Raw genomic sequence first — 144,179 nt, forward strand, 5'->3', positions numbered from 1 at the left:
GACATCAAAGCCTATGGGGATTGCAGCATTTATGCTCTTATTGTGCACCTTGGACAATACTTGGTCCCACAGGGGGAGAACTTAAAAAATCTGAAAGCTGAAATTGGAGTAATAGTATAGACCAGGCTTTTATCAAATTTGGGGCCTCAGGTGTTGTAGGGCTACAACTCTCACCATCCCTAGCAAGCAGGACTAGTGCTCAGGGATGATGTTGTAGTCCTACAACATCTGGGGACTCAAGGCTGGCCTAGGCCCTCCATATCCCGATGCATGAAGGCTTGAACTTGTTCTCTAATTGAATTAGTTTATACTACCTGACCTTAAGAGATACAACCAGAACATTTATTTCCAGTGCCTGGATATGAGTTTCAGGGGATTGTCATGCACAAGGCATGTATTCAGAGTCCACATTATTTGATGGCTTGAATTGTAATCCAAGATGGTGAGACTGCTATTACCCTCAGGTTCTGCTGGAGGGCTTCCCATGGACATCTGATTGGCCACCATGAAAATGCAGTGATGGGCTTTGGCCTGATCTATCAGGAATTCTCTTATGTTTTTTAAATATTCTATGCAAGCTCCACTCCAGCTTCTATCTCTCTGAGGATGCTTGCCACCACTGGTGCACTACTGCTAGCCACCTACGACAGATATGTGAGTTTGGCAATGATCTGAAGGGAGTGCCTATGGGCCTAGGCACTTACATCTCGACATGCACAGTGTATAGATATGCCATGCCCGCTTCAGACATTACTCTGAGCACATGAAAGTCAGTGGGCAGAGTCAGTAGGATAAACTGATGTTGTGGGCAAGATCTGTAGGTGTTCCGCCCTGCCCCACATTTACTAAAAGCTTTAGGCTTCTTTTGAACACAGCTTATATTATGAGGCATGCCAGCTGCTATGGACAGGAGGCTGATCGGAATTAAACAGCTCTGGAGCATCAGGTTCGTGTGACTCCTGACTTGTGACAACATTATGTCTTCAGTTCAGAAGATTTCACCCATGTTCTCTACTCTCCTCCCACAACAATCAATTACTGAGAAAAGAAATTGCATTAAAAATTATCAAAGGGGAAAGAAAAAAAATCAGTGAAATTATCGTGGGTGGGATGCAGCGGTTTCCCATGGTCAACTGGCTATTTTGGTGGCTGGGGATGTTTGTGAGACCTTTTCAGTCTTGAAATAATCAAGATAGTTTCACTGTCTTCAGAAGTTCAGGGTGGTGATGGCACATGAGAGGGCATTATCTTTGGAAGTCCCCAAGTTGTGGAATTTCCTCCTCACAGAGGTGTACCTGGCACCTTCACTATCCTGACTAGTTTTTGGTGAACTGGGCCAGTGGGCCATTGACACCTGCAATAATATGGCTCCACCCTACTTTTGTGATTGTAATGTGCTTTTAATGTTGTATTTTAAATTGTCATGACCTACCTTGGGGTGTTAGGGTGAAGGATGAGTAATAAATGAAATGAGTTATAGTAATAGGCCTCTGCAGCTTCTCTGAACATCTAGATTTTTATTAAGGGGACAATGTTGTGTCATAACCTTCCCATTTGGGCTTCTTTGCTATTAGGAAGCTGAGACAGTCAGGGAAGCTGCAAAGTGCTGGAGAAACGTTTACTGGGAAGAAAGACACGCACACTGCCACCTCACAGAAATAAGTTAAACCGAGAACTCCATACCTACTGAACTTCCAGAGACATTCTAAAGAAAGTCTATAGTGCACTGATAATATGGGTGGAAAATGGAAGCCTCTTTCCCAGAAGAATAAAACTTTTGAGTAATTGGATTTCAGCACAGCACTAGTTTAGATTATGGATCCCTTTCTGCATGGCCTCTGAGATTATGTGGGCCTTGAAACAGCCTTCCTGTCTAGACACTTCACTTTAATTCCGAAGGCTGAGCTTATCCATCACCATGACCACATTATTGATCTGTGAGAAGGAACAACACATCCGTGGTTGGATTTTGTGCGTGCCTGCATTATTGAGCAATGAGGACTAACATGCAGCTGATATTTTGTACACTTAACTTTTAGTCTTTCAGTCATACATTTGAAACAAAATAGAATTTTTTTTTTGCAGTAGCACCTTAGAGACCAACTGAGTTTGTTCTTGGTATGAGCTTTCGTGTGCAAGCACACTTCTTCAGATGCATGCACACGAAAGCTCATACCAAGAACAAACTCAGTTGGTCTCTAAGGTGCTACTGGAAAGAATTTTCTATTTTGTTTCGACTATGGCAGACCAACACGGCTACCCACCTGTAACTGGAGTCATACATTTGAACATCATTCGCATTTACCCTTTGTAGCCTTTAAAAGAAAAAGAAAACTGGTTCGTGGACTATTCAGCCAGTAGTGCTGTGACACCTTTAATACCAACCAGTTCTCATTCATCTCTCTGCTGAAATGAAATCTACTGTATATTAAATCAGGGTAGATTAAATGTAACCCCATTGAGCATGTTTGCAACAAGCACCAGTTGACTAAGCATCAGGAAGAACTTCCTGACAGTAAAAGCTGTGGAACGGTCTCCCATGAGAAGTACAGGACTCTTCTTCCTTTGAGGTTTTAAAACAGAGGTTGGATGGCCATCTATCATGGATGCTTTAGCTGAGATTCCTGCATTGCAGGGGGTTCTACTGAATGACCTTTGGGGTTCCTTCCAACTCTACAATTCTATGATTCCTTATGCACACACACATAACTGTGAAGAGTCACGCCACTATTTATGTTTAAAAAGAATTTCCTTTTGTCAACAGCCAAACAGCTTATATAGCCAAAAGAAAAAGAAAACACGTTGCATAAAGGTTTCTAGCTAAAATTACACCATTTCAAACCATACGGCAGCCTTTTATTTAGCAAAGGTTCAGTGACTTCACTATTACAGTAGCCACACAGGTTGCCTAAAATACCTGTTATAGCTGGAGAAAATAGCAAATATACAGAATATAGAATGGAAATCCAAAATGTGGTTATAAAAGGTGTTGGGTGGGAAAGGACAAAATTCCTCGGGAAGTGATTGTACTCTGCCTTTGTACGCCAAAGTGCTGATCAATCTCCTTGGAGTGGCGGGTGAAGATTGTCAAGGAACTGAAGGAGCTGTGTGCAGAATTCAGTTTTGTGATGAACAAGAGACTGAGTAGAGCAAGTACCAACTTCCCCCCTCAGCTCAACCCCTTAAGTAATTCCACTTTCTCAAAAGTAATTGTGGTTAACTTTTCAATTAAAATGTATTTTAATTGAGATGACAACTTGTGTCTGGTCTTACTGATGTTAGGAAAGGGTTTTGATAAAAGCTCTACCTCCCCAATCAATGTAAGTCAAGGAAAGCAAGTAATAGAATTCATTTTTAAGATTTTTTTTGTGCTCTGATCTCACATATTTTGGGATTATGTGGGTGTGTTCAAGCTTTAAAGGGAGGAGTGATTGAGTCAATTTCTTTTTCATTTTAATAGGGACTGTACAGCATACATTCCCAGGGTGTCATTTGCAGAGGTACAACATTCTCAAAATAATATTGGTGGAAATCAGACAAAATTGGGAGCACTGCTGTAGCCTCAAAGGACCAAACACGTTCTACCAAAGTGGGATTGTCAAAGGATGTGGAATGCATTTAAGGTGACATGCGCCTCACAAATCCTTTAAAACATATTTAACTGGATCTTATTCTTGACACATTATCTTCTGCCCGGCTAAACCTGAACTTAGGCTTGATGATTTTATCTCTCTGGGGAACTTAGGAACACTCCACACTGAAGTGTTTATATGCTTTAAATGCCTCACAGGATTCACTTTCCTCCTCATGGAACAGGCCAACTTCAGTGAGTGAAGTAAAAAAGAAATGTTTTTTGTTTGTTTTTAGAGCACAATCCGAACCATGTCTGCCCAGAATTAAGCCCCATTGAGGTCAATGGGCCTTACTCCCAGGTACAGTACATGTATATCAGATCTCAGTCTGAGTTAGCCAGGGATAGATGCGAAGCTGAGAAATAGCAACATGAATTCCTCTATTGAGTTAAAAGCATTTTGGATTATACTTCTAGTGATAAGAATCGGTATTGCTTGCTGCTCTGGCCAATTAACCACATCTGTTCGGATTGCTGGAATGAATACTCTTCAATACGTTTCAAGGCCAACTTTAGTTCTGGTCTTGGCCAGAACTAAAGAAATGTGCTTTAGGGGGGAAAATAAGAATATAAAAATCTGAATGTAGACTAAAAGTTCTGACAAGACTGGTCAGGATTTTCTTTTTTAAAACAATGTCCTGATTTTTTTTATGAGAACTTAAAAACAAACTTAAGATTTTGCCTTGAATATTTTCACATCAGCTTTTGCAAGAAGGGACAGGTGCATTATGAGCATCCTGTGGGGGAAGAAAAGCTATCAACAAAATCAATGGTGGAGATTCATAGTGTTTTGATACCAAAAAGGCCCCAATTTCTTTTCCGGCTGGGGAGGGGGAATTAAAAGGTACAGAGGCAGGTAGAAGTGATGAACTAAGTTTAACATGAGTCACTCCGATTTTATGAACCAAAAGAGGAGGTTAATTTGTATTTCTCCTGTCATTTGCTCTACCTTAGACATTCCACATGATTCCTCGTTTTAATACAAACTTATCTCCTAAAACTACTGGAAAATGTACGAGCTGCTATCCCCCAAACAGCTCCAAGAAAGCAAAGTGGTTAATGTTTGAAGAATGAGGTGTTCTTTCCTTTGCCATGGCATTGGGTTCTTATTGTACAACCCTGTACAGTACTTCAGCAATATATTTTTCTTTTAAGATTTAAAAAGCAAAGAGTTACAAAACTGTTTGCAATTAACTTGAAATAGAAAAGATAGCACTTTTTTTAAATCCCATTATATAGTACACCATATAAATTACAGATTATTCAAATGCACAAATGCATCTGTGTAACATTTATCAAATGTAATTTTTGTTTTGTTTTGTTTGTTTTGTGTGAGTAGGTTTGTTTTGTTTTCCTCCCTCTGAGTTTTTGCTCTCAGCATCAAGTGTCTCGCCACACAACTATCACGTGTGGCAGTGCTCCAGGTCTGAGACACTGCTGTTGCAATAGCGCATGTTGTTGGGGATGTGGCAGTCTGTGTAGTTAATGCCCCCATTTGGGGTATAAATGGGCTGCAGTCTGAAATCTCCTTTAAGGAGCTGATCATTATTTAAGGAGACAATCTGAAAGCTGGTTTCCGTCATCTCCAGGATGGAGTTGTCCTTCTTGGTTCCTGCTTCGCAGTAGTCATCTTTCCGCCGGCCCCGGTTGTATTTCCACTTCTGAGAGGTGTAGCGTCCCTTTTTGTGCATGTGCCAGCAGAAGATGCTGAGCAGGACTACCAGTACAAACACCACGGCCCCCCCGATCAAGCCTGCCAAGAGAAACGGGGACCCAATGTTATGAGAAGTGGTCTGTTCGTGGCTGGAAGCCGTGTTGCTTCCATTGCTCAGCAGGGAAGCCTTGGTGGTGCCTTCAGAGCAGACGGTGTCCTCACCAACTCGGTAATTATTAAAATCATCCAAGGGGACCAAGCAAATCCGATATGTGGATTTGGGCTCTAGGCTCGCCAAGCTAATGTTCTGCCTCTTGTCACTAACTATCCGTTCCTGAATGATACCGCCTTCCAGGCTGTGGCCCATTTTAACCCAGGTCAGTTTGTAAGCCATTACGTTGAAAAGGGAATGCCAGCTGACTTGGATGCAAGTGTCATTCACAATGTGGATGAAGAGTTGGAACTGTTCAGTAATGGGAGGGGTCACTTTTTCTTCGTCGTCCCTCTCAGGCACAGTGGGGAGTGTGGCTACAGTGTGGGGAAGAGGAGTGTGTTTGTTACTTGGTGTAAAGACCAGTGAAGTAGGGGTTACTGTGGTTGGCAGGGATGTAGAGGGAGCTTGGGTAACCAGCGTCAGATCAGGGGTGGTTGTGGGGCATGACAACATATTCATGTTGAGTTCCCTGACAGCCATGCCTCGGACGTGCTCTGGTCCCTGACACATGAACCCTCGCACGTTGATAGAGGAAGGGATTAACTTGAGCCATTCGGTGACCCACTTAATACTACAATCACATAGCCAGGGATTATTCCTTGCTGTGAGTTGTTTCAAGTTGCGAAGGTTGTCAAAGACACCTCTGGACAGCATCCGAAGCTGATTGTTGGAAATATCGAGTCTCTCCAGCTGGTGGAGGTTTGAAAAGGCTGAAAGTGGTATGTGTGAAATCTGGTTGTCCTGTAGAGAAAGCCTAAGCAGGTTTGTACCTGGGAGTTCAGGGGGAGGGTACGTTAGTGAATTCCGTACTATAGAGAATTCCTTGAGTTTGGATAGGTGGCTGAAGGTGCCATCTGCAATGCCTTTATTGTTAAGGAGGTTGCCATCTACTATGAGACGTTCCAAGCTTGTGAGATTCTGGAAGGCCATGTCTGATATGATGGCAATGCGGTTTTCGTCGACTCGTAGTTCTTGTAAGTCCACTGGAAGGCCAACTGGCACACTGCTTAAGTGGTTCTTGGACAAGAATAGAAGCTTGAGGCTAACAGCTTCCCGGAATGCCCCATCCTCAACCCCTACGGTAGAGATGGAATTGTCATCCAGGTGCAGCTCTTCCAGTTTCAAGAGCTGTGCTAGGGCAGCCCGAGAAATGGTCTGGATGTTGTTTTCCTGCAGGTGGAGAACCCTGACATTCTTGGGCAAATTCATGGGGAATTCATCCAGCTGGTTGCCATACAGGTAGACTGTGTGCACAGACTGGACATTGTGCAACTCTGCAGGAAATCCAGCATTATTAATTTGGTTATTGTGGAGGTAGAGTACAGTTACACCCTCCGGTATCCCAAGAGGCACTGAGGTCAAACTTCGCTCGTTACAATAGACAAAGTTCCGGTCACAGCGGCACACACTTGGACAGGCCAGAGCTTTGGAGAACTGCATGGAGAGGCCCAGAGAAAAGACAAGCCATGATTTAAAGAAAACAACCCTGTCCACGGGCCACATTCTAGTCCACGGGCCCATTTCTAAATGAAGAAACAAAATACTGAAAAAAAGGGGGAAATGCTAGCAAAAAGAAGTAAAAAAAAAAATGGAAAGAGATGCTGCTTTTCTATGCAGGTAAGAGGTAACGTCCCAGAGGCCAAATGCAAAATAATAATCCGTTTATAATTGGATGGCCTTTCACTTGGAAAGTCGCTGTCCTGCTAGCCAGGCTTACACATGTTGTTGCCTCTCTCCATGGATGCTGAATGCTAAGGTAACTGTGTCCCGTACAGGTAACCCAGAGCAAGGTGCCAAATGTCAACCAGAGACGGACAGGACAGCTGGATTAGTACTTCTGTTCGCTGCGGTGACAGGGTCCTCAGCTTCCGTCAGTCGGCAAGGCATTCATTTTAGCTTGAGGCTGGATTTGAGAAATCTGTTAAGAAAGGGAGAGAAGGGAAAATAAATAATGTGGCATTGTTAACTGACAAACATCCTGTGCACAGAAATTCATTAACTTTGTGAAATGGTAACATAAATAATCTAGGCGGCATCTCTCCGTCTCCCTCTCCTCCGGCTTCTAAAGCCGAGTGGAAAAATCAGCTGGGGAAGCAAGAAGGATAATTGGTTCCCAGGCTAATGATATAGCAGTGGGCAGCAAGCTCAGGTTAGAGTTTTAGGCTGCACAGAGTTCCTGGTAGGATTTTGGGGGCAGCAGTGACTGTGGTGCACCTCAGAGTTAGGTATTGCTTGCTACCCCTATACAACCAAGGTGCATAATAAAGCCATGCATTGTGTGGAGAAAATGGAAGTGGTGTTTTTTCTTCTCCTCTCAAAACGCCAGAAAGTGGAGTCATCTAATGAGGTTGAATGTTTGGGAGATTCAGGACAAACATCCCCCAACCGCCCCATCCAATACATAGCAAAACAGTTCTATAGCGAGTCAGACCAATGGTCCATCTAGCTCAGTAGTGTTAACACTGACAGGCACTGGCTCTCCAGGGTTTCTGACTGAGAGTCTTGTCTCAGTCCTGCCTGAAAATGCTGAGGATGGAACCTGGGACCTTCTGCGTACAAAGCTTTTCCAGTGAGCTAAGTAATTCTTCACACCACACATGCAAGGCTGGCCCAAGACTATTTGCCACCTGAAGCAGAGGACAAGATGGCACCTCCCCATTCTGCATGCAAGAAGCCGATTGGATCTTACTTTAATACTGGCAATAGGATAGCATCCTCCACTGACCTTGAGAGCAGCAGGCTAGTTTAGACGGTGCATGCACGTTTTAAAGTATGGTTGTGAATTTTTCTTTATTTTAATGTAAACCGCTTTGAAGTTTTGTACAATCAAGCAGTGTATAAATGTTATGCAGTACGTGCACCTACCTACCTACCTACCTACCTACCTACCTACCTACCTACCGTGACAGGCTTTGTAGCACACACAGCTCTGATATCATGCAAAGAGAAATGGCCGGGGCTGCCCCTGCTGCTCCCCGGCAACTGCTACCTGAGGCAGCTTCCTTACTCTGCCTAATGGTAGCACCAGCCCTGAGAATATTGTTCTCGTAGAACAATGTAACTGTGGAACTTCGGCCCACATTATGTAGGGATGGCCGCCAACTTGACTGGCTTTACAAGTGGTTCAGACCAATTCATGGAGGACAAAGCTATCAACGGCTAGTAGTTGCAATGACAATACTACCTCTAGTATCTTTGATGACCTGATGTTGGGGGTGATAAAAGAGAGAGTGTTCTGTTCCATTTGGAAAGGTTTTGCCATGTAGTTCAGTCAGTAATGTTCAAAGCAGTCCTAATTTTGCTTTCTCCCTCTGGCATTATTCATTATTTAAATTTAAAGCTGAAATATTTAGTTCCTTAAAGCATGCTGGGATAATGCTGGTTATGAAAGATCTCATGCTTGATGATTAATTTGTATTTTCTAATAAGGGGGCAATGCTTCCATTACTTACATTTCAATACATTTGTTTGAACTCATGGCATTAGTTGATCTTACAGTAACTTATTTAATAGAGTAAAGTACAGAGAGAAGTATGGCACACATTAAGCTCCCACTGTTAATTGAATTGAAGGTAATTAACAGCTGCCAGGATTTTACCCAAACTGTATCAAATGTGTGTGTGCGCGCGCACATGAAGGGGGGGGGAGATGCCAACATTAGCTAGCTAAATAAACTGATCCTTTAAAATATCTAATCTATTTTGTTTTTTCACAGCACAATCCAAATCATAGCCTCACACCTGGTTAAGTCAGAACATTCAGTTTTTGCCTCACTGGTGTGCCCTGTGCTCCTGTGGAAATGGACAGATTACCTAATGCACTGTTCGAGGCCTTGGTCTCTTACAAGCTGCCTCTGTCATAGAGCAGTGTTTTTCAACCTTTTTTGGGGAAAGGCACACTTGTTTCATGAAAAAAATCACGAGGCACACCACCATTAGAAAATGTTAAAAAAATTAACTCTGTGCCTATATTGACTATATATAAAGTAATTTTTCCCACGGCACACCAGGCAACATCTCGCGGCACACTAGTGTGCCGCGGAACAGTGGTTGAAAAACACTGTCATAGAGGACCAGTTCCTTTTCAGTTATGTAAGATGCTGTGATACTGCAGATACATTTTTAACAGGATTACATTCTAACACATATCTTGTGTGACAGTTTATCATTCTTTAACGTGCCTGGGCTCCCTTCTAAATCGTACCAACCAGATTGGTCACCATGAGCGCTCTCTCTCTCTCTCTCTCTCTCTCTCTCTCTCTCTCTCTCTCTTTAAAAACACACACAAATAAACTAAAGGAAGGTTTTCAGTGTCTTCAGATTACAGCCACGTAAACCCCACTATTGCAACAATGCTCCCGCTGGATCACCACAACCTTACATTTGTGTGTGCAAGAAATTGTGTCCTCCCTCAAAGAGGACACGTGTTGTGGTGCGACCTGGCAACCAAAACCCTGTGTTGTGGGTGGGTACGTTTGGATAGCCACAACACCCTTGACGCTGGGTTTAAATAGGCCGATGGGACACTAGCTAAAGGGATCGAGGGACCTATATATGCCCATGCACGTGTCCCTGAGCTTCCTCTTTCGGCACGTGCATTCGGAACACCCGCCCACCTCTCCCTATATTTAGGGCTTGCGCTTGACCTTGATATGCCGTTGTGTGTCGTCTGTCATCGGGACAGGGGCACGGCAGGAATTTCCTCCACTTGGCTGATTGGCTGTTGCCATTTTGGTTACGCCTACTGCGTAGCAAATTGTCACAACTTGTAAGGTTGCGGATAGGCTCTGGTTCAGGTGATAGGGATGGGGGAACGCTCTCGCCATCCCTATGTGAAGGGTATTCCGTTAAAGGAATCCAGGGACTCAACTTGGTTTGGTGAATCCCCTAGAGGGGGTTGTGCCTGTGCCTGAGTCCAGGGGAGCATCTGGGGAGTGAACAGAGTCTGTTCCCAGGCTTTTCACCTACCTCAGGTGTTCACCCTTGGCTGACCTATGCTGGTGCCCTGGGCTGGGTCAGCGCTACCTGCCACGGTGCAGGGAGCTAGTCAAACCAGAGCCTATGCAATCTCTCACTTGATGTAATCAATAAAGTTGTGGCCTAAATTCTGCCAAAAATCAAAATTTGCGTCTTGTCTGAATTTATTTAGGGGGGAGGTAAAAGGTCTAAACACGCAACACATCTCCCAATTGCCTTCTCCCTTAAAAAAGCAAACCCAATTGAACTATGTTCATTTTCACCCCACCCTCCCTCCAAGGATCGCAGAGTGGCATACATAGTTACCTCGCATTGTCATTTTACTCCCTCAAAAGCCATGTGAGGTTGGTAATGTTAAGGGATAGCGATGGGCCCAAGGTCACCTAGTGAGCTTCCTTTCAGAATGGGGCCGTGAGCTCAGGTTTTCCAGACTGATAATCTACCCACATCACAGTGGTCTATCCATTTCCCTTCTGTTCAATCATTACAAATAAAAGGAGAATCCCCTCAGAGAGGCACATGCTACTTTAAGAAAGCTAGGAGTCAAGTCCAGCTAATGATACAAACAGGCACCGAGTAAATCAGAGTAAAACTTGGCTGTCTAAACATGTTTTATCATGTTTCTAGTATTCTATTGGGAGCCACCCAGATGGGCAGGGTATAAATAAATTATTATTATTATTATTATTATTATTATTATTATTATTATTATTACCCTTTCAATTCACGCAAACCTGTTTTCTGAAGCCCGTGAACTTCATGCTCAAAGAATAAAAATTTATGGATCTTTCTGATATTATTTTCTCTATGCAATATCAGTACTATTTGCAAGGATTTGCCCTTTACTCAGATGCAGTGATATAAAAATCAAATCAAATCACATTAAATAATCACATTAAATACTTATTAAAAACAAGGGGATATGGCGTGGGGTGGGATTTTATATTTTACTATTTTTATTTTTATTTTTATTTTTGTCCTTGTAGTCTGTTAAAGAATGGGCATAAAAAAATAACTAAGAGGGAGGGGGAAAGGAGCAGATGAAATACGAGGGAAGCTCTATTATGAATTTAGCCCAGCTTGAAAGTGGACTGGGTCCCATTTAAAATCCCCCACCCCATTCAACTCGTTTCTCTTGCACAACTTTGACCCTCTCACTTGAAATGCTTCCACCATCCCTATTGTTTTAAATATTTTATAATATTTTTCAGCGTATTTTTCAACATTTGTGATTCCCCCTCTTCATTTTCTTTTCTTTTCTACACTATATATGCTACTCTCCTCTGAACTGTTTTCAAATACTAACTTGAAATGAATACTGTTCTTTTTCTTATTGGGATGTCTTTGGTACTGCTTTTCAGGGTGAAATGTCAAAACGCTTTAATGCTTTTTTAAATGCCTCTGGTTTTCTTTCAGTTACTTACTTATACAATTCTTCCTCTCACTCAGTTTATTCTGTTAACTTTGTAACTTTGCTTGGTGCTCATTTCATGCAGCATATGGATGGCTGTCATTCATTTTCATATGCAGTGTATTCCAAACTGTTATAATGCCTCAATTTCTCCCATTTTCTATACTTCCTCCATTCTTTCTTTTAGCATTTTCTATTTACTTTCTAATTTGTTGTTTCTCCTGTGTACTCCTATCCCACCCCTGTCACAGGGTTTCTATACTTTTATGTATAGAATCATAGAATCATAGAGTTGGAAGAGACCACAAGGGCCATACAGTCCAACCCCCTGCCAAGCAGGAAACACCATCAAAGCATTCCTGACAGATGGCTGTCAAGCCTCTGCTTAAAGACCTCCAAAGAAGGAGACTCCACCACACTCCTTGGCAGCAAATTCCACTGTCGAACAGCTCTTACTGTCAGGAAGTTCTTCCTAATGTTTAGGTGGAATCTTCTTTCTTGTAGTTTGAATCCATTGCCCCGTGTCCGCTTCTCTGGAGCAGCAGAAAACAACCTTTCTCCCTCCTCTATATGACATCCTTTAATATATTTGAACATGGCTATCATATCACCCCTTAACCTTCTCTTCTCCAGGCTAAACATACACAGCTCCCTAAGCCATTCCTCATAAGGCATCATTTCCAGGCCTTTGACCATTTTGGTTGCCCCCCTCTGGACATGTTCCAGCTTGTCAGTATCCTTCTTGAACTGTGGTGCCCAGAACTGGACACAGTATTCCAGGTGAGGTCTGACCAGGGTGGTAGTAACAGTGGTACTATTACTTCCCTTGATCTAGATGCTATACTCCAGAATTGCATTGGCTTTTTTAGCTGCTGCATCACACTGTATTACAATAATTAATTTATTGTTACTGAAGCTCATATAATGTACTTTGAAGCACTTATTGTCTGCTGCTCTTCTAACATACACACCTTATCCAAGTTTTTCTGTCTATCAGGGCTTTATTTCTCTTGCTTTTCCAGTTTCTTTAGATGGAAAAATGCTCCAGCTTCCTCGTTTTTAACAATTGTGCATTATATCTTTTTCTTTTCCCCGATGACATTGATTCCCCTTCCCCATTCTTCCTTATGGTTTGTTGCCTGTCCTATGAATGTCAGTTTTCTCCTTTCAGCCTCTGATATTTGTCTTTGCTTCATTCTATGGCTATCCTGTCTCTCACAAAGTTGACACTTCTATTTTTCCTAACAGGCAGAGACTAAGATAGATCTATTTTGGATCTCTATGGTTCAAAGGCACTTTTAAAATGGATCCAAATATACCCCCAAAAAATGCAGTTTTATATGCTACTGTATGTCATACGCAGTACATTCCATATTCTTAAAGTAGTAAAGTAAGCTTAAATCTGATTAGAAATCCAGTATTTCATATATTTCTTTCCCCACCCCCCACCCCCCAAAAAATGTCTCTCCCAAACAACAAAGCTTTTCAAGAAATATTATGTCTCTAGCTAAAGTCTGGGTTAGCTTCACCCACATTTTAGTACATTAATAGGAAACTACCCAATAAAGCCTGTTCACCAGAATATTGCATTCTCCTTGTTCATATCCCTCTTGACACAAGTTTAATTACACCTGCCTTTCTGCCTCATTACTAATGGAATTTAGAATTAGAAAGGGAACAGGCCAAAGCCACAGGCATGAGGCAGAGAAGACAAACGTGATGAATGAGGAAGGGAAGAGGAGGGGTGAATGCAGGACGAAGTGTGTGGAGTGGAAATGGAACCAATAACCAGCACATATGGCTTCAATGTGCATGTGTCCACTGTCAGCCTGATCGATGCTGCTTTGTTTCCCTCTGCAATTACCTTTGTCAACTGTACAATCCTCAGGGCAGAAGCTGTATCACCCACTATGTTTATAAAGCAAGCCGCTAGCAGAAGAGAGATGCAGTCATTCGATGCCGGGAGGAAAGTGCTGGGAGAAAGGTAGCTTGAAACTAATGATAGCTGAGGGCTTTTTTCACCATGACTTAACTCGCAGTAGCAATCCTATGCAGATCAGCTCAGAAATAAGCTACGCCAGATCCAAAGGGGTTTACTCCCAGTGCTACAAGCCAGGAAAATAACTGGCAGTGCAGTCAGGCCAGGATCGGTGTTATATGCTCAAATTGTCTTGCCCCAGTGAGCAACCTGGCTGCCAAATTCTGCACCCGCTGGAGTTTCTGAACTGTCATCAGAGTCAGCCCCACGTATAACACATTGCAGTAATCTACCCTAGAGATTACCAGAGCATAGACAACAGGAGTATTCCCAAACTACATTCTGAGGAAGTGTAGAGCAGGCTACAGTATCTCCCATCCATCTGGGCTAGGGAACCACCCACTAACAGTGTGTCAGACTTATTTGGATTGAGTTTCAGTTAATTGGCTCTAATCCAGTCTATGCAACAGCCCAACACATCCACTGCCACACCTGCAGATGTAAAGGAGAAGTAGAGCTGTGTGTCATCAGCATATTGCTGACAGCGTACTCCAAAACTCTGGATGACACCACTCAGTGGTTTCATGTCGATATTGAACAGCATGGGAGATAAAGGCAAACCCTGAGGAATCCCACAGTGAAGGCTCAATGAAGCTGACTAGCACTTCCCAAGCATCACCCTCTGGAAATGACCATCCAAGTAGGACTGGAAGCCGTGTCACCCACCCCCAACTTGGACAGCTGCTCCAGAAACATGGCATGGTCAAAAGCCACTGAAAGGCCAAGTAGGATTAACAGGGACACATTTCATTGTCTCTCTCCAGACAGAGGTCATCGTACAGGGTGACTAGAGCAGCTTCTGTGCCCAAACTGGGCCTAAATCTCAATTGAAATGGACCTAGAAAATCTGTTTCCTCCAAGAGCACCTGGATCTGGTCTGCAACCACCCATTCAAGAACCTTGCCCAAGAAGGGGCGATTGGAAGCTGTACAACCCAAGGAGGGTTTATTAAGGAGTGGTCTTACCACTTCCTACTTCAAGCAGGCAGGCACAACCCCCTTTCACAAGGAGTCATTAATCACCTCCCTGGCCCATCCAGCTGGCCCCTGTCTGCTAGTTTTTATCAACCAAGAGGAGCAAGGATCCAGAGAAAAAGCAGTCACCCTGACTGATCCAAACACCTTGACCACGTGGGTGGCCTCTGTGGTCTAAACCATTGAGTGCCTTGGGCTTGCTGACCAGAAGGTCGGCAGTTTGAATCCCCATGATGAGGTGAGCTCCCATTGTTCTGTCCCAGCTCCTGCCAACGTAGCAGTTCGAAAGCATGCCAGTGCAAGTAGATAAATAGCTACTGCTATGGCGGAAAGGTAAACAGTGTTTCCGTGCACTCTGGTTTCCATCACGGTGTTTCATTGCGCTAGAAGTGGTTTAGTCATGCTAGCCACATGACCTGGAAAGCTGTCTGTGGACAAACGCCAGCTCCCTTGGCCTGAAAGCAAGATGAACACCGCAACCCCACCGTAACCTTTGACTGGACATAACCATCCAGGGGTCCTTTTACCCCAGCCTTACTAATTGAAACACAACCAACACAGCAGGATAGTGCTCTGGACACCCCTTGAGATTCATATGCTGTAACAGCAGAATAAAGGTTGTAGTGGATGCTAGCAATGTTATCCTCAAAATGCTTTCCAAACAAGTCACAGTGAGCTATTGTTTCTGCTACCTCCTTTGGGCCAGGCTGTAAAAGGCCTCATACTACAAGGAAAAGCTCTGCTGAATAGTATAATGAGGATGCCATGGAGGCAGCACAGTTTGCCTTCTTGTTTAGGACTGCAACTCAAGTGATGTAGCAAAACAACCAATCAAATCCTACGGGATCGATCAAATCCTGAAGGATCTGTACTTCTGACTCGAACACATGATTGTGTGAAACCTTAAGACGCAAATCTATTCCAGTGTGCCAATACTCTTGTACAAATGTATATTTTAAATAAATTTGTTCCATTTAATAGTGGAGACAGGATCATCGTTCAACTGTATCCTTTTCCCAGCCTTTCAAAGCCTTGATTGCTTTTCTTTGTCACAATGTATTGTAAACTATGTACAAGGCACTGCTTAAGGAAGCTGCTTCCATGTACTGATTTAATTGATCCATTCAGTCATTTGAATCAAAACTTAAAACTGACTTATTTACATCACACATAATCTTCACCAGGGTTCTCTTCTTCAAGTTACATTAAAGCAATTAATCAAAAATATGGGGGGGCAGCTTCCCCTGATATGTGTGAGTAACGGTTTTGCAGGAAAGCTGAAGGGCCAAAGGGCTGGAGTCACTATTTAGATGTTTAAAGAACATGTCGAGGGGGAGCAAAGTGCTGCCTCTAACATGCCAGCCCCTGCAGGCTTCATTTCTGATCTTCAAGGGGGATTCTGAGCATTTTCACTGAATGCACGACTTAGAACACTTCTTGGGATTGGAAGCCCTGGTGGTGCAAAACCCCTGATGCCATAACAATCATAGTGGTAGAAACATAAAAGGTGCCGTATACAAAGTCAGACCATCAGTCCTTCTGATTCATTACTGTCTACACTGGCAGGCTGTAGCTCTTCAGAGTTTCCTTCCTAGCTCTACCTGGAGATGTTGAGGAGAGAACCTGGGACCTTTTGCATGCAAACCATGTGCTCTGCTGAATCCGTTCCCTTCTTCACACTGCAGCATCAGCATGAGGGCCCTGGGCAAGAGTTTTCTGTCTAGTTTTTTTATGTTGAAATATGCCTTGCCTGATGCCTAGGGACTAAGCTCTGTTTGCATTGCTTTGATTCATTCAGTGGTGTCCTAGTGCCTTATAACAGGGTTGGGGGTCCAGGGGCCATTCAATTGGACTGTGAATCCCACTGCCCTGGATGCAGCCAATGAGAGTTGGAATTGAGCAACATCCAGAGCGCCACAGATTCCCTCTCTACTGACCTACCACTCTCCTATTGACTCAAGGTGCAGAAGAGGGAAGAAAAGCGAGGCTTCCTTTAATTTCTCACAGGCTTAGCGTATAACTGTTTAATTGTAGAGAAGGATTAGCTTTGAAAATACTCATCCCCCTGAGACTGTTTAAAATGTGTTTTGGCTTTTCGAAGTGATTAGCACAATCTTTATGTAATCAAGAGCAGGGAGGTGGGGGGGGGGAGAGAGAGAGTATTGTATAAAAGTGTTATTGGCTGCTAGCACGTCTTTGCAGATGTGAGAAGAAAGTTAGATCTACCCTGTAAAATTGAGCCGCAAACTGCTTAGCTCCATTTTAAATGACTGACAGTAAATACATACAAGGGGATGTCTTGTTATGTGTTAGAAGAACAAACCAACCTGGGCTTTCAAGGTACAGAATGCAATGCAAAAACATTTAAAGCAGAAGGAGCCGGGCTGGGGAAATGAGGGCTTGTGCACTGTTGCTTTTACTCTCGCGGGCTTTGCATGCCAAAATTTGGTTTGGATATTATTTTCTCTGGGAACCTCCCATTTTGCAGGTAGGATTCAGGCTGCACATACAGCATACATTTAAAGCAAACCCCCCCTCCCAAAAAAGAGAGAATTCTGTGAATTCTGTTAAGGAAATGTTGCTCAGTGGTCTGTGTGTGTGTGAAATATTGTTCCAGGATTCTCTGGGTGGCAAATGTGCTTTGAATATACACGTGTATGCACACAACCTCACTCTCATATTGGCAAATTCAGGTTTCACTATTAAAATGGTTTTGGTGCTCTTGTGGAACAAATATGCCCTCCCCCAACCAAAAGAAAAGAAAAAAAGAAATCAGACTTTCTGGCAAGAAAAGTGACAATAAAGTGCACAGGAAATTGTGGGATAGCAATTGCATGACATAATGTCATGGAACCTCCCCACAAACAAATCAGGTGAATGTTCAATAAATAGCTGATACTGCGTGTGTATTCATACCACACTATGAAAACACTTGAAAATAATAGTTTCCCCCCAACGAATTCTGGGAGAAGTGGTTTGCTAAATGTGCTGAGAGTTGTTTCGGAGCTGCCTGTTCCCTCCCAGAATTGCCATTTCTAGTGTTTCCTGTGAAGAGGGCCTGATTGTTAAACTACTCGGGAACTGTAGTTCTGGGAGGGGGGGAATAGGGGCCTCCTGATAACTCTAAACATCCATAATAAACTACAGTTCCCATAATTCTTTGTGGGAAGCTATGGCCATTTGTAGTGGCATCATAGTGCTTTAAAAATATGCAGTGAATGTGGCCGGCATAGCATCCCCAACAAATGGATGAATGCTTAATAAACAGGTAATCTGGAAGCAACCTCAGATTTCAGACTAAATACCTCCTTATTCTCACAAGCTGATAATAGATTACGGTAATTACATTAATAAGGCTGAGAAGTCTCTCCCTCCCATCATTAAGTTTAATAATAAATATCCAGGGTACCTGTGAGCAAACAGAGAGGAATTACACCGTATCTTTGCTTACTTTTCTGCCCACTGTGGCAACAATGTCTTTGCCACGCTGCTCTTTTGCTGCAAATTGCTTAAATCTCCCATACACAGAAGTTTAGAGCTAGGTAATTAAAGTCATGAAAAGGTGCCATCATATTCTCTTCCTTTACCGGTCAAAAGCTGTTTCCCATGCACTGGGGTTCCTTTTCTAAAGGCAGTTGTTATTGTGTCAGATTCTTTGAGTCCGAGTTAAATCTACTCCTGCTCCTTTTATTGCACGATTTCAAACTGTTTTGCTATCATATAATCTCATTTTACTTAAACGTATGCTGCAAGAATGAGCAAACTTTCATTTCTTATTCTTTTTAAAATGTATTTAAAAGGTTAGTTTCATGCCATATATAGCTAACTGATCACTGCACAATGCAGGACAGGGTCTCCTGCAGATACAGTAAAATGTGAATCGGGTCTTTAGCATGGTTGGATCTTTATTTTGCAACTCCTTATTACATATCAGACAAGTCCTCTGTTGTCTTTTGGGCGCCTACTGAAGAATTTCCTTTTTCAATAATCCTTCAAAGTGGAGATATTTACACACAGAGAGATGTTTTAATTGTTTGCAAATATGGACATTTCAATATGGAATTCTTTTGCATTGTTTTTATTGTTGATATGAAACCACATCAAGATATTTTATGGGAAGTGGATAAAAATGGAAGTAATTATTTTTAAAATGTTAACTGAGGGGAGCTTTCACTTTCATAACCTTATTAATATTATCTCCTGTTAGTAACTGAGAAACCTTTTAATTGTATTTTTCCCATATGATTCAGAATGGCCATGGGATCATAAAATTGGAACAAACTTATGAACCAACACTAAAACTTTAAAGCTTAAAAAAATCTCAAGTCTTTTTGCATGTTTCTACCTCTTATTTAATGGATGGACAAGTGGATGGAGGTAATTTTAAAGCAAGCATTTTTCATATCACTTTTCAGATCTTCCGTAAATATGTGGGGATCACATCTGCTTAACCCCACTTAGAACTCATTGCCCGTTTATCTGATTTTCCAAAGATGATCTACATGTGCTAGATGTTTGAGTGCACATGAGATCTCTCCTTATAGTCTGTATCCTGCATGTGAAAATGTAGGAGAGTATGACATCACAGTAAGATTAATTTGCTTTTAACCAGGCTTTCTAATTAAAGCTTTGGAGAATGAAAAAAGGCCACATGCTGCATGAGAAAACTATGCACGGAACTGCATAACACATAACAAACGGACAAAAAAAAGGTTCCTATAATTAATCTCACTTGAATTCTTCCATCTTAATCATGACAGCCACTTGTACACAAGGGCCCCAGTATCCTCCCAAGCTCAGCTGTCTGTCTGTCCAATAATGAGGGATAATTCTGGAACAAAATATGGCATATTTGAGTACCTGCTTTAGAACATTACACTACATTACTGGCATAGCTTATTTGTCTCAAACATGACTAGCTCAGTTCTCAAGAACCAGAGTGAATAGATTATTGGGTATATACATATGGGAAACCAAGATTCAAATCCTGGTCAGCCATGACATCCAAATGTCTTTTCACAAGCCACCGTTGTAGTAGGGAGCATCTAGATTTATATGCCTATCCAGTACATCATATTTGATAGTGATGCATAAATCTGGTGGTGTTTTTCCCCCCCATTTCTCAATCCCGTGTGTTTCCATTATTAAAGATCTCAAATGCATTGTTAATCAAATCATTCATTAAAATCATATTAGACTGATTATTCATTCATTATACTCACATTGGTTACTCAACCACAGTGAGTTGTATTCAACTAACTTTTATTTGGAGAAGGCAAACTGAAATGAATGGGTCTAAGTTAGTCATGGGCTCCATGTACATCAGGGATCAGCAACCTTTTTCAGCCATGGGCTGCCCGATCCACCATCCCTCAGACCATGTGGTGGGCCGGACTATATTTTTTAAAAATAATAATAATGAATGAATTCCTATGCCCCAGAAATAACCCAGAGATGCATTTTAAATAAAAACACACATTCTACTCATTTAAAAACACCAGGCAGGCCCCACAAATAACCCAGAGATGCATTTTAAATAAAATGACACATTCTACTCATATAAAAACATGCTGATTCCCAGACTGTCCGTGGGCCGGATTCAGAAGGTGATTGGGCCGAATCCGGCCCACGGGCCTTAGGTTGCCTACCCCTGATCTACACTATACCTGTACATTTGAAGCAGCATCCGTTCCCAGAGTGGTTTAACCATTGACCTCTCTTTCCAGGGAATTCTGGGGATTGTAGCATGCTGTCTGAGACATGCTAGAAAGGAGCACTGCCAGAAAAGCATTGAAGCCAACTGTTATTTCTTCTGTTAGAGCACGGGTACTGTCCCTTTGCTTGCTCTGCAGTCTCAGTCTTCTCATTTTTAGTTCAGCTTCAACCATGCAAAACTGAGAAACATTTGCTGGAATGATGCAAACTACCAAAAACTTGTGCATAACACAACACCCACTAACTAAAACCTATATACAGCACCTTCACATTTTGAAACAAAAGCCACCTTGATGCCTTGAATTCACCATCCAAGAGGAGCCCACAAGAGTTTATTTCTGACCAGCAGTAGGGGGAGCTCTCATACAGCTGCAAATGTCTCATCCCCCACCACCTTTTTGTTACTTCTTTGAAACCCAAAAATGTTTCTAGCATTGCTACAGTAAAAAGGTAAAGGGACCCCTGACCATTAGGCCCAGTCGTGTCCGACTTTGGAGTTGCAGCGCTCATCTCGTGTTACTGGCTGAGGGAGCCGACGTACAGCTTCTGGGTCATGTGGCCAGCATGACAAAGCCACTTCTGGCGAACCAGAACAGCGCACGCAAACACCGCTTACTTTCCCGTAGGAGCAGTACCTATTTATCTACTTGCACTTTGACGTGCTTTCGAACTGCTAGGTGGGCAAGAGCTGGGACTGAGCAATAGGAGGTCACCCCGTTGCGGGGATTCGAACCGCCAACCTTCTGATCAGCAAGCCCTATGCTCAGTGGTTTAACCTACAGTGCCTATTTGGCGAGATAAACAACAAAGTCAACTATTGCAATAGTGGCCCTCTTTAAGAAGGAACATTTTTAAAACAACAATGAAACTTTGAGGTGCACCTTAGTTACATCATGACTGATGGTCTCCCTCACCACTGCTACCTCCAAAATGTTTGCTTCTGCTATTTATCAAATGCCATTGAGTGACAATTGTAAGCTGAGTCATTTGAATAACGAGGATGGAGTCCAGGGAGAAAAGGAGTGGATAATGTTTTGCAGGATAAACTCAACAAAAACATAATATAATATGAAGAGAAATTAACAGAGAGCTTTTGCCTTTCTTAGCTTAGGCATCATCTATAGCAGGAATAGTTAACCACTAGACATATAGGGGGAAACTCCCACAGAACACCACAGCAAATCAGGGCACGAATTACCTCAGCAAGTAATTCCTCACATCATTTTGACTGGTTGCTAAGGGCACACCTCCACCATGTAAAGGACTCGAGGTATAGGCCCTCGATACCAATATAACAGAAATGTACAGAGTGCCTCTGGCAGATTAAGACATTGGGTTCACTTTGCAGTGGACCCAGCTGCCCTGTAAGCAATCTATAAAATAAAATAAAAGAGGGCAATAAGGGGACAAGATATAGCTTAGCCCAAAAGACATAGGAGCACAGAGCTGGGACTCATGTTCCTGGGCTCCACCTCCTAACAATGCCCCCCACCCTTTAAAACTTTTTTAAAATATATATATTTAGTTTTTTGTGGACCAGAGTCCACTTCAGGCTCTGCCTTTTCTTTTTACTGCATTTCTTTGTACCATTTAATATAAAATCATAATACTGCATACAGTGGTACCTCAGGTTAAGAACTTAATTCGTTCTGGAGGTCTGTTCTTAACCTGAAACTGTTCTTAACCTGAGGTACCAGCTAATGGGGCCTCCCGCTGCCACCACTGCACAATTTCTGTTCTCATCCTGAAGCAAAGTTCTTAACCCGAGGTACGATTTCTGGGTTAGCAGAGTCTGTAACCTGAAGCGTCTGTAACCTGAAGCGAATGTAACCTGTATTGCTAATAAGCACAGCTCCTTTTATAAATAGAAAGACAAAAAATAATAATCTAAGTACTGATAGATGTTCCATAAGAACATAAGAACAATCCATTGGATTGGGCCAGTGGTCCATCTAGTTGCACATTCTATTTTTATAGAAGCCCACAAGCAGATCCCAAGTACAACAGTCTTCTCCCCACTTGTGTTTCTATCTCCCACAGAGGAGTTAGAATATACTCATCATGGCTAAAAGCCAGTGATAGCTTTTTCCTCCATGAATTTTGTGTAATACTCCATTAAAGCCACCCAACTTGGTGGCCATCGCTACCTCTTGTGAGACCAATTCCATACTTTAACTAAGAAGTACTTTCTTTTGACCTGAATCTTCCAGTGTTCATCTTCAGTGGATAGCCCTAGGCTCTAGCTTTATGAGAGAGAGAGATAAAAAGTTTTCTCTATCCAATTTCTTCACACCATGAATAATTTTTTAAACCTCTATCATCTTTATTTGGTGTTTCATTATCCCCTCCTACATACAAATTTATTTCTTTTATTAAATTGATATCCCATCCTTCATCACAAATGACACCTAATTCAACACATTGTGCCACAAACTTGTACTATGCAGACTAAAGAAGTCAAGCTTCAAGACTGGGTCAAACAAGATGTTCCTAAAGGTATAGTCATTTTTGCCAGTCGGTCACCTTATTTCACAACACTTGCACACTATGGAAACCAACAAGTTGTTAAAGCTCAGGCCACTTCTCAACTTGGCATGTGCAGTGACCTTGAATGTAAATGTCTGTGGACTGAATTAGCTCACGCAGTCTCATTTTCAAAACTGCAAGTGATACGGCATTGAGCACAGACTGCAAAGGGCTCCTCTTTTTCAAAATAAAGCAAATACTTTTGACTACACTCGGAAGCAGATGGCAGAGCCGGGCAGCATGCGAAACACAGGTGTAATTTGCTCAGTGCCGCTAAGCAAATGTGTTCCAGTGTCCTGCTTGAGCTTGATGCTTTAGAGAGTTCTCTGGTGTCAACCCTGAGTCCGTAATGATGAAGTGTTCACCTGTGAATGAGTGGATCTCGGCTTCCTCTAATATAGAAAACTGTGAGCGCCGATATTCCAGATAATCTCCCTCCAGATGGTCACCACTATGCCATTTTCACTCCACTGGGCTGAAAGGAACAGATGATCAGCTCCAGGACTGATATTAAACTGTGTTCCCTCTCGAAGAGGAGACTGCTATGGATTCACCTTCCCTCAAGGCCACATTTCTCAAGGTGGTTTCAGTTTAAACCTTGTAAAATTGAAACTTTTTTTTTTAATGGTGTGGGCTAAGGAGACAAGTGTGACAACTCATTTCTCAAGAAAGTGCGCTGCACGTACCTGTTACACACAGAGCTGGCATTATTTCCCAGCTCAAGAGATACGGATCCGTCAGGTGTGCCTTGCCACTAACCAGTGCTAATAGGCAAAAAGGAATACATGGAGATTTTCTATTTACGAGGACCCCCGGAAATCAGGCTACAGAACAGAAGGAGAGAAAGGAAGCCAAATGGTTCCATTGTCTCTGCTGAGATAACTACGGTTGTCCTTAACTGTCACCTAGCAGTGGCTACCTAAATGGTTTCTATCCCAGGGTAAAATGGGGAGGAGGAGAACTAAACAAACAAACAAACAAACAATAAACATTTGGAACTAGTACCTGAGTTTGCTTTTGTTTTCCCCTTCTTCCTCCCCAACCCCTTTCCCTTTTGTGCCCTGTCTTTTAGACTGTATGTCGGAGGTCAGGAGCTATCTTGTTTGCAATGATCTGTGTAAGCTGCTCTGGGGTGAAAAATATGTATGTATTTATGTAAAATAAATTCATAAGAAATAAACATACAAGTACACATTTTTGCAAAAGCATCAGCTGTAGCTCTATACAGAGATCAGCTAAATCCCCACTTTGCACAGGAAAAAAATGGGTAAAGGACCCCTGGACAAGACTTAGGCTACATCCCTATACCCATGTGCCTAGGAGTAATTAGTCCAGTCAAAGGTGACTATGGGGTGCAGTGCTCATCTTGCTTCAGGCCGAGGGAGCTGGCATTTGTCCAGAGACAGCTTTCTGGGTTATGTGGTCAGCATGACTAAACCACTTCTGGCGCAACAGAACACCGTGATGGAATCGAGAGCACACATGCTTTGAAAGAGTCACTCTCTCTATCCAACTTGAACACAGGTAAAACATTGGTGAAAAATGGGGAAGGGATAAAACCAGTATGGTATTTACCCCTTTATGAATATTATTTAGAAACATCTTTTAGAATTATTTTATTGGATTTCTTAGCCACCCTTCAAAATAAGGTCACGGGATGGGTTGCAAAGATCTAAAAATACAATATTGAAATCAGTTAAAACATTTTACAATCAGAAGAACAGGCTGTGCTCTTACACACACACACACACACACACACACACACACACGGTATGTCTTCTGCACATGTGGAACATATAGAATGATGATACTAGACATACTTCTGTGGGATGGGATTTTCACAATTTAGGGGCTGCTACAGAGAAAGCCTTCTCCCAAGCCATCATTCCCCACACTTCTGAGGGTGGCAGAACTCCCAAGAGGTCTCACCTGTCAGTCTTCACACAAACTGGGAAGGAGGTGGTATTCTGGTTATTTTCAGCCTAAGTTATTAAGGGCATTAAACACCAATGTGAGCACCTCGAATTGAGCCCAGTAATGAACTGGAAATGAATCCAGTTCTTTGAGATCTGGGGTTATATGAGCTCTCCTGAACGGAATCCTGGCCAGCAAGCCAGCTGCTGGGTTTTGGACCAGGGAAAGTGTAAGAGTCATTTTCAAGGGCAGCCCCATGTACACTTCATTGCAATAAACCATTCTGGGAGTTGCCAGGGCATGGAATAAAGCCGCCAAGTCCATTTCTGTCCAAAAGGGGCTGCAGATTGTGACACAGCTGGAACTGGAAACAGGCACTGCTAGCCAGGGAGACCACCTGAGCCTCCATTGACAATGTTGGATCCATGAGTACCTTCAGGCTGGTATCAGTACACATGGCTACATACCTCTGCACTGTGTCAACAGAAGTCAATGTTGCAGAAGGAAATAATTCTACAAGATCTGACAATAAAAAGGAGAGATTCTGTTTCTGTTTATTCCTTTATAAGTTTTTTCTATGTCATTAAAAATAAATAAATGTGGTCCTGCCTATGTGGTAATTGGGCCAAAGTAAATTGCAAGGGGTGCCTTTTTTAACCTAAATTATCCATTTCATATGTGGCACAATGCATCTTGTTTTGAAAAAAAAAAGGAGGGGGAGAGAGAGGGAGCAGCCTTTTGTGTCTTTGCAAGCAAATTGGCCTCTACCTATAAATTATTCTACCCTGTTTGCTTTTATCTAGAGAGAGGCAGGCAGCCTAGCAAAAATGTCTGGAGATAATTTGAAAAAGCTGCTTTCACTGGCCTAAGCGACTCAACTTTGCATCTGCAGAGACATAATCTTGACACCTGCGTATCATGTCGCGTGGCACTGCATTCCTAATGGGGGTGCAGAGGCAAGACACAAGCTGCTCAGCTGGGGAGCAAAGGCTTTGCCCCCCCCCCAGCTGAAGGAGTCTAATGGAGCCACCAGCTCGTGTTTTCAGCAAGATTTTACAGCCATCTTCCTTTCACCCTCTAACCCTCCAGCTTGGGACATGAGTGAGCTCTGCTGGTGGGGATGTTTTCTTTTATCACAACGACTTTGGAAGGAAGGAGAAAATCGAGCTTTTTCTCTTTTGAGCTTTGGAAGGCTTCCTTTGCCACTTCTCGAGCTCCCGTCTTGAGATGCTTGGCTTACTAAAAATGACAAGTATTACACACTGCATGCCAAAAGCTTTTCCACCTCAGCCGTATAAAGACCATGACTTTTCCAGTGTTCCTTCACAAGGAGCTAATTTTGTGGGTTTTGAGCATCACTTGATTAAATGCTCCTCCTGTGCAGTGTTTATTCCCAAAATTATTCTTGATAGAGTACTCTTGTGAGATTATATTTGCATTCCCACTGACACTACTTGAGGCTACTGAAAAGAGACCACTACTGGTTCCTTAGGTTTTCCTCAGAGAAACTCTTAATCAGCACCAGGCAGCCTCCCCCCCCCCCACCACCTTTTCTGACAAGGGATAATCTGTCAGGAATCACATACAATTTCTTTTTCTGGTGGGCATTAGTGGAGGTGCTATTCATATACGAAATTGTTCTGTGTTAACTAATTCATTATGAAGGCTACTCTGCTTAAATGTTCAACATGGCTGCCTCAAATATGAATCCCCAACCCTAGGCAAGTCTGTTCAGAAGTAATTTTTATTTTGTTTTGACCGTGGCAGACCAAAAAGGCTTATCTACCCGTATTCAGAAGTAAGCCCCACTAGGTTTTATGCAGTTACTCTAAAATTAGTAAACCAAGGATTTATGCTTTTTAAAAGTATGAGACCAATATAGCGACTCTTCTGGAAGTTTTTCCTTTCTGAGGGTGTGTGGGTGCGGTTATGGGTGTGTGGGAAGGAGGGAGGGACACACACACACACACAGAGAGAGGGTCCAAATGCACCACCCTCAAGCAGAAAGGCTGCCACTTTCCAATGACTGCTGCATGTCCTTAACATATCCAGACATATCCAGACATATCCATAACATGTCCACACATATCCAGCTTCAAGGCTGATGTTCCTGGCACTAATAACTACTGTTCTTCTGCTGTACAATACAAACAGAATTGCATCCGACTTCCCATACAATCGAGGATATTTTTGCATATTGCTCCTATTACGGTAAGTTTGCTCCCCTTTAGTAGGCATGACATATATGGTTGCTGTGGGAGGGGGAGAAGGTCCAATTCATCAGAGTGGTCACTCAGAGAAAAATCAAAGTGAGCTTTAAATGAATGATTTGTTTAGTTCTAACTGCTTATTCCTTTAAGTGGGATTGCCTGTTCCTATCCAGGAAATATCCACAAACCCACAGTGTCTAACATTTATTGTGGAATGAAAGTATTTAATTGGTGGGGGAAGAAACTTGTTAAAATGGTGGTGGTGAGAAGGGATTCCCCTCCCTTAAAAACAACAACATTGCACTGTAACAGTGTTTTGCTAATTTATATATACAGAAAATATTTTTAACAGATATAAAGTTTAAATAAAAAAATGGGGTAATAGAACGGTGCCCTCCACAAAGCTTATAGTCAATGTATGCTAAGGCACAGAGATCGCCCAGCCATTAGGAAGGATGAGGCCGCTGCCTCAGCTGGCAGAAGCCTCTGAGGAGACACACCTATGGGTGTCCCACTTGCTCCCTGCCTCCGCCAGTGGTGCAGAACTACCGCTGCCATCAGCGCTGATTTAGGGCAAGATGGCGTACATTTTGGGTGAGATTTTACCTGAAATCATGTGAGATCTTATGGAGCATGCAAACTCTCACACAATTTTGAATGAGATCTTGCCCCCAAATTGGCATGATCTTGCATGAAATTGGCACCCTGGGCAGCGCTGTTTCTCTGCCGCCATGGAAATGCAGCAATGTGCAGCAGTGGCAGAACAGGCCATGGTGGCAGCAGCAGCAGCAGCAGGGCAAAGCGGCAGTTCCCGTATTACCTCAAGTGGTGAAAGGGGGCACGTGACCCCTTCTGAGGTGCAATAGGTTTACCTGCCTGATAGATCACTACCCACATCAAAAGCCACACCACTTAAAATAAAGATGTGTCAGAGATTAGCATATCCCGGCAGCTTATTTGTAAATTTGTTTTTTTTAAGAAAAACTGAGATAGAGATATGGAACTAAGATATATACCTACCAAGTGTAACTCCTCAGGACATGCCAAACACTTTTACCCATATGGTATGCTATGACTGCAACCCCCTTTTTCACATCATACCCCCTTTTTTGCAATATCTGAACCGCATTAGTGATTCATTTTCATTTCCTTACGAGCCATCCTCTTATCATCATGGGACGGTTATTAATTATCTCTTGGCTTTTCCTAACATCACAAAGAGTTAGAGAAATTGCAGCAGGAGAGAATGTTATTAGTCACTACACAAAAAAACCAACAAAATATTGCTAGGTAAGGGGAGATGAATATAATATAATCCATTATGATAAAATAATACACACTCTTATTCCTGTTGCTGCAATTTCTCAATTACAATGGTTTTTCAACTGCTATTTTAACTAAAATATAAAATAAAATGTACTTTCTGGTGTTTGGGGTTTTAAGTCTTATATAGTTCAGCACATGTTTTATTGCTCTTAATCATTGAGCCCTGGTGACCATGCTGAGATTTACTACCTCATTCTCTTCTTTACACATATGTGTGGTACATTATAGCCTGAATGCCCTTGTGGCATTAAACAGTTAAAGTACTAGTAGTTTTTCCACAGTCTTGAAAGGCTGGCTGTTAAAATTTTATGAAGCCCAGCATCATCATCATCATCATCATTATTATTATTATTATTACTGTATTATTATTCTGACCCACATCAACTCTGTGTATTTTATCACCTTTTCCGTTCTATCCCTCTCTCTATCTCTATTGGTCCCTCCAGATGTCTGTTTTTACTGTTGCATTCACAATGACTTGTGCTCACAATGGTATCAGGCTGATTATACGCAATCCCACTTTCACTCCCATTTGTACCTGAAAAAGTTTTGGGGCAGACAAATTGCTTCAATTCCTGTCTCATAACAACTTCCTGTCCCATAACAACTCCCAACGTCATCAACAAACTACAGTTCCCAGAATTCTTGGGGGGAAGCCTTGTTTAAATGTAGGGTATGAATGTGGCCCATGTTAGTGAACTGTTGTAGAATACATTTGCAAAAAAAGAAAAGGGGCGAACCAGTCTGGAGAATCCACTACCACTATCGAAATTGTGCATTATGGCTGAGCAATGCATATGCCGTAAAGTTTTTTGACAAACCGGTACTTTTGGCTTTCTGTTTTGTTTATACTTATAAACCACCTTCTCATAAAGAAGAAGACCATAAAGAAGGCTGATCGTCGAAGAATTGATGCTTTTGAATTATGGTGCTGGAGGAGACTCTTGAGAGTCCCATGGACTGCAAGAAGATCAAACCTATCCATTCTTAAAGAAATCATCCCTGAGTGCTCACTAGAAGGACAGATCCTGAAGTTGAGGCTCCAGTACTTTGGCCACCTCATGAGAAGAGAAGACTCCCTGGAAAAGACCCTGATGTTGGGAAAGATGGAGGGCACAAGGAGAAGGGGGCGACAGAGGATGAGATGGTTGGACAGTGTTCTCGAAGCTACTAACATGAGTTTGGCCAAACTGCGAGAGGCAGTGAAGGATAGGCGTGCTTGGCGTGCTCTGGTCCATGGGGTCACGAAGAGTCGGACACGACTGAACGACTGAACAACAACACCTCATAAGAAATATAACAAGGCACTGTTCAACAATATTAACATCAGTAAAAGTAACATGTCAATAAAAAATGATGCATTTTTTTAAAAGTCAAATTCCAAAGTCCTGTCTGAACCATAGAGTTTTCAGAAGACATCTAAAGTACTGTAAGTGGAATTGACTCAAGCCAGACTTCTATTGGCAAGGAGTTCCATGGGGCAGGGCCTGCAACACTAATGTTTTGCCAATGGTAAAGGCTGGCTAACTCCCGGGTCACGGGGGATGGCCAACTTTGCCCCATCAGAAGATCTCAATGATCAAGGTGGCACATAAGGAATCAGGTGGCCCTTAAGGTACTTTCAGCCCAAGTTGTTGAGGGCTTTGTTAACACAAGAACCATGAACTTAACTCAGTAGCAAATTGGCAATCAGTGCAGCTCTCTCAGCAATGGAATACCATGTGAGCAGACTGGTCACTGCATTCTGGACTAGTGGCAGCTTCTGGACCAGACACAAAGTCAGAGACCTACACAAAGCATGGCTCTATATTGCTTTAAATGCCCCCTTCTTTGATTGAGGTTGATTTTGTGTGTTGTTACCTAGGTGATGTACCTAGCATGGAGACTGTGTTTAAATAATAATAAATCAAATCAAAAAGAAGTCATCACCAAGCTGGGTGTGTATGGACTGCCCAGTGTACAGTTTTTCCTCTACCTGGAATTACTGAATCAATGCAAGTTTGTTTTTAGACTTCAGTAGAGCCAAAGTGTCGTGTTCACTTTATAGCATATTTGGCAGGACATAGACAGAGCCCAGCCAGGAACTGAGTCGGCGATAAGACAGCAAATGCCTAACCTCTCCCGTAAGGATTCTGGTTTATATACACTGGCAAAATTAACTCCCTTAATCATGCATGCTCACCAGCAAAGCCAACTTCTACAGATATAGGCTCTTAAATTGCCATTCTGTTTGTGTAGTTCAAGTTCTGCAATTCTTTTGCACTCAAATCCAAGGTCTTTGTACTGGACCAAACTGTCAGGCTCACAAAGAAACAGAAAAGGGAACTTGACAGCCCTCTGCCCTAAATTTCCCTATCTCTTTCCAGGTCTCTGACGTTGTATTAATGTGATTTGCTGCCTGGCCTACCACCAAGACCTGAATTCTATTGGGAAGGCCAGAGTTTTCCATATACAATCTCACCACGAAGAACGGAGAAACAGGAGTTTTGACGTATGTGCTGTGTTTCCTTAACCCCAATAGGCCACCCACTATGAACAAGCGCAGTGGTTTCTCCTCAATATGCCTTAGGTGTCCACATACTATAAAGGCATAAAACCTTTCTATTGCTACCATTATATCCCATGGTTGATTCAACTTCTCCTCCTTTAAGAATAGAGAAAACAGCAAAAAATTAACTGCCCTACCTAATCTATGCATGCGGCTCAAAAGACAGAAATTTTAGACCTTTTGCAAACTGAAGGACATGAAAGAATCAAGCTTGCTTCATTCCTCCAGCTTCAAAACTTATTGCACACCATTTACCCACAATGTCTCTGTGCTGCAACAATTTAAGTTTACTTTGTTGACCTTCATCCGGCCCATTACTGCCTCTAGTCACTAGTTCAGCATCTTCACAGGCTCACCTGACACAGGTGGAAGTAAAGCACATGTTAAGCAGAGAGGGAAACAGTACTGGGAATGAATCTGGTATTTCCTACCCCACCCCGGGACGCAGGTGGTGCTGTGGGTTAAACCACAGAGCCTAGGGCTTGCCGATCAGAAGGTTGGCGGTTCGAATCCCCTCGACGGGGTGAGCTGCCATTGCTCGGTCCTGCCAACCTAGCAGTTCAAAAGCACACAGTTCAAGTAGATAAATAGGTACCGCTCCTGCGGGAAAGTAAACGGCATTTCTGTGTACTGCTCTGGTTTGCCAGAAGCGGCTTAGTCATGCTGGCCACATGACCCAGAAGCTGTACACCGGCTCCCTCGGCCAATAAAGCGAGATGAGTGCCGCAACCCCAGAGTCGTCTGTGACTGAACCTAATGGTCAGGGGTTCCTTTACCTTTACCTTTACCCCACCCAAAAGAATTAACATGCTCTTTTTCCACACTTTTGTTTAAATAGTGAACTTAAGTAAGAAAAAAGTAGATTATCAGCACTCTGATAGTGTTGATGTGTTTAACTGGGTGGGGCCCTCTTTCCTTCAGAGTTATCAGCTATGATACAACTCTGGCAGGTTAAACTGAAGCCTAGGAAAGAAACTGTTGCCACTTTGGATCTTTCAAGTCCAGCAGGGTCAGAGCATAGAGCCTTTTTCTTTTACCAAGCATAGGACATTGCCACTTCAGCCCTGTTGCACTAGTGTAGAAAGCTCATTGATGAGGACCTAAAGAACTGTGGATCCAAGTTTGCATTAAATGCTTCCACCTCAACTTCTGAAACCTGTTTTGGTCCATCCAGCACCAGGCAAGTGTGTGGAATCACCCAGCTACTTCCACACTTACACATTTTTTTAAACACAAGTGGCTAAAATACAACAAAGGAATTTTAAAAAGTCAATACTCAAACTTCCTGCCTCAAGCCATCCTCAGTCAGTCCTGTCTAGTGCTTGATGGGGGGAGGTAGGGGGTCTGCATGCATATATATACTTTCTTTTGCAAGGTGGGATAAAAACAAATCTTATTTCCTTGTTCTGTGCTTCCTCAGAGAGACTATCACATGGTCTGTTCCAAATGCAAGCAAATGCCAGTACATGCCCCATCCCATGGTGACCTTTTGGACACCTGGAGAAGTGCTGCAAAAAAAACAACCACAAAAAACAACACTCTTGTATACGAGAGGGGGAGAAAGAAATTCCCAGTCAATGCAAATACCTATATATATTGCTTGAATCCACTACTGGAGAGATCCCACGGGTTAAATCAATGTTGATTTAACAGTCTGGGGTTGTTATTATACATAACCAAGCAGTTTCTGTTAGAAACAGATGAATGCTGGAAAATAATTTTCCTGATAATGATAGTAGTTATTATAGGTGCAAATGATTGCTGGAAAATAATAATAATAATAATAATAATAATAATAATAATAATAATAATAATAATTATTATTATTATTATTCCCTCCCCACTGGCAGTCCAGAAATTAATCCTGACAATGCGCTACTTGGCATTCACTTTCCCTTTTCTGTTATGTCTCATGTCAATTCCTCTGTCAGCTTGAGCTGTCCCATTTTCCTGATGACATTAATCTTTTGAGAAAGTGAATTTCAAAGTTGCACATTCGCATACCGTGAAAAGCAAATATTACACTTGCAAACAAAATATTCCCATCAAAGATACTTGCACAGCCTTTGTTTGGCAACAGACGGATCACAATGCGCCTTACCGAACAAAGCACCTTGCACAGATAAGCTGTGCATATTTCTCTGCTATCCCAGAGCCCTGCTGAGTGTCCATCCAGGGTTCAACAATCTATTTTTTATGGGACAGATTAATGCTGAGTGATCGATACATCTAGGACTTGATAATTTACCTGTTAATCTTACCCAACCTCGACATTATATTCTAACTGGTACCATTTGAACAATGTGGCAACATGCCTCTCTTACCATTCCTTCTCTCCCATTTCCATTATAGCCTTATATTTTCTTTGCTACTCCACCTAGTTGCTACACACACACACACACACACACACAGCCTATTGGTTTATTGCTACCATATGTGCACATAGTGTACTAGGTTGTTTGTTTTTTGCCTATTTTGTCTAGGCTGAAGCTCAATAAGAGCATAAGCTTTTTTTTGGGGGGGGGGGGGATAATGTCACGAGAAAAGCCAAAGGGCAGAAGATATCCTAAGAATAAACCAGTGAAAAGCAAGCGGGGGGGGGGGGACAACCAGCAGCAGAAAGCTTCTGTTGCTGAAGGTAAGCATTAAGTAAATATGACCGATCATCAATCCAACTGCCCCACTTGGCCCTCCAGTGAAATATTTACAGTAACACGATCCCACCCACTCCCTGGACAACAGAAGGTAAAATGAAGCTAAACAGCATCCTCCATTAAACTACGCGGCCAGCCTGTCCCAGATATCTTACTGCAAGAGTAATGAAAGCAAACATGATAGAGTATCCTTTGCTGGCTTGTGTTCAATGAGGCATAGCCCAAGACTGAAAGGGAATGTGCTTAGCAACATTCTTGCAATACAGGATTTTGTCACTATAATCTAAAGAGGACTTCAGTACTATATTTACTTACAGGTATTCTCTCTCTATCTGGACTGATATTTTTTTTTAAAAAAAAAATATAATTCTAATTATTTGTTTAAACCAGAACCTAAGTAGAAAGCCCTCATATTTGCATACAAACCCTGCCACATCTCATTTTTTCAAGTGGCCACGTTTTAGTGTATCGATATCAGATTTGCCTAAGTAAATACAGTATCCATTTGCATGGGCAGGTTTGGGATTTGTGCATGGCAAATTTTGCCTGCAGCGTGCTGTCTAACGAGACAACTGTCACCGGAGAAACTGGCTAATTTTCTGGTTCATTTGAGATCCCATCACTAGCTGGATGGGTAAAGGGATTTCTACCAACAATAAAATGAAATTGCCACCTCATGTCTCCTGTCGAGGACAAACGGAACCCTACTCTGCTGCCAGGCAGGGCTTCTAACTAATCCTCAGGACATCATTCTCAGACAGGTAATGTTTAATTACCGCTGTAGAACAGAGTTTGAAGACAACACAGAGACAAGGTAGCTCTCCAATATGCTTTACGGCCACAGATAATGCATACGATTTTGTCCAATGTGTGTTCCGCAATTTGCAATCGTGCCAGAATTGTGTGCTGCAGTCCTCCCAACGACAAAAACTCAATGTATAAAAATGTGCGTGTATTAGGGCATATTTCTCAAAATTACATACATATATGCATTATATTAGGTGAGATGGCTTGCAAGAATCTGTATATTCAGCAAAATGGCCAACAAAATGCTTTTAAAACAAAGAAATAAATCACAACTGATGTGGAAATGTGGCGAACTGAATTTAAGATTGTGAGGAGGGATTGAAACCAAAATAAACTGAAGTTGGCAGGTTTGTCTATCCCTACCTGTGTTTTGAAACAAACTGGCAGCCAGTCTGGTTGCTCCCTAGAACTGGCCCCAGTCAACAGCATGTCATCCTTACTAGACCCAGAAAGGGCCCTTTCACCCAGCTTTTTATGCTTCTGAGAGATAAAACAATTCTTGCTCTTCCTTCGGATGCCTCACACAGCCAAACTCAGCAGGATACAGAGCATAGCTTTATAGAAACTGAACCCTGAGATAAGAGGAGCTTTGTGCTATGAGGAATTTTGTCAGGGTGATGACAAAGGAGAAATATTAACCTCACCCCTTTCCCTGTGCGCCATGATTTTAATCCTGCTACCACCCCACCCTGTTACTTTTTTTTTTTTTACATATATATATATAAAACTATGCATGCAATTGTTCACACACAATTAACTGAACACAGCTAATTGGAGTTACGATACGGATCTCTGCCTCAAACAGACGCTGGTTAGGCCTGTTATAGGCAATGACATGAGCTCTAATCCTCCTTGAGGAGGCTTCTCTTGCCATCTGCCTGAACACTTGTCTTCAGCTTCCAAAGAGCCTCTTAAAATTTACTTGCCTTCAAATTATTTAGTGCATGCAAACGGGGCGTAGGCAGGAAGGCTACTACTATTTCTGTAACGGAAGTGGTAACTTTTCTCCTTGCTTCTCTTGGAGTCTCTACCAAAAAGGAAAAAATAAATAAAAAATAAAAGGAAAGTGTCTGCCAGAGGAAAGAGAGACAGGCTCAGGGAGAAATATGCATCTGTAACACAGATTCTAAAGTCAAGAGTTCATGTGTCTGTGCCCCCTGTGCTTCAACCACTAAGCAACACTTCTTTTCAGGCTTAGAAATCTACACCTAGAAAAACTTGGCCCTTAATGCTTGTAGCTCAGCTGCACTCCTCCTCTCCTTTCTTCTGCCTCTTGTATCAACCTCACGGCAATTCAATGCAAGTGGAAGGCTGGGAACTGGAGTCCCGGTGGGGAATGCGCTGTTATGAAAGCCCTGGCCGAAGTTCCTCTGTTTACTGGAAGAGCGCAAATGGGAAGTGTGATTTAGAAGGTCACAATTAAATGAATGTATGGTTGTCCCCGATGTTTATAAGGCAGCTGGGGAACAGCAATGGGAATCAATTCATGCAATTGGAGAAGGGGAGCCCCACAATCTTTGCTGCTGCCAATTATTAATTATTGTTTATTTGATTCATTTCGCTGATTTGAAAGGCAGGTAAAGCAATGCACAGCCTGCCTGGCAACAGTCTATTAGCCTGGCATGAAGGTTTTGTGATGATGATGATTATGATGATAGTAATAGTAATAATAAATATATACTTATTGTACCCCACCTATCTGACTGGATTGTCCCAGTCGCTCTGGGCAGCATGCAGAAGGTCCCACTTCACTGATTCAATTGGTGAAACTGGCTCTGTTACAGGTGCCACATAATACTCATTCTGCATCTGTAACAACTTGCACTTTGGAACTCCCTGCCTATTGATCTCAGGCAGGTGCTTTTGCTGTACTCTTTTCAGCACCTGCCAAAGACATTTTTGTTTAGGCAAGCATACCGAAATGTTTGGAAAGTTGATACAAGCTTTAATCTGTTTTTAGTTCATTGTTATTCTAACTTTTTGAAAGTCTTAAGCTGTTGTTGTCGATTTTCCTTATTGATAACTTTATTGCTTTGTCCTTTTTGTAAACCACTTTGAGCGTTGTTTCTAAAACCAGGTGATGTATAAATAAAATAAAATAAAATCACACACTGCCCCAGAATGATGCTACAGATGATGAGGCAAAGCAGATGAAACAAAATGGTGTCTGGGCTGTCGGCATAGTTGCTTCTGTAACCCGCTGCAGTGGCAGCATAAAAACGAAAAGGAAGAGGGGGGGAAGAAAGAAGCTGTGGGATTGTCACTGCTAACAGGGAGAAGCTGGAGAAAATCAGTGAACTAGTGCACGTGTTCTTTCCCTGCTCAAAAATAGGGTGAAGAATTTCGAGAAACCGTCCACACACAGTCCTGTTCACAGCGTAGAATGCATCTCATGTGTTGCCTGAGCTTGCAATACTGTAAAGCTAAAAGAAATGTTGGGAGTAGCTGGAGTTGTCATAAATGAATGCAAGATACACACTGAGACATGCATGTTTATTCCAGTAAGAACATGCCTCAGGTGGATGGTGAATTTACAGGTATTGCTAAGTTACAGCCTGCAGGCAAGAATTTGGGTTCTGTTCATATAATTACCCAATATTCAGCTTAGCCTGCTCCAATATTTAGGTAAGGTTGCTCTGCACTTGGCGGGAGGTCTTTCAACAAGACGAGCCCATTCCTTATAGGGCAGTTTCTGGCACCTCCCTAATTATTACAACTACTATTACAATTGATTTATTAATTGCCTTCTAAACCACCATCTCAAGGTGATCTGCACGAGATAATTAAAAACACAAAAACGACACATACAGTGCCTTTAAAACAAGACTAAAACCATAGCAAGTGGGCACTTGTGGTAAAGACCCATTTATCCAACTGGGAAAGCCTGTCGTAACAAGAATGTCTTCAACCGTTTCCAGAAATTGCAGACAAATCATTAAATTCTGAATAATTATAATTGTATTAAACTATTATTAATTCCCGTAAATGTGCCAAGTTCTCTGGCCATAAAGGCTGAGTAACAAATAAACTCGCCCATTCCCCCTTTTCTTCCTTTCCTGTCTTCTTTTCAACTTTTCAACAATGTAGAAATGAGGTGGCAATCTTATTAAACCTGGGGGCCATATGCGTCCACATCCAGCTGATTTATTTGCGTGTCGAGGTCCCCAAACAACCCCTCAAATAAAACACACTTCACACCAGATATAAGTTTAAGGTTTTTGGCATTATTTTGACCACAACTTTATTGAATACAAAATAAGTGAGTGGTTGCTTAGGCATTGGTTAAGACTATCTGTCCCTCTGGGGACAGAACTGACATCCACCCGCCTGTGGAGTCAGTATAGGGGAAAACGCTTTGGGGAGAGAGTGTGCGCCCGTTCTCCCCAAATGCTCCCAGGGGCTCTTGCGTGGGCCCTGGCCCCCGACCGGGGGAAACGGACAAGCATGGTGAGCCCCTGGATTCCTTTAACGGAATTCCCCTTGCAGCAGCAGCATTGAAGGGGCAACCACAGCCAACTTGCCCCTTCGCAACATAGGAGGGGCAACCACAGTCAACTCTGCCCCTCCTCAACCAATTTATAACCAATGCCTAACCGCCAACCTTACAAGTTGTGACTAATTGCTACGCAGTAGGCGAAAACCAAATGGCACCAGCCAATCAGCCAAATGGAAAAATTCCTACCAGGCCCCTGCTCCAAAGCAGATGACCCCATGACAGGCATAGCAAGGTCAATGCAGAGGCCTAATAACAGGGCGGGAGGGCGGGTGATCCGATGCACGAAGCCAGGAGAGCTCCGACGCTGCGTGCACGGTCATTTATAGGCTCTGGGCTGTCCATCAACAAGTTGCAACATATGAATCTCCCCAACGACAGCCAGAGCCCAATCATAGTTGAGGCCATCCAGACTAACCCGCCCAGCAGCAGAGGGGTGACTTGTTAGGCCCCACCGCAACACATGCTCTCCATGAAGGAGAACACGCTTTGTCAGCTCTTCAAATCAGAGCTAAGGTCTCAGAAAGAGAAAGGGAAACTTTCCTTTAACAACCAGTCTTGGGGGAAAGTTTTTGCCGTCCTTGCCTCTTCCTCCCACCCGTCTGCTGTTTGACCTATCATTGATAGTTTATTGTAAGCTTCATGGGATATGAACCTTTTTTTTTTTTTTTTGCTTTTGAATACACTTTAAAGCACCATATTCAGAAATGGTTATGTAGTGCTGCTGCTGCCGATTAGACTACCACCACCAACAGATCAGAAGCATTTCTAGTCTTGAGTATATATTCCAAAAGTTCAAGAAAATGCCATTTAACTATCTGAGAGAGCCTGAAATGTGCATCTTGCAAGCTTCTTCAGAAGCCAGTCATGCAAATGTGTCTGGGCAGTAAAGATAAAAGGGGTTTGGATACATCTGAATGGATTTTATGTAGGGTTTATGTATGGAATTCAATGAATATTTGCCACAGTTCCTTTATGGCACCTTGCAATTTCTACTCTGAGGGCCAAATTCCTTAAAGGAATGCTCTGTGCAATTGACTCAGAGAGTCTGAATTACAAGGGTTGGAATTACCAATTAAAATTTATGGCTGTGCTCCAGAATTTAAGAAGCAGAGCTAAGATGACGTGTGTGTGTGTGTGTGTGTGTGTGTGTGTGTGTGTGTGTGTGTGTTATTATATCCTGGCTTGGGAAACAAGTGTGTTTGTGGGTGGGGGTAACCATATGCTTTTCAAAGTCCCCCCTCTCCCCACTAAAGGATAATTGGTTTCAGATTTTATGCAAAGAGGAGGATTGTTTATCATTTACCAAAGCACTTATAAGTTACAACCTTTCCACTTCTAAGGAATGAGGATGAAATGTAAAGAACAGATTCAGATCTCAGTTGCAGAGGTGTACAGTAACAACAGAATAATTCAGATCAAAATCTGGTCCAAAGTGCTTCCTGAATCAAAGGAGCTTTTAAGTAACTTTTAAAGTGTATGCCTTGGGCTCCAGGAGTTATTTGCTGTATAATTACAAATAAAAGCTAAATTGTTTCTATAGGACCTGTTTTTCTCACTATCACAAGACAGAAATCACTGAATGTGCAAGAAGCATGGTATCCAATGAGATTTCTCCCAGATGTTGTTGGACTCCAACTCCCATTAGCCCTAGCCAGCATGGCCAGTGGACAGGGATGATGGGAGTTGTAGTCCAACAACACCTAGAGAGCATCACATTGGCTCCCTCTCCAATAGAACTTCTGATTTGTTTTCTCATCCAAGGGATGAATCAGAGGTTGAAATGAGATGAAAGGCAGTCAGTAAAGCCAGTGAATCACAGCTCACCTTTTTTGGATCCTGGGAGTAGCGATCATAAGCATAATAAATGGCTTCTTGATTCCCATGGCTTACACAGTATAGAATTCAATGGATCTAAAATCATCATCAAAGGAGCAGGGCCACAATACTCTGGAGTTCCTCGCTAATGCAAGCAGGCTTTGAGAGCTAGCAAAGCATTGTGCTTGAGATCCTGAGCTATAAGCCACTTAAGCACCCCATTTAGATCTCACTTTTCCCTCAAAGTTGCTTGGTAGTCATAAGCGGGATGTGTCCCATGCCAACACCAGATCTGAAACGTGGTGATAGTAATCCTGACCTACCTTTACATGATTGTTGTAAGGATTATTGAGATAATGTACGTGAAGCGTTTTGAATAACTGAAAGTGCAACATAATTCCTTGGTATTATCATCATCATTATCATCATCTCATCATTACCTTCCTAAAATGGCAACCTTGAGTCTGCTAATAAGCTTCTGGTAATTTACCCTTATAATCTCCCCTGTGTAATGGCTAGCATACAGAGTGCTTCAGAGAATGTACAACAGCCGGGAACTTATTGAATGAGCCGCCCAACTAAATGAGAAGTCCTAGCTCACAGCTTCAGTTTCAACAAAATAAAAATAAAAAAATCCTTCCAGTAGCACCTTAGAGACCCAACTAAGTTTGTTATTGGTATGAGCTTTCATGTGCATGCACACTTCTTCAGATACACTGAAACAGAAGTCACCAGACCCTTATATATAGTGAGAGGGTGGGGAGGGGTATTACTCAGAAGGGTGGTGGGAATGGGTGATTGGCTGATAGGTGTGGTAAACCTGTTGACGACTTCAGTTTGCTTTGCTTGTGCAGGGAGAATCTAACACAGGGTGTGCATTCAAGTAATTTTACAGAGAGAGATCTGAAATACTATAGATCAACACAGTAGGATGATTAGTGCAGTGCTAACTCCAAGGTTATGAAAAAACAAAAGCATCATATTCCCTCTATCCCCTGCGCCAAATAGCCATTGATTTACCCTTCATGGGTATGGCATACACAGATTTCCACAGGAGGGGAAGAACACACCAGAAAATATTTCTTTTATTCCTTTCAATGCACAACTCTCTTCCTGGCAAAGAAAAGTTCCCTATGCCCGCGGTCTACATTGTTTCTCATCTTGTACATTGCTTACATATCCTTTCCTTCCTTTAATAAGTAAGCTGCAAGGTTAGCACCTTCTAGCAGCTTTTTCCTGTCCCGGAAATGTACACACCTCCTCATCACTTTTGTTACCTTCCAATGTTCCCCTGTCACACAGAGAGAGGTTAAATCTGACAAAGGCAGGAACCGCAAACACAACACTCTCAACACAGCCTCAGCAGCCATTCATTTCAAAGACTTGCTGAGTCATGATCAGGTAATTCTTTTCCAGATACCAACTGATCTCTTACCATAACAATTTGCCACCCCAAAATCTGTAATCTGATATGGTTTTGTGCAGGCTAGTTGCCACGGACTTCTAGACTATGCATCTAGATTCTCACTTTGCATTCAAGCTTTCACTTCACTTAATTTCTCTTGCCTCTGTTCACAACAAAACCCAACAGCCCTCATTAGTGTTAAATTGCATCAATGCCAGTGTAGCCAATCACATCACGTTATCTCCTGAGTCCATTCTACAATTCATATCATATAACTCAACGATGATTATGATGATCTTGATGGTTAAAAATGGCTTGGTTCATCAATTTTCTCAGTACAATAAAAGAAATATGGAACTGCAAAAGAACCCATATTAAACATTGGAGAGCAAAGGAATGAAACAATCACCTCTTCCTTTCTTGGGACCATTTTGAACACTATGTGTAATAGGCTTGAAAACATATTTTGATGAAAACATCTAAAACTTGCTTCCAAAACCCAGATAATTCTGGAAGGCAATTATGGCTGCATCAAGATATTCTTTAAAGACCTGAATAACAAAACAAAGGTAATGGGTTCAGCCTCTTCTAAAGGATGCTTAAGTAGTTAATTCGCTGTTCAAAATGAACATTTAGGCTGGAGATTCAGCTAGTGATGCAATGCACCATCAAACACACTATAAAATCTAACAGCCCTCTTTTGATTTCAATTTGATGAAAGGATAAAATATGACTATATGTTGGGAAGAAGCTTCTCACGAGGCTGGTTGGCAGAAATCTCTGCCTGACATTTCTTCTGTCCTTTCATTGTTTTAGAAAGTCAGTGGTTTATTTATTTATTTAAATTGTCATCTGTACCACGCCTCAGAGAAGTTTTATTGCTTTTTCTCCTCAGGGGATGAAAAAAAATGGTTCTAAGGTGTCCTTGGAGACAAGGTCCTGAATTTGAGTTTTTAAAAGACCCCAATTTAACTTGGACAAACTATAGAATTGCTAAGTTTCTCAATTCATTACCTGCAAGACATGAGCAATGTCAACTTAAAACCTCCATGAGAATTGCAAAATATGTTAAGAGATTAGAAGGTGTTGAAAGGCTTGTTCCCTCTGATGACCCAGAAAGCCAGGAGGATCCAGGCAGTAATGAAAGCAGGATGGTAAACCCTTAAGATAAACAGTCTTTTGAATGGGTTCCCATCAATTGCTCAACTGCTGTTCTCTCCTCCTGGCTCTAGATATGGGGCTTGGATACTCCAAGTGTCTGGACATTTACTAGTTCATATGATGCACTAGAGTACGAGGAAGCAACACTGCTCAAAACTGTTAAGCAATGGCCCTGTGTTAAGTTGGAACCTCTGGCTTGTGGTCCTTTACCCCAATTTACAGTGCAAAACTAGAAAAAAGCCTTTGGTTTGAGATGAATTGTGCCCAATGCCACTGTGGTTTCCTCGCCTGTGACTAGCACAAATCAAAGTTGCACCCTGCGTCTCTGAGAGAAACACATTCCCGATGTGTCATCTGGAAATGGAGTATCCCTTTGATTCATAATGGTTCAGAACAGCACTTCTAAGTATTTTTCTTTCCCTTGAACATTAAAGCAAGCAACTTTAGTTGGGTCCCCTTAGATTTCGGAACTGAGCCAACGTTTTGTGTTGTCTTTAATATATGATGGCTATTTTGCCAAGATGGTATCAAAGGGAACAGCACTGAGAAAACAGTCGCCCACCCATCCTTTTCCACCCCATCCCTCCAGAAGATCCTCTGAAATAAAAGGGCAGCCAGACTCTCCCTGCTTAAGATAATAGTAGCATTTATCACCCACGGTACATCGGGCATCTTTGCAAACATTAGCCATGGAGTTGATAGCACGGTAGGGAAACAAGCAACGGATAATTAAAACAAGAGCAAAATTAAGAAAATACATAAAAACAGCGGTAGGCTGACATTCATCTTGGATGATCCTCCACTGAAATATTTAGGATTTGTGACGCCTGACACCAGTAGCTTGAGACAGCAGTAGAGATTAGCATGTGGAGACCAGTGGGAATTACAGGTATATGTTATATTTGGCTGTCAGGACTATAGCACATAGAGAAACTACCATAATTAGTTTGGCTTAATGCAGGGATGGTGAACCTATGGCCTTCCAGTTGCGGTTACAACCTGGACCTTTTTTTCTGCCAGAACTCACCAGGACGCAGTACAGTGGTACCTTGGTTTACGAACGTAATCTGTTCTGGAAGGCTGTTCTTAAACCAAAGCGTTCTTAAACCAAGGCATGCTTTCCCATAGCAGCAGGGGACTCAGTTTACAAATGGAACACACTCAACAGGAAGTGGAACATGTTCTGCTTCCAAGGCAAAGTTCACAAACCAAAACACCTACTTCCAGGTTTGCAGCGTTCTTAAACCAAGTTGTTCATAAACTAAGCTGTTCTTAAACCAAGGTACCAGTGTACTGGCACCTGTCAGGTGGGCACCATTGGCATTCTAAGAGAATGCAAGAGGTAAGTTCTGGCACCTCTTTTTCTAGAAAAAAAATGGCACTGGTTACAACTCCCATCATTCCTGACCTTTGGCCATCTTACCAGGAACTGATGAGAGTTGGCCCTTCATATTATTATGAAAGGCCCAGCAGGTACAGTTGCCAACTCCAGGGGTCCCTGAGTGCCTGGGCACCCACAAAATTTTCACTGTGGGTGCCTGGCCTCCACTGCCTGCTGCCTTACCTCTGACTCTCTGGTGCCACCACCACTGCTGGGTCGGGGCCTCTGCATGCGCCACAAGTCTTCTATTGGGGCCTGCTGTGGATGTGGATGTGCTTCTGGGGTGCATATGCAACTATGTCAGGCCCCAACAGAGACAGTGGAGGCGGAGACTCTGTCCTGCTATGGCAGCAGAGAGTGGCGGCCGAGCAGTGCATGCACAACATGATGTCACTGGGCCCAAGTGGGCACCTCTGGCCAAAGGTTTCCTATTCCTGATGTCCTTGAAATTATACTGAGGTTAATGGAGGGACAGATGTAAAATAAGGTAACACCTTCCCTACACATGTACTGGTTCTCCACTGTACCCCATCCACTATATATATTTGGAGACTAACAACAAATTGATAATGACTCTTTTACTGGTGGCAAACCTGAAAGCTGAATGAGCCTTGGAGTCACAAAATGAAACAAGGGGGGAAGGCATGGTCTTGTGACTGTAATCCTTAAACCACTTTCTTCAGAACTATCACATCAACACGAGACCATTCTACAACAAGGAATCTTATGACTTTGATAATGATTGGTGCGGAATCCTATTGTTAGGTTATGTAAAGAATAGTGGAAATAGACAAAGGGCATTATTGCGGTAAGATGGGGGAGTCTATGGCTCTTCTGATGCTGATAGACTACAGTGACTACCACTGACCATGATATTTGGGGGTGATGAGAGTTGATGCAGAACATCACCTGGAAGTTCAGAGTTTCTTTATCCCTGGGAAAGTTCTGGATCAAAATAATGCTGAAATATGGTTTCAAAGGACATTTGCCATTGAAAAATTGTAATAAGAGCTTTATAAAAGGTCAAATAACTATATCTGTGACTAAGGGAATGAAATGTTATGGAGTATTTGAGTGAATGCCAAAGTATCTGTGCTGCCTTCTGAAAATCAGCAAACCGAAACAGGAAAGTAAAATCTTACTTCCACAAATGTGAAGTATTTACAGCTCTACATATACCTCTTTCTCAGTAGTTTAGCGATGAAATAGTCTAGTCATGCAGTAAGAGTTGTAAAATATTGCTTGTCCTTTAGTATATATATTTTATCTTTCTACACGTCACCTAAAAAATGAAGCAGATCAGCAGTGTGATTTCTAGTACCACCATGGAAAGCTCACATTCTCTAACCGGGAACCTTCCAGATATTTTTGACTACAACTCTCATCAGCCCAGACCATTGGCCATGCTGGCTGGGACTGATGGGAGTTCTAGCCCAACACATCTGGAGGGCTTCAGATTGGAGAAGGCTGGTCTAGCTACTTACAAAATTAAGCCTTAAAATGACAGTGTTCATGAACAAAAACAGCAAAGAATTTGCAGGACACTGAGCCCAACATTTCTATAACATTTCTCCATCATTTAGGCTGCATTCACATGGCAGCTTATTCTGTTTTTTTGCCATTTCCCTGTCAATTTTTGCATTATATTTGAGATTTTGCATGACATATAAGCCTCTTCCAGAAATATAGTGGAATATAGCACATGTTTAGTGCTCATTCCCTTGTTATTTGTAAGCAAAGTACAGTATTTTCTAGAAGCAAATGATACAGAAACAAACGCTAAGCTTATGATATATCCCTCCATATTTCTAGAAGAGGGCTATGCTGTTCAAAAGGGCATATACAATGTGGAAATTAACAGTTAGGGAAATGTCAGGAAAACAGAATAAACTGCTATTTGAATGCAGCCTTGGACTGTGTAACCAAGTAGATTCTGCTACCCAACCACCCAGAGCCTACCATTCTGACTAGCAATAACTGACACCGCATTTTTGAGTTTTACTCTTTATCAAGAGCCAGGTCATATGCTACACAGAAAGAAGTCCGTGTTTCCCACTGAGAGTACACCCAAAGGGGAGGTTCTGTCAAGTCCATCTCTTTGATGAGGACATCTAGTTTCCATCTCTTTGATGAGGACATCTAGTTTCCTACCAACTTGGTCACACTCATTCCTGAAGTGTTTAGGTATGCGCCTCAAAACCTAATAAGCATAACAATGTAAGAAGAGTCCTGCTGGTCCAGACTAAAAGTTCAATTTAGTCCAGCATCCTGTTGTCACATTGGCAAACCTGTTGTCACATTGGCAAAGTCCTGCTGGTCCAGACTAAAAGTTCAATTTAGTCCAGCATCCTGTTGTCACATTGGCAAACAGTTATAGGAACATAGGAAACTGCTTCATAGGGCCATCATAGGGTGTATCCTGAGAACTGGTCTATCATCAGCTGCCTTGTTGTTACTAAGTAGTTCTGTAGCAGTGGCCCAAAGGGGCCACAATGAATATAATGTGAACCCCAATAAATCATTGAATATGCTATAATAGAAATGCTATGGTAACCTGTTGCTTTAAGGAAACTGATGATTCTTTGCAAAAGACCTTCCCTACTGGGAAAGCGACAGCAAATACGTCAATCACATTCGTAAAGCTAGAACATAAGTTGATACATAGAACAAAGGCCTAACACAGATTCCCATACACAAAGGCCTAACACAGATTCCCATGCATGCAAACTAATGAAAATGTAACAATCTCTGAGAATCAAGGTTTAGTTAACAATGCGTATTGCGCATGCGTATTAGATTAGGTAATGTACATGCGTACTAAACTGAAATGAGGTAATGAAATATGATTGGTTAAATTGAAATGCTTTGTCTGAAATGTTATAAATACCCCTGCCCAGACCTTGCAGGCTTGCGAAAATGATTCGACTGTAACCCTTATTGCTTTGCAATAAAGAAAACAAAATGGACTCCTAGCTCCTCTAGTCTCTGAGTTTTATTGGCGTAGCTCAGAAGAAGGGCCTTTTGCAGTTCTGTTTGTTATGCTCTCAAGACATAGGGAAATGCAGAATGAAGTTCCGTTTCTTACACTTTTAAGACACAGGATGATGCAGAAGGAAGATATCAGTATTTTGAAATGGCATTGCCAACAGGAACTGTACGTTTTATCGTTGGACTTGACAATCTTTGGACTTGACAATCCTTGGACTTGACAACAATAATAAATATAGAAGTTTAATAGTAATATATGTTATTGCCATCAGGAACTGTGCTTTGCAATTTTTTGATATGACAATTAAATTACAGTTTTATTACATATAATGTTATGTTACTTTACAGCCAGTTACGTGTGTGCTGTGGTGTTCTAAACATGATTTATGTAATGAGGCAATTGTGGTGTGTGTTGTCATAGGGCCATCTAGCATAGGACTGTCAACAATGACTGGCAGCGCATCTCCAGGATTCCAGACACTGGGTGGAATTCAATGTCCCACTATTAGACATTCCATATGCTCAGGCATATCAGGCTGTCATAAAACACAATCCTCTGCTTCTCCCTTTATACACTATTCTGGGGGTTCTCCTGGCACATATACCCTGCACCAATTGCAGGGGAGCAGATGTGCGGGGGGGGGGGGGTGCAGAGGAAGAAAAGGCCAGATATGGAAGCTTGTGCTGACATGGTTAATCAGGAAGTTTTTTTGCATCTCTACGTGGAGATGCTGGGAATTGAACCTGAGACCTTCGGCATGCAAAGCAATGCTTTGCCACTGAGCCATGTCCCTTTTCCATCACAACTATTCATCACTGATAGGCTTATCCTGCATGAAATTGTTTCACATTCAACTTCTCAACTTATTATACATCAAAATGATCTAATACCTGCCTCTTCTACCAAGCCTCACATTGGCTTCCACATCACTATCTAAAACAGAATTTCTGACCTGGGAACAATGGGTGGAATTCAACATTGAGTTTATCCAATCATTCTGTCTATGCAAGAATTTTAGCTTTCCAGAAAGAACAGTCCCTCATCTCCTCCCCCCACAAGCTGTTGGGGGGGGTATCTCCTGACCCCCCCAGCAAATATTGGGGTGCACATGGGCACATAGAGGGGAGAGGGAAAGCCTCATTGCACAAGTGGAAGTTCTTGCACAGGATTTCAACTGATGGGGCTTGTCAGGTAGATCCCACCCGTTTTTATTTTTAAAATTATTTTATATCCTACCCTTCTCCCAAAGAAGTCCAGGGCAGCGATATCGCATATACTACAAGGTTGTTAGAATAAGAAAACATTAAATGAGTGGATGGCTCAAATGATTGGTAAAAAGGCTTAAGGAACCTTCAGATTCAGAGTACTGCCTGTAATCTAATTTAGGTTTATAATCACCATCTAGACATTGTGATGTTTTGACAACAACTCAGTGCCTTCCGTGAGATGAGTAGGTGTGAAATCTCATTGCAGTTCTTACACCATTGGCTGGGTAACAGAAGACAATCACCTATTGTAAATGAAAGATGTAATCATTATAATTCCAAGGTGATGATAAAGTTTGTGAATGCTAACAACTGCAGCTGAAACTACATCCCTCTTCCACTCTTCCCACAATACCTGAATTTTGTTAAACAATGGCTACAATATTGCAACATGAGAAGAAAATCCTGGGTGATTAGCTCCAATGAAACATTCTCTCATAGTACAAAGGGGCGGAGGAAAGTTGGATGTTCCCCCTAAGGACGGCAGCCATCAACACAGAAAGAATGCTGGCTCCAGGTTGTGGACAAGATACCCTGAGATGAGGCATCTTCACTAGAACATCCATCCCTCTTTGCAGCTGCTGTAGTTATTCCTCTGTGCCACTGTTGCCCAATCACTTGCTAGGAAGAGCTTTTGGCTGAGCGGGTGAGCAGGAGATGGCACATCTGTCTGTCTGTCTCCCCCCCCCCAAAAAAAAGAAAAAGTAAAGCATGTGTTGTGTGAGCAGGTGGCAATGGTGAGGGAGAAGGGCAGGAATTCTTCGCCTTTCCAGAGGGCCCTGTTTTGGCAGTTGCCTACTTATGCCAACCCTTGACATCAGCTCTGGCCACAAGCCTCATCTCTGCTTCTATTCCCTCCCCCGTAACAACGAGATGGTATCAGCCAGTGCAGTGTAGAGGCGAAAGTGTTGCACTAGGACCTGAGAGAAGACTAGGGTTCAGATCTCTACTGACATAAAGCTCTCTATGTGACCTGGATCCAGCCACAGTCTCTCAAGCTAACCTGCACCACATGGTTATGGGCAGGATTAAAAAGGGGGAGCACAAGAAGCGTATACAATATAAGTAGATAAGAAGGGTCTTCTGGGTCAACAACCTGTTCTCAGAAAATCAGAAGCACTCTCCCCTCCTGTGGCTTCTAGCAACTGTCATTCAATACCATTACTGCCTCCCAACTGTGCAGGCAGAGCACAGTCATCAGGCCTAGTAGCCACTGATAACCTTATCCAACATGAACTTGTCTAACCCTCTTTCAAAGCCACATAGGTTGGTAGCCATCACTGTCCCCTGCAGAAGTGAGTTCTATAGTTTATGCACTGCATGAAGAAGTACTTTTATCTTTCCCAAATCTTCTAGCATTCAGCTTCAATGGATGTCCATGGCATCTTGTGTTCTGCTAGAGGGAGAAAAGCTTTTCTCTGTTCCCTTTCTTCATGTCAATCCTAATTTTACACATTTCTGACTAAAAAGTCACCCAATGCTGCAAGCTTTCCACATTGAGGAGTTTCTCCAGTCTCGCAATCATTTCCTGAACCTTTTCCAACCTCTACAATATCCTTTTTGATACCAAGTTTCTTTGAGGAAAGGTGGAATGCAGATGTAGAAATAACGAGCACTCACACTTTACATTGTGGGTGCCCTTTGCAGGATCGTGTGTAGTGCTACAGTTCCCAGGGAGCTTACTGGCAAACAGGGGCTGGCTTACCTCTCAGTGTTAATTTTTGGAGGTTCATGCCCAGCCTCAGTAATCAAGTTTCTTGCTGTGAGGTAGGGCCAGCCCCATTTATAAATAGGGGGTGGAACCGACAATAGCCAGGCAGTCGGCTCTGGAGATTCACCCTGCCTACCCTCCCTTTGTTTAATATTTTCTTGTTTGCAAGTTAACTTTTTCTCCCTGTTTAGTGGGTGCTGCTACGGTCTTTGACTGGTTGCTCTTGAAGGGCCAGGAATAAATTTTCCTGCATTGGCAGGTTTTGCCTTCCCCGTAGTAATTTATCACAACTTTGGCGGTTATGGCCTTGGGTGGAATCATTTAGTCTTTTCTTCCCTATATGGGGGGGGGGGCGTGAAGTGGTGACTCACCCCCCTGTGATGGTGATTTCAGGGTCCCCCTCTTAAAGGGTTCATATATATATGGGTGTCACTGGTCATCAGTGAACTACCCTACGTGTGGGGATATGGGCTTGGCTGCCTGCTACGCTTACATCTCACAGAGCACCCCCATATCCCATTTACCCTGATGAGCCCCAGTTCCCCCGGGCTGGGGGGCTGGGCGGGATACACACCCAAGGCCTATGCCAAGGTCTTTCTACATTCGGAAGTTTAATAAAGTTGTGGCCTAATTTTAATTCCATATAACGTTGTCAGAGTCTTTATCCCTTCCTTTTGATCTCTGGGGGCTAGGGCTGTCGCTGCCTGGTCACACATGAACACACAAAATCAAGGGACAGTCAGTGTATGATGTCACATCATCAGGCTTGGAGTTTCCTCATTTCTGATTGCAGTGCTGATGTCACTTCATCTGCTTGACTATTCATTGATAAAGCAGAGGGGGAGATAATTGCCATTTCTGATGCAGACCAGTGCTGGCCCACCAATATGTGACTCTAAAGGCATCTGTGCTAAGGTGAAACTTAATACAGAGCAGCGTGTTTGGCTACCAGAAGGAGTTAAAAAGGGATAGCGTCAATGAAATAAAGCAAAACTCCATTTGCCCTCAGAAATCCTTGATGCTGATTTGTAGAATAGGTTCAGATCAAGCACCGTGCAAATATCACCCTGAAACGAAGATGGTGTGATAGCTTAGTCCGGTGACAAAGCACTACTACATCACGTCCTTGCATGACTGAATAACAAAAGGCTTCATGAATCACAGCACTGACTTTATCCTTAACAGCCTCTTTCTGAGCAAAAGAAAAAGGACACATTAACTATATAAATGTATGCATTTTTATGACTATCTTGAATATCAAGGGAGGGAGAACCTTGTACGCTTGTTTTCCTTTCTGACAAACAAGATAAGAAGCAGCACGACCAGTATGGAAAAGACAAGGCTGGGTTGCAGCTTGCTGTACATTAAGTGGGATTTGACTGAGCAATCATTGCTCAGGGTTTTTTTTTTTATCATCTCCTTTATTTTACCTGCTGAATTCCTTTCCCTTCAGTAAATGGGCTGTTAAAAAGAAAATGGAACCAATTCAGCAGCAAAGCAGCTCTCTGGCAGCCTCAGCCATTTAAAATTTCCTTCTGAACCCTGCCACCTTAATTCAACAGCTTCATGTTCTCCGTGTCAAAACGGCCTGACTGGCTGTAGCCAGACAAGTTCGACAAGGCAGCAGGAGATTATTTTCAAGGAGGGATATAGCAAACTGCCGGGATTTGCCCGGCAGCTTCAAGAGTGAAGATCTTAGCCAGCTACAATATGGGTCTTGGTGCTGAACGTTTGGTGGGGTAGACAGCCTCACATCCTTTTCAGCCGTGAAAGTCACTTGAACACTTGCAGTGAAAGATCATGTGCCTCCATCCTCCAAACATTTATTATGAGATTTGAAAGAGCCCCCAGATGTGGAGGACTCTCTACACACCATCTGGAATGATGCTTCTTCAGAACCCCAGTTACAGATGCTTAAGGAAAGCGATCTTTGCAAATTCATATGCAATGTGACTCTAATGTGTGGATCAGAACACAGCTATCCATTGGGAGTTTACACTGCTCTGAATGTTGTAGCACATTTCTCAGCATGTATCAAAATATGTATTTAAATATGTATCTTGAGAGAAGGTACGTGTTAAAATATGTATGTGAGAAGATTTTTTTTCTTTAAAAAAAAATCACAGATTGAGGTAAACATGGAATTTAACCCATCCCTTTAACTGCAGCTCTCCCCCACCTTACCTATTATGATGTACATTTTAATTTCTTAATGAGCTGAAACACAATCTAAATTTCTCTAAGCTGTTTATGTCCCTAATTACTACATAGGTAAAGGTGAAGGGACCCCTGACCATTAGGTCCAGTCGTGTCCAACTCTGGGGTTGCGGCGCTCATCTCGCGTTAATGGCCGAGGGAGCCGGCGTACAGCTTGCGGGTGATGCGGCCAGCATGACTAAGCTGCTTCTGGCAAACCAGAGCAGCGCACGGAAATGCCGTTTACCTTCCCGCCGGAGCAGTACCTATTTATTTGCCTGCACTTTGACGTGCTTTCGAACTGCTAGGTTGGCAGGAGCTGGGACCGAGCAACGGGAGCTCACCCCATCACGGGGATTCGAACTGCCGACCTTCTGATCAGCAAGCCCTAGGCTCAGTGGTTTAACCCACAGCGCCACCCGCGTCCCAGTCAATTACTACATAGTTTCCATTTATTTCAGGGATGGGATTCTAATGTCATGGCATTAAAATGTTTAATGCTAAAACCTAGCTCCTCTTTCACAGAGCTGAAGTATTCAAAAATGTAGTGCAATTGTCAACACTTCAGCATGAATATTAAAGGCACCATCACAAAGGAATTTTCCACACCCTTAGTATGTATTAATGTTTTTTCCACCCTCTCAAAACTATCTTACATCTTGTCTAGATGTCTGTTACTAAGGATTGAAGTCTCCCGATGCTTTAATAGTTGCTGTAAGGATTAGTGATCACATGCTGTCAGTATTTATTTATGGTCATTACAAGTCTCCCAATCCAGTAACTAAGCATTGGAGCTTATTGAAGACAGGTGGACCTTTCTAGTTTATGAATGAAGTTGCAGCGACTTTGTGAATGGAGATCCAGGAGAGCTGTCTGGCGAAGAGGGCAATGAGGTCAAGCTGCTTAGTGACCCTCTAAGAGCATTATGGCAGCAAAGGCAGCTGCAGTAGTCAGGGTTAGAGGGATTTTCTATGGGGGAAAGGAGAGCTAACACTACATTAGCCTTATATGTCGTTAGGCATTGCCCAGCTCAGATTGCTGAGAGAAGAAATTTATCAATTGGAGCATCTGCCTGGTGGGGATCTATGTTTTAAAGCAGGTTCACATGTGACACCAGAAGTACTTTTTGCAGTTCCCGTGCCTTTATTTTGGATTCAAAACCAGCATTGTGTTTTTGTATATGTCACCTTGAAGGCATCTGCCAAAACCTATTTTACTTTACTTTATTTTTTATAGTATTTTTCAATTCTTGCACTTCAACCAAAAGAAAAGCTCCCTCCTTGTCATCCCTCCTTGTCATCCCTCTAAAAAGATACAGCAGAAAAGGAATGTGAACTAGGAGGAGGAGGAAATAAGCAAACTCAGGTTCAAGTTCTTAGTTGCAATTAGTTCAAGGAAAGGAGGTACCAAATGTTGTGGGTCTTACTGATGGAGTGGCCATGCATTCCTTCTGTCTCTCTCTCTCTCTCCCCCTCTCCCTCCCTCCCTCCCTCCCTCTCTCTCTCTCCCCCTCCCTCCCTCCCTCTCCCCACCCACCCCCCTGGCTGGAGCTTAACATAGTGACTGGGGAATTTACACATATTTACATACATTTTACTTTTAAATAGCTTCCCTCCCTGCAGTCTATCCTGCATGGAATGAGAGATGCAGCAATAAAGAGGACTTCCAAGTTTTTGTTCTTCCACACATTAGCCGCTCATAAAACCACCAAAAACTGTTAGCAATCCTAACCATAGTTTGCCCAAACCAACTTCAAACCATAGTTTAAGAAACTGACATAGTTTAAAATTATGATTATATTTATTCTTACCCTGCCTTTCCCCCAGACCAGGACTCAAGCTGACTTGCATGAATTAAAACAAAACAGATAAAATACAAAAAAGCTAAAAGCATATAAAAAAAAACCATTTGTTTGAAAGGAATTAAACACTAGCAGAATTAGAACATTATAAAAAGTAATTACATGCTAATAGAATTTAAACAATATAAAAACAAATTATTAGAATACGGCCGGCACAGCACTATTAAATTTAATAAATAATAATATTGATTTTTTTGTTTTTTGTTATGGAATGTATTTTTGTATTTTTATATTGTAAACTGCCCTGTGATCTTCAGATGAAGGGTGGTATAGAAAATTTAAATAATAATAATAATAATGCCATTTCCTTTAAAAAAAAACCATAAACCAGCCAGTTCCTAAAAGCCTGTCAGAATTAAACAGTCTTCATCTGCTGGTGGAAGGACAATTAAGAGGGGGCCAGTCTAGCTTCCTTGGGAAGGGCATTCCAAGGATTAAGCACACTTTAAGAATACAATGCTGAACTGTGGTTGCTCTAAAATGAAAATGGAAGTTTCCAATGTCATCCATGTAGCCATTCTGAGAGGAGGGTCTGAAAGAGGAGAATGTTTGTTCATCCTCTACGAACACACGCACAACACACAAGAACAGTCACCTCGGGCTTTTGAGAATAGAAAGTGCTGCGCAGCATCCGCCATGGAGGTGTGGAAAGCTTGTGGAGATTGACTCAAAAATGTACCAATCCTTCTTTGGAAGCCAAATTGCATTCATAACTGTTTGGCTTCCACAGGAAGGAGCTTATGTTCCTGGGAGGCAAGGGAAGCCACTTTCCAAGTACAACATTCAGCCTTGGCTTCTATGGCAAAACACACACACACACACACACACACACACACACATACACACACACACACACGCACACACACACACACACACACACCATTGCTTTACACCACCATTATATCCAAGGCCTGTCCACCAATTCCTGAAAAGAAAGTGAGGGGGGGAGGAACATTACACCCCATCTTTGCCTGAGAATTTGACACATAGGCAACTTTTCAAAGGGGTTAAGGAAATAATATTAACATCACAGCCTGTTTATGACAGCAATTTTCAAAACCACGGCAGCTTCCAATGCCAGAAGCGATGGCACAGGGGAGAGTGTTATTATAACAGCGTGATTCTCTGTGAAAGCCTGTCACCTTCTGTTCTTGAGCCTTGCTAATGTACAAAGGCGAGATGCCCAGTTTAGGAAAGGGATGTTTTTTCCCACTGTTACATAGTGGCTGCTAATGCGACTACTAATGGACCATAATTCCCCTGCCCATCTTCACTGCAACAGGTACAGGAAGTGCTGGAACTCAGAGGCCATGAAGCATAAGTCCTAAGGCAGGTCCCATTCCAAAGGAACTACAATGTACTTTATGTGGGAGTTCGGTTCCAAGGGTTCTGCGTACACACAGAAACACGTATATTCAAATCCTGGGAACCACCAATGTATGAACATCCCTAGAAGGACAGATCCTGAAGTTGAGGCTCCAGTACTTTGGCCACCTCATGAGAAGAGAAGACTCCCTAGAAAAGACCCTGTTGTTGGGAAAGATGGAGGGCACAAGGAGAAGGGGACGACAGAGGACGAGATGGTTGGACAGTGTTCTCGAAGCAACTAGCATGAGTTTGGCCAAACTGCGGGAGGCAGTGAAAGATAGGCGTGCCTGGCGTGCTCTGGTCCATGGGGTCACGAAGAGTCGGACACAACTGAACGACTGAACAACAACAAGCCTTCCAGAAGTAGAGTGCTGACTGGACCTTGCCCAATAAGGTTAGCCTCTTTGCCTTGTTTTGGGGGCAAGGTCTGCTCAACACACCAGCTCTGGGATCCACTCGCAGGATCTCACAGGGCCATCCAAGTTCCCACAAGATCTCAAGCAATCCTCCCCAGTCTTCTCGAACCAGCAAGCCAAGAGGGCTTTGCCCAGGAACCAAGGCAACGAGCTTAAAAACTCTCCTCATACCAGAGAAAACTTGTCGTGCATTTAATGTAACTGGCCAGACTTCAAGGTTGAAATTGCACAAGTCGAATACATGTAAGAAATGATCGTACTGCAACTGCAGCAGCTTTGACTTTCCGCCGACAGGCAGGGCGTCAAAGCAAGATCCGGTTTTGCTGTCCGGCTTCCATGACTGACAGTGGCAGCAGGAGGAAATGTGTACGCTAGGAAATTATGGCCTAGGCGCAGTCCAGCGTGGAACAGAAGAAGCCCTAATTTGCATCGCATTCCACAAACATCTTTGCCCAAGGCAACTGTGCGTAATACAAAGAAGCAGCTCAAATAAAGGAGCTTTAATCAGCACTAAACCTGGTTAAGTAGATGCTGGGCGGGGGGGGGGGGGGGCTCCATGATACTAGACCAAAAGGAGAGGATTAGTGCTAAAAATAACAGAGGAAGTTAATATAAAAAAGTTTAAAAGCCTGCAGCTGCACCCTACAAGTTTCAACTGTGCAATGTTTACCGAGATTCCAATGTTGTTATAAGCGCAGAGGAACAATTCTGTCCCAGGCATGCCAATGTTCTGAGAGTAGCGGAGGCTCACGAGAGACGCTTTTATGAATTTGGCCACCAAGCTGCAACCAAGCTGGTATTATATAGGAAATGTTCGCTGGGGAAATTTCTTCTTAAGTTGATGCCCTGGGCAACCATCTAAAGACTTGAGAAAGGGACATGGCACAAGCACTGCATGCCAAACGTCCCAAATCCAATCCTTTGAGTTACTAGGTAAGCCTGGAAAATACCTCTGTCTGAAAAGCTTGAAAAGTTTCATTCCACCTAAAAATGGAATGAATATGCTCGTTTCAGTTTCTCTCATTTTCCTTTTTTTTCTTTTTCTTTTAAATTAATTTATTAATTTATTATTAAAGCTTGCATTTTCTTTCAACGTCTTAAAAATTCGCCAGCGTTCTGGTGCCAATTTTACCTGATATTTACATTTTTGTGTGCGATGTTGCCTAATGAGATGTGTGGTTTTGCATGTGGTTTTCAATGAAAGATGCATTTACATGCACACTTTACCTAGGGATAAGCACCTGTTGTACACGTCCCTTGGTGGGAGAACTGCATTGCAAAATTCGGAAACATGAAAATTTCAAAGGACGGTTGCCTTCGGTTTGCGTTTTATTCCAGGAACTGTGAAGTAGGTAAGATTGCTTTAAAATGTGAACTGATACAAATTCCGCCCCCGCCCCCATTCCAGCTACTGCCAATCAAAGTAGATAGAACTGGGCTAAATGAGCCAGTGGTTTGACACAGTATAAGTCACCTTCCTACATTTCTTATGACTTTGTGTTTATTCATTTGTTAAATTTCTGTCCCACCTTTACCCCCAAGAAGCCCAAGGGGGCATAGCACAATAAGACAATTAAAACATCTAAAAACAGTTTCAGTGCAAATATAGATGGGCAGCTGTAGGTATTTTCTTAGGGTCCAACTACATTTTTCATTAGTTGTGCAGCCATGCTGTTTTTATTGTATTTATTTGTATGTTTTAAAAAAGATTTTATATGTGTTTATAGCTTCTATTCTATTAATGTTCAATTGGTGTTTTTTTTTTAATGACTGGGTCCCCCCCCCCCCTGTGTTTTTAGTGATTCTTGTTTTTATCTGTAAGCTGCCTTGAGTCCCATCAGGGGAAAAGGTGCTAGAGTGGAACCTCGGTTTTCGAACGTAATCCGTTTTGGAAGACCACTCCACTTCCGAAACGTTCGAAAACCAAAAACTGAAAGCAGAAGCCTCAATACAAAGGGAAACTCAAAACGAAAGCTGCGTGGCACATTCGGCTTCCGAAAATCGCCCAGAACCGGAGCAGCTTCTTCCAGGCTTTCGGCGTTCAAAAGCCAAAACATTCGAATACAGAGGTATTGTAAATATATTATTATTATTATTATTATCATTATTATTATCATTATTATCTATCAATCAACAATGACTGCATTTAAAACAACAACCTTAATATGAGGGGTGGGGAGTCCTAATTTTAATCATGGTCACATTACATCCGGAAAGGAGGTTTAACCTTATTTTCCCCAGATGCAATCCTGATGCAGATCACCTTCTTGAACTCAATTCTATTAATCTGAGGTCCAGAGGAGGAGGTGGGGAACCTCTCATGTTTGCCCTCATATTAAACTTCCATGGGCTGGTATTTCCCCACTTAAAACTATGTTCTATTTTGGTAATTTTGAAGGCATTGCTTGCTTCTGGATTATGGAAAGAACTTAAATGGAACATACTATTTACATATGATCTGGTGGGTGGCTTTTTTCTCTGGGGGCTTGGGAGGTTTGAATTACACACTGGATGCCCTGTGATAGATAAGTTCCTTAAACAGAAATCATAATGATCCACGTGCACATCTACCCTCACCCCAAATAGTCTGAAGGCCCTCGATGCGGTTCTACTGCTGAAACTAAACAGATCTGATCCCATAAATTGCCAGGAAGGGAAACCAACTAGAAACCCTTTTGCAAATTGAAGGTTTGAGCTCCCTAGAAGAAGAACAGGCTATATGTGTAATAATTAAAAATAAGTAAAAAAGATAAGTCGAGCCAAAATCCATTCTGCTTACTGGTGTGGTTGGGCTGCACCTCTAGCACACAAGGGTGTGAACTGCTAACATCACACTTGACTATTATAAGGCTTCCATAACCAATGGATAAGATACCCAAGTGCTGCTTGATAAATGTAAGATGGCTGCCAACACAGACTTTGGTGACATTATTTGCTCAGTGACTCAAATATGTATTTTCTACAGGTTTGAGTGGCACCCAACAGGCCTCCTTGCAGGGTTTCATTGGCGCAAAGAACTCAAGAATGTTGGATCAGCCTCAGCCAGCTGAAGCAAATTTCACACAAGTGGGACTGGCCAAGTGCTATTTGAACAAACATCTCAAACATCTGAAAAAAACAAATAAGTAGATCATTGTCCACATATTCAGGCAACACTGATTGCCCTGTTTATCATCATAAACAGATGATAATGATAATACAGTGGTACCTCGGGTTAAGAACTTAATTCGTTCTGAAGGTCTGTTCTTAACCTGAAACTGTTCTTAACCTGAGGTACCACTTTAGCTAATGGGGCAAGAATTTGGAAAGGGCTCCAGTTTAGGAGTGGGCATGGTCTATAGAAACCCTGTGGTTCACTTAAAAGTTTCACATTTATAAAGCAAGATTGCATGTGCAAAGTATATACAGTGGTACCTCTAGTTGCGGATTTAATCCAGTTCAGGGTGCCGTTTGCACCCCGAAAAGTCCGCAACTAGAGTGCCTCTTCCATGCATGTGTGCAGCGCAATGAGCACTTCGGTGCATGCGCAAAAGCGACCTGTGTGATTTGCGTGTGTGCTTTGCGTGTGGCGAACCCATAAGTAAACACTTCCGGGTTGGCCGCGTTTCTAAGCTGAAAGTCCATAACAAGAGCGGAACACAACTAGACGTACCACTGTATTAGTAGTTAAGGCCTGAATCAATTTCCTTTAAGTGAATCTGCTTTCTTGTTTAAGAACAGACTATGTGCTTTGCTTAATCCAAAGATGACCACTTCTCAACACCACTGGAAAAGGAAGGAAGGTACAATGGCCTGAAACTTGCTGCGGCTTGACCTCCTGATGCTAAACTTCGGTTTAGCATTTCACGCCAGCCCTCTGTTTTCCTCCTCCTCTGCCTGTGGGAGCGCAATCCCTTTAATTAGAGCCTTTGGAATCTGGCACTTAAAAATTCTTCATGATACCGCTGTAGATTTTTATGTATTCTGTTGCGATTTCTCAGAGACGCTCATCCCCCATTACTGCAACATTAACTTAGGTCAGCAGCACAATTTAACATTTTGCCAGAGGATCATAATCCTTCGGATGGTTTTCAGCTTCATTTTAGCTTAATGGAGGGAATGCAACACATAACAGCCAAAAAAACAAAAGAGGATCAAAGACAGCTATAAATAAAAAAATGTGCATGCCAAGCCAAAACACTTTCCTCTTTTTTTTGTACCAAATAGCACGGAGATAATGTACCGCATTGGCATACGTGACCCAGAAGCAGCTTCAACAACTTTTTGTTTGCTTTGTAAGGGATTCACGCTAATATACGATGCTAACATATTCTGCCCTACATTCCAGCAAATTGTAAAACAAACAAGAGACACTAAGAAGTCGGCAGAGTTCTGTTCAATCCCCATAAACTGAGATCATCAGGAAATATAAATCTTCGAGGCATCAAGGAAAGGTTCTTTAAACTGTATTTTTTTAACAGCATGTTTACTCAGAAGTCCCAATGAGTTCAATGGGACCCACTGCCTAGTAAGTTTGCTCTTGCAATTTCCAGCAACTGGCATTCAGAAGCATACCATCTCTGACCATAGGCAGAACATAGCAATCAGGGTAACTGTTGATAGTCTTATCCTCCATGAATCTATCTAATCCCAATTTTAAAGTCATCCAAGTCACTGGCTGCCATGGCCTCTTGTGGGAGCAAATTCCATAATTTAACTATGTGCTGCATGAAGAAGTACTTAAGTAATATGGGGTGATGAAGTCAGTAGAGCATGAGACTTAATCTCAGGGTTCTGGGTTCGAGCCCCACCATGGACAAAAGATTCCCGCATTGCAAGGGGCTGGACTAAATAAACCTTGTGGTCCCTTCCAGTTTTATGATTCTCTTATTCTTTTGTCTGTCCTGAATCAAAAGCTTCAGTGGGTGTCTGGGAATTCTAGTGTTATGAACCGTGGCAACCTTCATACATATAATGGGTTGAAGGAAACTTTTGAGAATTTGTGTAATGTTGGCTACATTATTAGGAAGAGTGAGGTAACCTGCCTCAGAGGTTACCAATACTGATCCCCCCACCCTTTTTTTAAAAAAGCAGCATATTCTATAGTTGATCGCTGTGTTTTTGTACTATGGGTGGGTAGGTAGGTACTATTTGTCTTTTTCATCTCAAGACTCAGAATCTCTATGTTCCTCACAAGACACCCTCCATGGTAGCAATTTTACATAATCAAAGGTGCATGAAGTTTGAATGCTACCTTTTCCCCAGGGAGCAGATCCATTAAGACCTGTACTCAAACTCTCTGTGACCCCTACGGTTTATATTTCTGTAAGAGGAGCACTGTTTTGCAGACAGCGAGAAATCTAAAAGATACATTAATAAGTGCCTTCACCTTGATAATAGATTGCCAATATTATTAAATGTTGCTATCTTTGGATAGTTGGCTTTTTAGTGCATTACTTGAGTTATGCAAAGAGTGACAAGATTATGGTTAAAATCGGATGAATAATTAAAGTAATAGAGTAATTGGAGTTGTACAATTTTCACAGCTGAGAGGAGTTGGAGAGGGGATATGCTTCTTGGTTTATAGTTCTCCGTAGAAGCCATTGCCAAGCATACCATTCCCAGGAGATCAGAAAAAAAGATAATCAGGATTTTAAACACACACACAAGAATAACAGGTTATGTTGTTTTCTCTAGCTCAGCTGAAACTGCAAAGTAGGAATGCATTAGGCATCTGCATGGATGAACATTTCACTTCTTTAAAGTGACCAGACTTATAACCATATCCTATCAAAAGCCCACACAAAACAAAACTCAGAGCTGCAGACCATATACCTAACTGCGAGCTATTATCCCTGCCTTAGAAACTCTGTTCCTAAGGAGACATGCACAGGGCTGACAGCAATGACACAGCAGAGAGAAAATATGTCCTTACAATAGCTGTCAACTTTCCCTTTTTTTGCAGGAAATTCTCTAATTCCAGCACCATTTCCCAATGCAAGAAAAAGGAAAGTTGACAGCTATGGTCCTTAATATCACTCTGTTCTGTATCTAGCCTGCCTGGGATGAGAAAATACAACCTCAAGTGATGTTCAATGTGAGATTCTTACTTCACTGAAGGTTACATACAGGTCCTCAGAAGGTGGGCGGGGGGAAGTTTACGGACATGTCTCCTTCAAATTTTATGTACTTATTCTTGCAAATACCAGTATATGCACATGATCATGTAAAGTGATGCTAAAACAGTAAGATACTACCATCTCAGCTAGGCCAAATATAGACCTTCAGCGTTTCCCCTTTAGCTGCCATCTGTTCCACAATTATTTATTTATTTTAAAGGTATTTATGTACTGCTTTTCAAGCGAGCCGCACGAAGCAGGTTACATAATACTGTTGAAAACAATAAGCATAAATTAAAACTGTATAATGAAACAGCAAAGGCAATTTATGGAGAGGGAAGACATTTTGAAAACCTGATCTCTGCTCCTCTGTGGGGCACGTGCTTCTTGAGCAGCCCTGTGGTGGCATTTGAGGAGGCAGAGCCCACCTGAGCCAGAACACTAGGAATGAGATAGTGGGTGGCACTCCAAGCTGTTCTGTTCTCTTTCTGTTTGAAAGAAAGGACAAGAACAGAGATCACTTGGGCACTGCAATATAAGATCCATTAAGGTCCTGGGATTGGGCAGGGAATGATGGCTTCCCAGGTGTTGTTTGACTCCCATCAGCCCCAGCCAGCCTCAACAGAAGGCGGAGAGTCTTCTCAATATCTGCCACACTACTCTGATTTCCTCTAAACATGACTACCCTCAGGCCTGAGGGCTCAGCCATGCTGTCGTATCATGTGGATAGTAAGCTTCACTGCCCATAGGATGTTCTCCTCCAAATCACTGCATTCCATACTATCCCCTCCCTCAATTCAGATTATCTCACACTAGGGGTTCTCCAAAAAGAAGGGGAAATGTAGTAAGGTGGGGATTTGGAGAAGGATATCATGTGGATAATGGAGAATTAATAGAAGTGCAGGAAACCTACTGTCCACATTAAACAGCACTATAGATGTCCCTGAAGTTTCTTTCAAAACAAAAAAATGACTTTCCTACCTTCCTGTGTTATCTTGATTTAATCTCTCTCTTTCTCTTTCTCTTACACACACACACAAACCACTTATAGTGCCAGTTTAGATGCATATTACACCAGTCTTCCCCAACCTGGTGCCCTCCAGATGTTCCAAAGTGCACCTCTCATCATCTCAGACCACTGCCCATGCGAGCAGTACACCAAACTATGGTTATGCATCCCTCAATCCTCCCCCAACCCCCAGCAATTTCTTAACTTACTTTGGAGTTCATAGAAAACCATGGTTTGCAGTTTTGTTGGAACCAGGAAAACTATGATTTGATCAAACCATCCTTCTTATACAAACCAAGATTAAACTCAATGCAGAAGGGGAGGAGATATATATGAGCCTAAGGCGTGTACAGAATTTCAAACTAGGGGTTGGCATTCGCTATGAAGCAACTCATGCCCCTATGTATTTGTTTGAAATTACATTTCAGAATAAGCTGAGCTGCAACCTAGACTGTTTTTCATTCTCATGTCCACACTCCACTGCTCTTTTCAAAAGGAAAGATAGGTACATCCACAACAGAAAGAACAGGGATCCTCTGTTGTGAGTCCATGAAGGTCTCAAAAGATTGCAACATTTCCATGCCAGAGGTAAAAATAAAAATAAAAACGCCGACTTTGAAGGTGACTACTGATCTTTCAATCCCATCTCCTTTGAAAGTATTTCTTAAGGCGACCCAGCACGTCGGATGCTGCAAGCATCACTAAAGAAGATGAAACATATCCCTGATTTAAAAGGATATCAGGTGGCCCAAAACCTTCCGATGAACACTTCAGGAAATTGTCTTAAGTCCTTCTCTAATCCTGTGATCTGCCTCCACTCTGCTGGTTGGGGCAGAGGGTGAGGAGAGAGAGCCGTGTTGTAATTAATGATTTAAACTAGATACAGTGGTACCTCAGGTTACACACGCTTCAGGTAACAGACGCTTCAGGTTACAAACTCCGCTAACCCAGAAATAACGCTTCAGGTTAAGAACTTTGCTTAAGGATAAGGACAGAAATCGTGCTCTGGCGGCGCAGCAGCAGCGGGAGGCCCCATTAGCTAAAGAGGTGCTTCAGGTTAAGAACAGTTTCAGGTTAAGAACGGACCTCCGGAATGAATTAAGTACTTAACCAGAGGTACCACTGTATCTACAACTATATGCACACACAATTGATCAAAAAAGGCAAAGACATCGACATCTGCTTTGAAAAGCCATTTCAATTCCTTCCATGTCCTCATAAGGAAAACGCATCTAGCAGTCCAAATTTTAACCACTGTTTCATTTAATAATGCATATTGACATTTATCCGGAGAGATCAGCCTGTGCCAGGCTTCTTATTGTACACCCATAAGCCTCTTGTCCATTCCTATGACTTTTTATTATAAGGCACTGTGAATTTGTGGGCAGTGACAGCAACGCCACTCCAAATAAAAGGCGTGGTTGACCATTCTCATGACAAATATTTTGCTTGTCTCTCAAGGCCACATTCCTCTAGAGGTGGTGGGAGATGAGTGTTTTGCCTTTAAAATTTCACACAGTGAGTTTCACCCATTCCATTCTTTGTCAAAAGGACCCCCAAAGGAACTATAGTTTGTGAAGCGTGCTGAGAATCATAGCTCTGTGAGGGCTTAACCACATCCCCCAGGATTCGTGAGCTTTAAATGTTTGGTGTGGGTGTGGCAATTGAACCAAGGCCTGATTCAGTCCATAAAGGAAGATTTATATGAGAATGCTAGCTTTTCACCCCTTGGCAACCACAGATTGCCACTTCCCCTATTGCATCTAAGCAGATTTTATAACATGAAGCTTTAAATTTCTAGTGCTCCATTTCTATGCTCCAAGGTACTCCCAGCAGTTTGAAAAGCTGCTGCTGAGTGAAGGTTGTTCTGGGTGTTAGTCCCAAGGGAGCCACATGAATCTATTTTCATTCCTACACCTTAGCAGCTGTCCTCAGTGACCCCTCTGCCTGCACTGGGACCTGAAGTCTCTCTGGATTTCAATTATACCGCAAGAATGATTCCCATCTGTGTCAGGCAGGCATTATTAGATAATGAGCAAGGTGCTTAATCCACATCACTGCGTAGAGTGTATTTCAAGTGCATATACAAAAAGAACAGCCCTTTACTGTGGCAGCAAACCACTGTGTGACACATAATCATTCACATATACGCATGCAAAAACCCACATGCATGCACAGTGAAGTGCACTCCTAGTCTCTGAAAGTACAAAGAATTTAGCTGTAAAGGAAAGTACACGTATAAAAGCAATTTGCATTCTGTGCAGCTCCCTGTGTTGGTCAAATCCTGGGATAAAGAGAGACACAGAAATAAACAGGCTGGGTGATTTGTTTGTAAAGGGACCCCTGACAGTTAAGTCCAGTCACAAATGACTCTGGGGTTGCGGCGCTCATCTTGCTTTACAGGCCGAGGGAGCCGGCGTTTGTCCACTCCGCAGACAGTTTTCTGGGTCATGTGGCCAGCATGACTAAGCCGCTTCTGGCGCAATGGAACACCAACATCAGAGCAGTGCACGGAAACGTCATTTACCTTCCCGCCGGAATGGTACCTATTAATTTACTTGCACTTTTTGGCGTGCTTTCGAACTGCTAGGTTGGCAGGAGCTGGGACCGAGCAACGGGGAACTCACCCTGTCGCGGGGATTCGAACCGCTGACCTTTTGGTCAGCAAGCCCAAGGCTCAGTGGTTTAGACCACAGCACCACCCATGTCCCATATTTGTTTGTAGTATTCAGCGAAAGAAATAAGGGATGCCCAGTTCTGTGGACTTACTATGAGAAGAGCAAACTGTGATCACTCTATAGAATTATGATACCTGCTAATACAGATCAGGAAAATGCACCCCAAAGACTACATTGGCATTGAACAGCCACTTGTTTTAATGATTGTACTATATTGCTTTTAAATGTTATTTTTTATAAGTTGCTGTAAACCTCCCTGGTGTTTTGTGAGAGGGAGGTATATAAATACTTTATCACCTAGACATCTGATAGGAGGGCATTCCACAGGGCGGGTGCCACTACCGAGAAGGCCCTTTGCCTAGTTATTATCAACATAGAGAGTAAAAAGCTTATTGGATCAGGTTAAGACTTAGTATAAGATGACTCCTTAGATAATTTTACTAAAGGGAGTTTGCAACAATCCATCTTGAGTTCTTAGATGTGAGATTTTGAGTCCCACTACACTATGGCCACATTCACACCAAACATTTAAAGCTCTGTGATATCACTTTTAACAATTTTGGCTTCCCCCAAAGAATTCTGGGAGCTCCAGTTTGATAAAGTTGCTGTGAGTTGCTGGTAGACTCCTGTTTCTCTCACAGAGCTGCAATTCCCAGAGCTCCTTGAGAAGAGGAATTGATTGTTAAACCATCCTGGGAATTACAGCTTCTGATATGATAGCTCCATAAAGACTTTGTTTATGTGTGAAGGTTTAATATATTATGATAACAGAACTACTACAGCATACCTACTCTGCATTACTGGATTCTCTCTACCGCAACAAAAGCAAATTGCTTAGCCCTGCTGCTGCGTTAGGCAAACACCTCCAAGGGACTGCAATGGAATCGCGGAGAAGATCTGGCTACCGTTTCACCTTCTGAGCACTATGGCATGTGCCTCTTGCAAGAGAAAGTATTTAAATCGGTAAAACCCATCACTTGAAATTTAATGCAGAGTGCCAAATGTCTACAGCAGCATCCATAAAAGCCATTACACCTGCAATCTTCTGACACACAGAGATGAAGGTTAGCCTGGTAATTTTTTCAGAGCCGTATTACATGTCCATGATGATCAAATGCGTTTGAGGAGCAGCTGGAAAAGGTCACAGAATGTACCTTGGTTGCCAAGTTTCTTGAGGTTGATTAGGAAGGGGAGGATCACAAGAGAAACTTGAGTTAAATAGACACCCCTCTTTGTAGAATAATTCAGCTACTGATAGCACATTTATTTATTTCACTTATATCTATGGAATTCAAGGGAGCATATCCAGGCACTCTACAATCCACGCCCTGGCAACACTCAGGTTTTACTTAGCTCCAGCAAACCAGCTGCATCATGTGCCTTCAGACAGTGAACACACAACACAAAACAATGCTATGAAAGCACAAAGCAAGTGACATTGCCTTGCCATGTGTATCTGTTCTCTGGCAAAATGCTGGTTAGACTACTGCAATGTGTTGGATATGAGGCTGCCCTGGAAGACTGTTGGGAAACTTTGATGAATTCAGTATATTGTATCCAGGCTGTTAACTAGGACTTAGCCATCATCAAAGTTCTTCACAGGCATAATTTGTTCCAGGCACAGTTCAAATTGCTGGTTTTGACCCATAAAGCCTGAATGACTTGAGACCAATATGACTGAAGAATCCATTTAAGCCTGCCTGGCTGCTAAGATCATCTTCAAATGCCCTGCTCTAGCAGACCCTCCAAGTGTCCCTATTTTCCAGTGATGTCCCTGATTTAGAGAAGCCGTCCCAGTTTCTGATTTGATCCCAGAATGTCCCACTTTTCCTTAGGATGTCCCTATTTTTGTTGGAGGGTATGGAGTTATCTGACCCCTGAGCCGTCTGAAGGCATATCCTGTATAGGGAAGTTTTTTAATGTTTAATGTTTTATTGTGGGTTTTTTTATATGTTGGAAGCTGCCCAGAGTGGATGGGGCAACCCCAGATGTGTGGGGTATAAATAGTAAAATTATCATTATGGAATGGGAGGTCCCTATTTACACCGGATAAATGTTGGAGGGTATGCTCTAGGTGACCAAATATTTGGAAGTTAGGCAGGTGTTGACTAGGGCCAAGCTAAAACTCTCTCTGCAATGATCCTCAGGTATTGAATTTCCTGCCCAGAGACATTCCACTGGAACCTGGTTTATTACATTTTAGGCTTCAAAAGACCATTTTCTTCCCCTAGGCACTGGTTATTGATTTGTTTATACCTCTGCCTGCAGCATATGGTTGCTTCAGGTTTATTGCCATTTTACAGGGTTTTTTAACGCATAGCTTAAAATATGTTGTAAACCGCCTCAAAGCCATTTTAGGTACAGATGCAGAAGAGTAAAAATGATTTCAACCGCAAATGAACAAAACTGAATAAAATAAAGTTTAAAGGGACAGCTAAGCAACTGCAACTACAGGAGCCAGCCCTACCATTGGGAAAGATCTGCTCAGTCAGCAGGTTTCGGGTGGCCATAAAAGGTAGCAGATAATCATGAACTGTAGCATCTGAGGGGCATCATATATGCCTCAGGAACCAAAGTGTCTTGAACAATCTGTGGACAGAGTGGCAATATGAGTGATGCTCTGAATGACAGCTTTGTGAATCGGACAGTTTACTGCTGCCAGGGTCATGCCAGGCTGCCAGGAACTGGAATCTCAGGGCTTCAGCCTCTTTCTCAGGGTGGTCTCTAGGGGAAAGTGTTAAATCTCAAAAGTGGGGGCATTTTAAGCCTTTTCTCCTTTCAAACATGTTTGTCTTGACTTCATACACTTCTTTCCCTTACCAGAGACAACAGTGACCAAGAGGTGGGCACCATTGCAAGCATAATCAATCTATTTTGAAAACAACTGGCAAACAGAATGACCATTCTACGCTGGAGGTTAGGTGGGAAGGGAAGGGAAGGAAAGGGAAGGGAAGTGGTAGAGCATCAGCTTTGCATGCAGAAGGTCTCAAGTTCAATGCCCAGCCTCTCCAGTTAAGGCTGGGGGGATATTGCATGTAAACTCGAGAGAGCTGCTACTAGCCAGTATGGACAATACAGAGCTAGATGGTGCACTTGTATGACTCAGTATAAGGCAGTTTCCTATCACTTTAAGAAAATCACTAAATGCCTTCAGTCTCCACTCCGTACAGCTTCCACCCCTGACAAAGGTCTGGACAAAGGTCAAGACACACTGGAGAGCTTTAAGTATCATCCTTCACACAGGATAGAAGCAAACTCATTCTTCACTCCACACCGCTCTTTGTCTGGCCTATAAACTCGGAAGGACTAACTCAAACAAATCTGGATTAGTAACTAGTATCAGGGAACAAGGCCATTGTAAAAATAGCAGGATATTTAATGCTCCCACACCTGCACAATTAAATGTAATTTGTAATGACAGACAGTCTTCAGGTTAGAGCACGCAAGTGGAATCGAGGAGATTTGGATCCATCATTACCTGGGTCTGCCACAGAGGCACTGCATTATCTTGGGTGTGTGATGCTGCCGCAGAGTCTAGATCTGATTCCCTAATGACAAAATGAAAACAAAACAACATCTTTTCATCTTTTGTGGGATTGCTTAGAAAAGCATGGGCTGGCAACCACAAGCAAATATTTGAACATGTCGTCATGCGGCTCCAGCAAAGCAGATGCTCTCAGCTAAGCGTTTCAGTAGCAAAGTGTACCCATGCAAGCGAGTCTTGTTAAAACATGGGCCTCTGGCTGCTGAGAATTCCCTTCTCCACTTGTGAGATTTGACAGAGACTCCTTTGCTGGATCTTTGATGAGAACAAGCAACACCCCTTTCTTCTTCTTCCTCTCTGTTTTGTTCACTACGTGCACCTTTTAAACAAAAAAGAATAAATAAATCCTGTCCTTCCACAAGGAAGATCAAGGTGGCAGGTGTGTACCCCTAATCCTCACAACAAGGCCTCAAGCCCATCAATGGATGAGCAACGATTTAAGCGCTGGCCTCCCCAGTAGAAGGCCATACTGTCTCCTGAGAGAACAGCCAGAAACTGCAAGTGTCCAGAAAAAGCCCCTCTTTTAGTGCATCAAATGTGGTGTGTGGATTACGAATAATCTCTGCCTTCTCCCTATCATCTACTTCAAAAACTGACATGGCTCTGTAACATGGGGAACTTGTCAATCCTTACCTGGAAACTGAGCCAAATCATATGCAAAATAAGCAACACCATATATGGAATTTGGAGAGCTACTCCAGAAAACTGTTCTGTGCTTTGTTTCATTTCTTCAGGAGTTCTTTCACATTTGTGAATAGAAGTGGATTTAGGGTAGTGTGACCTGTTTGGCCACACTGCGGTGAGTGGGGGAGCACAATAATGTGCAGTGCCAGAGGCAAGAGATGTTTAAATTCAGCATAAGGGCTCCGCTGAAATTTGAGAATTTGAAAGTCCCCCTTTGTTATGATACCTGCTTTTGATCTCTAAAATGGAAAAGGTCATCTGAAAAGGCTGGGTCAGCTTGTGTGCTTCTCCCAGCCACCCTGTCCCCAGATGAAGGAAAGGTGGCAACCTTGATTTATGTACAATTATTTCACCAAGAAGCACTCTAAGAAATCTCTCTCTTTCTGCTGGAGTGACATTAGCTCCTATGGGTGAAGAAAGAAGATGGATAACAAATACAAAGGAAGTTGTTGCATGACAGAGCACTGCCAAGCAGCAGAGGTGACCTTGAGCATTTTCACTCCTCTCCTTTTTGTGTTGCATGTGGAAATAAATGGATAAATATATCCATATCTGCATGCACTGATTTTTCAAAAATTCCAAATATGTTCGGAGTGTTGAGGTTGGGGAAAATGCATTACTCATCATGGCACAACCACAGACATAAACAAGTTCTAGTCTTACAATTCTTTTGTCTGAGACGGGACTTCCTAGTTCCTCTTGACATCATGTTGCATTCCAATCAGAGAAGTGAAAGTGGCAGCTGTTCGTAAGAGGCGGTGGGGAAAGGCAAGACATGAGCATAGCTGTGCTTCTGGAACAGGGTGTCATCGAACCACTTCCCCACCTCCCTGCCACCAAAGGGGGAAAAAAGTATAGGCAAAAACAGGAGTTGGCACAAGTTCAAACACAGGTCTTATTGTGTTTGGGGATGGCAGGTGATGAGAGCAGTTCCTATTTTTGTGTGTGGAGAAAAAAGTTCTTTATATGACAATATCAAATATGTATATTATGTTCATGTTGCAGGAAGGAGAGCTACATCTGTGAGTGGCTTAAGAAAATTATCCTGCAATGTTAAGTTCCCCCATGTTGCAGGTTAAGAGGGGCAAAAGGCAGTTACAACTAGTCTGCAAAACATTCTTATAAGCCAGGGGAGAAGTAGGGATGGGAAAATCCATCAATTTCTATGGGCAAATCTGTCGATTTTGGTTTCTCCCACTTTCTCATTTTTTTAACCCAATTTTAAATTCTGCTCTCTACATTTCCACACCAGTTTGTGATTTTTTATTTTTTCAAAAAGTCCTCATGAAGATTCACCAGCGTTTTAGTGCAAAGGTCTTCTAACATACATACTTAATAGGCAGTTTTTCCAAAGCATGTTTTCCCTAATATTTATATGTTCCTAATGCAATCCTTTAGGTGAATTATTTTCACTAGTATATGCATTTTGTGATGCATTTTATATGTGCTACTTGGTTGGAGAAATGCACTGCAAAATTCAGAGAGGTGTACATTTCTAAGGGTGGGTGTGATTTGGTTTGCATAGTGTTTCAGAAATTGCAAATTATTAAGATTTGCCTTTGAATTTGAACTGAATCTAATTGCTCCCCTATCCTTAAGAAGGAGTCCAAAGCCTATATAATAGTCTCCACATATCAGACTGGAAACTGAGACTGAGGTAGTCACTTACAACAACTTTCAAGTAAAGGTTTTTTGAGAACTGTTACTTTCTCACCCTTTCTCATTGAATTACAGCATCGTAGATACAGCTGTTCCCTGTGAAACTACACAACACACCCCTGTTTCCAAGACACTGTAGATCAATTCCATAATGGGATATGCAAATGTTTCAAATGAATTCATTTCTCTCACTGTGAGTTTCAATCACCGAAAAATATTTGTACAATCATGTAGAACACAAGCGGTACAGCAAAATAATGCTTCTCCTCCCACTGCCACAAAAATAGTGTAGTGTTGTTTAATTCTTAGCATGTTAGACTATGACTGGATAAGCACTGGTTCAAATCTCTACTCAGCAACAAAGCTTACTGGATGGCTTTTGGCCATTGCTATTTCTGTCTGACCCAACCTTTCTCAACCTTGGATTCCTAGATGTTGTTAGACTACAACTCCCATCTTTCCTGGCCAGCATGGCCAGTGGTCAGGGAGGATGGGAGTTGGGTCCCCAGATGTTCTTGAACTACAAGGTTGAGAAAGCCTAGTCTAATCTACAAGATTCTTGTAAGGGTCAATGGAATGAGGGGAGAACCACCACATCATCTTGAGTGATTCACAGCAATTGCAGAACGTTCTCTATTATTCCCCTTGAAATTTATGTTCTACAAAAAGAAAAGGATTTAAAAAGTTGTGTAATGAAATGGATAAAATTGATTGTTGCAGATGTTTCAGATTCATTCCCTGTCAACATCAAGACCATAATTTCCCTGCATGCCATGTAAGAATACAATACGCTGAATATTCCAACACACCAAGGAAAGTCTGAAGACATCCAGGTGGATCATATAGAATGAGAATGCCATAACACCAGCCAAAGGGTTAGATCTACCATGACAGCAAAGATATGCTCATGAATACTAGAGAATTCTAGAGAAGTGTTTAACAGCACCATCACCAGGGTGGTAAACTTCCTTTAAAAAAACTACTTACAAAGCGAAAGCAATCATTACACATTACAAAGTCATTTCCATTATGAGTCCCCCTTGAGAAATCTCTTCCAGTCTTGGTGGAAATCTCCATTATGTCACATAAAAGAAACAACACTATGAAAAGACCACAAGGGCTGCAGACAGCCATCCTGGATACCCAGAAATTTGTACAAAACATATTCTCAGATTCTTAGAGCAAAAACACCCAGATTAAGCGATAGTTCAAGCCTCATTCATCCCTGGCCATTGACTATGCTGTCTTGGTCTTTTTTTACATGCGTTTCTTGCAGACATGTGATGTCTAATTTTTTCCTTACCAGTATATGTTCGATCCTGTTTCTTTTTTTCTTTTCATTTAATCCATTAACATTCCACGATAAGATGGACAAGCTCATTCTTTATTTGTATGTGTTCAATAATTATAGATTGCAGCAATGTAAAGTAGGGGATGGGGGGGATGGAAGGAAAAAAAAAGGAAAGAAAAGGGAGGGAAAGATGGGGAGGGGGGAAAAAGGGGGGGAGGGAAGGGGGGGAGAAAAAAAAAGAAAGAAGAAAAAAAAAAGAAAAAAAAAGGGGGAAGGAGGGGGGAGGGAGAAGGGGGAAGTTGAGGGAGGGGAAGGTGTTTAGAGGTGTTTAAAAATATCAATAAATGTTAGCAGTTAAAATGGACTGCAATTTTAAAGTTAGCTGCAGGTTACACTTGTAACACTGAAAAGATTTGGGAGTTTGAATTAAGGTTTTTTACTCGCTCTCAATTTCATTTTCCGGAGCCACAGATTCACCTTCTATTCCTGGTCCTTTTCCTCCTAACGGTTTCCAGTATTTCCTCCAGAATATTTTGGCATCTTCACGTGTTTCTATTCTCCTCCTTTTCCCTTTAAATGTAAAAGAAATTCCCTGTGGGAACTCCCATTTAAAGAGAATTGAATTTGCCTTAAGCGCTTTCGTTAAAAATTGGAAATTGTCTCTTTTTTTCAGTAGACGTGGTGGAATTTCTTTCAGTATGATTATTTCTTGTTCCTCAATTTTTAATTTTTTCTTTCCTTGTGCTTGTAGTATTAAATTTTTCATTTTGTTTGTAGTAAGCGTTATCAGACAATCTCCAGGCCAATTGTTTGATTTAGCTTTTTTGGAGTTTACTCTAAATGCACTTTCTATGTTTTGTGTTATTTCCTCCTCTTCCATGTTGAGCCAGATTGCTAATTCTTTAGTAATTTTCATTTGTACATTTTCCTCCACGTTTTCTGGAGGAAAATGTACAAATGAAAATTACTAAAGAATGTACAAATGAAAAGACCATAGGAGAATTCTGATAAATCCAAAACTGGGATCAACTTTTGTGGCATCGGATAATGTCAAAAAAAGGGGGGTGGTAATGTATATTAAGCCAAATTTGGAACCGGAGCTACTATACAAAGACGAGATTGGCAGGATACTAATAATCAAAATTAAAAGTCAGGGAGAGGAAATAATTGTAATTGGAATATATGCTCCTAATGAAGGAAAGGCAGAATTCTTTAGAGAACTGGAGGGGAAAATGTTGGAGTACGTTGGAAAGAGAATGATACTTATGGGTGACTTTAATGGAGTAATCGATCCAGAGATAGACAGATCATCAAGTAAAAAAGGGAAAAAAGAGGGGAAACTACCACGGAGCTTTTTTGAATTGGTTAAAACCATGGATTTGGTGGATGTATGGAGATTTAAGCATAGGTCTGAAAAGGACTTTACATTCTTCTCAGAACCAAACAATTCGGCTGGTAGGATTGATGCCATTTGGACGACAAAAGAATTAACTGTAAGGATAGGAAAAACAGAGATCCTAACTAGAACTATATCAGACCACAACCCAGTTTTGTTGATATTAAAGGGAAGAATCCAGCAAGAAAGAAGAAGGTGGAGATTAAATACCACCTTACTGAACGATGAGAACGTTGTAACCGGGGCCAAAAAAGTAATGGTAGAATATTTTGAACATAATTGGAACAAAGAGGTTAATAGACAGACAACCTGGGATGCAGGAAAATCAGTCATGAGAGGCTATTTCATTCAACAAAATATTATAAATAGGAAAAAGAAAGAGGAGAAAAAGAATAAAATAACAGAGGAATTAAAAAAGAAGGAGAAAGAATTGAATAAGGATCAGAGGAATGAGAAATTGAAACAAGAAATTAGATTATTAAAAATTGAATATTCCAACATAATAGATCAAGAACTAGAATGGAATTTAAAAGCAATGAAACAACGCTGCTTTGAATTTGCTAATAAACCAAGCAAATTCTTAGCGTGGCAGCTGAAGAGAAAACAAAATGAGAGGTTAATTACAAGATTAAAAACTGAAGGAAATTATATTGATGATCCTAATTTAATAATCCAAAGTTTTGTAAAGTATTATGGAAACCTGTATAAAAAAGGAGAACAAAATATAGAAGATATGGAACAATTTCTAGCCACTCACCAATTACCAACTATTACAGAAGATAAAATAAAAACACTGAACGCCCCGATAACAATAATGGATATTAAATATGCAATAAAGAAATCCAAAACAGGGAAAACACCAGGCCCTGACGGACTACCAGCTGAATTCTATAAAAAGATAGAAGATACAATATGCAAACAATTAAAAGAACTATTTAATGAGGTTATAGAAAAAGGGGATGTACCGAATTCGTGGACAGAAGGATTCATAACATTAATTCCAAAACAAGGTGGAGACCCAGAACAGATGACAAACTATAGGCCAATATCGCTGTTGAATAGTGATTATAAACTTTTTACAATAATATTGGCAAATAGATTAAAAGAGGTTTTGAAAGATACAATACATTATAACCAAGCGGGTTTTCTGCCGGGAAGATACATCCAAAATAATACCAGAAACATCATTAATATCCTAGAATACCTGGAGTTTAATCACAATAAACCAGCAGCCCTAATGTTGATCGACGCGGAAAAAGCGTTCGACAACATCTCATGGGAATTCATGAAGAAACAAATAAAATTAATGAAATTAGGAGAAGAGTTTGAGAGAGGGATTGGAGCAATCTATAGCAAACAAAGTGCAAGTCTAATAGTCAACGGAAACATCACAGAAAAAATTGTAATTGAGAAAGGCACGAGACAGGGATGTCCCCTCTCCCCATTATTATTTATATTGGTGCTGGAAACTCTTCTAAATTTAATTAGAAATAATGAAAAAATTAGAGGAATTAAAATAGGTGCAACGCCTCATAAAATCCGGGCATTCGCGGATGATATAATAATTTCTACAGAAGAACCTCAAGAGAGCATTCCAGCAGCATTGGAAACGATTAATATCTTTGGGAAGCTAGCTGGATTTAAGTTGAATGAGAAAAAAACAAACCTTTTAATTAAAAATATGGGAATAGAAGAAGCCAAAAAATTACAATCACTGACTGGTCTGGAAATTAAAAATAAGGTTAAATATCTGGGCGTGTGGATCACACCAAAATGCATCAATCTATATCAAGATAATTACACCAAGGCATGGAATGAAATAAAAACCAATATGGAAATATGGAATAAGCTGTACCTCTCGTTAACAGGGAGGATAGCTGTGGTAAAAATGAACATTCTACCTAAGATGTGTTACTTATTTCAAACCATCCCTATATTAGGAGGAATGGATTGTTTTAAATTATGGAGGAGAGATATATCCAAATTCATCTGGAGTGGAAGAAAACCAAGAATAAAACACCAGATCCTTATAGATAAAAAAGAGAGAGGTGGTTTTGCTCTCCCAGAATTAGAGATATACCATGCAGCTGCCGCCTTAACATGGCTAAAAGAATGGATAAATCTGGAGAACTCTGAAATACTAGAATTGGAGGGGTTTGATAACCGCTTCGGGTGGCACTCCTACCTGTTGTATGGGAAGGTAAGTGCCCATAAAGGATTTTTAAATCATATCATAAGAAAGTCTTTGTTTAAAACCTGGACAAAATACAGATGGATGTTGGAACCCAAAATCCCACTATGGACATCGCCAATTGAAATAATCACGGCCAAGAGAAAGAATATGCAGGGCAAATGGGCAAGATACAGGACACTAATAAAAGAGGAAAATGGAAATATTGTATTAAGGGAATACAAAGAGATAAGCAACCAGCTGACAGGATGGTCACAATACTTCCAGCTGAATGAAAGGTTTAAGATAGATAGAAAGGAGGGGATAGCCAACGAAACATCCAAATTCGAGACGCAGCTAATTCAATCCAAAGGGAAATATATCTCTAAAATGTATGATCTGATACTAGAGTGGGAGACCAAAGAAGAACTGGTAAAAAGTGCCATGATAAAGTGGGCCCAAGATATTGGGCACAATATTTTCATGACACAATGGGAGAGGCTGTGGAAGGAAGATATGAGATTCACAGCTTGTATCAACTTAAGGGAAAATGTCATGAAAATGACATATAGGTGGCACTATAGCCCAATTAAACTATCTAAAATGTTTAAAAACCAGTCACCCTTATGTTGGAAATGCAAAAGTGGCATGGGAACGTACTTCCACATGTGGTGGGAATGTGATATAATTAAGGAATATTGGGGAAAGGTTCATAATGAATTAAAAAAACTTTTGAAAGTCTCTATTAAGAAGAAACCAGAAACCTTCCTCTTGGGAATACTACCTCCAGAAATTAAACTAGAGAAAAGAACGTTAACAATGTATGCCCTTACAGCGGCCAGAATTCTCTTAGCAAGAAATTGGAAGAATGAAAATAATCCCACAATATATGATTGGCAAGCTTTAATGATAGAATATATGCAGTTAGCGGTAATGACGGGAAGAATGAGAGGTCAATTCAATCAAAAGACACAAAAGGAATGGGAAGGCTTTATTGACTATTTAAACCAGTACAATAACATCAAAATTTCCTGGCAATAGAAAGGTGAAATCTATATATACGTATTGAATATCAATATATTATTAGAAAGTAATAGAAGATCAAGTTGGATGTAACAAGACCTGTGTGAGAAAAAGGGTTAAGATAAAGAAACAAAGAGTGCAAACGGAAGTCAAGCGTATGTAATTGTATTGTAACAATGTTGTAAATAGTAACCTCAATCTAGACTTTCTACTTTTCTTTTCTCTTTTCTCTTTTTCTTCTTTTTGTTCTTTTCCCAATTTCCCTTTTCCCCTTCCCCTCTTTCTACTTTCTTTATAACCTTTTTCCGTTTATCTTCTGAACCCTTTTAGGATTAGTTTTTCTTTTTAAATACCATCAAATTATGTGTGGGCTGTATCTTTTTCTTTATGTGTGTTTCGAAACTATTGTATATTTTGTCTTTTGTTGTTTAATAAAAACATTTAAAAAAAAAAAAAAGACTATGCTGTCTTGGACAGATTGGAGTTGGAGTCCAACAACATAGTTGCTAGTTCCTGTATTGTAGGGGATTGAACCAGATGACCCACAGGGTCCCTTCCAACCCTACAATTCCATGATTCTATGAACATCTGAAGGGTACCAGTTTGGCTACTTCTACTTGGTAATGGTCTGAGTGAAGATGTGGGAACTGCATCTCTTTAATAGCTACAGGATATATTTTCTCACTGTATGTACCTGTGGTTAATAGGTACAGAACGTGCACCCCATATTTAGGCTTGCTTGCTTAATTGGTATCAGTTTTGATATCAAGTAGCCTGTCATACTCTGATTGACTTCAGATCTTAACATTTCTGTTAAGGACCTAGAATATTTTGGGTTGCCAGAGTAAGATGTTGTGGGACAACAAAAATGTGTAAATTTATGACACCTACATGTGAACATAATTCTTTTTATGGGCTGTCAGGGAAAATGCTTTGGAAGTGAATGTTTCAAAAATTCTTTGGCAGCAGATTCCAGTGGCCCACACAAAGTATCCGACTCATTCATCTTAATCATTGTCATGAACCCTTGGTGCACTTGTTTACGAGTGAAACTATTTTCCACTATCCAACAATGTGTGGGATTATTACTTTTTAAATCTTTTTTTATAAAAAGAAAAGAAAAACATCTCTGAATATTTATTTTCAGTTTAGATTCAGACTAAGAGGTCTCACACTTTTCACCTTTTTCACTTCAAGTCCTAGAGCAGGAGAAAACAAGCTTGTTCCATCTTCCATGTGACAGTTCGAGTCCTACCCTCCATAGCAGGAAAAAACATGCTTCATGCTCTAGATATAAAGTTTTATTTGCTTGGTCGAACTACCTGTACTGGAAAGGTGAATTCTCCTACAGCTTCACATTGGTAGTTTCCTGAATGGTAGTTGGTAGCAAGGTCCTTAGAGAAGAACCATAAATTAGGATCTGCTATCTTCCATCCTGAACAAAGAATAGATTCAGCAATAAGCCTTGACCACTGGCTGGACTTGATAGGAGTTTTAGTCCAACAACATATGGAAGGCCACAGGTTAGCCATCTCTGACAATATGCATATATCCTATGAAATTGCAAAGTACATCACATGTTATCATTTTTTTTAATTGCTATATATTGAATGATGATATATGTCCATGTTCAAGTAACTTTGTGACAATTCAGCAGTGTTTCCAAAGGGCTACTTATTTTCTTTCCATCTCCCCCTCCCTGTTAAGGAGGACGATGACTGTACCATTTTCAGTTCCTTCTGATTTCACTTCAATCATTGAAAGTGAGGAATATGATCCCTCTGCTGTGATTTGGTTAGGGCCTTGTCCTAGTCAGCACACATCTGCCTAAACTATCTTCCCGAAGCTTGTAAAATATGATTGTTTACGAGATATTGATGGCTGGAGGGGAACACTAAAGAGCAGAGAGTCATAATTAGAATTCCAATGCATTTGATCCAATAAAGATTCCATCAATGTCACAGAGAGATGAGTGGCTGTGAATCTTGAAGTCATCATGGCCCATACAAACTGATTTATACACTTACAACGCTGGACGAATGAAGGGCAAAGAATCCATGCCAAACAATTCCAGCAAGACAACTCCTTACTTATCCTTCGGCTGGCTGCCGAAAATGCACAGACGCTCTGGGCTCAGCTGTTTCACATCGTAACACTCGGCCAAATAACTGGTCCAATCCATCTACATTTAGTCAAACTATTCCCTTATCAGTAGATCCACAATTGCATCATGTAGGATGCGTGTGCATCTGCTGATAAGAAATTTCTGCAAGAAAAACAGAATCTGGGCAGATCAACAGACTTTCTCTCTCTCTCTCTTTTCCTCTTCCCACCCCCCTTGCCAGGGCTGCTGGCAGCAATTCTAAACACCTCATTTATTCCGGATTTATAAAGGTCCTCTGTGCAGAGTGTAGAGCTTAGCTTTTGACATTTATATATTCCTTCTCTAGAGATGCTATTGTACACATAGAATTATTTTGGTTAGAGGGTTGCAGGGATGTGGCAATTAAAATCAACAGTGTTGTCTGCAGCTTCACTGCAAATGCTAACTGAGAAAAGTATCTGCAAATGGTGTGGGGGATCTATTTTAGCAAGCCTGCTCCAAGGCATTTAGGGTGTTATTTTTAAGAAGAGAGATGTCCTCTGTGTCCTTTTATTGCTTAGCTATTTTCCAAGCAGTAACAGTAGACACTTTTCACCCTGAGCAAAGACGGTTATTGTGTTATACGTGACTTCTACTAGGGGAAATTACTGAAATTAATTTTGTCAAATGGCGAAAGTAATTTCTCAAATAAAAACAGACTATTACGAGCAAAGAGATGTCTTAACAGTCTACTGGTGGCCTGCAGATCAACCTTAAGAAAGTGAAAGGAGTGAATTGAAAAGAAGAGGGCAGACTTGCACAGAGCACTCTGGCAACAGATACTGCAAGAAGTACCAGTGGGCACAGGCTGATCTGATGCAAACAATTTAGCAATTCACTGTGCATATCTATCCTGTTATCTGCACTAGAAAACAATCTGTTTCAAGATACCCTTTGCAGCTTTCATTGGGAGGCCATGGCAAAATGTCACAGTTCAAAACAAGCACACTGTTGCGTTGCACAAAAAGGAAATTGCTGGACACCACAAGAGAAATCCTTCTCCAAAGGTCTTACACAAAACCAGGATTCTAAGCCTGGAAATCCTTCAAACAGCTAATGCTGTAATCTGAATCCCACTTACCTGGCAGTAAGTCCCACCAAATTCAATAGGACAGACTTCTGAGTAAGCATGGTAAGGATTGTGCTTCAAAATATCTCTAAACAGTATGTTGAAGGGATATACCCCATGGCCCTAAAGAGGAGGGACTGCAATGCCTGGGAGGTCCCTTCCATCTCTGCATACTCTGACTCAATAAATAATACAGTGGAAGTGCAAGTGTGTGATCAAGAAAAATCATTTTAGATGGCCAAACAGCAATGCTTTGTGTGCTTTTTTCATTCATCATCACCCTAATCATTTAATAGAAATCAGACATTAACTCCAACATGGATTACATCCCAGGAAAGGCATTCAGGCTGATAAGAGCTTATAAACTGGGAGGTATTAAAAGACCAAGATAAGGGGATATGTCCAATGTTTATCATAGGGCGGATACTGATCATCAGGCATTACTTTTCAACGGAGTGAAACAAAAGTGCTACAAAGGCCAGTTCCATGTAGTCAATTTGTCAAAGATCCATGTATTCCTCACACCCTTATTGCAAACAGTGGAGTCTTGTGATTTGATAGCTTTCTTGTGATGTTAACATCTCTGCCTTTGTGCAGGGACACACAATTTGCAATTCAGTGGTGTGGGTGTGGGTGTGAAAGAGAGAGAGAGAGAGAGAGAGAGAGAGAGAGAGAGATTGTCATGCACCCAACAGATTGGAAACATGTTCCGGAAAGCAGAGCTGTTCCAGGAACCCCCTCACAGTTCCACTACCACCCTCAGGCGAAAGTCAATGTCCATCTTTGCATTATATCCCTAAAAGAGAGTAGCTAAGTTCAGGTGTTACAAAGAAGCTCGCAAAGAGAACATGGAAGTGACTCGCACATCTTGTCTGTGCATCTATAGTAAACAGGTAAAGGCAAAGGGACCCCTGACCATTACCATTAGGTCCAGTTGCGGACGACTCTGGGGTTGCGGCGCTCATCTCGCTCTATAGGCCAAGGGAGCCGGCGTTTGTCCGCAGACAGTTTTTCCAGGTCATGTGGCCAGCATGACGAAGTCGCTTCTGGGGAACCAGAGCAGCACACGGAAATGCCGTTTACCTTCCCGCCAGAGCGGTACCTATTTATCTACTTGCACTTTGTGCTTTCAAATTGCTAGGTTGGCAGGAGCAGGGAGCAAGCAACGAGAGCTCACCCCGTTGTGGGGATTCGAACCGTCGACCTTCTGATCGGCAAGCCCTAGGCTCTGTGTTTTAACCCACAGCGCCACCCGTGTCCCGTGCATCTATAGTAGCTCAGTGTATCTCACTGCCAAAAAGATGTGCCAGTCACCGTCACAGATATTTACACCAGAAGTATGAAAGGAGGGTGCACATCTCTCTCTCTCTTGCTGTGTTCTTACTCTTTCCTTATAATGCCCAGAAATGCTCAGATTTCAGCTGCTCAGGCTAAGACTACAAAAAAAACCTTGCACTTCCAGTTCTGGAGTTTGCCACTTCACTTCCCAAGAGCCTGCCAAACAGAGAGATGTTATTACAGAAAATTGGAAGCATTTTTGTTGTTGTTGCTTTTTGTTTTTACATGACTGTATTCCTTTTGTTTTAGGCAGGAAAGGCCGTTCCACAGACCTCTGATTGTTCTGGAAAATATATGGGAAGTAGTGAAAAAACCAATTGAAATAGCTTTTAAAAAAGAAGAGCCACCAATTTTCTCTGCTTCTAACTTTGAAAGGAAATGAGACATCAAAGTTATGTCATCTCTTTCCATATAATTTTTAAATATTATTTTTTAATAAAATTGTGGACCATCAACCACATCTCCCAGTTGTTAAATGTTCTCAGTTTCCTCCTCATTCTCAGGAACATCAAGGGAATTTGACTCAGATCATCATGGGTTTTCTTCACATGCATCATATGCACCAAGTCAAAATAGCTTGCATTTCAGCTAACTTGGGTCTTGCGGAAAAGGAGTTACCTTCACTGAAGCATGTGGACTGACTTGATTCCTTCAGTCTTTTGGATATATTTACTCTGCAAATATCTTGTTTCTATTTGTGCTAACTCTCATCTGAATTTCAGAGACAGATCCATGAAAGCCTGGTAAGAAGAAGGCCCTGCCATTGGAAAAGAAGAATCCAACCTTGGTGAGTATTATTCCATTATTAAACTGCATTCCAATTAAATATATTTTAATGTCTTGGCTAGAAGAAAAGAGCCAGCAGCCTACACTTCCCAGATGTCATTATGCAAAACAGAATGAGCTTTAGGTTGCCAGCCTCTGTTTTTTTTAATTCAATGTCTTGAAATAGATTCATATCACATGTTCTACAATTACACATAATTGTATATACTGGGTTGTATCCAAACTTAAGTGTAGACTTGTGGAAACTAATGGATATGACTAACTTAGGCCCATTAATTTCAATGGGTCTGCTTCTCTTTGAATACGACTTAGTTGGCGAAAATGCATGGAGTGCTAATGCACATACCCAGTGACCAGGAATCCTGCAGGCATCATGACACAACAGACACACGTTCCCTCCCCAGTGCATGCTTCATGCACTTTGTGGTGCGGGTACTACACCCAATTCACAGAAACCTTTTCCCTATAGTGTGTGTAGCAGAGGAGCAGCACAAATGAATGTGCCCCATTACACAGAGGATTCCTCATCAACATATCCTCCAGCATTTCTCCAATGAAAATAGTGGTGTCTCATTCTTTTTAATTGTTGTTGTTGTTGCTATTATATACCTCGCCCATCTGACTGGGTTGTCCCAGTCACTCTGGGTGGCTTCCGACATATACAAAAACCTAGCAAAACATTAAACTTTTTTTTAAAAAAAAAATCCCCATACAGAGGTCCCTTCAGATGTCTTCTAAAGGTTATATAGTTACTTATCTCTTTGGCTCAGGGGTCACATAACTCAATACCTTCCAGCATTTCTCTGATGAAAATAGGGGCACCCTAAGGAAAAGACTCCCTAGAAAAGACCCTGATGTTGGGAAAGATGGAGGGCACAAGGAGAAGGGGACGACAGAGGATGAGATGGTTGGACAGTGTTCTCGAAGCGACTGGCATGAGTTTGGCCAAACTGCGAGAGGCAGTGAAGGATAGGCGTGCCTGGCGTGCTCTGGTCCATGGGGTCACGAAGAGTCGGACACGACTGAACGACTGAACAACAACAACAAGGAAAAGCAGGACATTCCAGGATCAAATCAGAAACTGGGATGACTTCTATAAATCCCTGGAAAATAGGGACACTTAGAGAGTCTGCATCAATGTTTATATGTGGGTGAACCAGGCCACTGTGCTGGGTTACTTTCTAATGCAAAACAAAAATGCAAACACTTTAGCTTTTAATTAAAGAACTGTAACTGTAGCACACTGTAAACACCTACAGTTAAGAAGATGGAAGCAAGAGTTCTGCAGCATCTGTGCTATACTGAGATATCGTCAACGTGTGTATTATTGGTCACTGTCCTGTTAATGGAAATGCTTTCCCATCCCATGTAAGTCAAAAATACACAGTGCGTACAAACCCGTTCAATGCTACAGTTAAGGAATGGAACATTTCCTTCCCTGCAAACTACCATTGGCCATTTGTTTCTGCTTAGGAGAATGACATGCACCACCAGCTGCTGTTGGGAGTGTAACTCCTGGCAGCATTAACCCATTTCTCTCCCAATAAGGTCCTGGATTTAGTTTCCATTCTGGGCTCTGACCTTTTTCATCAGTGTATCATGTAATAGCCAGTGGACAGTTTGCAGCTACTTTCAGAGGCATGCCTAGGATCCCACTGTACAGAAATATTCAAAGGGCAAAAATATCCAGGGACACAGGCATGATATGTCTATTAGCAGCCACTCCTGGTGCTAGTCCTAAACTTCCCTGTCAAGAAGGAAGAACACTGTATGTGGACCTCATCTCTTCCAGCCGCATTCCTTCTACAAGAGGTTGTGGCGGCCACCATCTTGGCGATTAGACAGATTTGTAGCTGTGAATGGCTACTAACAATCAACAGTCACCTTGAGCTTCTTTTTGTAAAATAAAAGTGGCTATGCTCTACCTTGCCGGCAAAGGTCCGTATAGTTAAAGCTATGGTTTTCCCAGTAGTAATGTACAGAAGTGAGAGCTGGACCATAAAGAAGGCTGATCATCGAAGAATTGATGCTGTTGAATTATGGTGCTGGAGGAGACTCTTGAGAGTCCCATGGACTGCAAGAAGATCAAACCTATCCATTCTTAAAGAAATCAGCCCTGAGTACTCACTAGAAGGACAGATCCTGAAGTTGAGGCTCCAGTACTTTGGCCACCTCACGAGAAGAGAAGACTCCCTAGAAAAGACCCTGATGTTGGGAAAGATGGAGGGCACAAGGAGAAGGGGACGACAGAGGATGAGATGGTTGGACAGTGTTCTCAAAGCTACTAACATGAGTTTGGCCAAACTGCGGGAGGCAGTGGAGGATAGGGGTGCCTGGCGTGCTCTGGTCCATGGGGTCACGAAGAGTCGGACACGACTGAACGACTGAACAACAACAACAAAATGCTCTACCTCCATTGTTAGAGACAGTTTGCTGGGAATATGTTGCTGGATAGCACAAGGGAGGACAGGACAGTTGTACTCAGGTTCTGCTGTTGGGCTTTATTTTATCTATCTATCTATCTATCTATCTATCTATCTATCTATCTCTCTCTCTCTCTATCTATTTATTAAATTTGTATACCGCCCTATACCACAGGTCTCAGGGCAGTTACAACATAAAATCACAATACGAAAACAACCCAATAGCCCCCTCCTCCCCAACAAATTTTAAAAGGACATTGGATGTCACTCGGCCAAAGGACTTGTAAAAGAGGAACATTTTTGCCTGGTGCCTAAAGGTATATAATGAAGGTGCCAGGCAAGCAAACCTCCCTGGAGAGAACATTCCACAAAGAGGGAGCCGCTGCAGAAAAGGCCCATTCTTGTCTTGCCACCCTCTGGACCTTTCATGAAGGAGGCACACGAAGAAGGGTCTCAGAAGATGATCTCAGGGTCCAGGTAGGTTCATATGGAAAGAAGCAGTCTTATGGAGGTACTGCTGTCCTGAGCCGTTTAAGGCTCTATAGGTCAAAACCAGCACTTTGAATTGGGCCCGGAAACTTCCCACAGCCGTCTGGTTGGCCACTATGGGAACAGGATGCTGGACTAGGTGGGCTACTGGCCTGATCCAGAAGGCTCCTATGTTTGCATTATGCTTTGCTCCAGGAGCCTTGTCTGAACTGTGGGTAGCAGCCTCAAGTTCGCAGTCTGAAATGATGGCTAGTGATCATTTCCCATGAAAGCACATATGTCTGCCAAAGAAGGGAGGTTCCCTACCAAAGGCAGGGTCAGCCCACAGCATTTTGCTGCCCATGGTGAAAGAAATAAAGAACATGCTCCATTCCATGCATTCCACGTACAGAAACCAACTGGAATGGCAGCTGATTCTGGGATAGTGTCCTCCAGGGCACTTGAGGCAGCTGGCTAGCTTAGGAGGGCCAGGACATTGTGTGGCACACAATGGAGGCAAATGGTCAGGGAGTTTAGGACAAAGAGTCAAGGGGCTCTTGCTATTTGGTCCACAACCATGGGCTTTTTGACATGGTTGCCTTACTTTAACTAATGACAGGGCCTGGCTCTGACCATGGGGACAGAGGGCAACAGAAATCGAGGGGTATGAAATAAGTCTTTCAGGCAAGCACAAAAAGATTTAAAGAGGCCTTTGATGCAATTCCTGCAAGGCTAGATTCTGAGCCTTCAGAAGTCAGGAGGAGTATATGGCCCAATGCAACAGGAAATTCTTTTTCTGTGCCCCACTGAAAAATGTGCTTTCATGGTTCAGCAAGACTCACACACAAGAACTTCCAAATAAACCGGGTCTTTTGTCATTAAATTTAAAGGATTGTTTCAGCTTTCAGATTCAGGAAAGAATGGTAAACAAATACAAATAATAAGCATTAAATTTCACTCCTTCCAAACTGATAAAATATAAGAGGGGAAATCAGATACAACTTATTTAAATTTGCATGGGCAGAACTTTGAAGGGATCAAAAATGAAACATCCCAACACTGAAAACCATTTTTCACAGACTCTGGTTCCACGTGAGTGGGAGCTTATTGGGATCTGACGCGTTGATTATCATGACTATTTAAAGGTTATCACCCCCAATAAGTTTGCAAATCATTTTCCTTTATGTTAATTTCTATGACTGTGGTCCTTAGCCCATAAACTGTCACAGGGAATTACTCTGTTAATTTATCAGTTGACTGGTTGCCCAGTGATTAATAATTATGAAGGACTCAAAAAGCCATGTCGGAATTTTTGTTGTGACCTTTTTTGGGGGGGTTAATCTAAGGGGAGAACTGATCCTGTGAGGTGCTGAGTATCTCCCGCCCCTTTCAAAGCATGATCAAAATATGCTGATAGGTACTCAGGAATGATGGAAGTAGAGGCCTTGGCCAATGGCATTTATTCTGGCAACTTGCAAGACTGGGATCCATAGGATCATCCCCATCACAAAATCCCATTGGATTCGATAGGAAAGGAGATGGGTTCTGCAGCCCCTGAAGACATGAGCACACCAAAAGTTTTCAAAATTCTGTAGTTCAAATGCTGCAGTCCACACATTGTGGAATAATCTCATTAAGGCTACGTATGAGTTAACAATTTAGGGGCTGACACCTAAAAATCTCAGTGGCTGGTTTACCTAAGTGTATGATCCATTTTTCTATAACTCTACCTTCACCCATTTATATACAGAAGAAGAAGAAGAAATATTCCCATTAATCCGGATCAGAAGGAGCCATTTAAAAAAATAAATAAAAATAAACAAGCCACATGTATCAGGCCTGTTACAAAGTAGACAAGGGACCTTTAAGAAGCAGATCAGAAAGGACAGAATGTTTTTTTAAAAAAAGATTAAAGATGTTTTACAGATTTCTTTATGGATCATTAAGTTTTCTGGAATCCTGAATGTAACATGACAGATCTGTTTTAAGACCTCACTAGTACTGAGTTCCTATTCAATTCAAAGGGCCATGTCAGGAGAAGGAATCAAAGAGAAATAAAGGCTGCTAGTTGAGTAAATCACCAGTAAAGCACCAAAGAACAGGAAGATCGCAACAGTCTGGGCCACTGGCTGAATATAACTAAGTTCATTGTACTAGCTAAGCATTTTCATAGAGGACTAAACTGGAAGAGATTCAGAAAAGACTGGCTCCCACAAAAGGATTTGCCTTTGGTAAGCCGTCAGTTTTTCATTGGGTTTCTTTTTAACTGTTGCTTTTAAAAACTCCAAAGATTTAATAATTATTTGGGTCACGTATTTCTTTATTTGTTCTTTAAAAGCAAGCCGACAGACGCATCTATAGGTCATACACTGCTTTAGGGAATTCAGCTTGATGCCATCAGCTTGAAGCAGATACTTTTCCTTCACATAGTTTGTGTTGGTGGCTTCTTCCTTTTTTTGGAATCATTAAATTGGCTCTTGCTTTTATGTCAATATCTGGATGTTGTAATTGGGTTTAATTTGTGGGTACTGGTGGTTAGCCATCTTGATTTCCTTGGAAAATTGGGCAGGTTGTAAGTTTTTAAAATAAAATAAGAACAGTCACTTTGTGATGTTTCCTTCTTTTTTCTTGAAAGAGCACAATTTGCTTCCAAAAGAATTAAAGAAGAAAAAGTTTTAGTCCCGGGCACCTTTCAGTTCTTGGATTCTGCCATTGAACAACAGCAACAACATATCCAAATGATTACTTCTGGGCAAAGACTTGCCAAAAGGAAATAAGGAATCATTAAACATCTAATGCCACCATATTACACCAGCACTAAATGCATCAAATATCATCTGGAAAATGTCAAACCAAACTATCCCCCTCATGAAAGCAATGCTGTTGTTGGAGCCCTTGACTCACAATTCACAATAATTAACTAAAACATGAAATATGGATCTGGATACAAGCAAGAGACAAATTGATATTTGAAAGCTGGGTTTAATAATCCCCAAAAAGGGACCATCTGTTAATAACAATCTTTTCCCTTGATCTCTGGTGGGTATTCAAAATACAGACACAGATGGAATTTTATTTCCTTTTTTATTACAAAGATAATCTTGCTACTATGCTTAAATGATGTACATCTTTGCCAAGTATGCATTTTTTTAGGTTCAACTATGGGGTGATAAAAGTCACCCAATCAACAGAACTTCTGGAGCAAACATGAACTATTGGACATACCAAATTGCATTTTGTGTCTTGATTTTGTTAAGTCGGCCGACCTGTGATCACCAGCAAACTAAAAGGACGGTGTCCAAATGCCTGGTGTTTCTTCACATTAGTAGCAAATGGGTCTGAGTTACCTTATATTAATTTGAATGTTGTTCTGCTATAGAACAACAGACATGAGAAGCGCTAGCAGTGAACACCATCTTTTAATCCAACAAGCAAATTGAGTAATTTAAGATATCCTAAACCCAAGCAAGTCAGATGTTGCATTCCCCCCCCTTCCTCGCTGCCACAATATATTTTGCAGAAGAAAAGGAGTAAGATAGAGAGTGAGAGTGGAGAGAGACCATGCATGCATTGATTGCATACTTCTCACAGATAGAGGTCACTAATGGACTGGATTTGAATCACTGTGGCAGAAACCACAAAGTTATATGAAAGTAATCTAGTGAAAAATGAACTCACTTTTAGATTAAGAGCAGAGGGTGCAGGGGTGACTAAGAAGCTGTCCTTCTTGGAAACAAACAGTTTTCTCTTAAGAGGGGCTATTCCCTCACCTATAAAGCACAGCAGAATAAAAGCCACAGCCCTTAATGTGCTTGATCTCCTACTTGTTTTCAAACAAGGAAGCCTACATTTTCTTATACCAGGGAATGGAGAGGAAAATCAAATCATCAGGGCTCTACATACTTGAGAGTTGCATTTCTAACAACTTACAGACATGTTTGCATTGCCGATTCTCGCCTGAAACCACAGCCCATGTAAGGCATTTTTTTTTGAAATGGGTGGAGGTGGGGTTGTTTTCGGCAGATAAGCCTAACTCTGTGTCAGGCTCTCCAGCAGACCAGGATATAATCATGACTTATAGCAATGGCTCAAATTAAATCCAGAGACTGAAAATCATATGCAGATAAAAATCACATATACATATGAACAAGTCAATCCTTAGCTTATCATATGCAGATAAAAATCACATATACATATGAACAAGTCGATCCTTAGCTTAGCTTGTTCGGATTCCATCAATTTATCTTTTGTCCAAGTCCTGGACTTCTGCAAACCGTGTCCAACATTCTGATCAGAGGCCAGTTTGCAAACAGAACATTATCACCATGCCAAGGAGGTCCAATTTTCAGTGGTGCTTGGCTGGCATCTCATAGAATAATAGAATTGTAAAATTGGAAGAACCAACACCCCCATCATCTAGTCCAACCATCCTCTTTTGCTTTCTTTTTAACCATTGCAATGCCACCTGCAACTAACCGAACGTGTTTTAAAACCAAGGTGAAATCCCAGTTGTATAGGAGCAGAACATCCTCTCCAAAAGTGAGGTACTTTAACACTTATTGGGACTCCTGGGAAGTTTTGAGTAAGGAGTTTGTGAGGTCAGAGCAGTGTGAAAAGTACTGAGGCTGCCTAGTGTTCCAAGTGCAATATTTTGATGGGTCAAATTAATGCAGGGAAAACTGACAGGAGGAGAAGGGAATGGAGATTCTCTAAGTGTGATGGGTGAAAATTATTTTTGAAAGGTACTGAGTAGGTGCGGGTGGTGGTGGTTTTTGTTTGCTGAAATATAAGCATAGTGGGGTGTGGGGATTATGACCATCTTAAAGTAATTTAGGCAAAAAGAAACAGTCTCATCATATCTAAACAGAAAGGGCTAGTTGCACAAGGCTTGCAAAACATTTTCCTGCCTTTATTCTATGTTCTTTTCAATAGATCAGATAGGTGACTGCAGTTCTGAAGGAAAATGAATCACCGTTATCTCAGAAGGCCTACTGCCCAGCTTTGTCCCTCCTGTGCTTGCAGGAGTCACTGCCTCCTAGGATAGCAAAACAAAGAAACAAAAAAGTACGCCAGCATAGTACCCTTTCTGTTAATATCAAGATGCTGCAGTCTTTGGTCAAAAATAAAAAAATAAAAAAATGCCACTTTCAGTGCATTTCTGTGACACAGACCATGATGGAATGGCCTGACTGTCCTTTTGTCCCTCTTGAATCCAGGATGGATTTGCCAGTCCCACTGGAGCAGGAATTCCCTAGTACATGCTAAGTAAATGAATCCATGAATGAACTCCATGGGAGTTTTGACTCAGTGAGGACTGCAGGATTAAGCTGCCCGGAGAAGATTACATTCCAGATCCCAACTGGCATGATTGGTTTGTAAGCACTAAGAGATGGTAAATAAGCTTGGGTGTAAAAGGATATGCTTTGCCTATGCTAAGCAAATGCTCTCTCCTTCTATCTCTCTTTCTCTCCTAAACCAAAAATAAAAAAATTAAAAAAAATCCCGCAAAGGCAAAAATCTAATCAGCACTTTCTATACACAAGTCCAGGCTTCTGCATGGATTTCTGCCTTGGACTTTATTAGCTTATTGTAAGCCTTAAAACAGATTTCCTCCATTAAAATTAATTAAAAGCTCCTGTTGACTGATTCTCCATTCCAGAGAGGAAGGTTGATGGCTTCTCCCTCAGTTTTCAGGCTGCTTCCCCCCCCCCCCCCCAAAGCTGCTTGCTTCAACCCCCTCCTTTCTTTTCTCTCTGGCTTCTCAGTAACCCTCAGACCAGCTACATGAAATAAGGCTGCTGTCCACTTGATGGACTTGAAATGCCATTTCTGCCTCCTCCTCCCTCCCCCAAGCCATCAGATCCGCCTTTATGTAGCTATTGATGGGAATCTGATGAATACTGATGCAATTTACCGCTGCCTCCCCGCACCCCTCCATTTGAATTTCATAATGCTTGTCAGCACTGACTTAACCTGATCTTCTCTTTGCCAGCTTGGCTTTCATCTGCTCAACTTCTCCATTCCATAACACACACACACACAAAGGAAATCTTCTTCCCTTCTTACTTCCAAAATATAAACCTCACTTGCTTCACAGAATGCCAAGTAGTAGCTCTTTGCTCGATGGTGTGAGGATACTGATGGGAGGAGGGGACAGAGGTGGGTCGTCCCTTTCAAGGCTAGGAAATGGCCAGAGGGCACATTTGGAACAGTCGAGTCAGGTGGAGGATGAAGGAGAGAAAGTAAAAAGCTGCCCTCTACGTTCATCTGGATTCTCATCCTCTCTCTTTCACACACACAGGCTGAAATACACAAACTGCCGCACAGCGATCGCATCTTTCCCTTTCCACTTGTCACATACAGCCATTGATAAATTTCCCTGTGGGGATGCCTGCGCGTGTGTCCCTGTCAGTCGCGCACCACCCCTCTAGTCTAAGCAGGCAGCTGGCCATTTGCCCCTCATCCCGTCCACACCTGGATCCCAGGCCACGGGCACGAACTTTTTGCATTTGGCATTATGGTGGCGATGGTTTTTATGGCAGGGGGGCTTCCCTCCTTCGGGGGGGGGGAATTAGAATCGTTGAATCGTAGTGGGGAATCCTGAAAGAGAGAGGGACGCGAGCCCGACTGTACCTGCAGGCTCCGATCCTGAAGCGTCGTTCTCGGGTGCTCATAATCCCCGGGGAGCCTCTGCCCCCCCCCTCCAGCGAAGACCCCCAAACTTTGGCGGCCGCCGCCACAGCAGCAGCAGCAGTAATGTTTGTCTTCGAGGCGCTGGGAGAGCAGCAACGGTGGGATCGCCTCCTTGTCGCGGTGGGGTCGTCGTCGTTGTCCTCCGCCTCCTGCTGCTGCCCTCGCCCGCAGGTTGCGGGCGGCGCTCGCCTCTGGGGCCGCCGCCGCCTGCTGCTTCTGCTCTGCGGAGCGAGCGCGGCACTTTCTTCCGCCTTCCCCGATTACGAGGCAGCGGCAACATCCTCCTCCGTTCGCCTCCAACGCGCAGCCCGGGGCTCCAGCATCCCCGAGAAGGCAAGCGCAAAGGCGCACACCTCTTCCTCTCTCTCCTCCGTCCCCACCTCTCTCAAGGAGAGAGAGAGAGAGAGAGAGAGAGAGAGAGAGAGAGAGAGAGAGAGAGAGAGAGAGAGAGAGGACACACCAGGCAGAGAGGGATGCCAACAACTCGAAATCAACAGAGACGTCCGGGAGAGGAGCGAGCTCTAATCAGCCTGCAGAGAACAGTTTGGTGTTGTTTTCTCCTGGCCTGGGGTTGGGTTGTTTATTTTTTTCCTTTCTCCCCTCGGTCCTCAGAGCTCAGGAGAGAGAGGATCCCACGACGAGGAGGAAGCGCAGACGAGCAGCACCCCAGAAGCCTCCGGAGGCGACGGGCGCATGCAGACGTGCACGCGTGAGCGCGTGAGCGCTCGAGCGCCTCTTTCGCCTCTGGGCTCGCAAAGTCCAGCCGCGCTGGCAGGTTGATCCTGGGCGTCAGGAGATCTCCGAACGGACTCTAATGGCAGCCGAGCCTTTCTCTCTCTCTCTCCTTCTCCTCTCTCTCCCTTTTGCTCGCCTGACACCCCAGGGAGATGTTTACAGTAATGAATTCGGGTTGATAGCCATCTCTCTCTCTCTCTCCTGGAGTTCCTCCCACATGGCGAGTTTAAAGAATGCTTGGAAGGCAGGGCTGCAACCTGAAAGCTTTCCAAGAGGCAAAGTCGGGCTCGGGTCCCCCGCCCCCCCCCACTTTAATTATTTAACCCACCCTTCACCGTCAAGTTCTTTAGCCAAAGAGGCGCTTCTGCCTCGATTCTTATTAGGAATCTCTCCCCCTCCTCCCATTTCTGCGCGCAGCTATCAGACAGAATACGGGAAACAGCACCAAGCGGCGTCTTAGGCGCTCAACCTGATCTACTTCTCAGCTCGGCTCTGGGCTTGCGGGCGGGCGCGCGTGTCACTCGCTGCTTTAATTGCCCCAATAGAGGCTCCCCGACAAAAACATCAGCAGGGCTTCCATGGCAGGCAGGATTTGAGTTTTTCTGGCTCCCCCCCCCCCGAGGATCCCGACCATTAAGAATAAAAAGCCACTTGGTTTTATCCTGCGCTGAGCAGGCACCCCGCTTGCAGGGAAAAGAAGGAACTCCCTTCGCTGGTATAAAATAAATTAATTGTAGTCATTAGGGAAGGGGAAGGGAGGGAAGTGGCAGAATGTTCACCACAGCGGTGTTATTTCACATGTCTGCAGCCTACGGTGGGACCCCCCGCCCACACACACCTTTGAACTTTTACCTGGCAAAATCGAATCAATAAATACATCAGCCGATCCCCGGAGAAGGAAGAGATCTGTTTTGTGTTATCTTGACTTTTCTAAAGGGCCGAAGAAATCTAGGCGTCTCTGCCTCATAACTGAATAAATAACCCCCAAATGCTACATTTGCAAGGGGGGGCAGCCAGTACACCCCTTTTATTTAAATTTTCGGCTACTGCATGGAGGGCGCATTTTCACCAGACTAAAATGAAATTGATCGTTTTTATGCTCTTTGAGAGCTTTGCGAGGATACAAACGGAGCGGAGGGAGAAAAAAAGCGGCTGTACCTGCAAGATTTTGCTGGTAAAAAATGAATATACAGGATCGGGTTGCATGTCTGACATTAATTTTTAGCATCAGAGGGGGAGGGAACTCGGTGAAGTTTGTCAATTTCAGGGATCCTACAGATTCTTCTTTTGGAGGAGGGGGTAGTTTTAAAAAAGCGTTTGAAACCATTCCTGATTTTGTTTTTTCCCCATGCTGACTTGTTTTTCCTCCTCTGAGCATCTGGACTCGAGATTCTAGAGCCAAAGAGCCAAGTGGATTGACACTAGTGTCGTGAACTCGTTCCTGGTTCATTTGCAGGGGCAAGGAGGGTTTCACACCTGCCTTCTCATCATCTGATGACTGCCACGCAAAAGGGTGCCTTGAACGTGTGAGTGGGCCACCACAGACCCAACGCCACGAAGAGAAAGCCCACATGCCCTCAAGCGCGAGGCTTTTCCACGGAGCCAGTTCACACCCTCCGTAGACAGCCATCGAGTGTACAGTACAGCAATCAAGTGTAAGCTAAATAAACCCAAGTGCAGACGCTGAAGTGAAGCAGGCCTCGACTCTTAACTACTGAGAATTCCCTTGAGGGAAATGTCCTATTGACGCTAAGAACCGGTTAGAAGTATTTTCGTTTCCCCCTCATATGTACAAGCCACACGCTCTCTCTCTTTGCCTCAGCCACCCATCATCCCCAGCAATGTGTTGGCGGGGCATACAGACGCATTGGGCGTTGTGGACACGGCCTAAGCTACCTCCGAAGGCAAATCCCCAAATGTAGGAAAAGGGATACATATATGGCAAGGGAAGGCAGCACGCATGGCTGTTCCAAAGCAGAGGGCTATGATATTGGCCAGATTACACGGAGAAATGGAATCAACTCAAGGAGGGAAGGGCTGTAGCTCAGTGGCAGAGCGCCTGCTTTGCGCGCACAAGATCTCGAGTTCAATCCCCCGCATCTCCAGGCAGGGCTGTAGGAGGCTGAAACCCTAAAACCCTGGAGAGTTGATGCCAGTCATTGTAGACGCTTCTGGACTAAGGCAGCTTCCTATGTTCCTGATGAGACACACTGTTATCAAAGCCTGGGTCCCTCTCTCTGTCTCTTTCTCAGCCCATCTGTGAGCTTGGGGATCATGGCACATTCATTCCTGGCATGGCTCTCGCGGGGTTCACAGCCTGCAATCTATGTACTTTTCCAAAACAGAGGAACTCCTAAACCCCCTGAAGGGGTCCAGCCCACCCCCACCCCCCGCCTTCGAAAAATGAAAATGCTGGTGCGCAGACCCTGGAGAAGAAAGCCAGAGGAGCATCCAGCCAGACTCTGAAACGGAAGCGCTGACGAGAGCCTGGCACGCAGTGCTGCTGGCACTGTTATCACAAAAGCAGGATCGCCGCTGGGAGAGGAAAGCGGGGGGACTCGGCGAAATCAAGACGGTGCGGGAGAGTATCCCAGTAACTCGGAATGAATGAGGGTCCGGACTCGAAGGAGTTAACCCAGCCCTAACGCTCTCGCACCCCTCTTCTGCGGAGGCGAAAAGGGGATGGTGGAGGAAAGACATTTGCCAGACAGTGATTGACTGATGGGGGAAGAAAGGAGGTTTGTTTCCGTCAGCAGTAGATTTGGATTAAAATGGGGAGGGGCGCTAAAAGGAGTGCAGGCAGCGGGGGGGGGGGTGCAAGCCACTCAGAGCTCTCCAATCGATTGATTCTGGATCCTTATTTTGCACGGGGAGGGAGGGAGAGGACGCTGCTTTTCTCAAACCCTTGCCCATCACTCTTGCAGTTGCAGCCCGATCTGGTGCATATTTGTCAGGGGCGTAAAGTCGCGTTGAACTCGCCGGAGGTTCCTTGCGCGTAAAAGCGCACAGGTTCCGGACGCAAAAGAGTCTGACGAACCGGCGGAGCAGAGGCAGGCACCGTTTTAAACGTTGCACACACACACACACACACACACACACACACACACACACGATTGTCACTACCTCAAGACTTGAGAACTTGAACTTGAAGGAACGGAACGGCCTGATTTACAGAAGCCATCAGAATCCACACACGTGGACCTTTTGCGCGAGAGTCGGGGGCACTGGACACCGTCATTAATTCACCCAGAAAATGTGTTTGTGTGTGTACTTGAACCAGCACTACCAAACTTAATCTGCCATGCAGAAACCGAACTGTCATTGGTTTGAAGGGGACTACTCTGGAGTAGGTACTTTCAGGATCGCAGATATATTATCATTATTATGCCCCCCCCATGCATACACAACTCCTCCTGCCTATGGAGAGAGAATCCACAGCCTCCAACTCTCTCTCTCTCTCCCTCGCTCGCTCCGGAGTCACACCGAATCTAACCTTGCACGCCTCTCTGGTTCCCCGCGAATGAAACTTGGAACCCTGGGCAAATGAAACGGCCCGCGTTCTTTCTCCCCATCCACCCATCCACCCATCTCAGATGGTGGCGCCTGCAGCACGAAGGCAGCGAGGAAAAAGAATTCGTTTTACCTGACGAGAGTGCGCCGCGTTTCTCCTCTCGCTGGAGCTCACCCAAACCCCACTGGGTCAGGAAGGTGGCGAGGGCAGCCGCTCGATTCCTGCATTGTACTGATTTAAGGATCACCGCCAAGGTCTGGCTTTGTTCCATAGCTGGCAAGAGCCACGCTCGTCGTCCTCATAATCTCTGGCTTCCACCACCGCCGCCGGAGAGGCTTCTCTCGCCGAAGAGCGCCCAGCGGAGGGATCTCCTGGAGCCGCTGTCCAGCCGGTCATTCAACCCAGAGCGCCAAGATGCAAAAGACAGCCGAGCGTGACCAAATGCCTCGTTCTTCTCCGCCTCCGGTCCGCAAATCTCCCCCCTCTCTCTTTCTTTCCCTCCTCTTTCCCCAAAGCAGATCCTCGATGCACCAGATGGGTGCCCCCCGGCTTCCCAAAGCGAGCCTGCCTGGCGGGTTTCACAAGCGGGTGGCTGCAAGAGCAGCGGCAACAGCAGCGCGCAGCGACGCCTGCCTCAAACAGCGCCTTCCTCGAAACTCAGCCGTCTAGCAAAGAGCGGCAGGCAGCGGCCGCTTAACCCTTTGAGGGCGGGACGCTGAAAGAAGAGCCGAGCCTGTGAGAGCGAGAGAGAGAGAGGTCGCTCTGTTGTGGCTGGCCCAGCACAGAGTGTCTGGAGAGAGAAAGCGAGAGGCTTGCATGCCTGGGGAAACTTACACACACACACACACACACACACACACACACACACGAGATATCCTTCTGGAGATCAGCTGCGTGCCTCTTTTGCAAACATACCACCTCGTCTCGTCTCAAGGGGTGGTTTGGGAAAAGAAAGAACAGGCACAAGTCGCCACTGGACTCGAGAGGAAAGGGGCGGGTGGGGAGTGTTTCTACTTTGGATCTTTATTTTCTGCACTTACAGACCTTTAAAAAAATATTTCCCGCGAACAATACGTGGATTTAGGAGCCACTTCGGAGGGATTTCGCCTCTCCTTGGATTCCGTGCGTGTGGCATGACTTTAATCTGTAGTTATTTAGTTCTTCCCCAACCCCCGGTACACCTTAAACCGGCACCAGCCTTTCCAACCTCCTCGGCTTCGGGGCTCCGCAAGCAGAAGCAGAATGTGCACGTGTGTACGTTTCTACAACTGTGGAAAGGTATTCTGTTGAGGCACAGGGGTGGGGAAGGCATACAAAGATAACCTCCTCCCTCCCCACAAGCCTCCTTTCTCTTTCATCTGGCGTTGGGGCTTTAGTGGAGAAGTCGAAGAGACAACCAGTTCTGCTCCGGATGTACTCCGAATGCGGATTAGGCCTTGGGTCTCCCTCTCTTCCTGGCACAATAGTTCACAGAATCATAGAACTGTAGAGTTGGAAGGCACCCCAAGGGTCATCTAGTCCAACCCCCTGCAATGCAGAAATAACTTACCAGAGCTGCATACGCACCATATATTTAAAGCACCCCCCCCAAAAAAAAAGAACCATGGGAACCGTAGTTTACCTCTCGGGGCTACACAATTCCCAGCACCCTTTATCAAACTATAATTCCCGGGATTGTTGGAGGCAAGGGAAATGCGCTTTTAATGTGTTTGTACTGGCTCTGCTACGGTGGAGCAACGGGGAGTTCATAGGGAACACCAGCACATTGATAACCACATCACTAAAGAAATATGTGAACTCGTGTCTAAAAGCTTCCCTGCTCTCAAACGCCGAATAAAAAAAAGAGTTAAAAGGTGTGAGAGAAAGGGAGAATGAGAGATCCAAGCGGTAAGCTCCTCCGCGCAGGCTGCAGCTCCCGATTTCTTCCTCCAGCCTTTCCGAAGTGACGCGCGCAGAGCGTTCACTCGAAGGGAAGGCGGGTATCTCAAAAGTATGGCAGAGATATATTGGGGAGGGGGGCACCGAGGCGTGTAAATAACTCACTTTCTTCCGTGGAAGCACCAGGAGCTACAATGAAGCTGCGCCGAAGTAAAACGGTTTGTTGGATAGCGCGCTGCTACGACCTGGTGCGCCTCGGCCCATTTCAATTCAGATTGCACAAAGCGATCTGCTAAAGAGCTCCATAATCAAACTCTGTTGGGACGGAGCGGAGAGGTGTTGCCCGTTCCTGACATGCTCTCATCTCTGCTTCCTTAATTTCAAAGCAGAGATCTCGGGCAGATCGCCTGAGAATATTCGGATCATAGTTGTTAAGGGCTGTGGAAATTTTCTATTTAACTACCTATCGCTATGCGAGAAGAAGTGCAGGAGGCGAGCGGCGCTCGTAACGTACTTTGTACAGTTGCCGTGCAAATCCCCGCGTTTAGACAAGGTGGCAGTATAGCACAGGCGGAGCTCGGAGCATCTTGCAGCGCCGAGCAGGAAAGCCGGCAAGCCCGGGCACGCCAGCGTTTAACCACCTACCCAAAACTCCTGCCCCGCCCCTCTCCTCCTTTCGTTTAGGTTGATTTATTTCCCCCTCCTCTGAAATATTAATCTTGGGTATCGTTTGATTGCTTAGCCCTTAAACGCTGCCTTTAAGAGAGATAGAGAGAAGCGTAGAATGTTATCATAATATTTTTATTCTTATTTTTCTATTGCAAGCATGAATGGGGAACACAGAAACGCAGGCAGTCTGTGGTGTAGTAGTGGAGCAGGAATGATGATTTGGATCCCTTCCAATCGGGATTCAGGCCTCACCATGGGACTGAAACCGCCTTGGTCGCGCTGGTCGATGATCTCCGGCGGGCTAGGGACAAAGGTGAGAGCTGTTTCCTAGTTCTGCTGGATCTCTCAGCGGCCTTTGACACCATCGACCATAACATCCTTCTAGAACGGCTAGAGGGGTTGGGAGCTGGAGGCACTGTTATACAGTGGTTCCGCTCCTTCCTCCTGGGCCGTGTTCAGAAAGTGGTGGTGGGGGATGAGTGTTCAGACCCCTGGGCTCTCACTTGTGGGGTGCCTCAGGGTTCTGTCCTCTCCCCCATGCTTTTTAATATCTATATGAAGCCGCTGGGAGAGATCATCAGGGGGTTTGGGCTGGGTGTTCATCAGTATGCAGATGATACCCAGCTCTACCTCTCTTTCAAATCAGAACCAGTGAAGGCCGTGAAGGTCCTGTGTGAGTGCCTGGAGGCGGTTGGAGGATGGATGGCGGCTAACAGATTGAGGTTGAATCCTGACAAGACAGAAGTACTGTTTTTGGGGGACAGGAGGAGGGCAGGTGTGGAGGATTCCCTGGTCCTGAATGGGGTAACTGTGCCCCTGAAGGACCAGGTGCGCAGCCTGGGAGTCATTTTGGACTCACAGCTGTCCATGGAAGCGCAGGTTAATTCTGTATCCAGGGCAGCTGTCTACCAGCTCCACCTGGTACGCAGGCTGAGACCCTACCTGCCCGCGGACTGTCTCACCAGGGTGGTGCATGCTCTGGTTATCTCCCGCTTGGACTACTGCAATGCGCTCTATGTGGGGCTACCTTTGAAGGTGACCCGGAAACTGCAATTAATCCAAAATGCGGCAGCTAGACTGGTGACTGGGAGTGGCCGCCGGGACCACATAACACCGGTCCTGAGAGATCTGCATTGGCTCCCAGTACGTTTCCGAGCACAATTCAAAGTGTTGGTGCTGACCTTTAAAGCCCTAAACGGCCTCGGTCCTGTATACCTGAAGGAGCGTCTCCACCCCCATCATTCAGCCCGGACACTGAGATCCAGCGCCGAGGGCCTTCTGTCGGTTCCCTCACTGCGAGAAGCAAAACTACAGGGAACCAGGCAGAGGGCCTTCTCGGTAGTGGCGCCCGCCCTGTGGAACACCCTCCCATCACAGGTCAGGGAAATAAACAACTACCTGACATTCAGAAAAAACCTGAAGGCAGCCCTTTTTAGGGAAGTTTTTAATGTTTGATATTTTTGTATTTGATTTCTGTTGGAAGCCGCCCAGAGTGGCTGGGGAAATCCAGCCAGATGGGCGGGGTATAAATAATAAATATTATTATTATTATTATGATGTCTTTTCTTAGGGTGTTATTTGCCAGCCAAATAAACAAGCACCCCCCCTTAAAAAAAATCCTGGAAAAATAAGCTAAGCAGAGGAGGATGAGGTAGGTTGCAGTAGCAGGAATGGCTAAGAGTTAGACTGCCATTTTTATTTTGAACAAATGCCAAGGCTGCCTTAGGATGTTACGACCCACCAAAAAGTTTAAAAAGTCTCATTGGACTGGATCAAAGGTCACATCAACCGCCATGCATTTTAAGCCCCCTTATATCACTCCCCCCGAGGAATCCTGGGAACTGTAGTTTATTCTGGGTGCTGGGAGCTGGGAACTGTAGCTCTGAGATGGATCTTCTAGTCTATGATTGCAAACCATTCAGGAAGCAATTGTGTATATGCAAAAAAAGTCTGTATCTATGCCAGAGGTGGTGAACTCACAGCCAATGCTGCCCCATGAAGCCATTTTTAATGGCCTGCCACCCTCTTCCAAAATCACATGCTGCATACTACATTTCAAAAGTGCCGCTTCTCTCTCTGACATAGACAGCATTGCTAGAAGGTCTGAGGGAGGATCAGAGAAGCAGGAAGGAGTGCTTCTCTGTTTCGTTCCTATTACAGTGCTGGTGTTGGAGGGTTTCCTCCAAGATCAGCACTGTAATAGGGATGAAAAATATTGTATTTTCCCTCCCTATCGCAGCACTGCAGTAAGTGGCTCCCTAATTCTATCCAAGGAAACACAGAAGGCAAGATAAGAAATAAATATATGCATAGCTTATAGGGTCTAAATGAGCAGCATTGCCAATGCCAACCACCTCAGACTCTATGGTGAGACCTTGTTGGTGGTTTCCTGATTGTGGAATGCTCTCCCTAGTGTGGTGTGCCTGTCTCCCTCATTATTAACTTTCAGGAGGAATTTGAAAACATGCCTGTTCACCAAGGCATTTGGTGGCTGAAGAACACTGTTCCTGGGATCATTGGATGGAAGTAAATTTTTTAATTGCAATTGAATTTAGAATATATTTTTTAAACTGACTTTTAAATGTTTTTAATTGTAATTGTTTTTAGAATGCCTTAATCTTTAGAACGTTTTTGCTTTATTATCGTTTTCGAATTGTGTGTGCGCGTATATAAGGGACGTGGGTGGCGCTGTGGTCTAAACCACAGAGCCTAGGGCTTGCCGATCAGAAGGTCGGTGGTTTGAATCCCCATGACGGGGTGAGCTCCTGTTGCTCGGTCCCTGCTCCTGCCAACCTAGCAGTTCAAAAGCACGTCAAAGTGCAAGTAGATAAATAGGTACCACTCCGGCGGGAAGGTATATTTACTGTCCTGGGCTCTTTGTGGAGCAAGGACAAGATATAAACTTGGTAAATAAATGGAAGGATTGGGGGGGGGACAGTGGCCCATGAATAAAAAATGGATAAGGGGTGCATTACTATTGCACTAAAATGGAGAGACTAGAATAAGACAACATGAGTGGAGAACAGAGAGACCTGCCACCCATACAGGACCAAATGCAGTAGTTATATTTCTGGCTTAACAAGCAGCAAAGTGTAAGAAGAAATAATGGGATTTCTCTTGAGGCTGCAAATAATGATATCATGAAGTCAATGAGTGTTTGCACTTACGTGAATGGATGTCAAATTAATTATAACAATAGTAATAATTCATGCAGAGTTTTTAAGCATGCTGCACAGGAACACTGTAACATTTAGGTCTCATATTCCTCACTACACTTTTGCTACTATTGTCAATGTCGTCGTCATTACACATATACTGAAGTCAGTCCTATACAGTTTTACCTGGGAGTAAGGTCCACTGGGCAAAATGGGACTGGCCTTTAAGCTTTTAGATTGTGGACCTGTGAGGTGTACTTGCTGTTAAAGAAACATGCATAGGACTAGGTCATAAATGAAGTGCTTTGCTCTGGTTAAACTTCAGAGAAGCAAAGTTTCCCCATTCCGTTTTGTTAGATGGATTCTTCATTAGGCAGATTCCCCATGCCATTTTGGCAAATGAAATAAGATGTGTGTGCATTGCATAAAAAGTACATATTTATAAATTACTGGTGCTGGAATTAAAGGAGAAAAATCTGTTGAGAGAGCATAAAGTGTGTGTGTGTGACAGCAAAAGAAGAAAACCCAGAGCCAATAGATACAATATTTTGTCTTTATATTTCTAGTTGCATTTCAAACCTCCTTGTTTATCTTACATCATCAAATTTATACCTCTTTTTTCCAGAAAGTGATTTTTTCTCCTATGGGATTAAAACAAATAAAATCAAGTGGTATAGTGCACGGCACACCTAGCAGCCACCAGACAGTCCTTGCAATATATGGGATATCTCATATCGATTTTCCTTGAAAGACCTTTCTTTTTGCTTTTCTGTTTTTTTTATTATTTATTGCCTGGTATGTTTTTAACTGGAGAGTTACCAAGATATCTCCCAATAACAGTCCACTCCATGCCTTCAGGTGCTGCAATTTATTTCACTTGACAGACCCTTCCTTCTTTCCTTCATTTTTTTTAAATAAATAGCTTTTGATAGAATTATGGCCAGTCATATGTTTGGCAATTTCTCAGTGTCTGTTCCCAAGGGATGCAGACATCGTGGGAGTCTCACCAATTTCCTTTCATCTTTAAAACCTCAAAAGTGTGTGCCAATGATTTTTCAGCTTCCAGCTTCCACTTGTCCCTTGTTGTTTTTTGCAAGCTGGGCCCTTCCAATAAAATGATGACATGAAATGGGGAGAGCAACTTTGAGGTCAACATGCCCTGCAGATGTGTAGGTGTGTTTGCTCCTATGCACCACCTGGGGGACACTGTGCCAGAGTGTATAGAAACCAAGTTACTGGAGGCATGTCAATAGCAATTGGAGTGAGCAGCAACAAAGGGAGGTTTCAATGTTGGCTTGTGCAGAGGGATCAGCAAATCTGTCCATTTCCATTTCTCTCCATTTCTCTTTTTGCCAATCTTAAGTTTAGTTTTCTATGCTTCCACATCAGTTTGCAATTTATTGGTGCTTTTTTTTAATTTAAAAGGTCTGCATGAACATTCACCAGCATTTTTGTGTGAACTTCTAATACGAACATTTTTTTCAAAGCAATTTTCCTACTATAAAGATTTTTTGGGCAGTATGATTTTTCACTAATATATGCATTTTTAGGCACGCTTTACCCTAGCATATACATATTTGTACATGTGATACTACATGGCTGGAGAACTGCATTGCAAAATTTGGAGAAGTGCAAATTTTGAACAGTGACTGGGTTTCAGTTCATCTATTGTTTTGAAAAGCGTCAATTAGGTAACTCCACCTTTCATAGAATCATAGAATCATAGAGTTGGAAGAGACCACAAGGGCCATCCAGTCCAACCCCCTACCAGGCAGGAAACACCATCAAAGCATTCCTGACAGATGGCTGTCAAGCCTCCGCTTTAAGACCTCCAAAGAAGGAGACTCCACCACACTCCTTGGCAGCCAATTCCACTGTCAAACAGCTCTCACTGTCAGGAAGTTCTTCCTAATGTTTAGGTGGAATCTTCTTTCTTGTAGTTTGAATCCATTGCCCCGTGTCCGCTTCTCTGGAGCAGCAGAAAACAACCTTTCACCCTCCTCTATATGACATCCTTTTATATATTTGAACATGGCTATCATATCACCCCTTAACCTTCTCTTCTCCAGGCTAAACATACCCAGCTCCCTAAGCCGTTCCTCATAAGGCATCGTTTCCAGGCCTTTGACCATTTTGGTTGCCCTCCTCTGGACATGTTCCAGCTTGTCAGTATCCTTCTTGAACTGTGGTGCCCAGAACTGGACACAGTATTCCAGGTGAGGTCTGACCAGAGCAGAATACAGTGGTACTATTACTTCCCTTGATCTAGACGCTATACTCCTATTGATGCAGCCCAGAATTGCATTGGCAATTTAAATTTCACCTTTAAATGCAAACAGAATTTAATTCCTCCCCCCACATCCCTCTGGTGAGCAGCAGGGTAACAAAAGGAAGGCCGATGCAAAAGACGCTCAAATTCTCAGTACCTCTTTGGAGTAACTGATTATTTGATGTATTTGTATCACTCTATGTAGAATATGCTTGATCCAGCTAAGCAGTTTTAAGGTGGAGAGGTTTTAATTCACAGAGTTCAGCATGGCAATGTTAATTTTTATTTGTTTTTAAGGATATTTTTTCACATGACACCAAAAGTTCTTTTCACCAGCTGCAACATTAACGCAAAACCTATAAGGGTTCCAGTAGATTTAATTTTAAAAAAACAACAACACCCGAATCTCTCCCACTTTCTATCCTGTATTAACATTATTCACACATGCACACAAATAGCACAAGAGAGGCTCAAAGGCATTTTGCATGTCATGTGCGAAAATGCCTTTATTTTTGAAAGGCTTTAAAATAGAAATAACTGTTCTTCTAAGGCAGATGGGCAAACAAGAAAATCAAGCCAAGCTGCTGTTTCTCAGAGGAGATGTAAAGGAAAGGAAGGCTGAAATCCTATATTCATCTACCTGGGAATAAGTCCCATTGAATTATTTCTGAGTTTACTTCTGATTGGACGTATCAAATTGTGGTCTAAGGGCAGTCCAACTCAGAGCAGACACACTGAAATCAATTGTTTTAACTTAAGTCTATTGATTTCTGTGGGTCTCACACATTGATACCTATTAATCCAGACTAAGATTTTGACAGGGACGCGGGTGGCACTGTGGTCTAAACCACTGAGCCTAGGGCTTGCCGATCAGAAGGTCGACAGTTCGAATCTCTGCGACGGGGTGAGCTCGGTCCCTGCTCCTGCCAACCTAGCAGTTCGAAAGCACGTCAAAGTGCAAGTAGATAAATCGGTACCGCTCCAGCAGGAAGGTAAACGGCATTTCCGTGCGCTGCTCTGGTTTGCCAGAATCAGCTTAGTCATGCTGGCCACAAGACCCGGAAGCTGTATGCCGGCTCCCTCGGCCAGTAAAGCGAGATGAGCGCCGCAACCCCAGAGTCGTCTGCAACTGGACCTAATGGTCAAGGGTCCCTCTACCTTTAAGATTTTGACAGCTAAGAGTTGGATCTAGAGTGTCCCTTCCACAAATGGAAGGGAGAGAGATCCAGTGTATATTTGCATAGCTCAGTTGGCGAGAGCATGATTCTGATAACACCAAGGTCGCAGGTTTGATCCCTATATGGGGCAGCTGCATATTCCTGCTTTGCAGGGGGTTGGACTAGATGATCCTCAGGGTACCTTCCAAATCTCCAGTTCTATTATTCTTTTAGGCTAAAATCCTAAACACACTCAACAGGGAACACTGTGTATCCATTGGACACAGTGGAACTTGCTTCTTCCGTAAAACAGTCCCAGGATTGTGCTGCTTAACTTTTGCTGTATCATTACGCGCAACACAAATCTTTTCTTGAAAGGTCAATGAAATGTAAAATAAAAATAAAAACAAGCAACAGATGGTACCTATGTTGCATATGGATAAATTGCTGCAACAATTTTTGGACATCAGGAGAATTTTGTGCTTATGAAACTTTTGGAACTATTTCAGTTTTGCCTACGAATTCACAAAAAAACTGGCTTCGATTCTACCAAATCCAGTTTACATGTAAGAAAACCTAGTCTGTGGGCTCAGCAATTAATTTTTGAAAGCAAATTAAAAAATATATATTAAGAGATCAAGTCTTCATTTTAGATGAAAACTTCAAAGCCAATGTGGTGTAGCAGTTAGTGTGTTGGATTGAGAACTGGAAGACCAGGATTCCAATTCCCACTTGCCTATGAAGCTCACTGGGTTGGTTACCTGTGGCCTGTCCCTGTCTCTCAGTCTAACCTACCTCACAGGGTTGTTGTGAGGATAAAATTGAGTGGGGGAGAACGATGCACACCACATTGAGTTCTTTGAGGGAAAGGTGGAATATAAGTATCAGAAATAAAGTTTGTGTTACAAGCTTACGTTTATCGTAATTTTGCAAATGTCAGAACTGAAATTTCAGATCCAGACACGTATCACATTATTTAGCATCACATAAGTGGAGATTGTATATAAAGTTGCCAACTTTTTTACTATCCTCTGCTACTGTGCCTTTATCAGGATCCTGTTGCCCTGACATGCTCAGGTGTTAATCTTCTTATCCCTATGCCACAAAAATGTTCATTTGCTAATTGCTGAAAGTTAGGAGAGAGGTCCATTTTTCCTGGTTAGTTGGTAAACCTAGTCTCTTAAGAATTGTGTGCAATGAAAGACAGAATGAAGAGATTAACACAGATAAAACTTTTCTAATTAGTTGGCGAAAAAATGGCTCAGCTAGTCCATTGTTTTAATTTTCCTGTAGGCTTAATTCGTATAAAGCAGAGCCTGTGATTTCTTCCTCTCCAGGGAGAGCTTTTGGTGTTGGAAAACTATGTCCAGATATGCTGAGTCACTGAAACATTCATCATCCATTCAAGAAACTTATCTCTGATGGCAGAAAGATGGGGAAGAGTTAGTTTAATGAAGTGTGAGCTCTAAAAAACATTTGAAAGGTATGAGGCTAGTGTTCATGTTGATGTTGTATAGAGATTACATTGACATTGATAGGAGTCACCTTTTTCATATCACTGTACTCATTTACAAGCATTGTGAAAGACTCTGGATTTTATTAGTCTTTCAGCATAGTGAGAAGACCCATCTGATGTGTATATATAAGCACACTTGCAAAATCTTCCCAAAGGATGTGCAATCTTAAGAGCGAGCTTCAGCAAGGTTAGGATAGATGAGAGCAAATGACATTTCAATTTTTCCCCCTTTCGTCCAGACTTTGCTGTTCTTGGCTCAAGCACGCGTGTCAGGTAAGCAGCTCATTGCAACAGAAAGATTTATTCTATACTTTTCTGCTGTTCTGGATGAACAAGCGTTAAATGGCTTGTTCAGAACAGTGCTGTCCATCTAAGTATTCCAAGGCCACACCCCTTCCTGAATCACCTGAATCAATGAAAGGCAGGATCCATAGGCACCAGCTCCTAGGGGCCAGCCACTCAATGTTCAAAGGATGGAGAGGGTAAATGCAGAGCTAGGCTCAGTATGGCTTTGGTTGCCAGAGGTTCCTTCTCATCCCGCTACATGGGGGAGAAATAGGAGAAGCAGGCAATACTGGAGCTGAGTGGGGCATGGCATGGCTCAATGGTTGGCAGTTCCTTCTCCTCCTCCTCCTCCTCCTCCTCCTCCTCCTCCTCCTCCTCCTCCTCCTGCTGTAGTGACTGGCTAGGGGCAGTTTCCCCCATATTTCCCTTGCATGACAGGGGGAGGGGGAGGATGAGGGCCGCCGGCCAATGAGACCATGCTTCTACTGTGTTCGGTTCCACCCCCGTTTCCTTGCTACATCACGCATTTAATGTCAGGATGCAACGTTGCCCCCCCCCCTAATATTTTTCAGAAGCTGGTGCCTTTGCCAGGATCCATTTCAGATCAATATCTCCAGGGTTTACTGATCACTTAAGTTCCTATTTGTTTTCAATTTGTAGTACCTGTCTTCCAGCTGGAAACTCTTGAAGCTCTTAGCTGTGGATTTATTTAGAAGGATACACACACACACACACACACACACACACACACTGTAGTCCCAAGCTGATTGGCCATCAAGATCTGTCACATATCCCTAGGACAGTTGCACCTTTTTGTCTAAACCACGAATGCCTCTTTCCTTCTTATGCCTCAGGCAGAAAGACAGTGAAGAGGTTTTAACTGCACTTTTTCTTTGGGGGTTTGAAAGACTCTGTCAAGTCCTCCCTGAAGAGATACAAGGACTCAGAGCATTTAATATGTGTCTTTGAGTCAGGCTACAATCACGAGAGAGAAAGGAAGCATCCCCCCCCTCCTTTCCTTTAGAATTGACTCACACATTAAACAGTTTGAATCATGTGGATGGTGGCAACACATATTCAACTCAGGGACGGGCTGCTAGCTAGGCCTGTTGCAAAATAGGCTTTTTAGCTACAAAACCCACATGGAGTTCATTTCACGCTGCCTTCAGGCACAGAGGGATGTGCACTGCTGTCTAACTCAACTGACTCATGAACGTCTTCTGTCCCTCAGTCCTCTTGGGTGATGCTGTGCCTAGGTTTGGACTATGCACTTTTGTCTGTAGGCGCACAGGATATACCAGTATTAGTAACCAGCAGGATTAGTGCTGTATCCTTGATAAGTCTAATGGGTACATCTGCAATGTGTTTGATGCATGATGGCTTTCAAGAGCCAGGCAATTTGCAAATCCACAAACTGTTATTCTTGGATATCATTGTTTCCCCAAACCTATGTGTTGATATCTCACATCCACCTGCAACTCACTCAAAATCTACTATATATTTTGGGAAATGATTTTCTCAACAGGTTCAGCCACCACTTGAGTTATCATCACCAAACTTGGCATGAGGGTTCCTGAGGTGCAGATGTTTGCTCTCATTGGCAGTCCCAAATGTGACTTTGGTGTGACTTTGCCCAATATTTGGCATGATGGGTACAAATTGTATGGATTACAAACTCGGCATTGGGGTTTCTGAGGTAGGGGAAGCAGTTTCCATCAACGGTGGGATGCCAGCTGCCATTTTGAATCAAGATGGTGGACTGAAACATGATTTCAGTGTGACTTTGCCTGATTTTTCATGTTATAGTTCCAACCTGTGCCAATTTAGATACCTCTGAAGATTCCATTGCCCAACATGACATGAGCATTCCTAAAGGGCAGGCATCAATCTCTTTCTTTGTTTGGATACTGGTTGCCATTCCAAATCAAAATGGTGGACCAAAGCATGACTTTGGCTTGACTTTGCCCAATTTGGCATTAAGGATCCAAATTGGATTGAAGATATTGTCTTTGACATGACTTTGTCAAATCTTTCTTTTAACTTGAATCCATTGGTTTGAGTCCTACCCTCCAGAGCAGGAGAAAACAAGCTTGCTCCATCTTCCACGTGACAGCCCTTGATATATTTGAATATCTCCTCTCAGTCTCTTCTTTTCCAGGCTAAACATACCCACCTCTTTCAATCATTATTCATAAGTCTTGTTCAACCTCCCCTGCACACATTTCAGCTTTTCAATATCCTTCTTGAATTGTGGTGCCCAGAAGTGGACACAGTACTCCAGATATGGTCTGACCAAGGCAGAATAGAGCAGGACTGTTACTTCCCTTGATCTGGATACAATACTTCTGTTGATGCAACCTACATCAGTAAATTACAATGACATCACATGTGTGGAATGGCTGGTGGATTTCCCACAGGGTGAAATATGACTCTTAGTCAAGTCAAGTGACCTCGCTTCTTGCAGCTCGGTTTGTACTAATATCACAACAGAATAGCACTAGATTTTTTTGCTGCTGCATCACACTGTTGACTCATGTTAAGCCCTAGATCCTTTTCACTTGTAATTCAGGTGTCCTCCACCTTATATTTGTGCAACAGATTCTTTCATCCTAAGTGCAGAACCCTATTGAAATTCATTTTGTTAGCTTGGGCCCAGTTCTCCAATCTGTTAACATTATCTTCAATCCTGATTCTGACTTCTGCTACATTAGCTAACCCTCCCATCATGGGGGACTTTGTCAAAAGCCTTACAGAAATTGAGATACACCACATCCACAGCATTCCCCTGATCCACCAAGGTTGTAATTCTATCCAAAAAAGGGGGTGGGGTGGGAATAGGATTTGACAGACATGACTTGTTTTTGAGAAACCCATTCTGGGTCTTTGTTATCACAACAACCTTTTCTAATTACTCACAGGCTGTCTGTTCTATGACTTTCCTGGTATCAACATCAAGCTGACTAGCCAATCGTTACCGGTGTCTCCCCCCCCCCTTTTGAAGATGGAGGACAGCATTTGCTGCATGGACCACACTTCAGTCTGCATGGACCACACTTCTTCTCCAGTAATTCTTAAAGATTCTAGACATAGGCTCTGAGATTAAACGCAAAAGCTCCTTTGGAACCCTTAGGTGTAGCTCCTCATGCTCTGGATATTTGAATTCATTTAAAGTAGCTTACTCTCCTTGCCAGCCAATCACACTTCTCCATCTTCTCCACATAGAGGACCTACTATTTTCTAGTTCTTCTTGTTTCAAACATAGCCAAAGAAACCTTTCTTATTATTATTTTTAACCTGCCTTGCAAGCCTGAGCTCATTCCAAGCTTTGGCCTGCCTGACCTTCTCCCTGCAACTGTTGTCTACTTGTGTATACTCTTCCTTTGTGTTTTTCCCTTTCTTCCATTTCTTATACATGCCCTTCCTAATGTGAAGCTTGGCACTAAGCACGTGTGTGTGTGTGTGTGTGTGTGTGTGTTTTAAAAAAAATGGTAGAAGGTTCTCTTTTGATGGTCTTCCTTTTGATGAGGTTTTTAAAATGGAAAAAGAACACAAAAGTCGGAGGAGGGGTTCCTTTCTGAAACATAGTTATTCAGAGTTAATGACTTACAAGGTATGGTAAAATCTGAATAAAATTGGTCTGGTTTGAACGGAAAGTACATACCATCATTTCTCAAACATACAAAAATGCAAAGAATGAAAAGCAGAAGCTCTGTTTTGTGTAAGGATGCTTTTACTACAGAAACCAACCAATAACATACACATTTGAACTCTGCAATTTCTGGTTGTGGATAACAACTAGGCAAACATGAGTTTAAAAAAGCAAAATAAATCTCCAGCTTAAGAACTCTCTTTTCTTTCACACCAAAGTCTCAACACCCATATTTTGTGAAGCATGCAACCCAGTACAACCGGCCTATTGTTAAATGTACTGATTTGCCTTTAAAAAAAGAGAGAAAAAGTTAAATGCACTCATTAGTCTTCTTGTTAAAAACAAATTCTTCCCCCTGCTATTCACATCAGTCATTAATGGTACAGAATGGCTTGCCTCCTGACTTTTCGGGGGGATGGGGACCCAATTTCTTTACTTATCATATTTTATCAGGAACAAAGAGTAGTCTTATGCCATAAAAGCTTGTCAAAGTCGTAATTACAATTCATTTGTCGGCATTCAGCTGTCTGTCATCTGTTAGCATTTTGAATGCTCTCTGTACATCTTTCTGCATTTGTCGGAATTCGCTTTAATTATTTACCCCTCCTCGATCATCCATTACTGATTGCTAACTGCTTTCGTGCCTCTCTGCCGCTGTTTTTTTCTGGCCTTGTATCAACATTGCTTGTAACCTTCAAGCCATTCCAGGCAAGAAATGTTGATGGCGCTTATTAACATTTTCATTCTGCAAATTTATGAAAATGCCCTTGTTTACACAAGGAACTAGAATGTTTATCTGCACAACCAATCTGCTTGCACAGCCTGCCAAAACACAGGAGGAAGTTTGGTTAAGCCACAAGAATGGGATTGGGGAACTAAGGGGTTTTATGCAACAGTAATGGTGTTCTACTGAGTCGGTGCTTAGTTTTGAAATGTAAGACAGACTACAGCTCAAGCTTGATGGGGAAGTCAGAACCCTCCTGGCTTTGAAATTTAGCCCCTTTCTTCAAATCCAAACTTTGTGGATAGTCACTGGCCTCTCAGGGGACTCTTCCACCTAACATAAACAACAAGAACCTTACATGCATAACAAGGCTGTCTCAAGCTAAGGTCCTCAGTAGAAGTTTGGTACTTTATCTTCATCTCCACCAGTGTTCTATTTCTACTGGTAGACTGATCTCTGGGTGGCAAGGGTGCTACTTAGGCTGCAATACCTACCTGCGTATCATAGGAGCCAAAGTCCCTTCAGCTCTCCCAATAAAATATTTGAGGAAGCCAGGCCCCCAAAAAACTGATGGCCATTGCCATTCAAATGGTGTGTGCACGCCACACCATTCAATCAATTATGCAGGGTGGGACTTACCTGGGCAACCCCAATATTTTATTCAAGTTGGCACCCCTGCTGCCTATCAAGCCAGCCAGCTGATCCCAAAGCCAGTCTCAGCTTACCAGACCCTATAAAGTCCCAACTTCAAAGCTTCCTCTTCATATATCACAGAACTGCCAAAGTATCCCATTGAAGGTTCCCTGATAAGCATTAAACTCTCCAGCCACAAATACTGAAACATTCAGACAAGATGTAACATTCAGCCTGGATCCAGCACTATAGGACTAATGGGCAGAGGAAGTGCAACCAATAACACTCGAGGAGATGTCTAAGGTAAATAACAGCAACTGTCAGAAGACCTACATTGTGTTGGAGCCCGAATTATGCCTAGCTTAATATTATAACCACTGAATCTCATTATGCCTTTACCTGCTATATTCTAAGGTGCTCCTGAATGCCAACACCTTTCTCCTCCATAGGTGCATGATCAAGGCCACCCAGTCTGCTTTTTGATAAGGAAAGTAGGCAAGGCTATTTAACACTGGCTGAGTTTTAGATACCGGTAATACTAACATATATTTAATTTTGTGCTATGGTATGTGATTGCTCCCCCCGCTGCAACTTTTGAAAAACTCTGTTGGCTACCAATAAATTGTCAACTACTATTTCAAACACCCACACACCTCAGCTGCTGCCTAGTACCCTGCCACCTACCCAAAGAGGAACAACCAGAGGGATTTAAATGCTGTTGTCATTTCATTTTCACTGCAAACCAGCCAAATGAAAGAATGTATTGAAATGGGCAACCCACCCAACATATGACTGTGGTGCCATAAAGTTCTTCTATTTAAGTGTTTTGCGGTTCTGTGATTTTTAAAGCCAAGCTGGAATGGCTCTGGCTATACAGCTGTGCAGTGTAGCTGTTCACCAGGGCTACAATCAAGATCCAGGAATTAGGAATACCTGCTTTGAAGGATGAACTCTGGTGGCATTGTTAGGTGCTGGTTATCACCTATAAAGCTCTATACAGCTTAGGTCAAGCTATCTGAAAGAGAGTAGTTCTCCATATGAACCTGTTCGGGTTTTGAGATCTTCAGGAGAGGCCTTTCTCTTGTCCTGCCACCCTTACAGGCACACCTGGGGGACATGGGATGGGATGCAGGAGAGGACCAGCAGGTAGCACTGAACATTTGGATTGTTCTGCTAGTGTACAACCTGCGAGATACCCCAGAATGTAGCTTTGCCTCTAAGGATGGAAGAGGCACCTTACTCAATTTGGCTGCCTTGACTCCATCTCCCTCTGTGGGTTATGAGAATTAGAGCAGACCTTGTTCATTTCTCTCCTACAAATTGTCTGAAGGAGCAAGGTAAAGCTAAAGGACCTCTGGACAGTTAAGTCCAGTCAAAGGCGACTATGAGGTTGCGGCGCTCATCTCGCTTTCAGGCCACAGCGATACCTTTCACCGCAGTAGAACATTTTTATCTACTTGCACTGGTGTGCTCTTGAACTACTAGGTTGGCAGAAGCTGAGACAGAGCAACAGGAGCTCACCCCATCACGGGGATTTGAACTGCCGACCTTCTGATTGGCAAGCCGAAGAGGCTCCGTTGTTTAGACCACAGTGCCACCCACGTCCCTTGTGTGGAGTACAAGTAACTTAGCAGGAGAGGCTCTGAGGATGTGTGAATGGCTATAGTTGCTGCTGATGTGATTTAATATTTGTATGTAACTTCTCCAACAATGCAGATGAGCTTACAGTGACTCATGACATGATAATAAGAAAACATTAGAAGATAACATTTAAATAACATTTCCATCAATGTAGCAATATGCAGAAACAAATCAGGAAAGAAAGGGGGTAAACAATTAATGAAGTTCAACACAAACTTATACAAAATAATTCAAAGTATGGGAGGCATGTGCTAGTTTTTCATTTTGAACAATGTCATTGAGCCGGATGGTGGTGGTGGTAGACTAGATCAACTCAAAGACACCTTTCAAAACATGGACACAGACCCATAAAGAAAATTGTGGTCTATGGAACCAATCCACGTGCATCCAAGGGGAGGCAGCTTCCTTCCACTTAAGAGCTGCCCTCATGGTGGAATGAATTGTACCTTTGTCATTCCACCCCCACAAAACACAGCAAAGACTGAGACATGTTCTTTGGACCCTTGTACACTCCACCTCTGATGGCCAAGGCCCAAGGGCACTTGTTTCTGCCCCTTTGTCAAATGTAGGAAATCTAGGAGTTCCATAATCAGAAGTTATCACCCACTCAATAAAAAAGCAAAGTGACAAACCCTACCATGGAACGATTATTTGGTAACTCCACCAATAAAAACTCATGATCTCTTGAGCTTCCTCTGCTGAAACACCCCATCAAGATATGTTATCTAAAGATCCCGTAATAAATGTCTCAGCCTGTTGAAACCTCAAAAAATCCCCACTCTCCTGGGCTCTTCTGAGACACCAGATCATAAAATGACATCACTGCATGATAACTGGCCTGTCTTTTCTCCTTCTATTTGGTCCCCACACTACAAATTGCCCAGACAGGCAGCATTGTAATGATTAGCGATGTCCAATCACTTTGGAAGCTACAGAATGTATGATAAAGCTTTTCAAATCTCAAAGAGTTGATCATTTATGGAGATGCCAGGAAGGTCTGCTGGACTCAAGCCCAGGTATGAGGGTTGGGGCTGCATAATGCATTTCTTAAAGCAGAGATGAGTATTTAAAAATGAAGCACAGAATAATTCCTGGCTCATCTATCCACCTACTTACCAAACTCTCTCACCCACCAAACCCTCCCTCACCAACCTCCCACTTCCCTTTTAAATTTCATTATGACTCATCACTGTTCTGAAAATCTGTTCTGTGTCTCACCCCTAGTGCAATGGATGCGGTGCAGCCTAAATACAATAAACTCCTTCATATCATTTCCCAACATAGCCAAAACTATTTTACCCATCTTCTGAGCCACAATGCTTGTTCTTATATCAACCACCTCTGGGGCCATTTTACACATTATACTTTTGGGCTGACAGTTAGAATTGCAAAGTGAGAACATGTCAACCAAAGGCACAATCTAGGCAAGGTTAAATATTTTTTCAATCCTATTGATTTCAGTGACAGAGATCTAAGCATGTACTTAGCACCTCCACTGAAATCAATGGGGTTTTGCATGCTTAACTTTGGCAAGTATTTGAAAACACATATATTGCACAGTTACATTCACCATGGAGTCATGCTTATCTATAGCTCCCTGTTGAGAGTGTACTTGCTGGCAAACTTGTGTTTACCTTTGCGTAATATGTGAAATAACTTACAGTGGACAACTTGAGTTTCAGGAATGTAACCAGTCCAGTAAAAGTAACACATAAAGTAAAGAGAATATATCCTTGTTGTCCAAGAACAGGGCAATATATTTGCAATGACGTTGCTTTTCTTATCCCAGTTATTATGCCAAACAGACAGACCAGAAAAATAAAACAAAGCACAAATGTTGGTGTTTCGTGTCGTAAAAATCACTGAAGTACAAATTTTGTCTCCTCATCTGTTCAATTGCATTAGTCCTGCCACTCTTGACACACATTGCTTTGTCAGCATCATACGTGGTTGGTTTTTTTTGCATCTTGCCCATATTAGAAAATAAATGGGATTTAAATAAATCAAATGAGAAATTGTTTTAAGAGGCTAACAAGAGAGACAAAAGAGAACCTGACAGAGTCAAAACAGAAATAGCAACAAGGAAGCTTGTCTTCCTCATCTGAGATTATTTTTTTCTAAAATTAAACAACTTCTCTCTACAGCTCAAGAGCAAGTGGATATTTATGACAAAGATTGCTGAAATACATTTCCTGTACGTGTTCACTTGGCCCAGTCACTCAATTCCTCAGGACTTCAGAGTGATTGTAGTCTGATCTCCTAAAACAGGGTCATCTTCAAATACCGTGAGGAAGACACAGAAGGGCTAGGAAGCCATAAGCAATGATGATCCCATTTGCCTTCTGTTCATTAGTTTATTTAATTAAAGATAAATTAATATAGTTTTCACTCACCATCAGATGGTGTGTTCCAAGAAGTCCAAGGAGAAGGGGACACAGGCAACTCTTTTGGATTATAGGAAACCCTGAGATGAGTGTCCCGGGGCAGCAGGGTCAAGCTGTCACAGCTTTGCTTTGCTGAGAGCAGCCTATTTCTTCTGGGGAAATGGTGTTTGTGGTGATGGGTGGGAGCAGGCTAAGTACTCATGCCATGTCACAATCCAGGTTGGCTTGCCTCATGATAGGCTGTGAGAGGATGCTCCACTCTGAGGGAACTCAGCTCCACCTACTCTGCATTCCCCAGCAGCCTCATAGCCTTGTCTGAATCCAGGGAGACAGAGTCACGTTTCTTTCCACTGTCGATTAAGTTCTTCGCTGGGAAAGACACCAGAAAAGGGAAGCAGATAGACTGACTGATAGACTTAGGCTTTCTTGAGAGGTATCGTCATCCTCAGTATCAGCTGTGCATGCACCAAGGAACTTTTGAAGCTCATGACTTCCCCAAAATAATCCTGGAGAGCAGGGGAAAATGGGCATTGAGAGGCTTTTAGAAGTTTCTCTTATGCGTGTGAGGCCCCGGAACTTAACCCCTGCCTAAGTGTGGGGGGACGGGATGCCTGTAAATACAAAACAAGTTTCTATGAAAACCCAATGCTAAATGAGATATATGATTATAAAGCATCCACACAATTCCCAATATAAAAACACAATATCCCAATCTATCCATTACAGAAAATCCCAATTTTTAAAATAAATAAATAAATGTAGGCCACCTGAAGCAAATGAATCTTAAAAGCCTTTCTTAAGGACTGGACTGTGCTGAACTCCCAGAGATTATCTAGCAATGATTTCCAGAGTTGTGGGACCACCACAGAAAAGCCCCCCCCTCACTTTTTGTGACTGTCGTAGAAAAAGCCTTCCAGTTGCTAGGTGGCAGGCAGATGAGCAGGGTCCTAATGAGCAAGTAGGATGAATGTAGGTAGCCCTTCAGGTAACTTGGACCCAAACCTTTTATGACTTGAAAGGTTAAAACCAACACTTTAAACTGGGCTTAGAATGGGACAACATTCAGCATAATGACAATGTCACATATCTCTAGATAGGTTCCCAGAGTCTATTACAATTTGCTTTTGTGCAGTGCCAGACTAGAACATAAGGGACCAGAGTTCTAGCCCCAACTTGACCATGAAGCGCATTGAGTGACCTTGGACCTGTCACAATCTCTCAGCCTAATTTACCTCACAGGGTTGCTGTAAGGAGTAAAGGAAGGAGTGGGGGAAGAACTATATAATCCACCTCGAACTATCTGGAGGAAAGGTGGAATATAAATGAATAAAATTAATTACATGTAAAGGTGAAGGACCCCTGGACGGTTAAGTCCAGTCAAAGGCGACTATGGGGTTGCGGCACTCATCTCGCTTCAGGCCAAAGGAGCTGGCGCTTGTCCACAGTCAGCTTTCCGGGTCATGTGGCCAGCATGACTAAACCACTTCTGGCGCAACGGGACACCGTGACGGAAACCAGAGCGCATGGAAATGCCTTTTACCAACCCGCCACAGCAGTACCTATTTATCTACTTGTGCTGGCGTGTTTTCGAACTGCTAGGTTGGCAGAAGCTGGAATAGAGCAATGGGAGCTCACGCCGTCACGGGGATTCAAACCACTGACCTTCTGATCAGCAAGCCCAAGAGGCTCGGTGGTTTAGACCAAAGTGCCACCCGCGTCCCAATTTTAATAAATAAAATTATTTTATAAATAATAATTAATAAAAACAAATAGTACAGTTTGGGGTGGAGTCAGGTGGCTTTCTCTCTTTTCCTTTAATCATTTGATTGAAGTACGGCTCATCTCTGTCACTGTGGCATCCAGTCTTTATTGTCTGATGACACCATGAGCACTGAGCATTCTCTAGTTATCAGAAGACTAAGCCGCAGAAATAAATAAATAAAATCAACATGGACTGCTTTGCTTTTGTGCGACCTTGGGCAAGTACTTGAGTCTTTGTGTGCCTCATTTCCCCATCTGTTTAATGTTGGTAATAGCACCTTTCTATCTTGCAAGAGAGCTAAGTAAATAAACAAACTCAAGGCCACAAGACACTCCTATACCACAGTAATAGGCTACAGGTAGGAATTAGAAACTAAGATGCTGGTAGTTTACTCCACGTCTTAACAAAGTTATCCAAGGTAACCTTGCACAGCAGCTTTGAACATTTCAATGCTGTTTGGCCAATTAGAATTAAGGGCTGTAATCTGTGCTGCATTCAATGTGGTGGATTTGATTCCTCAGTATTTTATCTGACACATCGTCTAGGGGTTGCAAAAGGAGACATTGCAGCAGCCTCACCAACCTGGTGCCCTCTTGATATTTTGGATTACGGTTTCCATCAACGCAGCATGATGGTTGGGGTTGGTGGAGATTGTAGTCCAAAACCTCTGTGATTATTTCAGCTAAATGGGCATTGAAACACGTTTGTTTTTCATCATTTCAGTGTGTGAAAGGAACTTTTCTTTTTTTTATGGAGTTCATCAAATTTACACAGCTATTTAATGAGAATAATTGACCTTAGGAGTAAGTCACCTGGCAGTAAAGTGGATTCTATTGTTTGGGAGCCGCTGTTTACTTGCTTCAAAGATCTATTCATAATCTGGAAGCCTTATACTATTAACCCCATCAGCAATTTGCTTAACAGCATACAAATCCCATTGTGTAATTGATGACCGTCATTTAGAGAGGGAGCTTTCTACATAGCTCCCAAATCAGAAAATGATGGTTGCTGTTTAGAAACGCTTTGGTATGAACCAGGATGTTCAATGCAATCCACGCATATGTTTATTAACAAATTTTAAGAAACCCATCTTAAATTATTACACAAGCAATTTACCACTTTTTTTCCTGGTAGAAGCATGATTACTTATAGAAGAAGAAAAAACAGGAAAGAATTTGGTCATCTACATATCACACAATAGAAACAGAATGTATGGACAAGTGCTGAGAAACTAAGACAGTACATGATCTGGGTGATTTTGTTGAAATATGACACTCCTTTATAAAATACTTAAACGAACACCCTGATGACTGGCACCCACCAACTATGCATATAAGGGTTCTGGTAAAATTTGACGCATTAATCTTCTGTTCTGGGGGAAGGGATAGGAGGGGGGAAACCTGCTGTTTGGATAATGTTGATAATGTTTATGTTCATGCCTCTATTCCTGCTATTGAAAATTAATAAAATATATTAAAATAGAAACACTTGGGTGTGACAAACAGATAACTAATAGAGAGATTTGTGAAAATGTGCCCTTTTTGTTTTTTTGCAGTCTGTCCCATTTTTCTAATTGCTCAGGAATGCATAGCAGAGGTAGCCAACATGGTGCCTTCCAGATGTTAGACTGCAGAGCAGCTCCCATCTTCCTTGACCATTGACCATGCTGTCTGGGGATCATGGAGCCCAGCAACATCTGGAGGGCACCATGTTGCCTATCCCACTTCATAACATTGTGTCAACAGCATGAAGTGGGGGGTTGGTACATGTAGGCTAAGGTGGAGTCACAACATCACAATTTATGGGTTACAGCATATGGCAGAGCATATAGCAAGGATCTAGCTCTTAGGTAGCCTGACTTCTGGCTGATCAACCATCCCAGCCAAAATATCAGGTTGACACCTAAGGCAGTAGGAGGCATATATTAGTACTGTGGGCCTATCAGTTTACCTGGTGTGTGGCAGACCTCCCAGCCTCTGAGTTTGAGCAGGGTCACACCCTTTAGGGACAGTACTGGCAGAATGTGTGCCCTAGGAGTGGACCAGAAGGAGAAGGTTGTAGGAATCCATCTCCCATCAGACCCAGCCAGCATGACCAGTGGCCAGGAATAATGGAAGTTGTAATCCAACAACACCTGTACTAGTTGAACTATTTAGGAAATGGGCTTTCTGATTGTACATCCCAGACAACACTGCAAAATGACATTTATTTCTCACTGTGTTCCCTTTGCTCCTTCTCCCCTCTATGGAGTAGGAAGAAAGGTAGAACTGCACTGGATCTCACAGTTTACTAAGCCTCAAAGAGTTGACTGGCAATTACAAAAGACTTTTGTTGCTACTTTCAAAAGCCCCAGAAGAATCCCAGTCAATGAGACCACTAGCTATTTTAAACTGGTTGTGGACAGGACTGGTGAATGAGTCGTAACCCGGAGGCATCACAGAGGTGAGGGGAGAGTAATATCAGAAAATTTGAGAGTTAATTTTACCAAGAGGCCTGGCATGATACTACTAACTGCTTGCCTCCCACCACAAATCGCCAACTAAGCTTTCCAAAATAATCTGATCATAACAAGAATAAGTGCTGATGTCCAATCCACATGGATTAACATTCTCCTTTTTTCTGAATGACTAGCCAAGTGCACCTAGGATACAGTGCTATACAAAGCAACGTGGCATTAAAGAATCTGGACAAAGTACAGCAGATGATCCAGGCCCTCTTCCCCTAGGAGCTCATGTGCCAGCTGTGCTCAGGGAATCACAGCACTTGGGAAATTGTATGCTCTCAAGTATGAAGAGCACAGGGTGACTGTTTTCCTAAATACCTCATACAGAATTCTGCTAACATAAAGTATATTCCCTGTAAGAGCATATTTAGTGCATAAATGCATGTCTTTGAAAGCCCAAGGCCATTCCATAAACTGAAGGGCTTTTGATCTGTTGCGGGAGGGAGATGTTGATCAATTCCCAACTCTTCTGCTGCCCTCTTATGCCTCTTAAAAATCTGTTCCAGAGGTTTTGGGGACATTCCAGAACAACATGGAAAATGGGTGGGGGGAGAGATAAGGAAATTACCTTATCTTCCATCTGCAGAGCCTTTTACTAGATCAAACACCGTTCTGCAAATGGAATTATTTATTCAGTTTGCAACTAATATCCTGGGGCTCACCAAGGTAAATGATCTCAGCATGGAGCCTGAATTTTATGAAAGTGTCCCCCCTTCTCATTCGTTATGCAAGTGTGTCCTGGCTCATAGCAATTTCCATACTCCAGAAGAGGTGATGGCTCAAACAAGATGGTGGGAGGAAGACTCAGGTCTCCTTATGCCATCTTTGTTTTGGCGTGAGGTCAGGACCCTGGACAGCCCCACAGACAACAGTTCTCCAGTTGAAAGCAGAAAGCACAAGCTGCCATAATGCTGTCTTGCTGCAACTTGCAGGACATTACAGTCTAGCCTGGAGGACCAAGGGAGGCCATCCAGGCACTTCTGAGTCCTGCAACATACCAGTTAAAGGCTCAGTCTTCTTTGATACAGCTATTGACTCCCTCTAGGCAGAAGAGTTTGAAGCTGCAGGGACATGGGTCATAGATACTCTTGACCTTCAGAGGATTTGGCAGTTCATTCCTTAACATCTACAAAGGTTCCAGCCAGGTGAGGAGCCTAGTGCTAGATAATCCACCTTCTCCTTGGAGACATAACTAACATTTTGAGACTCTGAATCAAAGGGCTAAAGGCCGTCCTAATCACGATTCTCTGCTGGAGAGGAATGCCAGCCCAAGATCAACCCCAAAGGGAAGTTAAAATAACAGGACACTATCCTGCTCTTGCTGTACAAAGCACAAGGAATGGAGACTCTTTCATTCCTTGAATGCAGCAATACATTGGGCCATGACAAACCTACTGAAGACTTCTGCTCCACCCATTAGGCCATCCAGGCACTCATTCCCACCCAACACATGCAGCCTCCTCCTCTTCAGGACCTGTCATGGGACTACTATGGGATGAGTCTGCTTCAACCAGACTTGAGAGAAAAAGAAGGGGCCAAGAAATGGGACTCCCTCCAGCAGTTAGTAGACTGAGAGTAAGAAGGAGCTAGGCTGACCATGTGCCCTACTATACCAAGGACAGTTCACTATTTGAAGGTCTTGTCCACATCCAGATAAACAACCCTAAAATGGGAAAGTAGGAAGGTCAACCATTAGCAGCTGAACTTAGCAGGTACACTGATAATCTAGTCACAGCATTCCTCATTATGCCAAGATGTATTGTCTTTCTAAATAAATTAGAGGGATACTTTCTAAATTTGCATCAATATGTTTAATCTACTGTAAGTACATTTTATGTGACTGTGTGTCCTCTTTGGCTCTGTCATTGATGGTGTGTGCCTCTTGGGGGATGTGTGCTTGTTTACTCTAGAAGGTGGTGTAATGGGCCACCTCTCCTCCCTTCACTTCCTGCTTAGCAACAGTTACCTAGTCTGTCTCTCCCCAACCCTCTCTCGCCTGTTTTCTTGAATATATTTTTTTAAAACACACTTTAATATTTTATTTCTCATTTGCTGTAACTTACCATAGGATCTTATGGCAATTGGAATAGTTTATTATGACAAGAAGAAGAAGAAGAAGAAGAAGAAGAAGAAGAAGAAGAAGAAGAAGAAGAAGAAGTGGGACCAAGCTGCTCCCTTCTCCATGCCCTCATCTATTCATCTTCTCTATCACACTTATTTGCCACATGGCTTTGTGCACAGGGATCAGGAATAAAACCACTGTTCAAAGCTGATTAAAATAACAGCAAAAGCACATTTGATGATCAAGAAATAGTGATGGCCACCAACTTGGATGCCTTTAAAAGAGGACTAGAGGAATTCACAGAGGCTGTCATTGACTGCTAGACACAATGACTGTGTTCTACCTCCACTGTCAGAGGCAGCATGCATTTGAATGCCAGTTGATCACAAATCAGGAGAGTGTTATTGCACCTAACTCCTTCCTGCGGACTTCCATAGGCATCTGGTTGGCCACAGTGAGAGCAGAAAGCTGGACCAGGTGGGTCATTGGCCTGCTCCAGCAGGCTCTGCTTATGCTCTGAAGATCTGAATGTAGGGCAAATGGTACTTCATAAGGCACAAGGTTACATCCCTGACAAGGATGGTACATAACACACCACTGCCTGAACCAAATAATCTTGCTTTGGGTTTATAATGTTATGAGAAGAATGTAAACTTTCACTTGCCCGTGTCGCTTTTCATCTTAACACCACATATTTGTCTAAGACATCCGCATGCCTGCATTTTCTGTTATATAAATCTCAACATGCAAATATGGAAAGTCTGACATTTGGGAGAGCAGCTCTGACAGCCAACGGGAATTAAAAATAGAATGCAGAGGTATTTAATGTAGAGTAAAATCAGATATAAATGGTGCATGGATACATCAGTCAGCTACTCTGAATCATGAATAGTTTATCTCCTCTTAATCTTTGCATTAAACACAGTTATTGCTTGGTATTTATGATGCCATTAAAATGAGTGTGCGCTGTCAAAAATTATTGACATCGGTTGAGTCAGATTTCCTCTCTCTCTCTCTCTCTCTGATGTCTCCAGAGAAAGAGTCTTCATTTAGATTGTATAAGATTTGAATCAACAGCTGCTTTGTAGAATTGGCTAAATAATTTGGCCTGTGTGACTCATAGAATCCTATGAGTGGCACCCAGAACTGGACACAGCATTCCAGGTGTGGTCTGACCAAGGCAGAGTAGAGTGGTACTATTACTCCCCTTGATCTGGACACTATATTTCAGTTTTGCATAGTTGTCAATTGCTTTCACTTTTCCAAAGCATTCCATAGATCAGGCTTCCTCAACCTTGGCCCTCCAGATGTTTTTGGCCTACAACTCCCATGATCCCTAGCTAGCAGGACCAGTGGTCAGGGATGATGGGAATTGTAGTCTCAAAACATCTTGAGGGCCGAGGTTGAGGAAGCCTGCCATAGATGTTCTTCCAATATAGTCATCAAAATATCTGGTGCACTGGAAAACAAACAAACCTCCAAAGCAACTTGCAATGAGATGCATGAATGAGACGTGTCAATCAAGTCTAGTACTGTATGTACTATGGTAAAACAAAAACAGCTGCACTGAACATGCAGTCATAAAGCTCACAGTTGGAATGATCAGGGAGAAATTACTGCTTTGTCCACAATAAAATTCATTGTCAGTTTTCGGCACAGTTTCTGTTATTCCAGTTCTGTGCAGAGAATTATTTTTATTACTGATTTTTAGTTTTCTCACACAAACAGTAGAATAAAGAAATAAAAACATTGGATGGGTGACACCCTTCAAATTGCCATCTGTGTTAGTGGTACACATTTATCAGACATGACTTGAAACTCAGTGGTAGAAAAGAAAAAGTGATGAATTGGGAGATTATAAACAAGCATTTTTCTTCATCATAATTGTACATTGAAGAAATAACTATCAGTTCAGGTGACTAATATGGCTTCCCTCAGGTCCTCTCTTGCCCAGTTAGTCTAGGGAACTACCTCAGTCTTAACTGAATTAAGCTTCAGTTAATTGGTTCTCATCCACTGCTGCACATGCAGATATAAAGGAGAAACTGAGCTGTTTATCATCAATATATTGCTGACAATACACTCCAGAACTTTGGATGACCAGTACTGAGGTTTCATGTAGATGTTAAGTAATTGGGTGTGGGTGTGTAAAAGTAGAACTCCACACTTAAGGCTGCATGGGCTGAACAGAACTCCCCAAGCACCAGGCTCTAAATATTGTCATCCAAGTAGAATGGGAACCACCATGAATCAGTGCCACCCACTCCCAATTCAGACAGACTCTGAAGAAGAATACCATGGTTGAAGGTATCAAAAGCCACTGAGAGATCAAAGAGGTACACTCTGACTGTCTCTCTTCCAGCAAAGGTCATTGTACAGATGAGCAAGGCAGCTTCCATTCCAAAAACAGTCTAAATCACAATCTAAATGAATCTAGAAAATTGGTTTCACCCAAGAGAGCCTGGTTCTGGCCCACAATTGTGCATTCAAGAAGGGAACATTAGCAACTCAACAAATCATGTCGTTTTTCTGAATCCTGGAGGGATTCCCAGAATCCAGGCAGGTGGGGACCACTCCCTCTTCCTTGAATGCATTAATAAACTCTCTGGCTGTCCCTTCCTTGTTCAACCATAATGGAGAAGAAACATGAGCACAAATGATTGCCCAAACTGGGCCAAAACCTGGGCCATTTCCTTGAGCTTTACTAATGGAAACTCATCCAACACAGATTTTGATCTGAGTGTGAGAATAATTTTGGGGTTTATAAACCTCACTTCTTTTAACTAAGCTGTATGAGGATCTTATGTTCCTAGCCAAGCCTGAGCTCAGCAGCTTTTCACTGGCATTTCCAATGAACAGTATTTATTGTTCCAACCAACACAGTCATTAGAATAGCCTGAATTACGTATAAAGCCCCCCCCAGGATCTCCCCTTAAGGAAACGTCAAGACACAGCAACTGTGTTTGTTAAATGGGTACCAGTGCAACAGTCACTTTTAGCAGCATTTAAATGCACATTTTCATATATTTTTATCTTTTAATCTACCATATTTTATTGCAGTGAAAATTATTTTTATCAAAGCTGTAGCACATAGTGAGCCCTTAGGGGCTGGGCAAAGTGATAAATCTAACTGTATAAAATGAACAAATTATAAGGAAAACTAGGTAGGTAAAAACAAGTTAAATGAACTGTGTTTGATGCGTTGGTCACTTCTGAAATTGAAACAAGAAGGCCCATTGATTATTAACGGGAATACATAGCTGAATATAGTTCAAATATTATAAGAGTCCCTATTCCTCAGACCCTAGCAGCAGCCTAAAATGAGGAAACTAAGCTACCCCTTTATGTTTCCCCCCCTGCATAGCCTTTCAAACAAATGTACAGCCATGCGACCAACTGGGTGCCATATATTGTCTGCTAAGTAATGTAAAATAAGTTTAGTTAAACAGAAAGCATGGCACATTCCAGCGTGTTGTTCCAGTTAGCCTCACTTCCTGTTCCCATCTTTCAGATTTACAGGTTTTTCCAGAACTACAAATCAAGCTCCTTTCCTGTGAAGAAAATCAAATTATATAGATCAGGGGATTTCTTCTTCTTCTTCTTCTAGCAAGCAGGTTAGAAGTAATATCACACCATTTTAATATAGTCATAGTCTATTCCTACCCCACATTTCCCCCAAATACATTTATGCGCAAAGAAAATTAACAGCTTGTTATACTAATGCGTGCCCTTGATGCATAATAAAAGTTCTCATATGACTGCACAATAATAACATTGCAGTAACAAAACACTAACAACTAAGCAATTAACAGATCATTTAAAATACACCCAAAAGTGAGCATGATACTGTACTTACCAATGTGTACGTTAAGACATTTCAATACATTCACATCCCAGAGTAGCCCCCAAAACTGTGACCTTAATGCCTAACAACAACCTCCCCCCCAAAAAAACCCCACTTTCTATATTTAGACCAGAACTAGAAAAATAATACATCCTATGTATCCAGTAAGTATCTAGTGTGACTCTGAATCTTGCTCTCTATTGCCTCCCCCCAGTTATGGACATCTGTTCTTCCTTAGAGCATATACACTTCAGATACCTGTAGAATGGCAATGTGCTTGATAAGCTACAAGTAGTGACCCTCTCATGGGAACAACCCTCCCTTCCTGGCAGGCTTTACGATGTTAGGAAGGGGATTAACATGGATAACAGTGTCGATAGTCTTGTCAACCCACAGGACTGAAGTGCAAAGTGAGTCTAGCCAAATCTTCCAGGCACAACTGAGCAACAAATGGACTGATGCAGCCTTCAGCTGCGACCCAAAAGTTCATTAATATATTGCTTTTCTCCACTTAGGCTCCAAGAACCATAGGAGTCCACTCCTAGGGGCCGCGGGGGCTTTGGCCCCCACAATAAAATATTTGAGGGGGTGGGACCCCCACAAAGCTGATGGACATTCCCATTCAAATTGTGTGTGTGCGCACTGCATCATATGATCGATTATGCAGGGCAAGGTTTACCTGGGTCCCCACAATAGTTTATTCAAGTTGGCACCCCTGATAAGGACACTTCACAGAGTTTGGTTGACAAAGTCAGTATGGGACAAGGGGTTATCAGAAGCTGTCCCCATATGTATGTTTCTCTACATTGTGGCTTTTCCTCAGCAAACATCTTTGCAACAACTATACAGCCATAGGTAAGAAAGGTAAAGGACCCCCGGACAGTTAAGTCCAGTCAAAGGCAACTATGGGGTGCAGCGCTCATTTTGCTTTTCAGGTCGAGGGAGCCAGCCTTTGTCCACAGACAGCTTTCTGGGTCATGTGGCCAGCATGACTAAACCACTTCTGTCCACGGAAATGCCGTTTACCTTCCCGCCACAGTGGTACCTATTTATCTACATGCCCTGGCATGCTTTTGAACTGCTAGGTTGGCAGGAGCTGGGACACAGCAACGGGAGATCACCCTGTTGTACGGATTCGAACCTCTAACTTTCCAATCAGCAAGCTCAGGAGGCTCAGTGGTTTAGACCACAGCGCCACCTGCTCCCCATAATCACACAACCATGTAAGAAATGGTTACATGAACTTCCTCTAATTTTTTTTTTTTTAATCTGTAGCATATGATAAATAGTTATACAATGCCAATATTGTGTGGGTGGACAAATAGATACATCCGAGGAAGCAGAAATTAATCTACGGAAGCTTGTACCATACTAAGCTGGTTAACCTTTAAGATGTCACAAGTTCCTTTGTTGATGTGTGTGGCTTTGTGTGGACTTCTAATGGTGACTTCGTGCTCAGTAATGATTGTATGAAGCCATCCTGAATTCCTGTAGTTTATATCAGTTGGGTAGTTCAGACCCACACATCCTTGGGAGCCAGTGTGGTGTAGTAGTTAAGAGCGGTAGACTCGTAATCTGGGGAACCGGGTTCATGTCTCCACTCCTCCACATGCATCTGCTGGGTGACCTTGGGCTAGTCACACCGCTTTGAGACTCCTTCGGGTAGTGAAAAGCAGGATATCAAATCCAAACTCCTCCTCTTCTTCTTCTTGGCAAAACACACACACAAATACACACAATGTAAGAATGAGGGAGGCAGGTCCAAGAGCCTTCATTCCAGTCCTTTCCTTTTTTTCGCACATTGTCTTATCAGGAAGGGACACACTCCTTTCTGCTGGCCAGACACTGGCAGAAAGGAGGAACCACTGTCCCATATCCTTATAAATACAGATACATACAGAAGGATGAATCCTGAGCAGGCTAGTCCACTTCCATAGCAGCTAGGAATATATGAAGCTGCCTTATAATGAGCCACACTCTTGATACATCTAGCTTGTTATTGACCACACAGCTTGGCAGTGGTTCTGCAGGTTTTCAGACCGGGGTCTTTTCACAGACCTACCTGGAGATGCCAGGGAACGAAACTGATACCTTCTGTTTACAAAGCAGATGTTCTAGCACTGAGCTGCAGTCCTTTCCATAGAGTTTTACTGTACAGTCATACCTCATGTTACGACCACTTCAGGTTACGTGTTTTCGGGTTGCGGACCGCAGGAAACCTGGAAGTACTGGAACGGGTTACTTCCGGGTTTTGCCACTCGCGCAGAAGCGCTAAATTGTGATGGCACCTGAGCAGACATGGTGCTTCAGGATGCGAACGCTGTGGGTTGCGGATGTGCCTCCGTCACAGATTACATCCGCAACCCTAGGTTCCACTGTATGTATCTGATGAGGAAAGAGGTTTTCACTGTCGGGGAGGGAGGGCGTACCAAAAGACCTTTCTTTAAGGGCCCACAAAAAAATAAAGCCAGGTCTGTGTCACTGACTTACAAAAAGCTCTTCAGTATTCAGCATGGGGTTTACAAAGCATTCCTTCAAATGGGGTCTATGATATGTATGGAGGGTGGGGCTGCTTTTCTGCACTCATTAAACAGACATGCCAATAGCCCAGGGCTTCTGCAGTCAGTCTCTTGCTCCAGACCTCTTTTGCAGCAATGAAGAATAATAATGATGAACATGCTTTGGAATTTGCTTTTTTTTTTCTTTCCACAAAACAAATATTGAAGTTTCGACAGATCATCATGGGGCCTGATGAGACATTAAAGTGTCACCTGAACCAGATTTCAATTTCTTTTTAAAGCAAAGAATGATATCTTTTCCACATCCCACTATATAACTCAAATGAAACCAGAAAGGCCATTTATAATTACCTTCAGACACAATTCAGATGAACAGGATTGCTGGTGCCTCTGCCATTTTCCAGCTAAAGAGAGGGTAGGTAGCTTTAGGTGCAGAATCATGCTAGCACCAAATACCATTTTGTGTTGATGATACAAATATGGTGATCAAAGCTACGTTTTCTTCACTTTATTTAATTTAATTGAAGTGTGTGTGTGTGTGGGGGGGGCCCTATAAAGCCTACCAGCCACAATGGCTATGTTCTGCCTCCATAACCAGTATCAGAAATTATTTTGAATGCCAGTTGCTGGAAACTGCAGGAGGGGAGAATGCTCTTGTGCTTGTGGGTTTCCCATAGACATCTGGTTGGCCACCAGAGGCTGCAGCTTGTGAGAGTGATGGCAAGGGGGTGGGGGCAACATTGCATATGGGATGTCAGGATGTTGGGAGGAGTTGGGGCAGAGCCAGACTCGGTGGCTGCCTGGCTTCAACGGTCAGTGGCTACTCCACTGCCTCCTTCTGGTGCCTCCACCAGTGGGAAGCTGCTTCCACCCTCCTGTTCCTTTGCAGCAGCAGCAGGAAAAGGAGCCAGCCACTGGCGTTGCACCATGCTCAGATCCACGCTCAGCCTCCTCTGCTCCTCAACATTGGGGTCCCCCTGCCCCCACCCCAAAGATATTGAGGAATCTCAAAACAGCTTGGTCCCCAGGGAGCTGGCACCCTGTTAGCCACTGGAAGAGCAGGATGCTGGATTAGATGGGCCCCTGGCCTGATCCAGGAAGGCTTTTCTTATGCAGAGAACAGAATGTGTTACCTGGGTCTTCCATGGATCCAGCAACTGCAACCTGGAAGCAACACATGTGGAAAGAAGAATAGAGTGAACTGAAACAATTGTGGAAATTCTTATGACAGACACTCCATTAAAATGTATACCTCCAGAGAGTAGGGTTGGGTGGGGAACCATTTTCAAACTAAGGGCTTCATTGCCCTTGCATGACTTTTTAGTGGGTGGTGCCGGAGGATAGTGGGCAGATGAATGGATATGGCTGTTACCTTTGCAAAGTCTCTCTCCCCCCCCCTCTCTGGTGATCACTCATAGCCAAGTCTTCCATAAACATGGTTTTAACAGTGAGTCTGTGATTGTGGAGGTCAATTCTGGATACACCGTGGGGGCATAGGTTTCCAGGTGGGAGTTCATCATGCTGAGGGTTTGCCAAGTGTGCCTTCCTTTTAGCATGTTTCTCCCTTTTGTCCTGAGTTTGAGTATCTTAAAAGTCCATTACACCTTTGGTAAAGGCTGTTCTCCAACTGGAGTGCTCGCAGGCCACTTTTTCCCAGTTATCAGTGTTTATGCTACTTTTCTTTTTTTAGATTTGTCTTTGAACCTCTTTTGTTGACCACCAGCATTACGCTTTCCATTTTTAAGTTCAGAATAGAATAGTTGCTTTGGAAGACGATAATCAGGCATCCGAACAACATGACCAGTCCAATGAAGTTGATGTTGAAGAATCATTGCTTTGACACTGGTGATCTTTTCATAGTAGACTACGTTTGAGCCAGAGGTTTCTATTCCCACCCATATATCTCCATCTTCCATTCAGGAGGTATTGGTTCAAGCATATATTCCATCCAGGCAAAGTACCTGAGGAGAGTGCAAAACAGGGTAGCTGAAGGTCATGGTCTAATAATGACCAGATAGAGAGGCCTGGATAGCTGCATCTGACCCCTAGCTGCAAGCCGCCACCACCAAACCTATTATTAGTAATATTTAATTTATGCCACTTGTATGCAAAAATAGATTTTAAGCAGTTTACAGCCACAAGATCTGTGATAAAACCCATACAAAATTATTGCTGTGTATTTCAACACATCAATAATTCAATCAGAGCTTGAAACCATCCTCAATTAAAATATACAATAAAGCAAGCCAGTTAAAATGCATGGCAATTAAACAATAAAATCAGAAGTTCACATTCAGGGGAAAGCTTGCCTAAGCAGGTGTGTCTTCAGAAGCTGGAAGAATGCCAGTACTGATGGGGCCTCTCATATTTCAGCAGGAAATTCATTCCATAACACTGGTGCCACCAGCAGAAAAGCCTGCCTCTTTTGTGTTACTATGAGCCAATAATCATCAGTTCATGTCAAAACTAACAGTATTCCATTTGCTGATCAAAGTGCCCTACTGGACAGTGGAGGAGAAAACACGTTGTTGTTTTTTTCCAGGTAACCCAATCCAGGGGTATTTGAGATTTGTACATAAGAACATTAAAACTGGCTTGGTGGCTAATAGACAGCCGGTGCAGACTCCTCAGCACTGGGATGATATGTATCTGATAGGGAGCACCATGCGCTAGCCATGCTCTGGCATTCTGCACCAGAATGTAGGGCTTTATCACGTAGACATCAGTTTTGAGTGCAAAATGGACTTGGCTCAAAGGCAATTGCATAAGCAGTCAGACAGCTATCATTCTAAGTTTAATGAATCAGGGGACATAGATCTTAGGTGTTGAAAACCTGAAGAGCCAAAGAGAAAGTGGTTTTGGAAAATAACCTCATTCAGGATCAAACAGCAAGTGTTGTGTTCTTCAAATGAGTTTTGGAGTTTTGGAGCCAGACAATCTGTGGCCCACCAGCCATGTGCACGATGAAGTTGTTAAGAGATCTGTATACAACTTGCATACATTGATTTAATATCAAACTAGACAGCGGATCATTTGGCTGCATGCCCTACTGGTATATTACATTCATTTTCCTTTGTGTGATCATGCCACATCATTTGCCAATATTTAAAGAAGAGATCGGGACCAATGCCTTGGCTGCCTAGCATGGGTCTTCCTATGCTTGCATTGCATAAGGGATTGGACACTGGGCCTCTGGCAAATTTCCTTGAAAGAACCACACAATGGGCTTGCAGGGTGCTGAGAGGAGCTCACTGCAGCTTACGAATGCATGAAATCTCTGCTCTCTGCATCTTGCACTGCTTAGGGAAAAATAATGACCAGATGGAACATTAGCATCTCAGTGACTACCTACCACGGCCCATTGTGATTAAATTCTTGCCAGATCCACAGGTGAGATAAATCAGCCAGGTTTTGTTGTTTGCAACAGAGCGGTACCCATTTGTGCTAGCTGGGAATGCACCTGTTCCATTATGCTAATGGACCCAGTCCTTTCCCCCCCACTGGGATCAAGGGAGATCCTTCACACTGGCCTGCATGTAAATCTTTTCAAAACCATCTCATGAAATGTGGATGCCTCTTGCCTGAGATAATGATATAAGCAGGGTTGAATTTAGCAGATGACATGCCTGCTAGCGTTAATGTGTCACATGTCACCTTCATCACCTTTAATTCAAGGGACCTTGGCAAGCTGTAAAAATAGAGATGGAAGCATCCTGAGACCGCAGGGTGACTCAGGAAGGGGTCAGATCTTCCACTATTTGCTTAGGAAGAGATACCCTTCCGTAACAGCTCTGGAAAGGAAGTGATGATATAGGCAGGTCAGCGTAGGTCCAGCTTGCTCCGGACAGCTGGGGGATCAGAGGTTAGACGCATGCTATCTTTTGCTATGCAGCATGCAAGAAAAACACAGAATTTTATGAGAATGGTCTACAGCGGTGATTAGTCAAGTGGGGCCTTTTGCAATACAGATGATGTCTGGGTCTGTCTGAGTTTACTTTAGGTTTTAGATAAGGAAAGACCATGAATCTCTCTTTAACAATCCCTTGAGAAACCAGACACCTGGTTTTGCAGCAAAATAACAAGGCTGCAAAAACTGTAGAAAACAATCTTACTAGAATGAACGGATTCATGTTTTAAGGCTTTTTATTTTCCTGTTCCCATACAGGTCAGAATGCATTTTAATATTAATTTTCAAGGAGGAGAAATTAGCATGTAACCAACAAGTCCTGAAATGTGGACAGATCTCAGGAAATGCCCAGAGAAATATTGAATGCAGCATTTACTTTGGGCATCTGTTCCTGATGCAACAGCTGAAAAAATAGTACATTTCTGGATTGGCTGAAGCAAAGAGATTGTAACGTGTCTGCTTTAGAAATGTCTAACCAAATATTGACCTTTCTCATTGCAGCCATTTTCTCTTCTGACTTTGCATGGATTTTTGGTCAGATGTGTTCCACTTTGCTTCCAGATTTGAGGTGGGTCTGAGTGATAGGCTGTAGCTAAATGGTAGAGAATTTGCTTTGTGTGAAAAGGGTCCTAGCTTCAATAATATGCATCTCCAGGTTCATGGGTACTTGATTCTGATCAAACTAAGCTTCCTAGAGCAAAATATACATAGGAGGCTTATTTTTGTCAGAATTGACTATACATTTCCAGAGTTAACACTCAATACAGCACTTCTGATAAATGAGCCACCACAGCCGCTAGAGGGCTGTGAAAATTTGTGTCCCGGGCCTTTTAGACTTGTTGACTTGTGTACTATCTGAAACCAAAGGGGCGCATTGATTGTCGGATACAAAATATGTTGGCATCATTTCCAGCTCTCTTACCCCACTATAAACATACTACAGTTTCATGTCTTGTATGTGCTTATAGGGACACAGATGGCGCTGTGGTCTAAACCACAGAGCCTAGGGCTTGCCAATCAGAAGGTCAGCGGTCAAATCCCCGCTACGAGGTGAGCTCGCGTTGCTCGGTCCTTGCTCCTGCCAACCTAGCACGTCAGGTTGCACGTCAAAGAGCAAATAGATCAATAGGTACCACTCCAGGCGGGAAGGTAAGCTGCATTTCTGTGCGCCGCTCTGGTTCGCCAGAAGCGGCTTAGTCATGCTGACCACATGACCCAGAAGCTGTACGCCGGCTCCCTCGGCCAGTAAAGCGAGATGAGCGCTGCTACCCCAGAGTCGTCCACAACTGGACCTAACGGTCAGGGGTCCTTTTACCTTTACCTATGTGCTTATTACTCAGCAACCTTGCACCCACCCTTTCCATTAGTCTTTCTGCCACTGAAGGGTGGGGGGGGGGAGAGAGAAGTTGACAGAATGAATATAATTGAATTCAAGACAGTGAGGGGAGTGCTACAGATTCCCTAGATGACACAGCGGGGGAAGTCTGAATCACAAGCAGATGTACAATTTGTTTCAGGTTTAGTTTTCATTTTTTGTTTAATACTGTTGACAAAGCATGAAATATAAAAAAATGAGATTAAATAACGAATGAATGTTTTAAATAGGAAAAAAAGCTACTTGATAAATCTTGCCTGTCGTTTCTCCAAAGGATGACAGATAATTTGAAATGCTCTAAGTCACCAGCAACCCAATATCATGTTGTTCTTTTGTAAGTGAGTTGAAGAGGCCTTCTTTCTCCTTGACATGTACTTTGATTTGTTTATGTGTTCATCCTTCACCTTGGTTATTTTTTTATTATAAAATAAACACTTTAAAAAATCCCAGACTGCTCTGTATGCAGAGGTGTGTTTGTGATGTTGCGGGTGATGTCCAGTCATCACCATTCAAAGATATCTCACAAAACTTCATTCAGGTTGAAGCAACCCAGAAAATTGGGAGAATGACTGCTCACCAGTCCTGATGTGGGCAACTTTTGCCACCTGGCTCCCCCATCACATCCATAAAAAAGACTAAAGAGGCAATTGAATGGTAGAAGGGTTATATTCCTTTTCAAGGGATTGGACTAGATGAGCCTTGGGTCCCTTCCAGCTCCACAATGCTATGATTCTAGACAAATTCAGAAAATGCGAGCAATCAGGAGAAATCTGGCAGGTACCCATTTCTTCAGTTCCCTGGGCATGGTTACAGTTGCACAGCAAGAGGTACCACTGCTTCCATGGGCTTTTTCATCTGATGTTTTGAACAAACATGACAAGTGATACTCCTTCCCAGCTGCTTCAAGCAGCTAGAAATTATTTTAAAGCAAGAAAAAAAGAAAGCAGCAAGGAACCCCTTGGACCATCTCCTAACTCAATTTAAGCATTTTCAGTGTGTGCAGTTTTCAAAGGATCTCCCTTTGCTAAGAAATCCACATGGATGTGCCAAGGAGGAAGCTGGCTTATACTGAGTCAGAAGATTGGTCCATCTAACGCAGCATTGTCTATGCTGACTGGAAACAGCAGCAGCTTTCCAGGGGTCAGCAGCAGGTGTCTTTCAGGTCTTGCCCAGTCCTTCTTGGAGATACGAGGGAATGGACCTGGGATTTTCTGTGTGCAAAGCAGATGCTCTGCCACTGAGGTACATTCCTTCCATTACAAATGGACTCATTGGCAAACCTGAGTTCTTAATGCAACCTCTTGTGGATTATGGCCTGTTTACAGAAGGGATGAGGAAAATAGGAACTTCCAGGTTTTGTTGGACCACATCACCCATAAACCCCAGCCAACATGGTCTATGGTTAGGGATTTTGAGACTGGTAGTCCAACATCATCTGGAATAATAATAATAATAATAATAATAATAATAATAATAATTTATTTATTTACACCCCGCCCATCTAGCTGGGTTTCCCCAGCCACTCTGGGCAGCTCCCAAAAGAATATTAAAACAGAATAAAATATCAAACATTATAAAACTTCCCTAAACAGGGCTGCCTTCAGATGTCTTCCAAAAGTCAGATAGTTGTTTATTTCCTTGACATCTGATGGGAGGGCGTTCCATAGGGTGGGCGCCACCACCAAGAAGGCCTTCTGCCTGGTTCCCTGACTTATGACATCCCTGATTTATGGCATCTTATTTCTTTAAAATGCCTGGTTACAGCTACAATGATTTTTTTCCCCATTTCAATTTTTCAGGTTGAAAGAAATGCTTTTGAAATGAAAACCTTTCCCCATAAGCTACGTCTACCCCCCTCTGTTTGCCCCTTGCTCTCCTGTGCCATTTCCCCCTAGTTAAAACTTTCCTAGAGTGATCCTGACCAATCAGGGATCACATAACAGCATGGTAATGCATTGATGCTATATAACCTATTGGTTTTTGCTACATTACAGTTTCATTTAAGGGCAAACCAAACCAAATGTGTATTAGGATATTGCTTTCTGGATTGGTGAAATTGACCTCAGCCAATCAAACGACTGATTGCTGTCCTCTGTGGGGGGTAAGGGTGGGAATGCCCTCCTTCTGACACATGGGGGTAGCCAAGGGGGGGGCAGGGGAATTTGCCCCCCCATCAAGTAAAACGATAGAAATACTTAACTAACTGACCAATCACATCAGTTCTGCCTCGCCTAACAGAAGTCCTGCCCTCCCAAAAAAGTTTTGGCTACACCCATGTTTTGATACACCCCTTTCAGTTCAGCCCTAGTAGTAGAGAGAGTGTTGGACTTGGACTAGGATGTTGAATGGCCCCCTCAAGTGAGACTTGGGCAAGAGATCCTATCCCTTGGAGTTGCTGCAAGGATAAAATGGGAAAGCTCCCGGTATGTTGCCATGTGCTCTTTTGGAAGAAGGATTGGAAAACACACACGAGAAAGAGACTATACAGAGTCTCTGTAAAGTACATATAAATCTGAAAGCCAAAAGTGATTAACATTACTGTACATAACGCACAACACACTGAGGCTTGGAATGTCAGAGCTCTGGGATTTCAGAATGGTTCATATCCAGCTGATTTGTGGTCTGTAAAACTCTCAGGAACACTGCTTGAAATCCATGTTCTTTTTTCCCTACACCAGAGGAATAAAGAAAATGCTCTTAATTATTTCCAGCCTTTTCCGAGCTATACAGCATAATTAACTATGATGTGTTTTTCACAGCTAATTAGAGAATAGTGTAGCACCAAACTAATTGGACACAGTAGCACCTCAGAAGGGCAATAAAACAAGTTTACCACCTCTCGAGATTGGCATGTGTGCTGTGCGTAGAATAAGATGGGGAAAGTCGTGGAGACCATTGTTCATTTTCCCATTCACTGCAGGATCAGGATTTTCTGTTTTGTTGCATTCATTATAAAAGCCCGTTCTCCTCCTGCTGTGTATTTTTTTTTTGCTCCTCCACAATGAGCCTTCTCCCTTTGCCCCAACCTACATTTAGTACCACCATTTCAATGCAATTTGTCGTCTTTTCATGTTGGCTAGTAACTTGGCTTCCCTCCATGCATCCTTTACCATATGGATAAAAACCTCACCAGCTGATTCACCAGCAATAGATTCATGAATGAAGATTTGATTATGCATAGGGTTGCCCCTCACAGGGCCAGGGACATGTCTTTCTAGCAGTTTCCTGAAAGCAAAGCCACACAGGGGCTTTGCCATGACTTAACATTGTTAGTTAAGATACAGTTCCTGTCTATTCTGCTCTGTTGAGGAAGCCTCATCTAGACATTGCCTCCTTAATTTGTGTGCAAGGCGAGTTAAAACTTTATAGACAGTGGAAGTGAAGCTGCAGGAAACCAGGCAGAGGGTCTTCTCAGGAGTGACACCTCCCCTGTGGAATGCCCTCCCATCAGATGTCAAGGAGATGACTTACAATATAATCTGAAGTCATCTGAGGGCAGCCCTGTATGGGGAAGTTTTTAACGTTTAATATTTCATTATGTTTTTATATATGTTGGAAGCCTCTCAGAGTGGCTTGGGCAACCCATTCAGATGGGCAGAGCACAAATAAATAATAATTATTATTATTATTATTATTATTATTATTATTATTATTATTAGCAGGTCAGGTTTTGTGAAGCTCACCTTAAATGACTTTGTAGAAACACTGCATTTGCTTGTAAAGGCTTGGAAAGTTGACCTTACCTGACAACATTATTTCTCTTGAAGCATTAGAAAAGGTGAAAAGTGACCAGGTAAAAACAGAGCCAGGAGTTCAGCCTTTGAATCAACGTAGGAGAGTGACTGGTCTTAAAAAATGAATATTATATCCAGTGCATTTACTGGGGGTAAAAATAAGGTTCTTTAAAGCAGCAGCAAAACATGCACAACCCCTAGGTGTCTTCTGCCATCATTGCATTGTGGTAAGAAAATAAGAAGAGTCGTGCTGGATCAGGCCAATGGCCCATCATAATCCATCTTTCTGTTCTCACATTGGCCAAGCAGATGCCCATGGGAAGCCTGCAAGTGGCACCTGAATGCAGCTGCACTCCTCCATCTGTGATTTCCAGCAATTAGTATTCACTTACTCTTATAGTGGAGGTAGAGCACAGCCATTGTGGCTAGCAGCCATTGATAGCATTTCCCTCCATTAATCTGCATGATCATATGGGGTAAAAGCATAGGACAAAGCAGTTTTTGCTTCAGAAACCATTTATTTGCTTAGCCCTGAGGTCACGTAGAGTATCTTAGATAATAATCACGCTACAGATTTTGATCTTAAACCTTTCTGCTGTGCTGTTGTAAATGCCATTTTGAAATGTTACGCTTTTGCTTGCCGGTGGATCCAACAATATTTCTTCTAAGTTATGTAAAATAAGATGTATCAAAACAGTATCATGGCGCTGTTTGAGAAACGGCAGAAAGATAAATTAGATCCTTCAGGAAAATATTGGCTAATGAAGATTTGGGAAACCATGGGTGATATCCAAGAAAGTAGACATGTGGAAATAAAAAAAAAAGATTTTAAGTTACTTAAGTTCACTGATTATAACTAATATTTGATATCACCACATAAAATTATTATTATTTTTTATAATATTTTTATTGAATTTTGCATACATTCTTTTAAACATCCATTAATATTCATCTCTCATACATATTTTTGACTTCCATCAACCACTTCTCAAGATTTTCCAATTTCCTAATTCTTCTTGTATTTCCAACTTCACTATTACTTTTTATCACAATAATTAACCTTACAAAACCTCTTACAAACCTACTAGCATGATTTGTTATTTACAATTACCACATAAAAATAAGTATGTGTGTGTAAAGAGAGGGGTGTGGGGGTGTGTGTGGGGAGAGCTATCTTGATACAGACTTCAGATAGTAATTCATGTTTGGAGACCAAAAATCTAATATGTAGTAAGGGGGTACAACTGAAATGGTAACCATTTGTTTCAATCTAAGGCTAAGATTTAACAGAGTTCAGGCATAATGTGTGTGTGCCTACCTATTTGCAAAGCTACAGATTTAACACAAACTGGGTGAAGAGTCATTCCTTTTCAAGGAAATCGTAGTAATGTGCTGAGCCTGGGGGTAATCCGAGAAATGAGGTCCAGGTCCGGTCCAGAATCCAAAGGTTCAGTGAAGGGTCAGTCCGACAGAGCCAAAGCAGGACACGGGGCAGGAAACCAGGCGAGGACAGGCACAATGATCTCAGGCAGAATCTAGCTTGCAGCAATGTTTCTCCTGCAACCTGGGGCAGGGTCTGACAGTCTTTTACCTTTGTCGGGGCAATGGCCAGTCCCGATCCCCCGACGACTCACCTCCCTGCTTCGCCCGAAGGCGAGCACTCCTCCTGCGAGTACTCAGGTCTCTCCTTCTCTCAGACCTGAGTCTCTACAACTCAGGAGATGCTGGTGGGTTACTGGACCCAGGGGCCGCCTCAGCCTCCCCTCACCAAACTGGAAGTGGAACAGCTGTAAGTGATGGCCCAGCTGAAGGCAACGAGGTAATCTCTGCATCTGGAACCAGGACAGGATCAGGCCCCGGACTTGGCTCAGATGATGTCTGAGGCAGAGGATCCAGTGCAGACTGAGACTCCTCTGGTTCTGAGTCCGAGCCCGAGTCCCAGGCCATCAGAAGCACCATTAGGAAAAGCCATGGATCTTTTCAGAGATAAATCGCAACACCTCCCATTTCACCAATCCCAAGGAGCAGTGCTTTTTTCTAGGGAAAATGGTGCTGGTACTCACTATGACACTGGTCATTTTTGGTGAGTGAGGTGGACAGGAAGCAGTGGTGGTGGCTGCAGTGGTGGTGGTGACGAAGGAGGAAGAAGGAAGAAAAAAGAAGAGGAGAGAGGGTGGGAGGCAGGGAGGGAGAGGGGCCTGCCCGCCCGCCCGCCTGGGGTCTCGCTTTGCACCTCAGCACCATCAGTAACAGTTAAACTGGCATCAAACCAGTAATGGCTTAGCATTAGTTGCGAACCAGCTCACTGTTGCATTAGCATTCCTTTTTTTTTTAAGAGGGAAAAAACCACCAATTCATGTCATGACCTTCTTCTCTTTATGTAGAGTGTAGTCCTTGCAAGACATGGCACTTTTGCCAGCTTACACGTCCTCGTGCAGATTAAATGTGAAATGTTATGACATTTTAGAGTGTGTTCTTTCAGATGCCTCATTGCTAACAAGAGAAGATCCTGGTAATGCTTTTTTTCCAGCTTTGATGTACAGCTGTTTAAATAAATTGGGCTTTAGAGGGATGACCTGTGGGAACATTTGCGTTTAAGCTTTCTGTTCCTTGAGCTGGAAATCAACATTTTCCCCCCCTGAATGGCATGAAAGGGCATGAGCTGGGCTTCTTGTGCAAAAGAGAGGCATGGTGGCCATGGCAATCAATTGCAAACAGAGGGAAAGGTCAAATGGACTAAGATGTCTCAAGGTCTTCTCTTTTGAATAGCCATTGTCTCCAACATCATATGAAATCAACATCATATTTACAGTGAGAGTGGCTCTATGTCAGGAAGCTATGGCTCAGTTAAAACTCCTAGGAACACATGTGTGTGTGTGTGAGAGAGAGAGAGAGAGAGACAGACAGACAGACAGACAGACAGACCAACAAAGAAGTTAAGTACAGTAGTACCTTGGTTTACAACCATAATCTGTTCCAGAAGTCCGTTTGTAAACCAAAACAGGTTGCAACCCGAGGCACGCTTTCGCCAATGGGGCCTCCAATTTTTTTTTGTTTTTAATCCCCCCCCCAAAGGGGGGGTGTAATCACTGGCGTAGGAAGGGCGGGGCGTAGGGGGTGGGGCACCCCAGGCAGAGCGATCCCAGTAGGGTTCCATCTAGGCTGCCCCCCCTTGCTGCACGCCCCGCCCCCAGAATGCATGCCCCGCCCCTGCAGACGGTGTGCCCCGCCCCCAGAATGCATGCCAACCCCGCCCCTGTCTGCTTCCCACCCCCGGTGCTGGAGCATGAAGCTCCACCACTGGTTGTAATCCCAAAAAAAGTTCACAAACTGGGACACGCACTTCCGGGTTTGACGTGTTTGTAATCCAAAATGTATGCAAACCAAGACGTATGCAAACCAAAGTACCACTGTATATGCATTTGTACAGAATAATTTGACTTCTGGACAGAATGGTGATTTTTCCTAACTATTTCAGAAATATTAATAGCATATTAGATGGTTATATATGAATCTTGTCCATAGATTAATGTTGTTGTTGTTGTGTTTTTTTTCTTGTGCCCTGATCATCCTGTATATTGGGGTGGCTATCTTCTGAACTTACCTGCATATTTGGAGAGACTGGAAATTAAGAAATTAATATTCTTACAAAACTTGTCTTTTTTCCATTGGCTTAAAGAAATAAATGTTTTCTTGGGTCCAGCGAATAATTAAGGAGCACCTGCTACTGTAGCCTTGTTGAGGTTAAGTCAGGTATGGAGAACCTTCAGCTGCTCCATTGCATCACCCATAGCCCCTGACCATTGACCATGCTGGTGGGGGCTGAAGGGAGCAACATGCTGATGCCATGGACCACAAGAGGGCGGCTGAAGATAAAGCCACTTGATATTGTAACTATGATAAGGGACAGCATTTTCTGAACATCTTCATGTTTGTCCTCATCGTCTTCTTCTTCACATCTAGTAGTTGCTTTAAAAAAAAATCATATGAAGAGAGGTGGTCCTAGAGGTATTGGGCTCTTCAGATGCTTAAAGCTTTGTTGGTTAAAACTAGCACCCCTGGTTTCTTTCTAACTACTCTCTTTGATCTCAGTGAGAACTGAGGGTTTTCAAATACTGCTAAAATATGAATAATTCTCACACTATTATATGCATTGTTATATAATATTGTATGCATATTATATGTAAGTACAGTCCAGTTCCCTAAATCAACCAGTACATAGGCAGAGACAAACAATGCATGTAACATACAGGTATGCGTAAAAATATTTATGTATTAATTCTTAAAACATTAAGCTAAAGAAATATACTACCGGTACTTTGTGGAGCTTCTATATGTATTATAGAACACACATATTGTTGTATAGTTTTTTTGCATTTATTTTGCATATAATTTTGCACAAGTGGCTCAGACATAAATAGGCACTAAATGAAAGAGGCAGGCCAATATGGGCAAAGCTTGTTTGAGTCCAAGTAATATGTACGGGGTGAGCTCCCCTTGCTCAGTCCCAGCTTCTGCCCACCTAGCAGTTCGAAAGCACATCAAAGTGCAAGTAGATAAATAGGGACTGCTCCAGCGGGAAGGTAAACCGTGTTTCCATGCGCTGCTCTGGTTCGCCAGAAGCGGCTTTGTCATGCTGGCCACATCACCCGGAAGCTGTACACCGGCTCCCTTGGCCAGTAACGCGAGATGAGTGCCGCAACCCCAGAGTCAGACACGACTGGACCTAATGGTCAGGGGTCCCTTTACCTTTAACATGTAAAAATCCAATTAAAATGGATACCTCCCCCATCACTAACTATGACCTTGTTTTTTTCTAGCACTGAAATGATGATGATGATGATGAACATAGTGAGAAAGACAGTGCTCTGCAATGGAATATCTCATGGACAAGAGTTAGTAACCATCCTGGTCTTCAACAAACAATCACGCCATCTTTTGGTTTGGGTGATTTTTTAATAAAAAGTATTCATTGGAGAAACTACATTCAGGTTCATAATAATGTAAAGCAAGTACCCAACATCTCACTTTAACTTGCATCATCAGTTCTAGTTGTTTTGTGTTTCCAGTCATGCCAGAATCACTGTGGTACCATGTAATCCAGTTTCGCCTCAGCATGCTTCTCTGCTGTAATTCAAAACATTGAGATCTAATCAGATTAGCACTAAATAACCTGGTTTAATAACACCCACAAAAGGGATCCACAAAATATTTTACAAGTAGCAACAACAAAATAATAAAACCACCGGCTGCCACTGCTATTGCAACTGATGGGGCTCACATGGCTGGCAGTGGGGATTGTGGGAACAGCGAGGCCAGGTAATGGCAGCAGTTAACACTCTGGGCTTGATCTTCTGGTGCTGGCATTTCAACTACACAAAGTACAGAACAATTAAGATGGCCAGGTCACCACCACCACTGTTCAGCATCTGGTGGGAACTGGGCAGTGCTCCACTCTGCGCCTGGGCAGTACCTGCTCTTAATAAACCCACGTTGGGGATGTGTTTGGCATAATCAAGATGGTGGGGCAGTAAATACAGGTGCACTGTGCAGTCAGTCCCCTAAGCTCCACTTGGCACTGCCAACTAGTATCTGGAGGGCACCTGGCCTGGCAAGCACTGAATGAGACTATAGTTTTGGTGTGCGGGGGTTATGAAGGCATTTTCAAAACTCAGGAGGGGGGTAGTATTGTACAGAAGAAGAAGAAGAGGGAGAAGAGGGAGAAGAAGAAGAAGAAGAAGAAGAAGAAGAAGAAGAAGAAGAAGAAGAAGAAGAAGAAGAAGAAGAAGGCAAGCTTCAATGTGTACTGGACAAAACTATAGGCTTTGCTCACATAAAGCACTCAAATTGTTGCCACTGTGTACAACTCGTTTTGAGCATAATTGCTTTTCACCAGTGCAACTAAAAACTGAGTTAATAGTAGGGTAACCTTCCACATTATGTTTTTGAACTTGAAGAGTTGGTATGCTAAGAAGGCATTTTCTTCAGTGTCTTTGAGGGGTTTGTTTTGCTTTGTTAAGAGGAGCTGCTCTCCGACTCCCCCCTGCCCCACACCGATGGTAGTATCTCAATACCTGGACAACACGTATAACTTCACAGATAGCCTTTGTCTGTGCTTGAATTATGAGGGATA

The 144,179-nt window shown here is 42.8% G+C and overlaps 1 protein-coding gene across 5 annotated transcripts; it reads right to left on the reverse strand.

The window, feature by feature from the left end:
* Window positions 1–4,717: 4,717 nt before the first annotated feature.
* Window positions 4,718–97,142, reverse strand: FLRT2 (fibronectin leucine rich transmembrane protein 2). Of its 5 annotated transcripts, XM_033141654.1 has the most exons (3): window positions 96,513–97,142; window positions 68,926–68,995; window positions 4,718–7,417 (listed from the first exon to the last, which is right to left on the reverse strand). In XM_033141654.1, the coding sequence occupies exon 3, from the start codon at window positions 7,018–7,020 to the stop codon at window positions 5,035–5,037; it is 1,986 nt and encodes a 661-aa protein (XP_032997545.1). In that variant the 5' UTR covers window positions 7,021–7,417; window positions 68,926–68,995; window positions 96,513–97,142; the 3' UTR covers window positions 4,718–5,034. The 5 variants fall into 5 exon arrangements, with proteins under 5 accessions (XP_032997545.1, XP_032997538.1, XP_032997565.1 ...); XM_033141647.1 differs by lacking the exon at window positions 68,926–68,995; XM_033141674.1 differs by lacking the exons at window positions 68,926–68,995; window positions 96,513–97,142 and adding an exon at window positions 92,075–92,206.
* Between the last annotated feature and the right edge of the window lie 47,037 nt (window positions 97,143–144,179).

This window comes from Lacerta agilis, chromosome 1 (assembly GCF_009819535.1).
Source record: "Lacerta agilis isolate rLacAgi1 chromosome 1, rLacAgi1.pri, whole genome shotgun sequence".
In the NCBI taxonomy this organism is placed as follows: Eukaryota; Metazoa; Chordata; class Lepidosauria; order Squamata; family Lacertidae; genus Lacerta; species Lacerta agilis.

What these genes read in the sequence shown, in the direction of transcription:
- FLRT2 (XM_033141647.1), bottom strand. Translation starts at nt 7,020, where the DNA reads ATGGGCCCGTGGACTAGAATGTGGCCCGTGGACAGGGTTGTTTTCTTT.